This window comes from Rattus rattus, chromosome 1 (genome assembly GCF_011064425.1).
Source record: "Rattus rattus isolate New Zealand chromosome 1, Rrattus_CSIRO_v1, whole genome shotgun sequence".
In the NCBI taxonomy this organism is placed as follows: Eukaryota; Metazoa; Chordata; class Mammalia; order Rodentia; family Muridae; genus Rattus; species Rattus rattus.
The window spans coordinates 19888313-20027558 of NC_046154.1; the positions used below are offsets into that span (position 1 = coordinate 19888313).

At 49.8% G+C, this 139246-nt stretch overlaps 7 protein-coding genes across 29 annotated transcripts in view; 2 read left to right on the plus strand and 5 right to left on the minus strand.

Moving 5' to 3' along the window:
- The first annotated feature begins 6866 nt into the window (after positions 1-6866).
- Pink1 (PTEN induced kinase 1) lies at positions 6867-19173 on the plus strand. Its single transcript, XM_032895606.1, has 8 exons — positions 6867-7323; positions 12256-12540; positions 13239-13339; positions 13753-13935; positions 14354-14517; positions 15948-16075; positions 16312-16548; positions 18390-19173. Exons 1-8 carry the CDS (start codon positions 6937-6939, stop codon positions 18645-18647), a joined length of 1743 nt encoding a protein of 580 aa, XP_032751497.1. The 5' UTR covers positions 6867-6936; the 3' UTR covers positions 18648-19173.
- A 691-nt stretch (positions 19174-19864) lies between these two features.
- On the minus strand, positions 19865-27272 carry Ddost (dolichyl-diphosphooligosaccharide--protein glycosyltransferase non-catalytic subunit). The gene is made up of 10 exons (XM_032895646.1): positions 27038-27272; positions 26806-26916; positions 23897-23983; positions 22844-22947; positions 22611-22705; positions 22104-22197; positions 21685-21833; positions 21421-21568; positions 20733-20960; positions 19865-20643 (listed from the first exon to the last, which is right to left on the minus strand). Exons 1-10 carry the CDS (start codon positions 27195-27197, stop codon positions 20494-20496), a joined length of 1326 nt encoding a protein of 441 aa, XP_032751537.1. The 5' UTR covers positions 27198-27272; the 3' UTR covers positions 19865-20493.
- A 2641-nt stretch (positions 27273-29913) lies between these two features.
- Positions 29914-66569, minus strand: Kif17 (kinesin family member 17). 4 transcript variants are annotated; one of them, XM_032895618.1, is made up of 15 exons: positions 66328-66569; positions 59300-59446; positions 58281-58382; positions 53130-53319; positions 49899-50351; positions 47248-47357; positions 42431-42584; positions 40183-40733; positions 39356-39433; positions 37211-37437; positions 36499-36730; positions 35835-36093; positions 34091-34158; positions 32616-32736; positions 29914-30645 (listed from the first exon to the last, which is right to left on the minus strand). In XM_032895618.1, the coding sequence occupies exons 1-15, from the start codon at positions 66556-66558 to the stop codon at positions 30467-30469; spliced, it is 3102 nt and encodes a 1033-aa protein (XP_032751509.1). In that variant the 5' UTR covers positions 66559-66569; the 3' UTR covers positions 29914-30466. The 4 variants fall into 4 exon arrangements, with proteins under 4 accessions (XP_032751509.1, XP_032751524.1, XP_032751516.1 ...); XM_032895633.1 differs by having other exon boundaries at positions 39356-39436; XM_032895625.1 differs by having other exon boundaries at positions 34091-34161; positions 39356-39436.
- Positions 66570-69294: 2725 nt separating this feature from the next.
- Positions 69295-78571, minus strand: Sh2d5 (SH2 domain containing 5). 3 transcript variants are annotated; one of them, XM_032895663.1, is made up of 10 exons: positions 78488-78571; positions 75302-75429; positions 74871-74951; positions 74454-74528; positions 73524-73670; positions 72318-72569; positions 72021-72195; positions 71584-71692; positions 71013-71172; positions 69295-70257 (listed from the first exon to the last, which is right to left on the minus strand). In XM_032895663.1, the coding sequence occupies exons 2-10, from the start codon at positions 75386-75388 to the stop codon at positions 70054-70056; spliced, it is 1290 nt and encodes a 429-aa protein (XP_032751554.1). In that variant the 5' UTR covers positions 75389-75429; positions 78488-78571; the 3' UTR covers positions 69295-70053. The 3 variants fall into 3 exon arrangements, with proteins under 3 accessions (XP_032751554.1, XP_032751550.1, XP_032751546.1); XM_032895659.1 differs by lacking the exons at positions 69295-70257; positions 78488-78571 and adding an exon at positions 75593-75858 and having other exon boundaries at positions 70786-71172; positions 72021-72192; XM_032895655.1 differs by lacking the exons at positions 69295-70257; positions 78488-78571 and adding an exon at positions 75593-75858 and having other exon boundaries at positions 70786-71172.
- Positions 78572-85797: 7226 nt separating this feature from the next.
- Hp1bp3 (heterochromatin protein 1 binding protein 3) lies at positions 85798-113060 on the minus strand. 5 transcript variants are annotated; one of them, XM_032895681.1, is made up of 13 exons: positions 112943-113060; positions 107613-107806; positions 107139-107238; positions 105645-105798; positions 102939-103098; positions 99332-99475; positions 97354-97431; positions 96495-96646; positions 93013-93103; positions 90770-90929; positions 89507-89618; positions 88073-88189; positions 85804-87494 (listed from the first exon to the last, which is right to left on the minus strand). In XM_032895681.1, exons 2-13 carry the CDS (start codon positions 107706-107708, stop codon positions 87197-87199), a joined length of 1662 nt encoding a protein of 553 aa, XP_032751572.1. In that variant the 5' UTR covers positions 107709-107806; positions 112943-113060; the 3' UTR covers positions 85804-87196. The 5 variants fall into 5 exon arrangements, with proteins under 5 accessions (XP_032751565.1, XP_032751585.1, XP_032751572.1 ...); XM_032895687.1 differs by lacking the exon at positions 112943-113060 and adding an exon at positions 112414-112503; XM_032895674.1 differs by lacking the exons at positions 107613-107806; positions 112943-113060 and adding an exon at positions 112414-112530 and having other exon boundaries at positions 85798-87494.
- A 5344-nt stretch (positions 113061-118404) lies between these two features.
- On the plus strand, positions 118405-118942 carry LOC116886585 (macrophage migration inhibitory factor-like). The gene has a single exon (XM_032888112.1). It carries the CDS (start codon positions 118478-118480, stop codon positions 118823-118825), a length of 348 nt encoding a protein of 115 aa, XP_032744003.1. The 5' UTR covers positions 118405-118477; the 3' UTR covers positions 118826-118942.
- Positions 118943-129061: 10119 nt separating this feature from the next.
- The window catches only part of Eif4g3 (eukaryotic translation initiation factor 4 gamma 3), a 218424-nt gene continuing 208239 nt past the window's right edge, over positions 129062-139246 (minus strand). For 13 of the 14 annotated variants that reach the window (XM_032895774.1, XM_032895728.1, XM_032895795.1 and 10 more), the window contains 4 exons: positions 139217-139246; positions 133423-133504; positions 132507-132653; positions 129730-130149 (listed from right to left, as the gene is read on the minus strand). The exon at positions 139217-139246 is cut by the window's right edge and continues 117 nt beyond it. In XM_032895774.1, coding sequence (XP_032751665.1) covers positions 129968-130149; positions 132507-132653; positions 133423-133504; positions 139217-139246 — 441 coding nt within the window. In that variant the 3' untranslated portion in view covers positions 129730-129967. Of the gene's footprint in view, positions 130150-132506; positions 132654-133422; positions 133505-139216 lie in introns of all 14 variants that reach the window. The other variant, XM_032895707.1, reaches the window with a different exon arrangement.

Here is a 139246-nt window from a genome sequence, read left to right on the forward strand (position 1 = left end):
TAGGCCTGAAATCTCAGCTATCTGGAGGTTAAGGCAGGAGGAATGTGAGTTCAAGGCCAGTGTGCCTTACTTGTGATTGAGAGCCAGCCTGGGCACTTTAGTAAGATCCGGTCTAAAAAGGAAAGGTTGAGGCTAAAGAGTTGGCTCGGTGATTGGGAGCATTCAGCATTTACTGCTCTTGGAGAGGACCGAGGCTCATTCCCAGCACCTACATTAAGCAACTCACAACTGCCTCTAACTCCAGATCCTGGGGATCCTACGCAATTTCCTGGCCTTCACAGGCATCTACACACACGTGATGCACACATAATGTCACACAGGAACACACATATGTACAGAAATCAAAATAAATAACATAAAAAATTAATGAGGCACGTGGATCTCTGTCAGTTTGAGGCCAGCCTGGTCTACAGAGTGAGTTCCAAGACACAGTGAGTCCAGGACAGCCAGGACCACACAGAGAAGCCCTGTCTCAAGAAACAATAAATAGCTGGCCATGGTGGCACAGGTCTTTAATCCCAGTACTTGGGAGACAGAGGCAGGAGGATTTCTGTCAGTTTGAGGTCAGTCTGGTATACAGAGGGAGTTCCAGGACAGCCACAGGTCTGTTACATGGAGAAATCCTGTCTTTAAAAAAAAAAGGGGGGGGGTGCCACTGGAGAGATGGCTCAGCAGTTAAAGAGCACCGACAGCTCTTCCAGAGGTCATGAGTTCAATTCCCAGTAACCACATGGTGGCTCACAACCACCTGTAACAGGACCCAATGCCCTCTTCTGGTGTCTGAAGACAGTGATGGTGTACATTCATATACATAAAATGAATAAATTTTAAAAAGGGTTTTGTTTGTTTGTTTGTTTTAAGGGCTGGGGACATAGCCCAGTGGTAGAGGACTCACCTAGCATGTGTGAAATTTCAAAACTGTAAGTATCAGCTCCCTACCACGCCATGAAAATCACTCCTCCACGTAGAGGCTTGGGACAGCAGGTATAATTGTCTCCGCTCCTCTGGGCCAGGATCCTCCGCCCTCTTGAAAGCCTTCAGAGAAGGCGAGAGCCTGGGAGATCGTCTCATCTGAGAAGCTGAGAGGGGAGGTCTTCTGCACAGCTGATGTACACAGCCAATGACGACAGGAGTTGGTTCCTCACGGCCAGCATTGGGACTGGGTTCCTTGTTCTCCCAGGGCATGGCAGCTGGGTTCTCTCAGAATAAGCAAGAGAGAGGAGCTGAGCGGCACAGACGGCAGAATCTCTGTGGGCAACAGACTGTGTACTTCCAAGCCACTGTGACAGAAACGTGTGGTGACGACCTAAAGGAGAAAGGATGTGTTAGCTCCTGACGGCAGAGGTCGAGCACTGTGTGCTGAGGAGAACCTAGTGAGGCTGAGCGGGTCACATTGTGGTGGTGAGGAAGCCGAGACAGGCTGAGCTCCTCCCGCTTGCTTAGCCGGCTTTCTCCTTCCTGCCAAGCCCCGAGCCCAAGGTGTCACTCAAGTTCAAGGTGAATCTTCTCTCCTCCCTTCATCCTCTCTAGACACACCTTCACGGACACCTAGAGGCGAGCTTCACCTGTCTCCTAGGTGCTTCCAAACCCAGTCAAGTTGACAGCGAAGATGAATCACACATCCAACGGCTTTCCACATGTTCTGTTCCAGAAGCATGTCCCTGAAGTGGAGCCCATTCCTTATTTGCTCACACAGGGCCATAAATACCAGGTCCTGCGCATTCTAAAACTACAGGTGTTGAAGATGTACATGGGCAAGGAAGAGGACGAGAGATGAGAATAGAATATTGACGGCGGGAGGGTCAGAAGAAGCAAGCATGGCAGGTCGAGTGCTGGAGTCCGGCCTGACTCCCAAGGACACCATCAGGGCCAAGGCAGGGAGGCTGGGGCATGGCCACCTTTGCACCTGAAACAGCTTCCTCTTCTAAATCAAGAATTCCAGGAAGAGAGGTGTGGCTTGTCAGTCGAGCGATTACCCATAAGCGCCAGCTCTGGATTCCATCCTCAGAGCCACAAAACCCAGCTGTGGTGATGCCTGATTCTCCTCGGCACTGGAGATGTAGACGCAGGATGATCAGAAGTTCAAAGTCACCCTCCACTAAGTATACCTGTGAGGTCTGCATGGGCCCTGTCTCAAGGGGAAAACATGGGGTTGAGGAGAAGCATCAGAGATTGGGCGGAAGAGGGGGATGGGTAATTAGCATAAAGGTAAAATGTCACCGCCTCTGGGCTGGAGGCTCAGCTTGGGGAGACTTGGGACAAGAGATGGCTGCACTTGCTCATGTCTTAGTAGAGAAAGGCTACTGAAGGCTTACACTCCCAGAAGACTTTCAGACAAGGACTGGGGACCCAGAAGGCTTTGTGTTAGATGCTGGGGAAGCTAGGTTCAAACACGACATCCCCTTCTTAAAGAACTCACCTGCTACACGGAGAGAGAGAGAAAGAGCTTCTAGTCCATTCTGGAAAAAGCCAGAGAGGGCCCTCTGGGCCTTAGTTAGAGCTGACCATTGGGACCAGCAGGTGACCCACCCCACCCCCACCCCCACCCCCCGTATTGCTGGGCTGTAAAGGGAAGGACAGGGGACAGAGAGATGCTGGGATGAAGAGTGAAAAATGTTCTGTGACCGGCCAAGGAGCGTGGACATTGTCCTAGGGCCTGGGGGTGGGAGACCCTACAGTAGGTAACACAGTTGTGTTTTCTCTGTGAGTGGTCACTATAGAACAGCAGAAACTGAACAGCACAAGCCACACGTGGCTGAACGTCTCGATGTGATGTCTCGCTGTTCCACTGCCCGTCATGTTTCCGTCCCTCTTGGCCCAGGCACCACAGTGATGCTTCCTTTATCCCGTTGAGATGGCACTCTCTGTCCACTGTGTTCTGATGGTAAACTCCAGTCAAGGAGTTTTAGGGGGCAGGAGTTTGACCTGGCCGCCGCCACCTCGCTCTGTCAACAGTTGCAGCAGTCAGTACCCTCCCCCCCTTTGCCCCCACCCCCCCACTCCCCCCCTCCTCCCACCCCCTTCCCGGCTCTGCTGGCATTCAGTTTCTGAAAAGGGCTGTGGTTAGAGGACATTGCTGCTTTGGGGAAATGTGTCCGCCTCTATAAGGAGGAGACAGAGCAGTGAGCTGGTGCCAAGAGACGCTGTCCAGAAAGGAAAGGACAAATGCACTCAAAGCCTCTGTTCTCAACTCTCCCCTTCTCCAGCCACATCGTGTCAGCTTTTCTCCTCACGTCCTTTGGGAGAAGGTTAAACGATGCTTCTTAGGAATATTATGTACTTTACCAAAACTCTGATGATGTCTGTGTGCCTGGGGGGGAGAGGACTTCAGGCACAAGGACGCCCATGGCAGAGACGTAGAGCAGAGATGGGTCCTGTGGCCTCCCCAGCACCCCTTCTGTCTTTCCATTCTTGCTTCTGAGCAGATCGAAGCTTATCTGGAACATGGCTGCCGTCTAATGTGCTGTGGATGTAGGGTTCTCTCGTGTGGAATATGAAACCTGCAGTGTGAGTGGGATTCTCAGCAGAAGGCCATATCCCATGTCCCCACTTTGACCTTCGTGAGTAACAGTGCCAAGCTGGGAGACAGTGTAGGGCGACTCTGAGACGCTTGGTGTCACAGAAAGGTTTCCCTCATAGGACAGATGGGGGCTGGGGAGATAGCTTGTTGAGTAAAGTATTTGCTGCACAAGCATGAGGACTTGAGTTCAAATCCCCAATGCCCACATAAAGCTGGGTGCAATAGTGGATGTCTGTAAGCCCAGCACTGGGAGTGATGGGGTAGGGACAGTCATAAGCCCAGCACTGGGAGTAATGGGGTAGGGACAGGCACAGCCCCAGAGCTCACTGGTCAATCACTACAGGCAAATGGGTGTACTTCAAGTTCAGTGAGGAACCATGTTTCAAAAACAAACAAACAAACAAATTAGTAAATCAATGCAACATCCTCATAAATTAAGGAAAAAGATAGAAGAAGAGGGGTGGGAAGGGATGGAGAGAAAGGTATCTCCTAGACCCCTGTCAGATGACAGGTGGAGCGCACAGAGGACCTCAGTCTCTGCCAGAGGCTCCAGTGTGCAGACCTGCTCTGCCCTTTCTGTAAGATGTCTGCCCAGGAACCAGGCTCCATGCTGTGATGGGCTCAGACCTGTCAGAAACAACTAAGGCTTTTCTGCAGAAAAAAAGACGCTGACACATCCTATTTACGGCAGCGGGTTAATTAACGTCAGTCTGGAGATTTCATTTCCAGCAGACTGGCTATGCATCCCAGTCTTCTGAGACTGCCTGAGGTTTAGAACAAATCCTGAGGCTTACAGCAAACTTGCTCCTGCCCTCCAGATTCCTCATCATAAGCCTCTCGCTAAAGGATCATGTTACAGATTAGAGAGTACACCCTGCTGGGAATGGAGCTTAGTGGGTAGACAGCCAGCCTACCAGGAATGAAACCTGGCATTCAACCAACACGGAGACTGGGTGTGGCAGAGCATATGTAAATCCCAGCACTGGGGAGGTGGAGGTGGGAGGAGCTAGAGGTCCAAATTCATCCTCAGGGATGTAATGAGTTCCAGGTAGGTTGGGCTACATGGGACCCTGTCTCAAAATACTCACCACAAAATGTTCATTGATATACTCAGGATTGGCAGTGGTGGTACGTGCTTTTAATCCCAGACAGAGGTGGACAAATCTTTATGAGTTCAAGGCCAGTCAGTCTACAGAGATGGTCCGAGACAGCCAGGGCTACACAGAGAAACCCTGCCCCCTTCCCCCCCCAAAAAAAGAAAGAAAAAGAAAGATCTGTCTGAGTTTTGGGCCAGCCTTCTGTCCATAGAGAGTTCCAGACTACCTAAGCTACAGAGTGAGATTCTAATATATATATATATTTTTTTGAAAGAGCCTTGACCTCAATTCACAGCATAGAAACAGACACACACACACACACACACACACACACACACACACACACAGAGAGAGAGAGAGAGAGAGAGAGAGAGAGAGAGAGAGAGAGATTACTCATATGGTCCCTCAAACTTTGCTGGGTGTGGTAGCACACGCCTGTAATTCCAGCACTCAGAAGGCAGAGAGATAGTATCCTTGTGGGTTCCAGGCCACTCTGCTCTACATAGCAAGTTCCAGCCCAGACGGAGCTACATAATGAGACTATGTTTTTAAAAAGTTAAAATAGGGGTTGGGGATTTAGCTCAGTGGTAGAGCGCTTGCCTAGCAATCGAAAGGCCCTGGGTTCGGTCCCCAGCTCTGGAAAAAAAAAAAAAAAACACTAACTAAAAAAAAAAAAGTTAAAATAACAGATCGTGGTCACTGCTGTCTTTGGTGGCCATCTCTTCTCACCTCCCAAGAATGCTTTATTTTGCAATAACACCTATCTTCTACTGGACACACACATGCAGAGCGGGAGATAAAGAGAGTTCGGGAGAAAATATATAATGGCTACTTGCTGACGACTAGTGACGCTGGAAGCTTCCTGGGACTCAAGCTGACTAGCAGAGGGATGTCGGCTGAGACAGTCATACATGCTGAGGGAAGACTTGTGAGGTTTGGAGCGAGTATAAATAGGACTTCACTAACAAGGACTCCATTGACGGAGACTGAGCTACCTTATAGAGCTTTGGAGCTAGCTGTGCAATGGTTGTTGGTCTCAGGTCTTCGCTGATCTTTGCTTCCCTGAGAGAGGCACAGCTGAGAACTCCTGGTGTTCCTTCCTAGTCCCTCCTGCTGACTGACGCTGAGGTTAAGGCTGCTGCTGCTGACCTGTGAACTGAACTGCCGATTTCCAGACAGCACAGATGGGAGTTGCTCCAAAGAACCGTTCTAAACAGGTCCACTTCCCCTCCCCCATCCTTTCTTTTCTACGACCTCTGCAGGATGGTGGGCTAAAAGGGAGGTTAAAGTGTTTAAGAACCATCATTAATAAAAAGGCTTTGAAAAAATAAAATTATAGGGGTTGGGGATTTAGCTCAGTGGTAGAGCGCTTGCCTAGCAAGCGCAAGGCCCTGGGTTCAGTCCCCAGCTCCGAAAAAAAGAAAAAAATTAAAAAATAAAATTATACTGTATGACCAGTATTTGGGATTATGTGATTTTACATGCACAGTTATATTTAAATGAGAGACAAGGAAAAGAATATTCAGCCTGACGTGGTGGCCTATACCTGTAATCCCTACACTCCAGAAGGCCAGGCTAGTCTACATGAAGAATTCAGGGGCAACTAGGGCCATGCAAGGCCCTATCTCAAATAAAATAAAAGTAGAAATAATAACCGGATTAATAACATTATCAGCTAGCTAGTCCTAACAACAAATTCAAGTAATAGGGATTTATTAAGCATCTGTGTGACTTCTGGTTAAGGTTTCTAATGTCTCAGACCTCAGCTCCTGAACTCACCGATGCATAAATTATGGAATTTGGTCAAGATTTCCCTCCAAGAGCTAAACCTGGAACCTCGAACCTGTCTGTACAGGAGCATGAGAGCACTTGGGGGTAGGAGAGAAGAGTCAAGGCCCTCAATAGCCAGGGCAGTGTGAACTTCAACCTCAGCTTCAAAACCTGCATGCAATCTGGAAACACCACACTCTCTTATCTACAAAATCGGCACTATATCATTGGTGAGAGAGTTAAGCCAGTTCATAGGTGTAAAGGGCCTGGATCGGTGACTGATAACAAATATTAGTTTCCTGGCTCAACTTCTCATCTTAACCAGGACCAGTGACGTTGTTTGCTACCCCTCCACGTGGGTTCAAAGTGCAAACAGGCTGGACCAGCTGATGCGGAGAAGAGCGGGTTGCGCCCCCGCGTGCTGTGCAGGAGAACTGCCGGGGACCGCCCCCTGCGCTTGCGCATAGGCACCGCCCCCGAAGTTTGTTGTTGTCCTCAGCTTTTCGGACGTTTGTGGCGGTGGCAGCTGGCTCCGGTCGCCGCGCCACCATGGCGGTGCGACAGGCACTGGGCCGAGGCCTGCAGCTGGGTCGGGCGCTGCTGCTGCGCTTCGCTCCCAAGCCCGGCCCGGTGTCAGGCTGGGGCAAGCCCGGCCCCGGTGCGGCCTGGGGCCGCGGAGAGCGCCCCGGCCCGGTCTCAAGCCCGGGAGCACAGCCGCGTCCGCTCGGGCTCCCCCTCCCGGACCGCTACCGCTTCTTCCGCCAGTCGGTGGCTGGGCTGGCGGCGCGAATCCAGCGGCAGTTCGTGGTGCGGGCCCGAGGCGGCGCAGGGCCTTGCGGCCGAGCAGTCTTCCTGGCCTTCGGGCTGGGATTGGGGTTGATCGAGGAGAAGCAGGCGGAGAGCCGGAGGGCCGCCTCGGCCTGTCAGGAGATCCAGGTGAGAGCAGAGCTGGGCGGGGAGCGCCGGGGGCGGAACGCAGCCAGAGTGCAGCCCTGAGGGCAGACCCGCCGGGCCGGGCTGGGGGCGGGGCCGGGCTGGGCGGGGCCGGGGCGGGGCCTAGGCCAGGAGGAGGCGGGGTGAGGAGGGTGAGTGGGCGGGGCGGAGTCTGAGCGTGGCGGTGGGGCCACAATTGAACAGCAGGGGCGGAGCTAGCTGGATAGTTGTTGGGGCAGCCTCCGAGTCTTAGCGTAGGGGGCGGGACTGAGGGTGAACCAGAGAGTGGTAGGAACTTGGGCATTGGTAAGGGCAGGTCCCTGAGCCATGATTGGGCAATTAAAGGGGGTGGGGCACTCGTGACTGGACTGAGTGTCGGGAGTCTAGGCACGTGTCATGAGTATATGCCTAGACCTTTGGGGCGGTGTGGGGGGTAGGTCAGGGGATAAGGCAAAGATTAAAGTCTATCTTTAACTTGGACTATACATTCCTTGGAAATGATCAGTTCATTAAGGCTGGCCTATTTCCCATTACTGACGGCCTGATAAGCCACCACTTTGCTGCTATTCGTTTTACAAACAGTATGGTTTAAAAGATGTTCTGCTAATTATTAGTCCCTGTGGCACTGTGGCAAGTGGCTTTGAGTAAATTTCTTTTCTTTTGGGATGCATAAGAGGGGGACTGGTCCTTGATTTGTACATGTAGTTCAGGTTGGCCTTGAACTTCTGACGTTTCTACAGCTATCTCCCAAGTGCTGGGATTATTGGTATGGGCCACGAAGCTTAATACACGTTTCCTAAAAACCCTAACACTCTTATCCCTTGATGTAATGTCATCCAAGTTCACAGAAAGATTTTGAAAGAGAGGTTTTGAAAAGGTTTACTCAAAATCACACTGTTGATAAAGGTAGTGGCCAACATTTACCCTTCAAAAGCCTGTGCCCTCCGCTGAGCCAGACTGCCACTCCAGTTTAGCCAAACAGTGGGAGAGAGGCTGGCTGAGCAGAAATCGCAGAGAAGCTGGAACTCAGGAGAACACAGAAGGTCTCATGTTTTAGATGACCTGACTGGAGTTATCACTGGTTACATGGGAGTTCTTGGGCCCTTTAAACTCTTAAAATAGCACTCTCTCTACTCACAAAGTCGTCTAGTCAAGGTCATCCAGACAAACAGACACAATAGGCTGTGTATATTTAGAGCTGGGAACTTATTTTGAGGACCTGGCTCATGCTGGGCCAGCAGATCTAAAACCAGCAGGCAGCCCAGGAAGGAGCCAGCTCTGCGGTTTAAGTCGTTAGGTGATTGGCTGTCAGAACTCAGCCTTTTCCCTGGGGTTTGGAACCACTTGCTGAGTCAGTCCAGCCCCTACATCCTTCAGGGTAAGGGCTGAGGGGCAGAGGCTTAATTAAGCACCATCCTCAAAACCATCGGTGAAGGGCCAAAAAAGCGTTTCCTCTCCTCCCCGTTCCTGATACTGGAATCCAGTTCCTGTGTCTTACATAGCTATGCAGGGAGACTCTGCCTCAGGCAAGCAAACAAACAACAAATAGGAAAAGATGAGTCCAGGTGACAGGTAAATGATTTTCAACGCCACTGGCCATTTGACAAATGCACAGGAAAACGAGATGAGCTATCCACCCACACTTAACAGAATAGCTAACCTAAAATTAAGAGCAATAGCAGACGCCGTGAGGAAATGGGAGCTCTCATTGCTGGTGGTCACTGCATATGGAAAGTAATGCAAAATTAGATAGGAATTTGCCACATTGAAGTCATCAGCATCTATCGGGGGTTGGGCGGGGGGGAACAGTCGTACAAAACCCTGTGTGCTGCAGTTAATGTGGAAAACGGTAACCCTAACCTCTAAAGAGTTAAAACAGACTCGTTCTCCCTGGCAACCCCCCTTCTGCACGACTATTTGGCATAAGGGAGACTGCACACGGACCTTTATCCACGGAAGCTCAAGGCAGTTTACTGACAGTAGTCAGGGGGTAGAAGTGACCCCAGTGTCCTTCCGTGCGTGAATGGATAAACAGAGCAGATACAATACAGGGTATTCTCCAGCCTTTGAAACAGAAGGAAATTCTGGCACCTGCTACACACGGATGAATGTTAAAGACCGTGCATGGCTCTAGTTCTGAGAGCCGGGCTTCTGCGCATGAGCAGACAGACAGGAGGAGGAAGAAGGGCTTGTAGCTGCATAGTAGGCACAGAGTTTTAGAGTTTTGCAGGATAAAGAGCGCTTAGCTGATGATAGTGGTTGCTTAGCAACATGAATGTTCCTAACACTGCAGAAGTGTTCAAATTTATGTTATCTGTATTTGACAATTTATGCTAGGCATGGTGGACCATACCTCTCTAGTCTGAGCACTTGTGGGAGGCAGAGGCAGGCAGATCACTGAGTCTGAGGAGAACCTGGTCTACATAGGAAGTGCCTGACAAGCCAGACATATATGTAGTGAGACCCTGTCTCAAAAGAAAAAGAAATGAACAATTTAAATATAAATATATTTAGTGTGGTATATGAATGATGGTAACAACATGAGTCAAAATACCCCAGAACAAAAACATCAATCCGAGAGTGAAGAGTAACCAAGCCGTGGTTTCTGTATCCATATGAAGTCTTCCTCAGCAGTTAACAAGCAACATTAAATAACATTAGTGTTATTTAGAGATGCAGGTCGGGACCTGACTGCACCTTGGGCAGCAGGCTAAATGTAGAAACTCGGGCTGAGAAAGCTACAAGCTGCACGGATTTCATGTCTAACTCTCTTGATGTGGGAGTCTGGAGACGGCACCAAGGGGGTACAGATATGGAGGAGCTGAGGGTCTCTGTGGCCATGGAGCAGCCCTAAGTCTTGACTGGGTGGTCATCACATGAAAGCACATGAAGTGAGATTGTGTGAGGCTGCACACTTGTGCACAGGTATGCATACACACACATGCATCAGAGACAAATGCACTCACACATATATCACACACAAATGCATAAACACATGCCTCACATAAATGTACACACACATGCCCATGCAAAGCATCCACATATGCATACACACATGCACATACATGTATATGCACATGTATACACATATATGCATACACATATGTATACACACATGTGTACACATGCATACATATATGTATGCACACATGTATACGTATATGCACACATGTGTGCACACATGTATGCACATATGCATACATATATGTATACACATGTATACACATATGCATATGCATACACACATGTATACACATATGCATACACATATGTATACACGCATGCAAGTGTTTTGGGTCCACAATCACACACACACACACACACACGTGCATGTACACATGCAAGTGTAGTGACATTGTGACAGTTGAGTCTGACCTGACCTGTAGCTAACCATGGACCCATGTAGTTTACTACATGGGTCGTGCACTATGCTAAATAGATTTATATTTAAATTGTGAATTTTTTTTCCTTTGTTACCACTGTATAGTATCTTGTGCTCCAAACCCTGGTCGATGGTGATTACTCTGCAAATGTCTGTCCCGCTCCCTGGGGTTTGTGAAGCTATTGGCAAGTGAACACCCATTTCCACTGTATTAAACAGTTAGGAGCTTTGCTTCTAGGGACGCAGTGCCTTAGGAACCGCAGAAGGCATGTGTGACAGACTGGTCCCCAGGGCTGGTTATGGAGGAAGGATGACCTAGGCTGGGCTTCAGAAAATAGGGTTTGCCACACACAGCAAGAATGCAGCTGAGGCCTGGGGGAGAGATCGTGAGGGGACTCGGGGAGAGGCAGCAGCAGGGCAAGCGCAGAGAGATGTGCAGATGGGGCGTAGCTCAGGGACAGAGCACTTGCCTAGCGTAGAACAAGCAAGTGTAGGCATGCGCAGCCTAGCCTGGCAAAGCTCAGGACAAGCCACAGCTGTCCCCTAGTGACCGCGGGGAATGGGTTCTAGGTCCTGTTCTAATATCCAAATGCAGATACCAGCCCAATAAGAGGCTGGTTCTGTAATGGACCTGGGCATACTCCTGTGTGATGTCACCTGTCTATACATCACTCACGGGGCCCAACGTGGCGTTTCACAGACCTGTGTGTGTGTGTGTGTGGTGTGTATATGGTGTGTTATGTGTAGAGTGTGTGTGGTGTGTGTGTGTGGTATGTATATGGTGTGTTATGTATGGAGTGTGTGTGGTGTGTGTATGTGTGTGTGTGGTGTGTATGTGGTGTGTTATGTGTGTGTGTGTGTGTGGTGTGTGTATGTGTGTGTGTATGGTGTGTATATGATGTGTTATGTGTGGAATGTGTGTGTGTGTGTGTGTGTGTGTGTGTGTGTATATGTGTGTGTTATGTGTAGAGTGTGTGTGTGTGTGTGTGTGTGTGTGTATATGGTGTGTTATGTGTGGAGTGTGTGTGGTGTGTGTGTGTGGTATGTATATTGTGTGTTATGTATGGAGTGTGTGTGGTGTGTGTATGTGTGTGTATGTGTGTGTGTGGTGTGTGTGTGTATGTGTGTGTGTGTGTGTGTGTGTGGTGTGTGTGTGTGTGTATATGCTATATTATGTGTTGAGTGTGTGTGGTGTGTGTGTGTGTGTGTGTGTGTGCGTGTGTGCGCATGCACACACGTGCAGCTGTGCTTGTGCCACAGTGTGATGTGGAGGTCAGAGGGCAACTGTGTGGATTGATTCTCCCCATATGGACGCTAGGGGCCAAGCTCAGGTCATCAGGCTTGGTGGAAAGTACCCTTACCCACTAAACCATCTTGCCAGTACCAAAGTACGGAATCTATTTTTTTAATTTAAAGACAGGGTTTCTGGGGTTGGGGATTTAGCTCAGTGGTAGAGCGCTTGCCTAGGAAGCGCAAGGCCCTGGGTTAGGTTATGTGGTGGCCTTACTAGAACCCCTCTCACCCCCGTAACAATGCATTCTTCTCCCTCACAGGCAATTTTTACACAGAAAAACAAGCAAGTGTCTGACCCACTGGACACACGACGTTGGCAGGGCTTCCGCCTGGAGGATTATCTGATAGGACAGGCCATCGGCAAGGGCTGCAATGCCGCTGTGTATGAAGCCACCATGCCCACGCTGCCCCAGCACTTGGAGAAGGCCAAACACCTTGGCCTTCTAGGAAAAGGCCCAGATGTCGTCTCAAAGGGAACAGATGGGGAGCAGGCTCCAGGGGCCCCCGCCTTCCCCTTTGCCATCAAAATGATGTGGAATATCTCGGTAAGGATGGTCTTTGAGGACTGGGGGAGACTTCCACGGGTTTTCCATGAGAAAGGCTGTGGGGTTAGGCTTCTACTGTCTTAGGTGAGAGTCTGAAGCTGTCGGTGCTGGACTGTAACATGTCCCCATCCTCCAGGGTCTCAGGTCCCATGGCAGATTTGGATTCAGTCAGGGTGGAACTTGAGATCTCTTCGCAAGTTCTGATGGTGCCCAGGCTTCTGTTCTGTTCTGTAAACCACTCTGAGCGGCAATTGCCCAAACCACGGATTTCTGAGCTGATGGTTGTTTCATTTGAGGTCAGCCATAAAACCATTCACTCCTCCTTCCATGTCTGGCCTCCCTGGCCAGGGAGGAACCGTGTTCTTCTCCACACCCCAGCATGATCCAAAGCTGACTGTCACCTCCCTCTGGTCAGCTCTGCGCTGGTGGTGACCAGAGACATCCCTGGTGGCAAGCATCATGGGCTCTGAGGTCTTGGCCTCTGTTCTTTCCCAGGGTTGCTTGAGTATCGTCTGAGGTACAGGAAGTGTGCTCCAAGTGGTACCTTCCTCCGGTTTCCAGGAGTAGCTGGTTTGGGCTTGCCTCTTTAGAGGAGTTTCTCTCACCTTGACGATCAAAGCTGGTCAACTAGGTTGCAACTGTCTTGGTTCAGATCCCACAGATCTGTGTAATCAAAATGCCCTGTGGTTGTGTTTTAGGCAGGTTCCTCCAGCGAAGCCATCTTAAGCAAAATGAGCCAGGAGCTGGTCCCAGCAAGCCGCATGGCTTTGGATGGAGAGTATGGAGCCGTTACTTACAGGTAAGCACTCCTTTGGCCGCCAGAGCAATCATGAGTTCTTTGAGAACAAATGTGTCGTCGTCTGTGTCCCTAGCACTCAGCACCACATCGAACACGCTGCACAGTTCTCGCATGATGTCCTGGAAGGGTTTGCGATTTGTGGATAAGTTAAACTTGGGAAAGACTGAAGATTATCTCACACCAGCTAATGATGCAGTTGGCTGACTCCCGTGGGAGCAGGGTGAACGCCATCCAGAGGTCCAGTTCAGAATGCTAAATGTTGTCCTAATTCTGGCAAAGCAGCGCGTGCGTCTAGCGCCACCTAGTGGTACGCCTGTGTGAATGAGGCTCCACCTAGTGGTACTGTTTCCATGGGCAGGAACACTATTGACAGTGGCTCTGAGCCCCATCTGCTGTTCCATTTGCCTCAACAGAAGATCCAGAGACGGTCCCAAGCAGCTTGCCCCGCACCCCAACATCATCCGGGTTTTCCGCGCCTTCACTTCATCTGTGCCCCTCCTGCCCGGGGCCCTGGCTGACTATCCTGACATGCTACCCCCACACTACTACCCAGAAGGCCTGGGCCACGGCCGCACACTCTTCCTCGTTATGAAGAAGTAAGTGGTAGTGGGTGGTGGGGGAGTAAGAATCGTGAGGCATCTTCTCCCATCCCATGGGAGCTGGTCTGTCCTTGGAGCACAGGGCAGCAGGCAGAGGTGAGGGCTGTGTGTAGGAGAGCTGTGCTAGAATGATCGATCACTCCCGTCTTCCAGAATATGTTCCCCACTCAGTGCTCCTGCAACCTTTGTAGCTCCCCTCTCTATGGCTTTCTGTGCCAGCTAACTTCAGAGCCGGATCTGAAGAGTTGGGTCGCTTAGGGAGCGGCACTGTCATGGCTTCTGAGGTTCGGGGTGAGGGGGGTGAGATCTGAAGGGATGACTGGGAATAAGATAGCAAGAGCTCCAGAAGAGGAGTGAAGGAGTGAAGGAGGCCACAGAAATTGGGGTCCCCAGACATTCTGTCCTCTCCTGCCAGCTACCCCTGTACCCTGCGCCAGTACCTTGAAGAGCAAACTCCCAGCTCCCGCCTGGCTACCATGATGACCTTGCAGTTACTGGAGGGCGTGGACCACCTCGTTCAGCAGGGCATTGCCCATCGAGACCTCAAGTCCGACAACATCCTCGTGGAATGGGACTCAGGTAGATGCTGGCCAGACCCACAGTGCTCCAGGGAGGGGGGCTGGAGACCCTGAGGGCAGGTGTGTGTGAAGTGCGAAGTGCATATGTGGGGGGGGGCACAGCTTGGTGCCTGGCCCCTTTCCCCTTCTCTCTCCCTTATGTTTTTAAAAAGGGTTGTTCAGTGAACCCGGAGCTCACTGTCTCAGGAAGACTAGCTGGTCACTGAGCCCTCGGTATCTCTCTCCATCCCCCTAGAGCTGAGGTTATAGCTTTGACATGGACACCAGGGATTTAAAACAGGTTCTCATGGCTCTAACCACTGAGCCATCCCCCCAGCCCTTTGAATATCGTACACTCCCTTCTTTGTCTCTACTTCAAGAGAGGACCCTTCATCTCATGGGCGAGAGGCAACAGCCCTCTTACAGTTTCTGGGGTCTTCTCTGTGGCCCCTGGCAGGACAATACCATCTGTCCCGTGGTCCCTCTTGAACCAGTGAGAGGAAGGCAGATTGTAGGTCAGGGAAAGCAGTCCACACAAAGCCCCCGCTTCTCCCATCGCCGGCAGCGTTCACGGAGAAGCCCGAGGATGTCCTAGTGGGTTGCAGAGCTGGAGAGATGGCTCGGGGGTTAAGTGCTCTCCTCTCTTCCGGACGGGTGGCCTGAGTTTGGTTCTCAGCACCCACATGGAAACTCACAACTGCCTCTAACTCCAGTTCCAGGGGATCTGACGCCTTCTGTCCTCCCCGGCCATGTACACACAGTAGACAGACACATATACATAGATAAAAATAAAACAAATATTTTTTAAAATTTATTTATTTAATGTATGTGAGTACACTACCACTGTCTTCAAACACACCAGGAGAGGGCATCGGATCCCATTACAGATGGTTGTGAGCCACCATGTGGTTGCTGGGAATTGAACTCAGGACCTCTGGAAGAGCAGTCAGTGCTTTTAACCACTGAGCCATCTCTCCAGCCCCAAAAACAGATTTTTTTTTTAAAAAATAGTTAAACTTAAAATAATTAAATATGTCACTAGAAAGCTAAGTGAACTATTTTTTTTCCATGAACCTTTATCTCCCAAGAACCAATTATTAGATTATTGGCATTACAAATTCTAACGTTAGGCTCCTAGAGAATAAAGACTCTTGGGGACCATTTAACCAAGGGTGAGGTCCTTCGGTCTCTGAGCTATACCTAGTTAACTGGAACATTTTCCACATGGAGTCACACCCTGTGCCCCCTTACCTGGGCCGGGCATTTCCATGTACGTGTTACCAGACTTGCTGTGAACTTGCTCATGAAGACTCCCATCCCGGCCTTGCTGGCCTGAGCTCCTGGACACAGACTAGTGCATCCATATTTTGGGGGTGGCATCTGGAGGGGTCCGGGAGGGACTGGCAGGAGTACGGGCAAACCGTGTTGCTCTGCTCGGCCACCTCTCTGCAGATGGCTGCCCCTGGCTGGTGATCTCCGACTTTGGCTGCTGCCTGGCTGATGAGCGTGTTGGCCTGCAGTTACCTTTCAACAGCTCCAGTGTAGAGCGTGGTGGCAATGGCTCCCTCATGGCCCCTGAGGTGAGTCCTGCTGTGTTTGTGTCCTGCCAGCAGGGGGCGTGTCCTAAGTGTTCCCAAGGGAGTGTCCTGTCCCACTCCCCCACCCCCACCTCCCCACCCCCGTCCCAGATGCCTCTGGGCTTCATGCCTCCCCATGGTGCATTTACGTTCTGGGTTCAGATTGATCCCATCTTAGGTGTTGTGCGTGAACACAAAGGGTAGGCCTGCTGGGCCTGACCTCTCCCTTCCTGCCGTAGGTGTCCACAGCCCATTCTGGCCCCCATGCGGTAATTGACTACAGCAAGGCTGACACGTGGGCTGTGGGGGCCATCGCCTATGAAATCTTCGGGCTTGCCAACCCCTTCTATGGCCAAGGCAGTGCCCACCTTGAGAGCCGCAGCTACCAGGAAGCTCAGCTGCCCGAGATGCCCAAGTCGGTGCCTCCAGAAACAAGACAGCTGGTGAGGTCCCTGCTCCAGCGCGAGGCCAGCAAGGTGAGGCTGTGTCCAAGCTTTGGACTCTGGGCGAGGGCCCCTGTTCATGTCTGAGTCGGGGCTAAGTTCAGGCAAGCTCTACAGTGCTAACAGAGCCTCTGTCATACACAGGTGAAGGTCAACTACAGAACAGAGTAGGTCCAAGAAGAAACAGGAGCAGGAAGCTGGCCGGCAAGCCTTGTATCAGAGGCCAGTGTAGCCTTGGGTCCTTTGGGTTCCTTCCACTCCCTGTTCATGGGGCTTTTGCATCTGGGCAAGCACCATGTTATCCGCATTGCCCAGGCCTCTTGGCTGTGGTTATGTTGGGAGTTGCTTAGGAGGATGGTCTGGTGAGATGGCTCAGCAGGTAGAGGGGTTTGGCACACCTGAACACCTGAGTTCAAAACCTGGAAGGCACATGAAGGCGAAAGGAGAGAGCTGACCCCAGCAAGTTACCCTCTGACCTCCACACACACGTGCCACAGCGTACACTCCCCATCCCCACATCGGATGTACCCAACAATAATGAAAACACCTTAGGGCCAGCAAGATAGCTCAGCAGATAAGGGCACTTGCTGCCAAGTTTGATCCCCACGGCCCACACTGGAAGGAGAGAGCCAACTTCTGTAGCCTACCACCCCCTATGTAAATGTAACTAAAACATTAATTTATTTAAAGAAGACTGGAAAGGAAAGGATGTGTTTTTGAGAAATGTGTAAGAAAGATGCAGCAATGGAAGGAAACGCTGCTCTCAGCCCAGCCAGAGCCCAGAGGCCAGGCTGCCTGAGCCAAACTTGCAAGGGCAGATCTGGTTCCCTTGGCTCCTTAGAGACACCTGAGACAGACCAGGCCTCAGCCTGCTCTTCTGCAGCCTCTACACCCCTCGCTGTTCACACCCCTCGCTGTTCATACCCGTTCACACCACTCAGTGTTCACACCACTCTTCACACCCTCACTGTTCCCACTCCTGTGTACACTCACTATTCACACCCCTCACTGTTCACACTCTCACTTCATACCCTACTCTTCATACCCTCACTGTTCACACCCCTCGCTGTTCATACCCGTTCACACCACTCAGTGTTCACACTCAGTGTTCACACCACTCTTCACACCCTCACTGTTCCCACTCCTGTGTACACTCTCACTGTTCACACCCCTCACTGTTCACACCCCTCGCTGTTCACACTGTTCACACCCCTCGCTGTTCACACCCATTTATACCACTCACGGTTCACACTCAGTGTTCACACCCTTTGCTGTTCACACCTGTTTATACCACTCACTGCTCACACTCAGTGTTCACACCACACTCTTCATACCTTCACTGTTCCCACTCCTGTGTACACTCTCACTGTTCACACCCCTCACTGTTCACACCCCTCGCTGTTCACACCCGTTTATACCACTCACGGTTCACACTCAGTGTTCACACCCTTTGCTGTTCACACCTGTTTATACCACTCACTGCTCACACTCAGTGTTCACACCACACTCTTCACACCTTCACTGTTCCCACTCCTGTGTACACTCTCACTGTTCACACCCCTCACTGTTCACACTCTCACTTCACTCCCTACTCTTCATACCCTCACTGTTCACACCCCTTGCTCTTCACACCAGGTGCAAAGGCCTCTTGCCCCAATGCTAGAGACCAGAGCAGTGTATGGGTCCCCTTCATGACAAAGGTGTCCCAGCAAAGCCGACATGGGCAAGGGCCTGGGCTTGGTTAGCGGGTAGCTGAGGGAAGATAGGTAGAAGAATCAAATCGGGGCAGGCTTGAGGTGACAGTCCCTCGGCCACACAGTGCGGACTAAGTGCTTGTTGCAAGCATTCTGACTGCACCTTCCATTGCTTTGCAGAGGCCGTCTGCACGCATAGCTGCCAACGTGCTGCACTTAAGCCTCTGGGGTGAGCATCTTCTAGCCCTGAAGAATCTGAAATTGGACAAGATGATTGCCTGGCTCCTCCAGCAGTCAGCAGCCACTCTGCTGGCTGACAGGCTGAGAGAGAAGAGCTGCGTGGAGACGAAGCTGCAGATGCTGTTTCTGGCTAACCTGGAGTGTGAGGCACTCTGCCAGGCAGCCCTCCTCCTCTCTTCCTGGAGGGCAGCCCCATGATGGCTGTGCTGCGCTGTTACTAAAAGACTAAGGGGCACCTGTGTTGTGATGTCATGGTGTATGAAGGCTGAAGGAGGTGGCTTGGCTGGGTGGGGGGAGTCGGAACAAGCTGGAGTGGGGGAGGGGCTGGTCAGCCAGAGGAAGCCTTGGGTTCAGCAAACAGGAAGGGCACCCTTCAACAGTTCAGGCGGTGGACAGTCACTACCTATGCGCATCCATTTAAGTTCTCAGGCAGAACTCAGACATCAGGCCAGACCAGGAGTCAGTAAACTGTAGAGGACAGGAAATTAAGTAGTTGTGATGACTTAGCTGTCACCGAGGCAGAAGGACAAGCACGGATGACACTGAACTTTACTTGTCACTACACTCTTCTCATCTTTCCCGACCACTTAGAAGCGCAAAATAACCAGGTTTAGTTTGTAAGTGGCCAGCGTGGCTCACAGCCAAGTTTGCCCAGTCTGGGCTAAATGCATTCTCAATGTCTAACGCTTAAAAGATGCTATCATTAAAGACAGTCTCCAAGCCATGTGCACACACTGGAACCAAGTGTTCTCCCTACCAGGGGAAAGCCACTCAGTCCCCGCCTTCGTCCGCCCTCAGTCTACGAATGGCTGTGCAGGGAGATGAGATAGGCTGAGGTTAGACCTGTCCTCCCTGTCACTGAGATCCAAGACAAGACAGTGGATGAATTTGTGATCCCTGTCCCTCGTGCCAGGAATGGGCTTTATGACAGAGGTGGCCAGTGTTACTTGGAATATGCCCTCTAGGCTGAGGGCAACGTTATGTTCACGACTGTGTTCAGGGACCAGCAGGAAAGACCATCCTCCAACAGCGGGCGTGTCTGCAGGGCTGGTGCAAGGTACGCCTGGGACTGTTCCTCAAGGCCACCAGGCACTCGGTGTGGCGGGCCTTCCTTACATTAAATGTGAATTCACAGCGGAGAGGAGAGCATGCTGTGCTGAGCTGAGGTTCTGGCATTAGAATATTCTCCTACCCTCACTGCTCTCATACAGTTTAACGTGTGCTTGTTGAGAACACAGATGTGGCTGGGCTGTGGAGGGTGTGCACACCTTTGATCCCAGCACTTGGGAGGCAGAGGCAGGCAGAGCTTTCAAGAGTTCAAGACCAGCCTGCTCCACAGAGTGAGTTCCAGGACAGCCAGAGCTACACAGAGAAACAAAAACAAAGGGACAAAAGGAACACAGGGAGAACCTAAAGCCAGTGAACACACACACAGAGGTTTTTATTTTATGCATGTCGTGTTTTGTCTATAACATATGATGTATCAGCTGAATGCCTGGTCTCCTGGGAGCCCAGGAAAGGGCATCAGATCTCCACAGACCAGAGTTAGAGACGGTTGTGAGCTGCCATGTGGGTGCTGGGACTTGAACCTGGGTCCTTTGCCAAGAGGAAGCCGTGTTTTTTGCCAAGTCGTCTCTGCAGTCCCTCTCGGGTATCTCCAGCAATTCTTGGCCAGCTCTGTCCGTCTGATCCATGGTGTGGTCCCCTCCTTCCCTCCCCATGAGGAGAGCTGAGGACATGGAGGTTCAGGCACAGTATCCCTAGGCTGCAGCCCTGCCATAGTCAGTGTCACGGGGCCGGGTGACAAGTGAGGGCAGTAGTTCTCTTTATTTTAGAAATGGGGGTGGCTGTGCATATTAAAAGTGCCACAGAGTGATTCGAACTTGAAAACTTACAGAAAAAAATGTTCCCTGTCTCCCGCCCCATAGTCATACCCTCTGAGGTAAGGCTGCACCATTTTCCTATGGCCTTAAACAAAACAGACCCCAACCAACCCACTCCAGTCAAGTCTGGCTGTCTGCTGTGCGGTGTCCCAGGTTCTGGCTCAATCAGACTTCTCCTTCTCCTTCATGTGCAAGAAGACGACGCTAAAGAGGAAGAGCCCAGCCATCATGGAGAAGGCGCTGGCGTAGTAGGGATAGGCCGAGGGGATGAAGCGCTCATACTGCGTGTGCTGGAGTGGCCTCACCGACACCTGGAAAGGGACAGAGGTGGCAGGCCCTGGTGGCTGGGAGGCCTAAGGGGGACACCTATTGGCCAGAAACGGGACTGCCCCTTGCCTACCTGGGTGGAGGAGTACAGGTGGGTGTAGCCTAGCCGGTTGTAATCCACTTTAAACTGGAACACGCCATACACGTCCGGCAGCTTGAACTGGACACTGTACTTGCCACCCTTCCTCTTCAGGAAGGTCCTCACGAAGGGGTCGATGCGTACAAACTCCAGCTGAATGTCATCTCCGTCAAAGGGGACCCACTTGCCATTGGAGAGTTGCTCGATCACGATGCTATACTCCTGAGAGGAGACGCTGGGTCAGCTAGGAGTGCAGGCAGCTGGAAGGGCACCACTACCACGGGCAGAACTGCCCTTAATGCCCACCCCAGGCACGGCAGGGACTCCAGGAGGCCTGCAGTCATGGAGCATGGCTGACCACTCCTCAGCAGGGCCAACAGCTGGAGCACCGCTGCCTTCCCTGGGCCTGAGGTCCTTAGTGCAGGTACTGAAGAGGGAGCAGGCTGCCTTTTCTCCTCCAGCCTACAACATCCAACCAAGCTCCAACTGCAATGTCACTCATCCCATAAATCTGACTGCCCTGCCAGTTAAAGGAACAGGCCCTCCACTGCCGTGCAGCCACCAGGGCTTCGGTTAACCCCAAAGGCCCTCCACATCTCTTGGGACAGACTGAAGTACTGTCATCCTTGTGGATGCCGCTGAAGCGTCTGTGTTAGGACCCGCCCTCCCCAGTACCGCTTACCACCAAGTCAGTGACAGTGTAGGCATTGGGTGGGGCCGTCTCGCCCACCCGGTGATGGGACACAGGCCCCACTCGAAGGACACCCTCCTCCTTGAACACCCAGCGGGACAGGGCCACAGCTAGCTCATAGTTGCCTGTCTGAGAATACCTGGAGAAGGGAGAGGAGAGGCGGGGCTGCAGCTCACTTTCTGTTGGTGCTAATGAGCCAGACTGCTCATGTCTACAGGCCAGCACGCACTACCATGTTCCAGGCTCTGGCCTTACCTCTGTGCACCAGGGGCGGCCTTCTGCACTGCTGAGTTGAAGAAGGCATCGCTGAAGAAGTCCAGGGAGCCACTGAAGATGACCCGGGCATTGTTCCTGGCTTGGAGCCCAGCAATCAGCAGAGTATTTCTCCCCACTGCGTGGGGGTACTAGGAACAGAACAGGGTGGTCACCTGGGCTTACCAGAGTACTGACAAAGCTACCACAGCAAGTGGAGAGCAAGCTGGACACCTACAGAGCTCTGTCTCCACACCCACCCGAGGGAGGACCCTCTCAGTCCCATCACCTCTTGATCAGGGTCAGCACAGCCCATGGCTGTGTGTGCATGTGTGTGTTGGACACGTTAGTGTCAGCACGGCTCTGCTCTGAGCCTGCCACTGGGCCAGGAGCTGGAGTATGGAGCCTGCCTTAGCTCTTACCTGGGTGATTGGTTTATCTGGGAAGAAGGAGTAAGAGGTTGAAGAGCCTGTTAAGATGTCCAAAACCAAGGGATTGTCAGGGTCGGCCACCATTCTGCAAAGAGGAGAGAGTGCCTAGCACTGAGCAGGAGGTGGCTGCAGGACACGGGGTCCCACGCCATCTCCCCTAGGGAAAAGAGAAGTGAGTAATTCCCTTTCTCATTTGTTCATCATCCGTGTATCCGTCCGACCGTCCGTCCATCCATCCATCCAACCAATGATATGGTCCCACTAGCTAGGCTGCATGGACGCCCCACCCCCTGCTTTGACCTCCTGAGTAAGGCAGAAGCACTGCATCCGGCCAGGAAGGACCCTTTCTCCACAGCCGAGCACTCGGGCTCCTCATTTACAGTAAGGCTCCCAGGTACCACCTGGGGAAGGAACACTCTCAACCCTAAATTCGGCTCGATGTCCACAAACAGCAGGTAGCCCTGTCCCTTCAGGTCTCACTGTCCCCTGCACACTCACCCAACTCCTCGGAAGAGAATGGGGTTCAGAGATGACTTGCCAACAATGGTTGGGGCCTTCAGCAAGTTCTCAGTGCCAGCCACGATGAGTGTATGCTGCAAAGGGAACAGACAAGGCGAGCAGGGTCACCCAGAGGGCCTGGGCCAGGGAGCCCTTGCTACGTCCACCTGCTCTCTAAGCAAGGCAGAACTCTGCTGTGAGTTCCAGACGGCTGAGGGGACAAGCCTGCTTACCTGGCCAAGGTCTGAGACATCGTAGTTGTGGTGGTCGATGACAGCTGTTTTTTCCTCATCAAATTCAATCCCACACTCACTGCCTAGCTCCCGAAGAGGGTCACCTGCACAGATCCAGACCAGACAACACAGGTCACAGCTTCCCATCTCACCCTCAACCAGTCAGACACAGTGCCCAGCACCTTCATCAGGCAAGGCCCCACCTCCAGAGCTTAGATGAGCTAAATCGCAGCCTCCCGCTCCTTCCACAAAGATGCAACACTTGGTTCTACCTACACCCCCCTTAGCACACTTAGCAAAGCCACAGCCAATGCTGGCTTCAACAGGCCTGAGCTCACCTGTCCTCCTCGCCAACCCACCAACAGACGGACCCACTGAGATCAAAGTCTATCAATGCTGCAAACAGGCCCTGAGCTGTCTGCTGCTGGAGCTGAGGGACCAGTACATGAACTAGGGACACAATTCTCTCCCTTCTGCTGTACAACTTCGGAACTTTCAAAACACAGAATCCAAAACTAAATCCACCCACTGCCTCCCCCGACTTCCTCGTTCCCATCTGTACTGGGTTGGTCTGATGTTGCTTGTATTTAAAACCAAATACTGGTTCCTCAAGATGGGGGTAGCCCCAACAGCAGATTCTCTGGTACTCAGATGATGCCATGTGAACCTTCTCCCCAATTTCACTGGTCAATAAAAGCCTAGAGCCTGTGACTGGGCAGTGGAGGGAGAAAGGTGGGACTGGAGACTTAAGTGAGGGATTTGCAGGTAGAGAGAAGAGGAAGAAGCCTCCTTGGACCAGGACCACACACAGCTGGGGAGGGAGTAGGTTAGATCTGCCCAGTCTAGGCTTATGGCTTGTGAATAAACACCCGGGCTGTGTGTCTTTTATACGGGCTTGTTAGGAGCATAGACTCACGCTACGCACCATCAGGGCCCCAGGGCCAGATAACCCTGCAGCTCGCTCTCTCACTGCCTCCCTGGCATCTCCTGCATGCCAAGCTCTCTGAGCTCCACGAGGAAGTGGGGCCTTGCAACTTCCTAGGGCCGACTTACCGATATCAGAGCTGGCAGCCACCAAAACGCTGCCACCGCCGTCGATGAAGGCACTGATGGTCTCCACGTTGATGTTGCCTCCAAAATCTGAAAAGAAGGCCCCGGACACAGTGACCATAAGCACTCTGTCTCCGCTCTGACACCTGGATGGAGGTGAGAGACCCTCCAGAGCAGCTGGAGCTGATCCCAAAATGAGAGGGTGCGCGTGAACTCACCACCGTGACGCGGCACAAACCTGGGAGCTGGAAGCAATACCTCAGCACTCAGATGCCATCAGCACTCAGATGCCATTACCAAACACGCCCTGCCCGGTCACGTTTGCTGAAGTGACAGCACATATTCCGAGCCACATCTATTCACTCAAAAACGCTCAACAACTCCACCCCCATTTTCATAGAACCACTGTTCAAATGCGCAGACGCCTCAGACACCTGCAGCCTTCCCCATCGCTGGCACCGTGCCTGGGTCACCTTCCAGTATTCTATCAATGTCACCCACCTAAGCTGCTTGAGAAGGCACTACAGAACCCACAGATGACACTCACTTGACCCTGAGGTTCACTGGCCAAACACAAACAGCTCCTACTTTCCATTATCCACAGCAGAACCATTCAGTGCTTTAAACATCACCCAAAGGGCTTGCTGGGTCCCGGCATTTGACGGATGAGCTCCTACCCTGCTCTGGTCAGTTCACTTAGTGACTAACACCAGATGGAGCTTGCTGAGCCCTACGGCTCCCTTCAGAGTGAACTTTGACATAAGTCCACTTCCTTGCTGAGTTTTTCTTATGGGCTGGGAACAAAGAAAGGGACAATGAGGGAAGGAAGCTGTTGCACTCAGGTTAGTGAGGAGAGCCTTGAACCAGTGACCCTCGAAGATAGAAGGGTGAGCCGGACAGCAGCACACAGGCAGAGCACACAGGCAGGGTGAACAACGGTGTGTGAAGTCTGCCAGGCCAGGAGTGAGGTGAGTGAGGGAGTCAGTTATTGGAAGACTGGGACTGGCAGGAGCCACTGGAGGATTCTGAGCTAGAGAAAGTGACTTCCTTGGTCCCAGGGCAGCACTGGGTACAGGTGGCGTGTGGTCAGAAGGTACTGTGACCAGGCTATGAAAGCATTCCTAAACCAGGAGTAGGTGCTGGGTGGGTCAGGGGAGGGAGTTTTTCATGGGACTTAAAGGGAGATAGCAGGAGCTGAGGGGACCGGCACTTTAGACAGCTGGCAGAACCCACTCTTGTATGAACTACAGAATACAAAAGGAAACCAAAGGCCATCTACGTTTCTTCAACCGAAGGAAGGAATGGCAGGGACATCTTACCTCAGACAGGGACAGCCTGAGCCAAAGATGAAACAGAAAAACTGTCTAGCATGTTCACCAAAACAACAGGGCGAAAGAAATGGCCATAGCTGGAGAGATGGTTCAATGGTTAAGCACACTGGCTGCTCTTCCAGAGGACCAGAGTTCAATTCCCAGCACCCACACAACAGCTCCCAACTGTCTGCAACTCCAGTCCTAAGGCATCAGGCATAAACACGGTGAGAGAGACATACATGCTGGCCAAACACCCATACAAAAACAAACAAACAAACAAACAAACACATAAGAAATGTGTCAGACTGGAGAGACGGCTCCACAGTTACGAGCACTGGCAGGAGCACTGTCTACTCCTCCAGAGGACCTGGGTTCAATTCCTAGCACGCCTGTATCTCCTGTTTCAGGGGACCCGACACACTCACACGACACACATGCAATCAAAACACCAATGTGCATAAGATAAAAATAACTAAATTATATTTTTAAAAAAGATGTTTAAAAAAAATTGCCAAAGGAACTGGAGATAGCTAGTCAGGTGAAGACACATCTGAGGAGGCTAAAGCCATGAATCTCAGCAAGATAAAAAAATGAGGGGTTGGGGATTTAGCTCAGTGGTAGAGCGCTTGCCTAGCAAGCGCAAGGACCTGGGTTCGGTCCTCAGCTCCGGGGGGAAAAAAAAAATGAGACTCTGCCATTGTCTGCTCTCGGCCAGAAACACCAGACTCTCCGGAGGGAGTTAAGAGTACGTTTCCATAAATACACATGGAAGAGAGAGACAAATTTCAGCTCAGTCTATCTTCTTAAAAAAAAAAAGTTCAGTGGTGGACTGAGCTGCCTTGTAAGACAGAAATAGCGAAGTATAAGTTAGAGATATTCACTCCATTCAATAGTGTCGGAGGGCTGGCGAGATGGCTTAACAGGTGGCCACGGGTCACTGGGTTCAAATCTCCAGTAAGGGCTGGAATGACAAGTAGGGCCTATAACCCAGGCATTAGGAGGAAGAGGTTGATTCTGAGAGCTCACTGGCTAGCCTGCTTAGTCAATTCGACAACCTTCAGCTTCAGTGAGAGACCCTGTCTTAACAGAGCAAGGAGGAGTATGACAGAGTAGATGACCTGATACTACATGTCCACAGAAGTGTGCACAACCTCACATACATGCATACACCCCACCACCACCAATACCAATTAGCCTTATGTTAGTCAGCCAGACACATCCATCGACTCAAGGGATGATAGATATGTATCTATTTGTATCCTGATGATCTACCACCTGCAGAATGGCTTTTTATAGCAATCCATGTTAATAACTTGACAATTCTTTGTACACAAGCAAGACAAATCAAGGGCTTCTTTATCAGGACCTTGGTTAGAGAAAAGCCCCTTCTCCAGAAGCGAAGTGTATGTCGTGACATTTGGCTCTCTATCCTTAGCTGTTATCTTTTTGACAGATGAAATCTCCAAGGTCCAGGGTGTAATTAACATTTTCGTCTACTGTGCTTCGCAACTCACCCCAAGATCCAGGACATACTTAGGAACAAGACAACCGTCTCCTGAGCCCTCTAATCCCAGTTCTAGGGGCGACGCGCGCCCTTACCTTCCACCGACGGGGAAAAGATGATAAGGTTGTCATAGAGGAACTCCCCGTACTTAATAAGGGACAAACTGGGGTCATCTGCAGTCTTGAAGGTGAGCTCAAAGCCCCGGTCTGAAGGAAAAGAAAACAGGAAGTCGGGGCAGACGATCAGGAGAGGAATCCCTGCTGCAGCCCTCGGAGAGTGCCGCCGTCTCAGCCCCAACCCGGACCATGCCCTCGGCGCCGCGCTCACCCTTCAGGCTGCGGAAGAACAGTGAGTGCGTGTCCCGCACGTTCAGGTTGTCCAGCAGCACGAGGGTGCGGGGACCGCTGGCGCAGACACAGCCGAGCGCAGCCAGCAGCAGCCCGCAGAGAGGCCAGGCACGGACAACGAGGCGGGGAACCATCTTCATCTTCCAGCGGGAGAGGCCAGCACCTGGGCACCGGAAGCGTCCCTCGCGGCCGCCCAATGGCCGCTCGCAGCGATGGAGTACCACCTAGAAGTGGTCCGGGTACTCCGTGGCCCCGTGGCCCATGCCGCGGCAGAGACGGACTGAGAAGCAGGGAACGCCGCCGGAAGTGGCCCTTCGGAAGCCGAGTCTCCAAACCTTATTGGCGAAATGCACTTGAAGCTCCGCCTCCCTCATGGAAGAGCGCCAATCCAAGAGAGACAGCTCCGTAGCTGCTGCCAATCAATAAAGCCGAGAGCCCTTTGCCTCCGCCCAGGCCGGCTCCTGCCGCGGGTCTCAAACTCTTCCTCCAGTGTCTCTTAGACTTTCCGGTTCTTTGGCTGTTAGTCCTTACCAGCGTCCCCTTCCCCCAGGATGCAACTACTTGGACCAGATTGGGGACACTTCTTCGTTTTTCACTGATCTAAAGTGCTCGGAAGCAGGTCCCTAACTCTCGGGAGCAATGAGCTGGGCAAATAGAATCTGGCCAGACCCGAAACAGAGTGGATGGCCAAGGGGCAGGTAGGTTAGTGATTAAAAGGCTCTTCACACCGGGTTTTGTGGTCCGTGCTTTTAATTCCAGCGCTCGAGTGGGAGGCGGAGACAGGCAGATCTTTGTGACTCTGAGGCTAGCCTGGCCCACATAGTGGATTTGACCTTGCAGGGTTACATATTGAGAGCTGGGGGTGTTGCTTTATAAAACGGCGGTATAATGCGGCGGGAGGGAGCAACTTGGCGGCCCCGGCCAAGGGGTTCCTCTGAACAGTCAAGCCATGCGACAGACCTAGTATAAAGATTATTGGCGGAGGAAGGAAAGGGGACCTGGGACAGGGTAGAGACAGAAAGGGGGAACAGAGGATAGAGAGAAGAGGGAGAGAGACCAACCAAGAACATGTGGGGAGAGTGAAAGAGGGAGGAGAGAGGCAGAGAGATGGGATAGCCGAAGAGTCTTTATTCGTCCTTATACGCCTGGCAAGCAGCTACACAAGAATTGTCTGTATGCCAACATGGGGTGCCATCAAGATGGCTCAGCTGGTAAAGGTGCTTGCTTGCCACTGAGACTGATGACCCGAGTTCAAACCCAGGGCTCCACATGGTGGAAGGGGAGAGCAAACTTCTGTAAGTTGTCTTCTTGACACACACACCAACCCAAACTCAGGACAGAAATAGAACAGAAGTCTAGGGATGTTCAGTGGGTGAAATGCTTATTTAGTGTGAAGGAAGGCCTAGGTTTGATCCCCAGTATCATATAAAACTAGGCACCTGTAACCCTGTCGCTCGAGGTTCAAACATCAAGATAATTAGTTCAAAGTTGTCCTCAGCTACACGCGCGTTCAAAGACAGCGGGATGAGACCATCTCCATATAAAAATTATTGGTCCGAACTTCTCTGCAGCCCAACCGCACCACTCAGTGACACTGACTTTACTGGTGTGCCCCTGCTCTGGGCATACCCACCTAAACTCATCACCAAAGTTCTATCTCCCTCTGCTCTGAGTAGGGCCAGCCTCAGCACACACCCTTGAGTTGCCCAACTGCTACCTGCTGCTCTTTCAGCTCCCTCCAGAGGTGCCTGCCCTCCCCAGGAATCCCTTCAGAGAGATCTGAATCTTTAGTTTTCTTAGGGGGTGGGTGGGGCTTTACTCCCACAGAAACCTGAGGAGGGGGACTCACCCTATACCGGGCTTCTTCAGTGAACTCCTTGGCCCAAGGGTAAGGCCTACCACTGGTATAAGGAGGAGGGCAGAGTGGGGAAGCTAGCTCAGTACAGAGTTAGTACACACTCTCTAACCCTTCACGGAACACCGGGAAGTAGGTGTGACTCTAATTTACAGAGGTGGCTCAGGACTCATCTCCCTGACTGTGGGCAAACCAAGGTCAGGCTTGGAATACAGAGGGGTGGGCTGTCATGGCAACCTGGATTCACCCATGTCAGGACGCTGAGCTCCAGTTCAGGCCCCTAAAGACAGGCGGGACAGCGGTAACCACATCTGCTGCACAAGCCTGTGTTCTGTCCCTGGAACCCACAGTGGATGGATGGAGAGAAGCCATCCCTAGAAGCTGGCCTGTCACCCCCACATCTAAGCATCATGACATATATCCCCCACCCACACACAGAAGGGGGTGTGTGTGTGTGTGTGTGTGTGTGTGTGTGTGTGTCTGTGCACACACGTGCGTCTGCGTGTGTGCTTGGGTGGTTTGGGACATAAGGAGGTATCTGCTGGGTGGAGACACTTGCTGCCAAACCTGATGACATAGATTTGGCACATGGCAGAGGGAAGGAACTAACTAACAGGTTATCCTCAGATCTCCACATGCACACCCCGCCACATGTACCCCCCCCAATAAATAAATATAAAAAAGACCCAGGCTGGAGAGAGGCCTTGGTTAGCAAAGTCCTTGAGAAATGATAGCCGAGGTTGCCTTCTGATCTGCACACATGCACATGGACACATACACACACACATGCAGGCACACACATGGACACAGACACACACACACATGCATACACCAACACACACAGACACACCACAACCCAGGCCATGTCTGCCTCAGCAAGACATGGTTCTGCTTCTCTAGTCATTTGTGCTGGTGACAGGTCCCCTGGAGCGGCTGAGGCAGTAGCCAGTCTCCCTACAGGACTGGCCCGAGGGAGCGTCAGAGGGTTGGGAAGGGGAGCGTATTCTAAAAGGCAGTTTATTGGGCAGCTGTAAATCACCTTCTCTGGGCTGCAGTCCAACCCAGCTGCTGTCCGGCCAAGGGTAAGCTAAGCACAGCAGCTGGCTCCAGGTCTCTGTGTCCGCTGTGTGTCACAGGTTCCCTTGGAAGGGACCAATCACAGAGGCCCAAATCTTAAGTCACTAAGATGTTGAGCTTTGTCCTGTCCATGTGGCAGCTCCTGTGCTTCATGTGAGGATGCTTGTGGATCCATGAGAGGTAGACCCACACTGGCTAGTGTAGGCTCGGTGGCAGGCAAGTCAGCGGGATCACTGGCTCATGTGAACAGCTGGGGCAGGCCTCTCCCTGAGAAGTGCAGTCCAACTTCCACAAAGCTCAAGCCCTGGACCAGAGTGAGTTCTCTGGGGGGAAGGGGGGAATGTGTCTTCCCAGGGCTAAGATCCCCTTGGGCTTGGGGACACTGTGGAGAAGGAGAGAGGAGGCCTGGTTGGGGCTTCGCAGAGAGGACTTGGAAGTTTCTAGAAACTTGAAAGCAGATAGCAGCAGGCAGCTGGGTCACAGAGGCTCGCCGCTGAAGCTGCTTTTGCTTTTTTTACGCTTGGCTTTGGAAAAGGGGATGTCAAGGGACTCCAGGCGGAAGGGCCGGGGCTGGGGTATTTCAGGGGTCTGGGCGGGCGGCAGGGCGGAGCTGTTGCTCAGAGAGGAATTGAGCCCCGGTGGTGAGTTGTGATAAGCTGTGGAGAAGAAGCAGAGGCAATGGTGAGAGGAGACAGTGCCACAGGTAGAGGCAGAGGGTCTGGCAATACCCGCCCACCTGAGGCTGGCGCTGTAGCTGGGACCCCTTTAAGGCTGCCCTGCTGGGATCTCAGATTTAGTATTACTTCTGAGTCCGAAGAGTAGGGTAGGGAGTTGGAGTTTTAAAGCCTCTAACTGAGGCTCCAGCCTGGTACCTAAGTCAGAGAAGCCCGCGCACAAAGAGCAGTCCAGCATTTCCTACCAGTGTCGGCTCTTAAGCCTCAGTTTCTTCATCTGTCATGTGGGCACAGTGGCAGCCCCTTAACGACTTCACAACCCTTCCCTCTCCTACCCCCAACTCTACTCACTGTGTCTACGTCAACTTTAGAAAGTTTTACTTTTGATAATAGAGATGTTTTGCCCAAACGTATGTCTGTGTCCTGTGTGTGTGCTGGGCCTACAGAGACCAGAGTAGGGCATCAGATCTCCTGGAACAGGGGTTACAGAGGTTTGTGAGTTGCCATAGTGCTGGGAACTAAAAACCCTGGTCCTCTGCAAGAGCAGCCAGCACATTATCTACTGAGCCATCCATCCCTCTAGCACTAAGGTTTGCTTCCAATAGATACTTCACCGGAAGCCCTGTGGGTTCTATGTTTCTAACATTCTGTTACATTCATTTGTTTGCTCCTCGGTGCCTGTGTAGAGATAGGAGAACAACCTGTGGGGATGAGCTCTCCCTCTCCACGTGGGGCCTGAAGATCGAGCTCAGGTCCTCAGGCTTGGTGGCAAGCACCGTTATCCTGTGAACCATCCGGCCAGCCCGCTTTTAGTTTTAAGAGAAGAGTGAAGTGATTTTCCAATCCCTCGAACTGTTTTTGCTACGGGGACCTTTTTGCTCCCTTGTCATAGCCTCCTTTGAGGAAAGTTACCATAAGAGATTCTGAGGAAACCTGATGTGTGTGTGCCCCATGCAAAAGGCCTGCTTGTGTGTCAAAAACAGACCCTCTCTTTGAGCAAACAGGAGACTCTGTACTAAGGTTAATCTTTAAAAACTTTACATTTGTTTTGTGTGTATGGATGCTTTTGCCTGCATGTATGTGTGCAAACAACATGGGCAATGTTCAAGGAGGTCATAAGAGGGTACTGGATCCCCTGGGACAGGAGTTATGGATGGCGAGCCACCGTGTAGGCGCTGGGAACTCAATCAGCCTCCTCTTAACCACTTAACCACTGAGCCAACTCTTGGCCCCTGTGAAGGTTAATCTTATCAACTAGGTTGTATGAAGAGGCATCAACACACATCTCCGAGAGCGTCTGGGCGGATGGGTAGGTTCCAGAGTAGAGCAGTCTACGGAAAAGCAAATGAAGAAGAAAGATGTGCACTGAAGGGAGTAACACCACGTAGTAGGCTAGAGGCCTGGATGGATCAAAAGAGCAGAGTGGGAAAGCCCATAGTAAAAGCTTACTGGTTACCATGGTTACCATGGTGGCTACCAAGATGTGAGCCGCTAAGCAGGTCCCACTCAGTCTCTCACCCAAAGGAGAAACTGTAGAACCAAACCGATCATTCAGTCTTCTCCTTTTGAGACAGGGTCTCACATAACTGGTCTCAAACTCTCTGTGAGAGAGAGCTGGGATTACGGGGTATAATGCTGGGAATTGAACCCGTGCCCTGGTACATGCCAGGCAAGCGCTCTACCATCTGAGCCACTTTCCCAGCACTCCTTTAAGGAGCTTCTCTCGGGTATTTGTTGTAGCAGTGAACGTTGAGTACCACAGCTACCTATTATCACGTGGTCCCATTTCTCGGTCTCCTCTAATCCTGAGAAGCGGGTGCCATGCCCCTTATTTCATAACTGACTGAGGCTTTCGTGGAGGAAGGTTTTCGTGCCTGCATCCAAAATCATCCCCGTGGCATATTTCCCGGTGGGTGTGGAGGAGGGGAAGCCCCAGCGGGCAGGACACTCACTGAGGCTCTTCATGGGGTCCGTGCTGAGGATCTGGCTGGCCCGCTTGGAGCGGAAGTAGTTACTAGCGATATTCTCACTGTCGCTTCGGCTGAGCATCAGCTTATACCTGTCTTCCTCCTGCTGGGATGTCAGAACCTCGTGAGTGACAGCCACTGTGGGCCTACCCAGGCTCAGGAGCTTCTCTGGGTGGCACCACGCTGTGCTGGACATGTCTTGGGGTTACTCCCACGACTCCCAGGGTGGGGACCCAAGCAGCTTGGAGCAGGGAAGTCACAGCCTCCCCTCCCCTTCCTTGAGATGGGAGGTTCACGTGCCTTCTTCCAGCTTCACCACGGGCAAGGGTGATAGAAATACTTGGCCCCAGTCCCTCCATGTACACACAATGCAAACAACAACAAAACTCCGCCGTCAGCTACTTTTGTGGCCAGTACTTCTTCCCCTTCCTCTCCTGGGAAGAGTCTTTCTCAAAACAGCTCTGACGAGCTTGCTTTCCTCAGTCTGGATCCTTTACACTGGGGAGCCCTTTCTTCCCATCCAGCTGAGAGAGAAGTCCCAGATGTAGGACCTAGGCTAGCACTAACCACAGAACTACATCCTCCTGAACGTAGGACCTGGTCCAAGAGTAGACAAGTGACCAGGCAGAGCCAATCTCAGTCTTTCCACAAGCTTCGATATAAGGATGGCTTGAAATAGTCAACTTCCTAATGCTGGGGCCCTTTGATACGGTTCCTCATGTTGTGGTGACCCCCGACCATAAACCTATTTTCATTGCTACTCCGTAACTGTCATTTTGCTACCGTTATGAATCGTGATGCAAATACCGATATGCAGGTTTATCTGATATGCAGCCCCTGTGAAAGGGTCATTCAAAACCCAGAAGGGTCTCGACCCCACAGGTTAAGAACCACTGGCATTGTAACCGCAAGAAGCCATTACTCCCTTCCCTCCCCCTCCCCACGCCTTGGGAAGAAAGCGTGAAGCTGTTAGCTCAGAGGTGAAGACACAGGGCAAAGCCCAACACAGAGCCCAGACTGAGCCCCTACATCCAGCCATGCTTGAAGCTGGCCCACCTATGTGGATCGGTGAGGTCCCTATTCTGGGTTAACTGCATCTGGCACTTGGAACTAAACGTTCTGATAGAACCTCTTTGAAGTCCCAGGCTAGAAATGTTTTAAAGCGTCTTCTTTCTTAGGAAGTTAAGCCACTGAGGTAAATGCAGCCTTCGGGCAGCATGAGACACTACAGGCAGTCACCATGAGCTGCCCAAGGGGTTGTTTGGTTGGATTAGGCTCTCCCTTTGTCATTCTGAATGAGGGACCCGAGGGTCCAGGTGTCTGCCATGGTAAGAGAAAAGGTCCAGGCCCAGCTCCTGGCTTTCATCCCCAGGCAAGACAAACGCAGGCTGAGGCTTCACTGACCCACTCGTGGGCACCCCCACCCCACCCAGCCCTTTATTCCAACCCTTGGGCCTTACCATGTGTGGCTCACCACTGTCCACTGCAGAGGTTTTTCGAGCTGGCTTGTTCTGTGTCCCAGTTGGAACTGCTATGAGAAAACAGAAACTGAGAGGCCAGAAGGAGGGTGTCCGAGGGAGCAGTCCTGCCTGGGCTAGGGGTCAGGGCAGGCTGGAGGTAGAAAACAAGGGATACTTCCCAGCCTAGCCAAGGGAAGAGGACAAGAGGGCTCAGCTGTAGGAATTGATGCCACTGCTCCCTGCTGGACACCAGGGGAGGACTAGGGGAGGACTGATGCTGCCCAGAGCTCATGGGAAATGGAGCTGGCTGGAGTTTATGTTGATAACTGACATCTATGGCTCCCCATCAATTCAGGGATGGAAGCATGAATGAACATGGACCAGAGAGAGGACTGCTGGGTGCCATACAAGAAAGTGAAGGTATACACACACACACACACACACACACACACACACACACACACACTCCTACCTCTGAAATGACCACAGCTGTCAGCTGTGTCTAGCCGGAAAACAATCCACAGAAAATCTGACTTTACTCTGAGATTCATCAGAGCTGGATGGGTTCTTGTAAGCTTTAGATTTTTTTTTTTCTTTTTTTCCGGAGCTGGGGACCGAACCCAGGGCCTTAGCAAGTGCTCTACCACTGAGCTAAATCCTCAACCCCTGGATGGGTTCTTAAAGTCACTTCATCCAACCCCCTTCTTTGTGAAGCTCAGAGAACAGTTATCTTCACACAGAAAGTCAATGGCCAAAGCAGAGACTGAACTTGAACAGCTGCTTTCTATGTCCTAGTCTAACTCACTGCTCTGGCTGTGGATTTGATCCTGTAAGACTCAGTTTAATTTTTCTTTGCTTTGGTTTCATGGTTTTCTTTTGTTTTTTTTTTTTTTAATATGCATTAGTGTTTTGTCTGCATCAAGGTGTCAGGTCCCCTGGAACTGGAATTATAGATATTTGTGGGTGCTGGGAATTGAACCCTGGTTCTCTGGAAGAGCAGCCAGTGTTTTTAACTGCTAAGCCATCTCTCCAGCCCCTGGTTCATGGGTTTTATTTACTAGTTTACCTTTAGTTCATGTGTGAGTGTTTTGCTTGCCTGTGTGTGCATCATGTACATGCCTGGTACCCACAAAGGCCAGAAGTGACACCATATCCCACCACAGCAGAAGTTACTGGCAGTGTGAAATGCCAGATGTGGGTACCAGGACCCAAACCCTGGTCCTCTGCAAGAGCAGCATGTACTCCTAACCACTGAGCCATCCCTCCAGCCCATTTTGCTTCAGTCTTGAAGTAGGGTCTCATGTAAACCCAATTTCCTATGTAGCCAAGAATAACCGTGAACTTCTGATCCTCCTGCCTCTACCTCCCAAATACTGGGATGACAGGCATGCAGGACTGTGCCTTGTCTGGAGATCCAGTTTTAATCACGATCCTTTGTGGGACTGTCAGCGGTGACAGAAGCAAGCCTTCATTCTGTGCCGGGCAGCACTCTGAGGTATTTACATGCCTGAGCATACCACGGGCCTCACAGCAGCTTTAAGGAAGGGGCTATCATTGCCCCCATGTGTCAGAGGTCACCTCCACACACACACATACACACACACCTGTCTGCCTCCCTAGCGCACCTCCTCGGGGACAACACATGGAACGCACCCCCAGCTTGCAGGAAGAGGCCAGGCTTTGTCACTCTGCAAGCTGTCAAAGGGGCAGGGTGGGGGCGGGGCAGGACAGCTGAGCACCTGACCTACTGGGAGGCTGGTTTTCAGTATGATGGGTTCTGGGATCTTCCAGAAGCCGTTATCCTCATCCCAGCTCGACTCTCGCCTGATCTTCTCCAGGTTGCTATAGTTACAGTCTCTGCGGATGAGAGGCTGCACCTGCTCCAGGAGTTGCTGGAAGAGCATGGAGTCCCGCTCCTGCCTGCGGATGGTTGCCAGGTAATCAATCTTCTCCAGCTGGAACTCTGACTGCAGGTCCTTGATTTCTACTTCCGCTGCCCGGAGCTGAGCCAAGGAGAAGTGACCAGGGGTGAGCAGCACCTGTCTGTCCACTTTGTCCCCAAACTGCCCCCCCCACTGGCAACCTTTCCCCAATGGCTCCCCAGTTTGCCCCATCGACACTGTGTCCAGCCTCTGAGCCTTGACTCTCCATGCACCACCCTCTCTACCAGCAAGTAACAAGCACTTCCTTGTATCCACGGTCCTGCAAAATCTTGGTCTCCAACCACCCCGCCCCAGCCTTGGCTACCACGCCCTATTTAGACATTTCCTCTGGAGCGTCGGAAGGGACGCACAGCAGGCACTTGATACGTGCTTGTGTGAAGAACACCGGGTTGCCAGCTGTTGGCCAGGCATGCCGATGCATAGCCGGGCCATGGAGCCAGCAACCCGAGCCAGACCGGGCCTCACCTTCTTCTGCATCTTCTCCAGCAGCTTGCTCTTGGCCCTCACTTCCTCCTGGATAGAGTCATAGACATTGAGCAGCACCCAGTCCCCGCTGTCCTCGTCCGAGTTCTGCAGTGCGGCCACCAGCTGCTTCTTGCGCTCATCTGCGTACCGCTTCCGTCTCCGGTGCTTCTCCTTCAGGTCCTTGTTTTTAGCCTGCTCACCCCCCACCACCTGCTGCTCCAGCAACTGCAAGCTGCAGCCAGGAGGGGAAAGGAGGGGTCACAGATCCTGCTGGCCTGCTGGCACCTGCCACCTGCTCCCCACAACCCATTTCACAGAGTGGTACAACTGAGGCGCAAAGAGCTAGAGCTGCGTTCCTCCAAGCAGTGACCTAAGGGCTCAGGGATGAGCCATCCCCCATACTGATAGAGCCTGCCCTGGAGCTGGCTCATGGCCGTACTCTTTCAGCATGGGGCTCGTGTCCCAGTTTTAAATCTGTTATGGATCAGTCACATCCTGGCTGGTATCCCTGTGGCTCTGGTCAGAACTACCTGGCCTGCTGTGGCACTTCCCCACTGCCTCTCTTATGGTGGAGCCTGGTCTGGGCTCAGTAGAGGGTGAGAAGTGGATCTCACCTCACCTCAGCCCATGCTATAACTCCTCAACCTCCAGCCTTGGCCAGGGTTCTTCTCATCATCCCCTAGGCCTCTGACCCCTGAACCCCGGTGCTCACCGGGCCAACACCTGCTGTTGATCCACAGGCTGCAGCTCCTCAGTCAACACAGCCACTTCCACACCTATACTTTCCCTTCTCACACTTGCCATGGCCAGCAAGGACTGAGGCTGGGCCTCCTCAGACACCTGGGCCACATGGGCCACATGGGCTTCAGACTCCATCCACACGCTGGTCTCTGCCTCAGATACCACCTCCTCAGCCACTTTCATGCTTAGATCAGGCTCCTGGACACAGGGATACAAGATGGGAAAGGGACAGGAATGAGCCTGCACGGTTCACCCCGGCTCAGACATGCAGGCCGAGCATCTCTAACCCCAAAGTCTAAAAGCCAATGTGCATAGAAACCCGAAAACCTTTGGGCTACAGGGTGCTCCAAAAGTCTCGTGTGTCAGGAGCTGGGGCGATTGCTCAATGGTTACAGTCCATAGATGCATGAGGACCCTAGTTCACTCCCCCCACACCCTAAAACCCATGTAAATTCCCTGTAATTCCAGACTCAGAAAGCAGGAGACAGGGGACCTCAGAGCAAACTGGCTCCAGAGACCAGTCATGTAGGTGAAAGCTGAGGTTGGTTGGGGGGCCCTGTCTCAACGAACAAGGTGTAAGAGTGGTCAGGGATGACTCCTAACATCAGCCTCGGGCTCTCACACGCATATGCACCAGCAGACATGGGCCCACACATGTACAAAACACATACACACATGCATATGCAAACGGAAAAAGAAAAAAGGTTCAGATGTCTGTACATGATGGACATAACATCATAGGGATGTGACCTGCAGCAAACTTTAACAAATTTTTCACACTCAAATGGGCTCTCAGCCTCCACTCTTGAGATCCCTAATCCATCACCAAGGTAGGCAGGATAATTTTCTCCAAAATATAAACTGACCATAGCATCCATTTCCATACTAGAACCTTCCATTGCTGCCCATGGAAATTCATCCACAGGAAACTCTGATCTCTTCCTAGGACACTACCTCTGCTGTGTCTCTCCCAAGTATCCTCTGCATCCTACCTGTGCACCTTCATGCCCCCTGGGCGACCTTGGTGTCTTATTTAGAAAGTCCTTGGCAAGAACTGCTCTTCCCAGTGGCCCTGCCCCTCACTGGCTGCAGACCTGGAGGGCGGGCACTGTGTCTCATTTGGGCCGCACAGTAGAGCTGGCCCTGGTGGTGTGATTGTGGGAGAACTGGCAGGGTAGACTGAGCAGCTCAGATACTTCTCAGGCCCAGATGCAGGGCTTTGAGTTGGCCCACCCCAACATCTACCCCATCGATGAACTGCTGGGGGACATGAAAGCCAGGCCTGCAGATCCAAAGCCACAGAATCCCCATGACACAGGACAACAGGATGTCCAAGCAGTGTCCTAGTGAGGATCCAGTGTTGCTGGTGTAACAGAAGCAAGAGGCCTTGACCCAGATCAATGACTCATGGCAATGAACATTTGCATGTAAAGATGTGTGGACAAAAGAGTGTACTGTGTGACACACAGTGACACACCACAGCTTCCAAGGTCTGTCTGTCTGTCTGTCTGTATGTATGTATGTCTCTCTGAGGAGGTTGCAAGAATGGAGGGTAGTTAAATTGATGGGGAGATGGGCGGGGATTGGGGTACATGATGTGAAATTCAGAAAGAATCAATAAAATGTTCCAAAAAAGAAAAAGAAAAGAAACAATCCTTCCAGCTTCTCCTCCTTGCCTGTGCCTCACTTCCTAGTAGGGGCCTCCCACCATTTTGTCTATCACCCTGCCCTGTGACCATGCCTAGAAGCTTGCAGTCTTATAACTGCTCTCCCTAAACGTGAAGGGGTTTTGCGGCCTCCTCTCACTCCCCAGTCTTATGCCTTGTGCCAAGTGGAAGACAAAGGGTGTCCAAACTGGGTGTGACAGGCCTACAGGAGGTCCCCGGCGGTGCCTTAGGACCACCAGGCCTCCTGCAGCCCTCATCCTACCTGCGCACCCTGCCTTTGCTCCTTTAAGACAGCGGCCTCCAATGCTGCTAACTACAGAAGGCCTCCTAGTCGCGTGCTCGTACACCGCATGGCTGTCCTCTGTTTAAACACTGCTCAGCCATGGGCCACTTGGAGGTGCAAGCCAGGCGGGCGGGCCTGGCACTTGGACAGCCAGGCAGGTACTCACAGTCCTGAGGAGAATGTTGTCAGCCACGTCAGCTTCTGGTTTGGTGTCGCCGGGCTCCAACAGGTCAGTGGAGGATGGCTGCTTGTGGGAGAAATGGGGGCGGGAGAGGGGGGATGTTTTGGGTCAGGGATCCCCTCTACTTCCTCACTACCCTGACGCCCACTTCACCTTGCCTCCCCAAGGCTGCCTCTGCCTGCTGTCGGGGTAGAGAGGTGACAGGGAGAGAGAGGGTACAGGCGAGTGTCTGTGGGGTCCCAGGACAGGTTCTGTGTTATCTCGGGCAGAGCACATATCGGAACCTCTATGTTCAGAGGAGGAAACCACGGCCTAGAGAGGCAAATGGCCGACGTTCCATCGTGAAGTAGGAGCTGGGATTTCAAAGGCCTGTGCTATTACATGTGCACACAGATGCGGAAAACAGAAAAACCGGGAGAACAAAAAGGAGCATTTTCTTAAAACAGGAAGAGAGCTGAGATTGGTCAGAAAGGGACAGGGGAGGCACCCCAAGCCCTGTGGCCTTGAAGAGTAGCCCGAGGCTCTGAGGCTCTCTTAGGTTGGGAGGTCAGGATGGCTACGGTTAACTCAGCAACCCCCCCTCCTCTCCACACACCGGTGCCCTGCCAAGGGAAGAGATGCCCGTCTAACATAACCTGGGGTCTCCATCCCAGCTTCCTCAGTGCGTGTCTGAGAGAGTATCTCCTCTCCAGACCACAGGACAACAGGGTCCCCAAACAGGTCACGGAGAGCAGCAGGGGCCAGTAGCCCTGCATGTGCAGTGGCCTCTCTGCTCCCAGCCCATCCTGCCTGCTGCATAGAACATGAGTTACCTGCTGAGGGACCTGGGGGACGACCGTCTGGGACAGGTCCGTCATGGCCACAGTGGAAGACAGTCTGGCCAGCTTGGCCTCCACTTCAGCAAAAGGGTCCTGCAGGCTCGCCAGGATCCGCATGGGCTCCAGGGTGGGCTCATCTTGGACAGAGTGCTCTGCCTCCAGCGGACACCCAGCAGCCTCTGGGTTGAGGTACTCGTCAGGAAAGTACCTGCTCTCAGCCAGCACCCCGGGCATGGAGAACTCCACGTTGGAAAGCTCCTCGGGTCCAGGGTAGGCCTCCGACATGGAGGAGTCTTCCAGATTGGATGACTCATTGGACTCAAAAAAAACCTCTGACCTGGAGGGCTCCATGTTGGGTTCCTCAGATGTGAGGGGAGCCTGGCTCCTGGTGACCTCGCCTCTGGGCAGCATGTCAGGCATGGAGAGGACGGTGGGCTTCACCGCAGTCTCGTACTGCAAAGGAGGTGAGTACTCGGGCCCGCTGGTTACCTCGGCCCTGGACATCACCTCTGTCTTACACAGGACCTCTGCCTTGAGAACGGCCTCTGCAGCGAACAAGAACATCTCGCAGTCTCCCAAGGGGAAGGCGGCTCTACACCCACTGTGTCTCTCAGAACCCTGAAGATCCCCCACCCAGCACAGTTCCTGTCCATCCATCCCTGCCCTACAGTCTCCTCTCTCAAGCCGGACCCTGCCCTCACCCCCTCTTCCAGGAAGCCATTTCTGAGTGGCACTGGTGCTTCTCCATCTTCTAACCCCCCACCCACTAAAGGCTGGGGCTCTCACCACCCTGCCTGGAATGGTTCATCCATGGGAGCAGGGTACCCTACATGTCTCACTACCTCCCAAGGCTGAGGTCCCCTGAAATGTGACTATTCCGTTAAGACCCCTAGATCCTCCTCTAGTGCCAAATCAGGGCTCTTGTCCACCAACTCTTCCAGACGCCCTGGAAGAAATGGATGCTGGATGCATATCAGAGCTCCAGAAACCAGACAGACACCTCAGGGAGGCTTAATGTGCAAACCGGAGGGCTGCGTGGTGCTGGGGATGCTGGGGATGCAAGAGAAGCCGTGTTTCCCTCTTCCTTGTAGTGTCTATGAGGAGTAGGGTTTTTCTTCCCCAGCTGAACAGGCTTTGCTCCCAGTTCACGCCTCTAGACTCTTACACCCCCACCCACCATCGCTTCTTTTTTCTTAATTTCTTTGTTTCCTCTTTTTCTTTGTTTTTTTTACTTTGGTTTTTTTTTTTCTTTTTTTTTTTTTTTTTTTTTTTTTTTTGGAGCCGAGGACCCGAACCCAGGGCCTTCCACTTGCTAGGCAAGCCCTCAACCCCGTTTTGTTTTTTTTTTTCAAGACAGGGTTTCTCTTTGTAGCCCTGGCTGTCCTGGAACGTGCTCTGTAGACCAGGCTGACCTTGAACTCATAGATCTGCCTGCCTCTGCCTCCCGAATGCTGGTATTAAAGGCGAGCATCACCATCGACAAACTTTATCTATTTCTTCATCACTTGCATTCTGGGCTCCCCTAAAGGGGCCCAGATTCCTTGTGCTGGAACACAGCATACGCAGAACCTCTCCTTGGCCCCAGTGTCTTCCCCTACTATGTGAGGATCCAGAGTCTCCACCTTACCAAACAGGGGGAAGGTTTTAAGTAAAGCCCCCATAGCACCAAGCACACAACAGCACCCCCGCTATCAGTACAGACACACAGCCGGCCCGGCTCTGCCATTCCCACAGTGAGCAGCAGGAAGTTGGCTCCTAGCAACAGGAAGCTGGCTCCAGCAGCATGCGTGGTTGAATTATACCTCCTAGAAACTTCCACACAGGTAACCATTCCTGGGACCGACCGGATCCATACAGGATGTGAGACAGGCTCAACAGTAAGCGACTAGCAAAGGCAGAAACTTGGGATGGGACCTGACCTCTTCTTCCTCTAATGAGCACAGAGGTGGCCCAGCTGTAGACGGAGCGCCAGATAGTGCCACGTGACCATATCAGCTTGGGGCCCCGACGGCCTAGATTACATCCCTGCCTCCATTTCCCCAGCCATGCGGCCAAAGGCAAGTTACCGATTGTCTGTCTCTGGGTCCATTTCTTCATCTACAGGAGCGGGGAGGGTAACTATGCTACCTGCCTGGCAGAATTGTATAAACGAGAGACCTGAGGCTACCATGTAGAGGACCCTTCGCCCATCTGTAGGGAACACAGGAGGTGGGCTCCCACGCTGCCCCAGGGCAGAGCGCACCTGTTTCCTTCTCCTTGCGCAGATTCTCCTGCAGCGTGGACAGCTTCACATCATACGAGTTGCGCATGGCAGTGATGTCCTCCTGCAGCCGGACCCGAGACTCCTGCTCCGCCTCATAGTCGGCCTTCAGGCGGGCCAGGCGCTCCTCATACTCCTGGGGTGGAGGGAGACACGGAACTGGTTACCCCTATTCGGAACCGGCCTCCAGTTCTGGATACTCAGACAACGCAGGAGAGAATGAGGTGGAAAGTCCCTTTGTCACATGGGGGTGACAGTTCTCGAGTGACAGCCTTCCGTCCATTCTCTGTGCAGTTCTGATGGGCTAATGTTTCCATCTAATTCTTCCACACTGCACAGTCAAAAATGCCTTCCCTCATCTAGCCCACATGTTGACCTGTGGTACTCAAGCCGTTGATAACAAAATACGTTTCTGTTCACTGCCCCTCCCCCCCACCCCCGCCCCGCCGCCTTCTCTCTTTTTGAGCCAGGGTTTCTCTGTGGAACTCACTCTGTAGACCGGGCTGGCCTCAACCTCCAGAGAGGTTCACCTGCCTCTGCCTCTGCCTCCCAAGTGCTGGGATTAAAGGCACGCACTGCCACCACCCACTTCCCTCTCCATCTCTGCTGTCAGCATCGGTTCCTGTCTCAGTAGCTTCCTGCTTGGCCCCATGCCTACCCCTGCTCCAACCTCAGCAGTACCCCAACATGGCTGCTGCCTGCCCCATAATATCACACGCTCCTGGGTGGCTTCCAGGATGGATGGCTTCCAGGTTCGTGGGCAGTCTCAACTCCTTGACTAAACCTGAGACCGCCTGTGATGGAATGCTCCTGGCCCTTGGAATCTTCTCCTCGTTACTATTGTTTTATGTTATTTTAAGTGTGTGGGTGTTTTACCTGTAGGTAGATCTGTGCACTTAGTGCATGAGCCAGAAAAGGGTGTTGGACCCCCTGGAACTAGAGTCACAGATGGTGTGAACCACTTTAGGGGTACTGGGAATTGAGCCCTGGCCCTCTGGGACAGTAACCAGTACCCTTAACCACTGAGCCATCACTCCAGCTCCTTTTTAAATTAAGAACAAGTTTTTGTGGTTGTTGTGTTTTTCTCTGTGCTGAGCATGGAACCCAGGTCTTCATGGTCGGTAGAATGGTTGTCAACTTGACTGTTGTGATGCTCAGCTTTTAACTGGCACCTTGACACAACCGAGGCTCACCCGGGAAACGTCTCAGTGAGGGGACTGTCTACACTGGGTTGGCTTGTGGCCTTGCCTGTGGAGGATTTATTTTGATGATGTTACTTGATGCAGTCCACTGTGGGTGGCACCATTCCCTAGGCAGGATGACCTGAATGTATGAGGGTAATCAAGCTGGGCAAAGCAAGCAAGTGTGCATGTGCTCATAGCTCTTGACTGTGGATGTGATAGGACTACTGTTTGAGCTCCCAGCTTTGACTTCTGCAAAATGATGAACTGGAACCTGGAATTGTGAGCAAAAAATCAACCCTTTGTCCCATAAGCTGAGTCCGTCAGGGTATTTTCTCACCAACAGAAATGAAATTAGTCCGCCAACCTGAGTGGACTGAAAAGCACCCAGGATAGCCAGGAGGCACACCTCTGCCTGTGAGGATGCTCCCAGACAGGTCCGGGGAATAGTGGAATGCTTGCCCTGACGATGGACCACACCATCCCATAAGTGAGCCCAAACAGACTGTTCATTTTGAAAGTTGTGTCAGCCACTCTCTCACAGTGAGGCAGAGGCTGGTAACACTAAGCAAGGACGGTACTCAGAGTCTGGACTCTTGGCCCTGCCCCACTGTGTGTTTGTTTGTTGTTTTGACTTATTATTATTACTACTACTACTACTACTTATTGTTGTTGTTGTTAATTTATTATTATCCTAGAACATTTGGGCTTCTGGTAACTTGTTTACCCAGAAACACCTACTTCTCTCCTGCCTCAGGGGTTCTACCCTGCTCCCTGGCTTGGGGCTCATAGAGGCTTCCTTAGTAACCTGGCCACTCTCCGCCATTAGTCTGCATAGAGAGTTGCTGTCGGGCGTGGCTATCACCAGCATGCACACACCCTGAGGACTCTCCAGTGCATCTTCAGGTGCTTTTGGACTTCCTATTACATGCAGTGCCTCCAAGGCCGCCCTCTGACAGCAACAGTTCAGTCCCCCATGTGCTGTCTCCAAGCCTACCCTCCCCCACTTCTTCCTCTTTGGAGAGCCCCAGCCTAGCATTGGATATCTTCTGCCGGCTCAGCTCCTCGCCTCTACAGTCTCCATTGCTTCTTCTCAGCACAGCTCGTGATCCTGTGAGAGACCTCAGCCCAGCCGCCTGTACCTCAGCCCAAAATACAAAGCCTATACGTGCATGCACGCATGCACAGGTATGCACATGCACTGCTTGGGCACACACATGTGCACACAAAGGCACGTGTACCTACTTACAGCAGTCCTGCCTTCCAACCTCACTGTAAACTGAGGGTGGGTGCTAATCGCAGGATGCCTGTTTGTGTGGCCAGGTCTTTACCCTCCTGCCTGTCCTGCAGGCTACAGAAGTTCCCTCCATGGCCTTTACATACTAAATACCCCGTCTCACTCTATCCTGGGCCATTGCTGACAGCTCTATGTCTTGGTCCTTCCTGTGTTTAAAGCAATCCCACCCCCACCTCCAGGGCTGAGTGCCTTCCAGCTATGGCCCCAGTCCCAAACAGGCACTCAGCTTGCTATGGGAAGATGACACTGGAGCACAAGCCCCGGCCCTGCTTCTGTGCAGTGCTCATGGATGAGAAGGGACCTTGGATTCTGTCCTTGTATAGACTATGCAAAACAACACCCAGAGAGCTCAAACCATCTCCAGCCATGGAGCCTGTCAGAGCAGAACTTAAACAATGAAAAACCATATAACCCTGGGCACTCTCCAGTCCAAACCTCCACATTCTGACTGGAGGCTGAAGCTCGGAGCCATGCCGTGAGCTCACAGCTGAGCTGCCTTTGTACACAACAGGGGCTCCATTTTAAGGTCTGACTATCCTGGAATGCGGTTCTCAGCACACAGTAGGCACGCAGAGAATACAACTCAGAAGAGAAAGATGCACAGGAGGATGGAAAGGAAACATCCACACCTCTGATGACCTATACCGTCCACTAGGTTATAGGCAGGAGAGGCATGCACCTCCTGTCACTTCTGTGTGGTATCTAATGTGTTCTCCTTGGAGACCACTAGGGGGAGACAACATTCAACCAGACCACAAGGGAGCCTACCTAGACCGTTCCATTCTAGTATTAATCTGGTTCTTCTTTCCCCTGAGGATCTGTGACCGAAACCCACTAGTAGAATTCCACAGCCACTCCAAGTCACTTGGTGTGGCTCCGGGTCACTGCTACCTGCAGAGACCCAACAGTACTAACACAGGAAGGGCTGCTACCCTAGGAGGATGCCTATAAGCTTAGTCCTCCCCAGAAGGTCTCTTGTTTTTGTTTGTTTTGAATTGTTGTTGTTTGTTTTTTGTTTTGCTTTTATTTGGCTTTGTTGTTCAAATAGGGTTTCTCTGTGTGGCCTTGGCTGTCCTGGAACTCTGTAGACCAGGCTGGCCTCAAACTCAGAGATCTGCCTGCCTCTGCCTCCTGAGTGCCAGGACTAAAGGCAGTTTACCATTACTGCTTGGTTGGAGGTCTCTGACACCTTCGCTAAGGGCAAGACTTGGGTTTGAGAGACGGACTCAATACCAATACCTACCCTAGATGTTCCCAGAAGCCCAAGCTCCCAGGACGGGAGCTGCCAAACCAGGCTCCTTGTCCACAACCTGACAAGAGTTTCGAGGACTGGTCCCTAATTGAGGTCATAGCTGAGAGGTAAGGGATCCGGCTGTAGGCTTGGGACCCAGGCCAGAGCTCCCAAAAACTGCTTCTGCCTGATATCAGGGTTCTCCTTAGGATCAACCAGTTCCCCACAGGGACCTCCAAATGCCAAGGCACCAGGCACAGCTAGTAGGCAGTCTTCCAAGTAGAAGTGGGGAGCCCACAGTGCTTGGAGTTGAGAGGGAAACCTTCTTGTGTCTTCCTAAGTAAGAATCCCTCGGGATCTCCTGTCCTGCTGCTTCCCAGGGATGCTGGGAGACACATGGTGTGTCGTCTGGGGGGCCAGGTGAAGCTGATGCTACACTTACCTCAGCCTAACAGGCCAAGGCCAAGCTGCTCTCAGGCCCAGGCTTGGCTGCAGTGCAGAGGTAAGCAGATTCCTTTCCACTCTGCCTCTGCCAAGGGCCCTCCCACCACCAGTCGGGCTCTCTGCCACCACCAGTCCCCAGCCACTTCCAGCATTACCAAGGAGACCTTCTCTTGAGGATGTCCCTGGTCCCTAGTTCTCTCCCAACACAGGTTCTGCTGTGACATCAACAGCAGTCTAGTTCAGGAACCCAATTTCAAATCCCGTGTCCAACCAAGTTCAAATCCTGGGTCCAACTCTTATTTGTTGTTTCTTGTTTGGGTTTCTCCATGTAGCCCTGACTGTCCTGGAACTCACTCTGTGGACCAAGCTGGCCTTGAACTCACAGAGATCCACTTGCTTCTGCCTCACCAGTGCTGGGATTAAAGGTGTGTACCACCACTGCCTGGCAGGATCCAACACTTTGATACGCCCGTCTTCCCTAAAGCTTTTGAAAAGTCCTGAGATGTCTTTGAGCCCCAGCTTCCCCAGAACCTAAACAGGCACTATGGTGCCAAGCCCACGGGAGTGAAGCAGGATGACACCCTACAGGTACTGCCTCTCCCTGGGAAATGCTCTCCTTCATACTGGTAGCTCGCTGGGGTCTCACCTCCCGTATCATCTGCTTCTCAGCCTCCGTGTCCTGCTGAACAGTAGTGGGGGACGGTAGCTTCTCCTCAGGATGGACTGGGCCTGAGGGTGTCTGAGTGGACAGCAGGGCTGGAGAGAGAGAGACAGGAGGAGCAGAGGGTGAGTACCCAGGAACCAGGACAATGGGGACATAGCGCTAGACACCACCACACCGCCATGCACTGTGCATAGAGGAGAAAAGTGAGCGAGTAGCAGATGTTTCCACGATTACAAAGGAAAGGGAGTGGCCAGTGCTGTGGTGGGGAAGACCTCAGGGGAGAGTAGATGGGGCAGGAATCTGAGGGTAGAGGAGAGGCCAGGCAGAGATGGAGAAGAGCTTCCCAACAGGGGCAGAGTGGAAGGAACAGGGCAGGTCCAGACCTATGCTGGGATGTGTAGGGTGATGGGGACAGTGGACAGAGAGGAGTGGGAGCCCTGAAAGCGTGGGCAGGGACGACACAGGAGACCTGGGTACAGTCAGCATTGATGTCAGGGAGGGAATGAGGAGGAGGGTATGGAAGGTAGAACAAGAGGGCAAAAGGCAACCAGGGAGACAGGGTTTAATATGTATATGTATGTGCATGTGTATTTGGTTTTGTTGTTATTTGAGACAGGGTTTCTCTCTGTGTAGCCCTGGATGTCCTAGAACTTGCTCTGCAGACCATGCTGGCCTTAAACTGAGATATCCACCTGCCTCTGCCTCCCAGGCGCTGGGATTAAAGGCATGCGCCACCGTGCCTGGCTTACTTATTCATTTTAATTGATTTTTTTTATGTGCACAGTGCCAGAATGATATATGTATGTCTGGGCACCGCTTGTGTGTCAAGTACGCACAGAGGCCAGAAGAGGGTGTTAGATCCCCTGGAATTGGAATTCGTTACAAACAGCTGTAAGCTTCCATGTAGGTGCTGAGAAGGGAACCCTCATCCTCTGGAAAAGCAGTCGGTGCTCATAACCACGAAGTCACCTCTCCAGCCCCAAGAGTAAGGGTTTAGAGAGGAAGGCCACTGTAGAGGCCAAGAGACTGGGGCTAACTGATGGTGGGGCAGGCCTGCCTGGAGTAGGGGCAAGAGGAGGGTGCTGTGGAGAGAAACATGAGGCCACTGAGCTAGCTAGAATCGGTGCAGTAACCGAGGGGAGCGGGAGGCTGAGGCCGCACCTCACATTAGGTATTGGCACAGACACACAGTCTATGACCCTGGCCACCCGGGTGCTACGCCCTCGGCTCGGGTGTTGTCTCCTGAGATTGCTCCCCTCCCCCAGCAGAAGCCAGCAGGTGTCCTGACTCCTTCTTATTAAGAGTACAAGCTCTGGGCGAGGTCATGTGCCACAGGACCCGGTGAGCTACTGACTGCTGCTTGACCTCAGCACGGCACTTGGTACAAGGCCCGCCTCTACTGCCCGCTGAGCATCAGGGCTCTAACCCAAGAAGGGCGCCCATCCTGGAGGGCTGTGTGAGCCCTGCGTTAGGGACCCACTGGGGAGCTAGGACTTCCTCCACTCCTGCCACTCCTCTGCCAGTCTTAGGGGTGTGCCAGTCGGGACAAGGGATCGGGCAGGAGGAAGGAGGACAATAAGCATCCCGCTGCCTCGGACACCTTCTACCTGACCACCCGCCCTTCCCCCACCTCCGCCCTCAGGCGGCCAGCAGAAGCATGTGGAGGTGCCTGGGGGATCTTCACACTTTGCCCTAGAACCTAGCAGGGATGATTCTCCTGTCCCAGGACTCAGCTACAATAGCCTCTGTGGAGCCTTCTGTGACGGGTCACGGGCTCCAGACAGGCTTGGATCCTCTCTGCCCTGTGTGGCCAGCTCCCTTCAAGTTTGCTCCTCTTCCCTAGAAGAGTCATGGCCTGGGTCCAAGTCACGTGTGTCCCCAGTGTCCAGCCCTAGTCCACTACAGACAAAGAAGTGCTAGGGGGATTTTGGGTGGGTGAGAGGGAGGGTTGAGGGTGGAAAATGGGTGGATGTGTGAACAACTGAGGAATAGAATCTGAATGGGTAATGGATAGAAGAGGGGCAGGGGGTGAAGGAGGGAGGGTGGGGGCTGGAAGGATGGATGAGGAGGGGCTGTGTAAGTAATGGAGTTGGTGGGAGGGAGGGAAGGGAGGGACGGCTGGTGGGTGGGGTAGATAACTGTATGGAATGGGTCAACAGAGCCAGGTAGGCCCGAGGACCAAGGGGCTGATGCTAGACTTTCCTATGCTCACTGCTCCTAAGAGACAGAGCAACAGAACACTCTGGTGTCTTTTTGAGCCTACAGGCCTGCATTCCAGACCGAGTTTCTATGCCTCCCTGATGAACTGCGGATGGTAGCTGTGAGGGTGGGATGGGGGGAAGTGAGTCACCCAGATGCTAAGAACACGATGTCCCTGCCAGGGAGACAATCGGTAGACAGGTGGATGACAGATGAACAGCCTGAGGTGGGGAGGGAGCTGAGAGCTGTGGCTGGCTGGAAATGCCAGCCAGCCAGCCCACTTCTTCCTGGGGCCACAGGCAGAAAGGGGCCATTACCACCGGGTGTACTCAGCTGAATGGTGCCCAAGGACCTGCAAGTCAGGGAAAGCAGGAACATTTTGATGGGAAATCTGTTTGGCCCACCCTCTCTCCTGCTACCCTAGGCTGTCCCACCTGACAGGTTGCCAGGGCCCATCTGCTGGGCCAGGATAGCCTTTAGTCTCTTGATCTCTTCCTGGTACTCTCGAAGCAGGGCATCCTTGGGGTCTTCATTAATGCGTGGCTTGTTCTTGATATTTTTGGCCCTGTTGGCATAGCGCAGCGTGCTGAGGGTCTCGTCGTAATTGTTGTCAGCGGGAGACAGGCAGGCCACCATTAGGGTCTTGGTGTTACCACCCAGCGAGTCCTGGAGCAGTCGTGTCAGCTTTGAGTCCCGGTAGGGAATATGTTTGCAACGCCCATCCACCAGGGCTGAGATGACGTTGCCCAGCGCTGACAGTGACAGGTTAATCTTGGTGGCCTCCTTCAGCCTTTCCCCTGTGGCCCCAGTCTTGGATTGCCGCTCACTGCCAGCCAGGTCTACCAGGTTGAGCTTGCCTGCACGAAGATGGTCCTTACCCCGCTCATCTGCAGACAGGTGGGCAGGGGGCAACAGGTGGGTGAGCCCCACATCTTTCTAAGATGAGGGTGGCTCAGGGCCTATACCACCCACTTGGGGCTACATTTGAGCCTATTAGGAATCTGCAAAGAGGGGCTGCCATGGTACAGGTAAGGAGAACTGAGGCTCAAGAGAGGGCGTGGAACTTTCCCAGGGCCACACAGAAGTCAAGGAAGGGTAGGAGGTGCTGGGTCCAGGTTCAATACACGTGGTAGCTCACAACTGTCTTTAACTCCAGCTCAAGGGGATCTGACACCCACATACAGACATATATGCAAGCAAAACACCAATGTTCACAAACCTAAACAAATCATTTAACAAAGAAGAAAAAGGAGGAAGAGGGGAGGAGAAGAAGAAGAAGAAGAAGAAGAAGAAGAAGGGGGGAGGAAGAGGAGGAGGAAGAAGAAGAAGGAGAAGGAGGAGGAGGAGGAGGAGAAGGAGAAGGAGAAGAAGGAGAAGGAGAAAGAGAAGGAGGAGGAGACAGAGAGAAGAAGAAGAAGAAGAAGAAGAAGAAGAAGAAGAAGAAGAAGAAGAAGAAGAAGAAGAAGAAGAAGAAGAAGAAGAAGAAAAAAAAGAAGAAGAAGAAGAAGAAGAAGAAGAAGAAGAAGAAGAAGAAGAAGAAGAAGAAGAAGGAGAAGGAGGAGAAGGAGAAGGAGAAGGAGAAGGAGAAGGAGAAGAAGAAGAAGAAGAAACAGCAGCCACCAAGGAGGGGAAGCAAAATAAGAACTCAGGGCTGCCAGACTCCGAGGGTAAGGGCAAAGACTTCCTATGAGGCCAAAGGCAGAGGATGAAGGGGAGACGAGGGGATCCCCAGGGAACTGTACCCTTCCATGCTTGAAGTACTGGCTTTGAAGTCCAGCCCTGCCTCTTACTGTGTTACAGGAGCACAGCCGCACACCTCTCAACACCACACACCTCTCTAATCCTCCAAAGATTCCATCCACAAACTAGGTCTAACCTTGACTGGCTCCCTACCAAGGTTGGATGTGTAGGGTTAACTGGCTACATATTCTCTGACCACAGCCGAGCAATCTTAAGGGGGATAAGAGTGTGTGCTGGTATTAGATGTTATGTGAGGGACTTGGGGCTGTCAGACCCTTAAAAAAAAATGGAACAGAATGAGACTTGTACTGGTTTTGGAGAGCGCTCAGCAGAACGTTACCAGGATGTGTCATGAGTCTTAAGTATGTGTGTGCTCTGTGCTTTCCCAGTGCACACCAGGTCTAGCCTGAGCAAATGAGTCTCAGAGCAGAAATGGCCTTGTGCACAGAGGAGTACAGCATCATCTGCAGCACTGGGAAACCAGACATGACGTCAGAGCCTCATGGATGACAGCTTAGAGTCAGGGCGAGAGTGGGCCATCCTCTGTCACCATCCTGGCACAGTCATGAGGACCCGGCCATGATTCATAGAACAAGAAGCTAGAGGAAACAGCCTCAAACGTGCGGCTATGTACACACATCAGCCCGTCCTTCAAACCTTCTGTAAGGCTCAAGAGTACCCACGAGCCTGTTCATCCATTAAGCCAGGCAGCTGCCTCTGCCCTGGCTGTAGCTATGAGGTCATGTCCCCTTCAGATGAGTATTGCCCCAGGGACACCCAGGTTGATGTTCTTTGCTCAAGCAAGCACCAGGACACTGGCCTGGACAAAGGTTGCTGAACGGACAGTATGGAAGGAGGTTACATCAGCCCTGGCCCTGGGTCTGGGGTCTCTCCACAGTTACGGTCCCAGTAAGGCAGGCTACTTCCTGTTCTAAGTTCCTTACAGTTATAATTGTGATGGAGCACGGACCGATGGAGCTGCAGCAATGGACAAGGTACTGGGAGGCCCTGGGTTCAAAACTTGGCTCTTCTAATTCATGACTGGGGTGCCCTACGTGAGCAAAGCTCTTCACTTCGACGTTTCCTGTGTCTAAAAGGAGGGTGATGCTGCCCACCTTGAGGACTACTGCAGACTCAGGGGAAGCTGAGGGAGCCCTCACACAGCCGCTGGCCCACAGGGGCCCAGAGTAAACACTGGTTCTCTTTCTCAATCTCTCTTTTAAAGATTTGTTTCATTTATTGAATTTGCATACATACTCTATCTACATGTATACCTGTGGGCCAGAAGAGGGCATCGTATCCCATCACAGATGGTTGTGAGCCACCATGTGGTTGCTGGGAATTGAACTCAGGACCTCTGGAAGAGCAGTCAGTGCTCTTAACCACTGAGCTATCTCTCCAGCCCCCTTTTTTCTCTTTCTCAGCGGCTCTCCCAGGAAGGATGTGAATGCAAGGCAGAGAACATCACTGGAAAGAGGAGTCGAACAACACAGAGACTCCTGGCCCTTGGTATTTCCTGGGGATTGGAACCCAGGGCCTGGAGCAGGAGGCTCAAGCACTTGAGTACTGAGCTCCAGCCCTAGCCTTGAGACCTCAGTCTTCTTACCTGTAAAATGGGGGTGTCAGCACCTAGCTCACGCATGGGATGGTTGCAAAGAATAGATGAGATACTATATGCTCGTTGCCTGGCACACAGGAAGTGCTCAGTGCTTTCTACCAGTGTTGTGGGTGCGGGCGCTGATCCAGGAAACAGGTCCCCGCACAGGGGCGACTGCGGTCTGCTTCCTTCAGACAGGTAAGGGCATCTTTTCCAAGCTTCCTTTCCATGGGACTCTCCGGGCTCCCACGAGGTGAGCCACCCTCCTATCAGGAGTGGGAACCTGGCTCAGGCCTGGGCCACCCTCTGCCCCCAGCCGGCCCCATACCCACGGCATAGATCTCGATGTTGATGGTAAAGATGGAGTGGGAACGGGAGGAGTCCTTATTCATCAGGGTGTAGCCAACTGCTCGGTTCTTCCAGCCGGTCTCCATGACGCGTTCGCACTGGGCCACGTTGTGTACCGTGTGCATGGACAGCCCCTTGACATACACTCCCTTCTCGGGATGCTCCTTCAGCTGCAGGGAGGAGGACCAAGGAAACTTGAGATTACCAAAGGCAGGACCCTGTCCAGGCCACTGTGTCCTCTGAAACCATCCTGTAATAGGCAGGGGGCTCACTCTGCCTCCCACTTGTTGTAGGATCGTGGGCCAGTGACAAGCTGAACCTCAATGAGCACATCTGTAAAATGGGTATGGGTACCTATTTCATTATGAGCTATTTATTTCATGAGCATGGTGAGGATTCAGTAAAGTAAGGCACGCACAAGCTTAGCGTGAGCTTCTGGAAGCTGATAGGGTTGGCACCCAGGGCTCTGAACGTGTCTCCTTTGTCCTGTCCGCATGGCTTCTGATGTCACCTCTGCTAATACCACTAGGACAGTGGAAATGTTGCCTGACTCCTGGGTGGCAGCTGGTGGAGGGTCGTTTGCTGCTCAAGCCCATGAGGCTCTCAGCTCAGCCCTCGGGAATGGCAGCGAGTGAGCTGTGTAGGCCCCAGATGCTCCCGGCTCACTTCCCAGGCAACCAAGGAGCTGACTCGGAACAACAGAATGCAGTACTCCTCGTGAGGAAAGAATCACACGGGCAAGAGCAGCGTGAGGGGCTGGGTGAGGGGAGACGGGTCTGCAATCTCCGCACTTGGAAGGCAGAGAGGCAGGAGAATTACTGCACATTCGAGGCTAACCTGGGCTACACAGCAAGCCCGAATCTCAGGTGGGAGGGGAGGGAAAACAGATGTTTAGGATGGGAGGGCTGGTGTTCTGGGACGGGGTGGCCACACTGGTTGGAGCCCAGAGGGCTCAGCTGTCTGCTCTAATGGTCCCAAGGGGGGACAGGTCCCCTTCTGTGCACAAGTCGGTTGGGTGCACAGGCTAGCTCCACCTGTTTAGGTGTGAAGTCCTAAGGAGGCTGGCTCTGTGGAACAGCAAGAAACCAAGGCACAGAAATGTTAGATGGCTTTCTGAAAGCCATCGAGGTACAAGTGTGTCACAGTAACAGAAGGCTCAGGAGCAGCATCAAGAGTCAGAGAGGACAGATACAAAGGACCTGCTCCTGTAAACAGGGCTGGGTGGCATTTTAGGGCCAGAAAGTGGACTACGTGGATCCCACTGTGCTCCCAGAACCTAGAACCCAGCTTGGGGTATCTGGGCAGTATCTGGTCACCCTCAGAAAGAGCATATTTGGGCTGGAGAGATGACCGCAAGTTAAGAGCACCTGTTCTTGCACAGGACTGGGGTTCAATTCCCAGCACCCACACCATCCATAGCTCCAGTTCCAGAACCCTCTTCTGACCTCTGGAGAAACTGGACACGCACACAGTGCACACACAAACATCACACACACACACACACACACACACACACACACACAGGAAAAACTCAGGCTTGTAAAACAAATTAATTCATCTCAAAAGGTTTGTTTAAGAGCGAGCGTATTTGGCTGGGCATGGTGGTGCACGCCTTTAATCCCAGAACGTGGGAGGCAAGGGTAAGTGGATCTGCACAGTGAGCTCTAAGATGGCCAGAGCTATATGGTGAGACCCTATATTAAAAAGGCATATTTAGCCACTTTCCTGGTTATTCAACAGGACTCGGTCTAGAAACCCCATTAGCTGAGGAATGTCAACTGGCCTCTGTAGGCTGACATTGGTCACCTCGCCTGTGAAATGGGGACAGAACCCCATTGCTATGAAACTATGGGGATTAAGAAGGAAACAGGCCTGTGGTACCAGGCTCAGTGGATGCAGGTCACAAAGAGGACAGGGATGCTGCCTCCAGCCTGAGTAATTTCAGAAGGCGAGACAGCTCCCCCATCTCTGAGACCCTCAGGGTCCTAACCACCACTCCTAACCCCACCCACTGCCAACATGGGTCCTGGGGAGGTTCTGAGTGATGGCTGCCAGCTGCACATGCTATTCCTCATAGCTGCTCATTGAGGCTGCAACAAACCAGAGCCAGGTCTCCATGGTAACCAGCTGTGCTACAGCATGGGTGGAGAGGGACAGAGGCACATGGCCATGGTTAGAGTCCAGTAGGGAAGCGATGTTCCTGTGTTCTTCCCCACACATGGGTTGAGGAGGGATCTTGGGAGGCCCCTGCAGGCCCCACTCCATAATGATCTACTGCGTGGAGATCTGGGGTGGTATTTGTACTGACTTGGGGGTGGGGAGGAGAGTTGGCTTCCCAAATCTCTTGCTGGCCTTCCCTGACTGAATAACTCAGGCTTATTATAAAATGCACCAGGCTCTACGTTAAACACAGGCTAAGGGCTTGTGTTGTGGAGAATCTTAGGTTCTGATCCATCCCCTCTGGTTGCCCCTTGGGTTATGCACAGGTGCCTGACTCACAGAAGCCGAGAACAGGATTCTCCTCCCACTCTTACATGAACGCCATCTGCCTATCACCCACAAAGCAGTGTATCAGAGGTCTGGAGCCCACGGATGTACATCACTGAGCATTCTGTCATCTGCAGCCCCTGAAGCAGTGGGCTCACTGAGGCCGCCCCACCCCCACCCCAGGTTAGCCAGGAAGGGACAGAGTCCCCATGGCACCCACACAAGGAGGTAGAAGGTCTGAGAGACCACAGGACCATGACCCTGAGGCTAGTCTTCCGGAGCTACCTGCCCCCACCCAACTCCTCTGCCTGCTTCTGTGTCTGAGGGTGAGTCGTGACTTACGGGCCCTCAACCCCCCCTCTGCTGAGGGCGACGCTGATGCTGCTGGTTGTTGGGAGAGGTTCCTGGCAGGGAGGGCAAAGAGCTGCGGGGCTTGTGCTGCCACAGCTGGGCAGGGGCTTGAGTGGATGGATGGCACCTGAAGAGAGGAGGAGGGGCCGTGCAGTGTGTGGCTGGCACGCTGGCACGCTGGCACGCTGGCACACATGGGTTCTTCAGAGTAAGTCTCTGCTGAAAACAACAGATGACTGCTCCCCCCTCTCTAAAGCTGGAGTCACTGGCTTCCTGGTGGACCCTGGTGGGGAGGGCTTGGTTAGAGGCTGGAGGGAGAAGCCAGAGGTAGCCCAGCAGAGGCGAGAGCAGCCTCTCACACTGGCCTTTCCTCCCCGGACCAGGCCACCGGCTTGCCAGGCAGGAGCAAGACCATACCTCTGGCAGAGACTAAGACCAAAGGGTCCCAGCTGGGGGGACTCCATGCCCTCTCACAGGATTTGTTCATTTATATTCTCATAGTCTCTCTCTCTCTCTCTCTCTCTCTCTCTCTCTCTCTCTCTCTCTCTCTCCCCCCGTCCCTTCCTCCCTCCCCTCTTTTCTCTCCCTCTCTCCTTCTCCAGATTTCTTCCTTTTTTTTTTTTTTTTTTGACAGTCTCCCTCTGTAGCCCAGGTTGGCCTGAAACTTGCAATCCCCCTGTCTCAGTGTGCCCACTGGCCATAGGCTGTGCCATCAACCCCAGTCTGGCAGGTTTCTTGATCTCTCTGGGCGGCCAAAACAGCCACGCTAGTTCTGCAAGGATCTACCTTTGTTCCTGATGGTAGGAAGCAACCCTCCTCCATCTTGAACCCTGTCTTTGAGGAGACTGAGGACAAATTATGAAATGCGCTCGAGCCTCTGAAGAACCCAAACTCGATCATCATCATGAGCGGTTCTTCTGTCCTTGACTCTACCCCGCAGGGGGCTCCACCTGGCCCCCATCTTCCCTGGGTTTTCTCTAATCCCCAACAGCTTGAAATAGCTCCCATACTGAGCACCTACTAGGAGCGGGCACTCTGCTGAGGGGCGTGTCTTCAATCTGCAACACCCCTTTCAGTTTTGTCCGTCTGTTTTGAGTTTCTCTGTGTAGCCCTGGTTGTCCCTGCTCTGTAGATGAGGCTGGCCTTGAACTCAAAGAGATCCAGCTGTACTGGGATTAAAGGCATGTGTTATCCCTGCCTGGCTGCAACACACCTTTTTTCAAAGTAGAGCAAGACAAGGGAATCCTAGCCGTATAAACATCAGTCAAATCAGGAGTTCTGGGTTCAAGTCCAGACTCAGCCACTTGCTGCATTGTAGAACCTAGATATGTTGAGGCTCTCTCTGCCTCACTGAGTAATTAAATTAGAGAGGACAACATCCGCCGCCAAGGTTACTCCAAAGGTGACATGGGATACCGTGCCTGAAGAGCCAGTAAATATTAAGTGCCTAGTAAGTGCCTAATATCATTGTTTAATCATCATTATTTATTTACACACACGCATGCACATGCACACGCACATGCACACACACGTGCACACATACAGGTTTTTTGGTTTTTTGAGACAGGATTTCTCTGTGTAGTCCTGGCCATCTTGGAACTCACTATGTAGGCCAGGTTGGCCTCGAACCCAACAATCTGCCCCACAATTGCTGGTATTAAAAATGTGCACGGGGTTGGGGATTTAGCTCAGTGGTAGAGCGCTTGCCTAGGAAGCACAAGGCCCTGGGTTCGGTCCCCAGCTCCGAAAAAAGAACCAAAAAAAAAAAAAAAAAAAAAAAAAAGTGTGCACCATGGGGCTGGAGAGATGGCTCAGTGGTTAAGAGCACCCGACTGCTCTTCCAGAGGTCATGAGTTCAATTCCCAGCAACCACATGGTGGCTCACAACCATCTGTAAAGAGATGCAATGCCCTCTTCTGATGTGTCTGAAGACAGCTACAGTGTACTTCTATATAATAAGTAAATAAATCTTTTAAAAAAAGTGTGCACCATGACCATCCAGCTATCATAATTTTTATCAGTGAAAATGTTTTCTAAAATAGAAATCTATTGCAAAACTCCACCTTGTTTCAACAGAGGTGGCCTTGCCCAAGGAGAGATGCAGCCGTTGGTAGCAGTAGACACAGTCACCACCCCAGGCAGTGTGGAGTCTGAGAACACTCAAGTTCAAAAGCCCCGCTCCCAGCACTAGGGAAGCTGAGTCAGCAGGACCTTGAGTCCCGCAACTGTCTGATCCTAGCTCCTCCTCCGACCCCCGACCTTCCTGCCCTCCCCACATGGGATCTGCACCCACCTCTAGCCTCTGCTTGGTGTCAGCGCCCAGCAGGTCACGGACATCTTCATTGTAGATCTCCAGATAGGAAGCCCGCACTAGGAACTTGGTGTTTTCTGCACACTGCAGGAAGCAGACAGAGCTTGACCAGATGGCTGTTGCTAAACCCACCTGCTGCCCAGGCCTCTACAGCTGGGGCATTATGGGAAGAGGGATGTCAGGGCTACATGGACCCTTACCCCAACCCTGCCCTGTCTGTCCTGCTGGTAAACCCCCCCCCCCCCCGCCGCCGCCCCCGGCTCCAGGACCCGCAAGCCTCCAAGCTGTGTTACGGCTATCTGTCCAATGTGCTACGGACAAGTCTCATGGGACAGGAGATGGAAGCCTCCCTACTGCTCAAGGGAGGAGCCAGGGGCTTCAACAAATGCTATGAGACCAAGGCTTTGGACTGATGGACTCTGGGGCCCCTGATCACACAGGGTACTGGCTTTGGGGCCAACGCAGTTGGGAGCTGTCCAGTCTCAGGTCCATGAGATAAGAAAACAAAGGGCTGGGGTTGGGGATTTAGCTCAGTGGTAGAGCGCTTGCCTAGGAAGCGCAAGGCCCTGGGTTCGGTCCCCAGCTCCGAAAAAAAGAACCAAAAGAAAAAAAAAAAAAGAAAACAAAGGGCTTCACCCAAGGCTTGGTCTTTAGTAATTGCTCAATAAATAGGGGAGCAGGGACTGTTGTAACCACTTCCGGCCACCATGTTCAGAGTCAATAGTAGAGTCTCAAACCACATGAAATGTGAAATGTGAAATGAATTTTAACATTCAAAGGCAGCAGGAGAAAGCCACAGAGCCGGATAACATGAGCAGATACTCTTCTTGGTTTTATGTTGTTTCACCCATCTTAATTTTGGAACCTAGTATCTGTCTCTGCTGACCCATGCAGAGTTGAGACCAGGTTCTCACCACAACCCACAGCCCATGCCTAGGACTCTAGATGCCCTGGTGACATCTATGACACTTCCTTTATCCCTTCCCATGTGAGGCCCATACCTGAACACTCTCAAATACGTGCTCGAAGGCTCTGGGAATGATGCCTCTCTGGCAGGGGGGATCTGGCAGTCCCTGCATGGTGAAGGATTTCCCACTGCCTGTCTGGCCATAGGCAAAAATGGTACCATTGTAGCCCTCAGTGACACCCTGTGGGAAAGGAAACCAAAGTATGGTGTTCAGCCTTCAGATCCAGGCGTGCACCATGGCGCCCAGCCCACAGACCCTGCCTGCCTGGGTCTCCACTAAAGAAGGCACCACTCTGCCCTCAAACAACAGCCTGATGGGGTTAAACATTGTGCCAAGGTGGAGGGATCGAAGAGCCTGTGCCAGGGAGCCAACGTGGGTTCAAATCCCACCTCCATGTTTGTTTTGTTTCTTCGTGTACTGCTGAAGACAGAACCCAAGGGCTTCCCCACCAAGTCACATCCTCAGCCGGGCTCCATTCCTCACCACATGCACTTAGTCTTTGGTACACTGTGCGCTGGCTGGTTTTGTGTCAACTTGATACAAGCTAGAGTCATCCGGGGAAAGGAGCCTCAGTGGAGGAAAGGCCTCCATGAGACCCAGCTGTAAGGCATTTTCTCAATCAGTGATCAAGGGGAGGGGAGGGCCCAGCCCATTGTGGGTGGTGCCGTCCCTGGACTGGTGGTCCTAGGTTCTATAAGAAAGCAAGCTGAGCAAGCCAGGAAGCAGCACCCTCCATGGCCTCTGCATCAGCTCCTGCCTTCGGGCTCCTGCCCTGCTTGAGTTCCCGTTCTGACTTCCTCCAATGAGAGAGAATAATCTGGAAGTGTGAGCCGAATAAACCCTTTCTTCCCCAACCTGCTTTGTAGTCATGGTGTTTTCATCACAGCAATAGTAGAGTCTCAGTCTAATCGGTCATAAAGGATAAGAACGCACGCAGCCCCTCCTAAAGCTGAATCATCGTGTGAATTAGCCACAGGTGTGGACAGATGCTCGCTAATGTCTGCCGGGAACACTGCCGGGGCAGCCGGCCACAGTGCTTCTCACCCAGCAGGGAGGTGCACACAGGGCAGAAGGTCAGTCAACAGTGAAGGGAGGGAGTGGAAGGAAGGAAGGAAAGAAGCCGGAAGGTGAGAAGAGGCAAGATAGAGGACCTGCTGATGAGGGGACTACTCAAAAGACAGGAAGAGGAGGCTGATCCAGGTCAAGGGGACACAGAGGAGTGGCTGACAGTGGCAGGTGGATCTGGGGTGTGGGTGAGGAAGCTGAGAAGACAGGCAGACAGACAAACCAGGTTCCACTTCGAAGGCCATTCATTCTTCACTCATGGGTGTGTTTATTCACCCTGCAAGTGCTGGCTGCCTTTTCTACATCAGGAACCAAGTTCTGGTAGGAGGGAAAGAGCAGAAAACATGGTGGCCACAGTCCCTATCCTAAGAGCACTCAGGGTTACAGACAGCAGCACTATGAAACATCTTGGGTGACTAATATTGTTGACTTGATGGGATTTAAAGAGTTACCATGGAAACAAGCCACATGTCTGTGAGGGGGGCATCTAGGTTAACTGAGGTGGGAAGATCAAGGTTAGGTTAACTGAGGTGGGAAGATCAAGGTTAGGTTAACTGAGATGGGAAGATCAAGGTTAGGTTAACTGAGGTGGGAAGATCAAGGTTAGGTTAACTGAGGTGGGAAGATCAAGGTTAGGTTAACTAAGGTGGGAAGATCAAGGTTAGGTTAACTGAGGTGGGAAGACCTACCCAAAACATGGGCAGCACCATCCCAAGTGCTGGAGTCCTAGGCTGACTAAAGGAAAAAAGCTGAACAGCAGTGTTCATCTCTCTCTGCTTCCTGAGTGGAATGTGACAGCTGCCTCACACTCCTGCCGCCATTGCCTTCCCCACCAGGACCGAATGTCCACCCTCAAACTGTAAGCCAGACAAACCCTTTCTTCCTTAAGTTGCTTTAGTCACAGTGTTTTGTCACAGCAAGACAGGTAAGTGATATGGCATTGTACATCAGAATACAGGCCCAGAAATCTGTTCCGAGACCCCAATGCCTACATTTGTTGTTGTAAAAATATAAAAATAAAAGTATTGTGGTCTTTTTACCCTGCTGGGTCTGGCACCTCAGTGCCCCAAGATATCTGCTAGGTATTTTGGCGGAATCACATCCCAGCCACGCACTTTCCTACACTCAAACCTTCACATAAAAGAACACACAACACAATAATCTTAGACCCAACTGATAAGATATAATTGCCCACTTAAACATACAAAGCCCGGTACCATCCATCCCTTAGGAACATTGATAACAACCTGTAAATACGCAGAGCAGAATCTTAACATCACCTGCCATGGCTTCTCCCCTCTCTCTCTCTCTCCTGTCTCTGTCTCTCTGTCCTCATCTCCTCCTCCTCCTTCAAACTTCTCTCCCGCCCATCCTTCCTTCTCCTCCAATGACAGGCCTCCTTCTATCCTGTATCTACCCCTCACCTGTATTTTACAAATTCAATGGGGAGAAGGTTCTGGTGAAGTCACCTGATTCCTGAGTATATGACTAGGCAGCTATCCTTAGGGCAGTGGAATTAGCATCAAAACACAGATAACTTCTGGGCAAACCACAACATACATTGAATTTCACTGGGAAAAAAAAATTCCCTGTGACCCAAACAGAGCTCTGCAGGAATCCCTGAGAGCTGGGGATTGATTCTCAAGAAGGTTGGAACCCACTCAAAGCTCCCAGCCCCTTGCAGAGGACAACGCTTCCTTTACTGCAGTGGAAACAGGGCAGTCCACTTAATCTAGGGTCCTGCAGCTCCTGGCAGGGGCAGAGAAGGGGCCTTAAGTGGGGACAAGCAACTGAAAAGACCCAACCCGGAACCTATGCTGCTCTCAAACCCGAGTGTAGCTAAAGCAGGAGTCACATGACACCTCTGGAAAAGTTGAAGGGTTATCCGGACTCTCACTGTAGCCCAGGCCCAGGGCAAGGACTCTACAGGAACATTCAAAGCCACACAGCAGATGCTCCATTCTCCTAGGTAGCCATGAGCCATAGTGGGAAGGCACTGGTGCAACTTGGGGAGCTGGGCTTATTTTTACAGGGTCTCATATAGGCTACAAAAGCACTCCACCACAGAGCTATTTGTCTTATTGGGGTGGGCGAATGTCTCTCGAATCCATAATGACCTCAAAATCAGTAGTAATTGAGGATGACCTTGAACGCTGCTTCTACCTCCCCAAGCTCTGGAATTACAAAGCAGAGGCCTCCAGGAGGGCTTCTGAGTATTGGAGCTGAACTCAGGGCTGTGCGCTAGGCAAGCCCGGTACGGACAGGGGCCATGTCCCCACCCAGCCCCTCTTTAGTCTCTCTGGTTTCAGACTGGCCTCATTTGTTTTCTTTTGTGTTTTTGTTTTCAAGACAGGGTTTCTCCATGTAACCCCTGGCTGCCCTAGAACTCCTGCTGTAGACAAGGCTGACCTCGAACTCTGAGATCCTCCTGCCTCTGCCTCCCGAGTGCAGGAACTGAAGGGCATGCACCACAGGCTACAGTCAGGCTACAGACTTCAAAGTCTTAATGTAATGAAAGAACATAAAGTACTAATAGTTGTTAGATAGATTATGTGTAATTGTTTTATGAAATATTATAGATACGCTGCACTATAGTTTTATTTTGTTCCTTTTAGTTTTTAAAAGGCCATCATTGGGGGAGCTAAAATTATGAATGTGGCTCAAGTCTACAATATAAAACAACTTTATTTATTTAAATTTAACTTAATTAAAAATTATTATAGTGTGGGGCTGGAGAGATGGCTCAGCAGTTAAGAGCACTGACCGCTCTTCCAGAGGTCCTGAAGTTAATTCCCAGCAACTATATGGTAGATCTGTAATGGGATCTGACTCCCTCTTCTGTTGTGTCTGAAGAAAACTATTGTGTTCTCGTTCTCGTTCTCTCTCTCTCTCTCTCTCTCTCTCTCTCTATATATATATATATATATATATATATATATATATATATATATATATATGTCCCATGCTTTGATCGTCTGTTTCCTGGTTGGTGACACTGGGTGGGGTTGCTGCAGAATCTTTGGGAGCTGAGCTGGCAGGAGGTGGGACAGGCATTTGAACCTTATAGCCCACTCCTAGTTCCAGCTAACTTGGTTGATCTGCGGTGAGGGGGTGAGGGGTCCTCGGGGTGCTGTTCCCAGCATGCCTCATCCTGATGGACTGAGAGCCTCCTCCTCCTCCCCACTTCTGAGAAGTAGCTTTGAGCAACAGTGATGCACAGGTAACTAATACACTCAGTTTCTCGGCAGTGCCAGCCTCTTTCCCGTGCCAATTGCCACCTATGTCTAATTGGTCAGTGCAAGCACAGAGCATTCCCACTGTTCCAGAATGTTCTATAGGACAGCACTGCCCTGGAATTAAGTAGAAAACAGCTTTAGGTATATTTCTAAGGCAAAACAAAGATTTCAAAAAAGTCTGACATAGCAACCGATGCCCTGGGGCAGGGAGTGGTGGGGTGCTGTCCCAGGGAGCACTCACATGTGGAACAGGTCCCCAGTGTTCGCTTGGTCCCTGTGTATTGTCACCCCTTCCTGTCTTATTGAATTATGAAACTTATTGGTGGGTTTTTATGAAATCGACTGTCGATCCCCACTCATGCATGCATGCGTGCGTGCGTGTGTACTGAGATCAATCCTAAAGCATCACACAGGCTGACCAAGGACTGCTTGTTAGAGGGAAGGGGCAGACAAGGCAGGAGGGGATGGGGGTCAGTCAAGGGTGGGTGTGGAGAAGGAAGGAAGCTCAAGGACAGCGGAAAAGTTCAGTCAGAGACAAGAGATGAGGAACAGTGCCTGGAGAGAAGGGACAGAGGAAGACAGGGAAAAGGCAGAGCGTGGCATCTGAAGTGCAGGGACAGCACGGGATAGGATCTGAAGGGAGGATCTGACAGAAGGCCCAAGCTACCGGCCAGAAAACCCAGGGAAGGGACAGAGCGAGCAGGCCTGAGTTATCCAGCCATTGGTCACAATGGTGTATCTCCCCACGTCCCCCTCAGGCCTCAGTCACGTCTCTGACGAGAACGACTCCAGTCCTTCTAGTGAGGATCAAATGCTGCATGCCCATCTCTCCCCAGCCGCCTTGCGTCTTCCTGACTGGCCTTCTCCTACTGCGCTCATCTTATGCCCGCTCCTCTCTGTCCCCCCTTCCATCCCTTCCAAGGTTCGCTGGCCTCCCCATGCTGCCCTCCCCCACTTGCCACCGCTTGCTGACTTAGCTTAACTCTGACCTTGAGCTTGATGAGGGTGAGTCCTATCTCCTTCGAGCACCCTCTCATGATCAACCTGGGGCTCGGAGTGGAGATGCTAATGTCTCGCTTCACAGGGGGGTGAGTGGATTAATGAGTGAACAGATGTCAAATCTGAGGTCTAGAGGGTGGCCAGAAATAGGTCTGCACAGTGGGACTCGGAAGAGAAAGAGGAAGCTTGGGCTGGAGAGATGGCTCAGCGGTTAAGAGCACTGACTGCTCTTCCAGAGGTCCTGAGTTCAAATCCCAGCAAGCACATGGTGGCTCACAACCATCTGTAATGAGATCTGATGCCCTCTTCTCGTGTGTCTGAAGACAGTGACAGCGTACTCACATACATAAAATAAATAAATCTTTAAAAAAAAAAAAAAGAGGAAGCTTGAAGAGAGAGCCAAGAGGTCTATCCCTGTGTCCTTAGCGTCTCCTCTCCGGGTAGGACTCGTCTGGACACTGTATAACCCACAAGAAGAGAACTGAGGCCTTGCCCTGAGCAAGGCTGACAGCCCTAGACAGAAGCAAGGCCGAGGAGGGACACAAGTTCAAATTGTCAAGGTGCCACCTCTAGATGGGGGGTGGGGGGAGTGCTCTCTGGGTCCCTGGGACAGAGGTAGGACTGAGTGGGTGGAACACTCTCGAGACCAAGGAACAAAAGTGGAATAGGCTACTTCTAGGGTATGAACCGCAGTCACTTAAGACATGCAAGGGCCGGTCCTTTACTAGAAGAGGATTCAAACAAGAGGGGCTGAACCCGATGACATCTGCGACCCCTTCTAGCCTAGAAAACCAGGCCAACAGGTGGATAGCTGAGCTACCCTCAGAGCCTGGGGCTGTCCCCTTGGGGGAGCTGTCCCTTGTCTTCTGAGTATTCAGAGGGAACCAGCTCTTGTCAAGTGCTCTGTGGTCTACATTGTCAGAACACCTTTGGAGTGGGGTCAGAGTTCAGCAGAGCAGAGATGCATGCGTGACCCTAAATTCTAATGATGCATATCTATTCCTGGTTCAGCACCACACAGACTGCAGGCTTTGGAACACATCTCAACAGTCAGGGGACACGGAAGAGCTGAAAGAGCCTGCCAGTCAAAATAGAAAGCGCCCATGCTGAATGTTTTTTTTGGAATGCTAGGTCAAATGAGTCAAATGGACTTCTCGGAACCCCAGATACTGGAGCACATGGAATCGCCACGCTGTTCTTTTTTAAAGAAAGACAAGTGTTTTCTCTACTCCTTGCAAGAGGAGAATTCGAACAGGAGGATTTTGCTTGTGGGGCTGAAATGGGAGCGAGTGTGAACCACCGCCTGACAGAGAAGAGAAGACTCCTGGGATGCTTAGGAGGGAAGGAGGTTGGGGTAAATGGCTGGAGCTTTCAGGATCCCACAGGTCTGGAATGTGGACAGAGAGGACCAGGACCTCTGGGGTCTAGAGTCTGTGATCAAAGGGCTGCAAGGGATGCGAGTCAAGATGAGCAGGGACACTGAGTGGTCCTGGGTCTGAAGTTGTGCGGTAAGAGCTGCAAAGGACGTGCGTGTGGACCAGTTGGGGTGCTGGGTTCAGCCTGGAAGTGGCCACCACACTGGAGGCAGGTCCCCAGGAGTCTACTGTCAGGACAAGCCTTCAGACTAACCTGCCACTCTATCCGCCTGTGCCCAGAGCCTTCTCCCTTGGCTTTTGGGGTAGGGGCTGGGTTAACCCACTTATCCTGTCTCCACTTTCCGGGAGCCCCGAGCCTGGCCCTTCAGTCTCGGGGCGCCCTCACCTCCACCAGCGGGTAGGCGATCTCGTTGTAGATCTGCTCGGTGAAGTGTTCTATGTAGTAGGCTCCATCGAAGGTGAACTGCTTGGGGGGTTCGTCCGCCGCTCCCGGGTTCTGAATGAAGCACTGGCCGCGCGCACAGTCCACAGTCACCACCGACTGGCAGCTCAGCTCGCGCTCGCGCTTGTTCATGGGCCGGCAGCGCACGACCACCTTCACTGACTCCGAGGCCATGGCTGCCCGGGGGCGTGGCCCGGACCAGGGGGTGGAGCCAGAGCCCGCGCGGGGCGGGGCCTGGCGGCGGGGGCGGGGCCGCAGCAGGGGGCCGGGACTCCCCGCGGGGCAAGCTGAGAGGGGCAGGGGCTCGGCGGATAAGTGTCCGGGCTGGAGCCCGGGCCGCCGCCTCCCGCGCCCGGGCTCGCCCGTCCCTGAGGCCCGGCCCGGGCGGGGAACGGGGGATCCGCGCTGCAGGCGCCGCCGCACGACCCGAGCCCCGGAGCTGGCCGGGTCACGCTAGCGCTCGTGCTCGCCGTCTCGGCGTTCGCCGTTGCTGAGCAACGTCCGTGACGTCACAGGACGGAACGGTGAGTGCGGGGGAGAGCCCGGGACAGGGGATGCACCAGGGTGTTAGGAACTACTCTGTCCCATCCTCTGCTCTGTCTCTCAGGTCTCGCAGCTCCAGCCCAGTGAGGTTCAGCAACCAGGCAGAGTTGGCCAGGGTAAGACTTGGAGCCCACATCTGACTCCACTTCCCTCAGGGGGCAGAGACTGAGACCGACAAGGACTTCACTGCCCCCTATCCACAGCCCTAAGAGTCCATATTTTAAGACAGAAAAACTGGACCAGCAAGATGGCTCACATAGTGAAAGGCTCTTGCTGCCATGCCCACGTTGTCCCCGGGACCCACACTGTGGAAGGACTCTTGCAAGCCGGTCCACATACATAAATAAATATATTTGAAAAAAATTAAAAAAAAAAAAAGACAAAAACCGGGTTGGAGAGATGACTCAGCGGTTAAGAGCACTAACTGCCCTCTACCACTGGTTCTAAGTTCAAGTCCCAGCAACCACGTGGTGGCTCACAACCATCTGTAAAGGGATCCGATGCCTCCTCCTGCTGTGTCAGACACACCAGCTACAGTGTACTCATAAAATAAATAAATAAATAAATAAATAAATAAATAAATAATTTTTTTAAAAAAGACAAAAAACGTTTGGAGTTAAGTCTTTCTGCTGGAATGGCCACACAGCCTAACCTCCTGACCCAGTCTGAGCCACCAACCACCCATTTGCAATGCTCCCATAAGTTCTGAGGCACAGAAACACCATCAGCCATTTGACAGGCTCTGGGAAGACAGTCTCTTGCAGTCTAGTAGGGGAAACTAACATTCACATATTAACATTCACACACACACACACACGCACGCGTGCACACGGACACACGGGCACACACGGGCACGGGCACACTCACACACCAAAGGATGACTACAAATGAACCGTTTCTGTGGATCATCTTTAAAAGGATCCTCTGTCCGCTGTAGGGAGTCAGAATTATCTGGGCTCTAACTGGAGCTGAAGTTAGGTTCAGACAGACCTGGGCTATTCAAAGCACCTGGTACACTTTGCTGAGACAGTAAGCAAGCCTGAGTTATCAGATACATGTGTGTGCTCACGTGTGTGTGTGTGTGTGTGCGCGCGCGCGCGCGCCCGTGCGTACATTTGCACGGATGCATGAATGCACACCCAATGAATGTGGTGGTCAGAGGACACAACCTACAGGACATGGGTCTCTCCTTCCACCAAGTGGGACCAAGGGATCAAACTCAGGTCAGCAGGTTTGACAAAATGCACTGAATCAGCTCACAGGCCCCTCTAGCTCAGAAGACCTCTCCATGACGCCTCACCTCCCAGATCCTTCAGACCTTTCTGGGCCCTGGTGGCCAGGACCTCAGGCAGGCTCACTGTTCCGTTCCAGCTGAGGGACGTTTGACAAACAAAAGCAAAACAGGAAAACAATGGTGACGATTGGCTACTCAAGGAACTTCTGCAATGGACTGTGAAGAATGCGGTTTATTTATCAGAGCGCACACAGGAGAGCTGTGGTGGTAGTCTGCACAGAGACAGAGCCATGGCCTGTAAGAAAGACACCGTCTGAACACAGGGGCTCCAGATGGTGCCGTTTGTACCATGCGATCAATAAATGCTTTGGAAAGAATGTCAAAAGGGCATGGGGAAGGCTGGTCCCTTGGCTGTGTGGAGTGTCTCCTGGTATCGTACACATGGGTGATTCACACTACGAACCCTCCTGGAGGTGAGCCCTGGCCTAGCATCTGGGCCAAGTAGTTAACAAGTTTCCTTGGGTGGAACTCTCTGGGGCGGGGCACAGGATATGCTAATCTCTCAGCTCCGTGGGAACCTGGCCCTACTCAGGGAGCGGGCATGGTGGTGGGCATGGCACGGAAGGATTGCTGCTCCTGATCAGTCTAGAGGTGAGTTTCTCCTGTGAAGGAGTTCCGCAGGCACCTTTCTCTCCATCCCTCTCACTTGAAAGAAATGGCACTGTACTGAGCTAAGGGCTTGGATCCGAAATCCAAAACCTGTGGCTTCCGCTGAAACCTGTGGCATCCAAGGCACTAAACAAGGACATCCCTCCTCTCTGCCCACACCTCTGCTTCCAAAGCTAATCTGTCTTGTTGTTGTTTTTTATTTTATTTTTATTTTTTGAGGCAGGGTTTCACAGAGTAGCCCTGGATGTCCTGGAACTTCCTCTGTAGACCAGGCTGGCCTCAAACTCCTAGAGATCTGTCTGCCTCCGCCTTCTAAACATTGGGACTAAAGGCGGGCACTGCCACCACTTAAGAAGTTTGTTCTTGGGGTTGGGGATTTAGCTCAGGGGTAGAGCGCTTGACTAGCAAGCACAAGGCCCTGGGTTCGGTCCCCAGCTCCGAAAAAAAGAAAAAAACAAAATTAGTTTGTTCTTTTGGGTAGATTCATATATTCTGCAGAGTTGATTTAAGGGACACCTGAATTTGTCGTTCCCTGGCTAGACCCTCCAGGATATGTCCCTGGACTGGCCCTTGCTAAGGTCACCTCCCCTCCATGAGGCTTGCATTAATCCTAGTTCTCCACCGCAAATAGGGCTGAGGTGACCAGTGCCAGCCATGCCCAACGGTCAGCGCTGTGTTAGAGGAAACACCAGCATTAAGTGGCTTCCTAAAGCAGCCACCAAGCTGACTGCGGTGTGCTCACTGCTAGCCCCACTCAAAGTGACTTCAGGAAATGAGCTGAAGGTGCAAGCCAGAAACTCCCCTAAGGCTCTGGTTCCCTATGGGGAGCATCCTGGGGTTCCCCACCCAGCAGAGGCTTCGCCTCCTCCAGCAAAGACTGCACCCACATCATAAACTGCTGGGGAAGCCTCTGCACAAGGACAGTAGGAACCTAGCAATGGCCACTTCCCCAAAGTCATCTAGAGTTACCAGCCCTCTGGCTCTACATGTTCATCCTGGTACCTCAGCTGGCCCCAGGTCCTGGGAGAGGTCCCGTTATCTCCACCTCCAATCTCAGGGCTCCTCTCCCATGGCAGTGAAGTGATGGAAGACCAATCAAGGGGCAGATTGACCTGTCTGGAGCTGGTGACCAGTGGGTGGGGTGCAAGAAGGGCAGAATGACCGTTGCCACCCAGGGGCCGAGGCAAGGCTGGGCCCACAGGGGACTGAGGGCTGGCTGTGTGCTAGCCCAGGCCTTGCAATTCTGCCTCAGACTTGGCATGGCTGAGGGGCCGCAGAGTCCGTGGGAACCTGCCCTCAGGACCGGAGTCCTGCTCTTCGTAGGTAGGGTTGAGCCGGCCCATGCTGAGTGGGCAGAAGAGGCTGCGCTCCATCCCGGAGTGGCTCTCCACCAGGGCCTCCAGGCTGGGGAACTCTGCTGGCAGGTGCTGGGGAGGAAAGTCCTTAGCGTTGGTCCCCTGCCCCACAGTTCATGCACCCCATCCCTACCCTGGTCTCCCATCACGTGCCTGCCATTCAGAAAGCAGGGAGATAAATTCAGGAAGGGAGAAGGTGCGGTAAGCGTGGAGCCAGTCACCGCGTCCTCGATCTGCCCTGCCTGGCCAGCCCTGAGGCAGCTCGTACAGCTAGCTGCTGTGTAAAAGCCTCCTCAGCTCAGTCCTGGAAACCAGTGACTGGAGGCTGTGTGGGTTTGGGTCAGCTCTCCTAGAGACAACTGTAAGACCCCTCTAGAGGGAGAACCTCAGTGGTGCACACCTCAGCGATTCGCCCTGAACCCTGTGGTCAGCACCCAGTCAGCAAGCGAGAGAAGTAAAGGCTCTCAGCACTGGACGGCAGAGGCGGGTGGATCTCTGAGTTTCAGGCGAGCCTGGTCTACATAGTGAGTCCCAGGATAGCCAGGGCCACACAGAGAGATGCTGGTTCCAAAACCAACCAACCAAACAATCAAACACAACAGAAGCCCCAAAGAACAGAAACAGAGCTTGCAGAGCCCAGTCCACGGGAATGGACTAGGATAAGGGGCGGGGCCAGAGAGCTCCAGGTGAGGGGACAGGAGCTCAGGAGTGAGGGGGGCTCAGGAGCTCTAAGACAGTTAAAGGGCAGGGGAAGAATTACCAGGGATGGAGGCAGTGGCGGGGCAGGGCGGGGCTGGAAGGCCCAGGGGATAACCCTACAATCTCACCTCTAGGCAGTACCGGCCTAGGTGGTTTCTGAAGACCTGGTGAGGCACCACGCCACACTGGGTCCGGACAGACAGGCTCCACTGGCCGCTGGTACCTGGCTCGGGCCACAGCAGGAAGGCCCCGTGCACATCTCTCCGAAGCAGGGCAAGAGCACAGGACCTAAGGGGAGGGAGCCAAGGTTAAGGCCACCAATCTGACCCTAGACTGTTGTCCTGGCAAGGGATGTACTAGCCCCAAGAACTTAGTGGCAGTGGTAGAAGACTGAGCGTGTGACCTCTGAAGTTCTGAACCAGAGCAGCCATTCAGTGAATGTTAGTCGAAGCAACTCAAGGCCTCTGGGGACATGACTTGCTGACTTCAAGGCTCTGGTTAGGGCCTTTCTGAGAAACTGAGGTCTGGGCAGAGGAAGTCATGGCCTGAGATCACCTAGCCTGGGAGCACCCCACACTCAGCAGTTAAAGTCCACACACTCTGCCTATGTAACCTGTGTCCATGGGACAAAGAGTCTACCTCACATTTTTATACCCAACCCAAGGGTCTGGACTTTGGGCTAGGACAGAACTCCCTTACCTGGAAAGGCCAGCAAAGGCCCAGATGTTCTCTGTCAGGCTTCCCTCATTCTCCACCAGGCACGAGGGGCTACCAGGGCCACGGGGCCATGCCTCCCATGCAGCAGGAACTATGGAGACCACGAAGGTCAGAGGAAGCATGGCGCAACCTCCTAATGCCAGACCCGCCCCTCTACCACCAACCCCTATCCTGTGGTTTGTCTCCCCCACCAAACCTCTTCCCCAACCTGACAGTCACACATCTGGTCCCTCAACGGAAACTCCATACAGAGTTGCTTAGTGGCCTGCATAAGCCCTCAAGCTTGATGTACCCTCACATGCAGAGGCAGTCAAGGGAGGAGGGTGGGTACAAGGGGGCTACAGCCTCAAAAGAACATGCATGAACCCCCACCCTACTGCCAAGTCTACTAGCCCAGCCAGCCCCCTCCTACAACTCACAGGCTTCCCGGGCTGACAGCTGCAGTTGTGTCTCATAGGTGCAGCCTCGGTAGGCCCCGGAGCGGATCACCTTGCTGCGAATGGCCTTCTTGCGCACCAATGTGGGTGAGCAGTAGGGGTTCCCTAGACGAATGTGACGGGTGCCCCCACGGCCCTCTGGCTCTGGCAGCTCCTTCTAGGGCACCAAGAGGGGCCCATAGGCAGGCAGATTCAGACCCATCTGTTTGAGGCCAGATGAAGCCCACCCCTGCAGCGTAACCCCCAAACCCTTGATTCTTTCCCCCAACCCCTGCATACCCCATTACTGCCCAGTATCCCTTCTGCAGGAAGCCGCCGGAAGGACACCAGGGCATGGACATTCTGTGACAGCTGATCCCGGCTGAAGGGCTCCCGCACTAATGCAGGGGCCACCCCAGGGCTGCAGAGTGGCTTCAGGGACATGTCCCCTCCAGGCACCAGGGAGGGCTCAGGCTGCGCCCTCTCCTCAGGGTGTTGCAAGAGGTAAGCAAGCTGGAAGGATCGGCAGAGCAGCAGGTACAGGATATTAATCTAGGACAGGAAGGGTAGACTCAGTGGTAGCAGCCTCCTGGAACGAACGCCTCAGGCACCAGCTATCTCCAGGGCTACAAATGGCCCCTTAACTTCCAGTGTTGCTCACAAAGAAACTTCCTGGGAAAATTCCTACCTAACCCTCAAAATCTCACCGCGTGCAGCGTCTGTTACCAGTTCTCTCTGGTCGCATCACTGCTAAGTCACTCTGTGCCAAGTATCATGCCGGGTGCAGAGAGCACAACCCTGGGCCCAGTGCACTCCTACCTAAGAGGCTCAGGCCCACGACACCGCCAGAAAGTGGATAAGCGGCTTCGCCTGGCTCTGCAACTTAAGAGCTGTTGGGTGACCCAGGGCAAAACGTAGAGCAGCTCATCCTCATCCTCACCTCCCCATGACCCTCTGAGGACTCAAGGGCACTGAAAACTCTCAGCACTTCTCTGGGGCCTGAACATGGCACCCAACACTCACACAATCCAGACCCAGCCTGTTGGAACCATCGGCTTCAGCCCCCTGTCACCCAGGATCTACATCGAGAGGTGAGAGCAAATGTTGGGACTGACTATGTGACTGGCTGCCACAGATCTGTCATTCACTGTGACCACAGCTGCCCAGGACCTATCCCATCCACTACACAGCTACACAGGGCCACCTAGGGACAGCTCAAAACCTGGATACGAGCTCTGCTGCTAAAGGACTCAAGTCTCTGTCAGTAGGGTGGAGTGTGGTTCATGTTACAGGTGGACTAGACTTTGAAGGGTGACGGGAAGGAACAAGGATGAAGGAGGGTGGGCACGCGACAGGAGAGAAAAGTCCTGGCTAGTTTTGCTCCTGGCCCCAGGGAATGTCAAGGGTGCTGACAGGCTACACATAGTCCTAAGCCGTGTGGTGGGGCATAGATTCACTCCCCACCTCCTGCAACCTGAGGACAGTGCAGCCCCCAGTCTCCAGTACCTCTCCAGGCTGGCTCCCCACAAAGAGATGACAGAAAAGCTTGCTGGCCGGGCTGCGTGGGTTCCGGGCAACAAAAGCAAACTGGCAGGCGGCTGGGTTCCAGGTGGCATAGAGGATGCGCTTCAGAGCATGGGCCATGAGGAGCACCTGCGAGGCATTGTGGTGACAGCAGGCCTCAGACACTCACATGCGTGGTGGCAGTGGCCCGAGGACCTCCCATGTCTGGCGTAGGCCACCCACCTCCTGGAGTGAAGAGACTCTTTGTTCCCCGAGGCCCGCCAAGCCTAGCCTTTACTGCCCATGGGCCTGCTGCAGACATGTAGGTCAGGAGGGCCACTCCAAGTCAGAGAACCGAGGGACAGAACAGTGACCCAGTGGTCTCTGGCTGGAATTGCACAGAGGTGGTAGCAACAGGCCCAGGGTTATTATATACTTGGTCTCTGAGGTAGGAATGCTGGGGCTTTAAATCCTAGCTCTGCCATTCACTCTGCTTGTGATGACAGTCCCCTGAGTGTCTCTTGCTGTCACATCCAATAGTAACAATACCTCAGGCAGGTGAGGCAGGACCCCAGGGTACTACCACCAGCCTTGGGCCTTCTTATGTAAGAGGCCTGCAGCTGTACACCACACCATGGCGGGCAATGGGCGGCCATGTTGTTTGTGCAATGAGTAGCCAGGGAGGGACGGGCAAGCATGCAAGATCTCCCTGCCCTCTCTAGCCCATAGCTGTCCACAGCCACTGGCCAATGCTGGGCTGGGCATTTAGACAATCTCATGGGATGGATGTCCCTGATATTTAAGACTCGGGGCCTCTAAAGCTTCAACGAGGTAAGCAATTGTCTGAGCTTGTCCTAGGGGGCTATGGGACAAACTATAAGCAGACCATACCCCCTCTGCTCTTCACTGCCTGGCCTCCCCTACCCCTCCTACCTCGCCCTCCCCACTGTAGATCTTGAGACCCTGAAGACTGAATTTCAGGATGACGGCCCGGCGTCGGGAACAGTCCTGAGGGGAAGACAGTTGGCAGAGGCAGACGTCACTTCCCAGGCCTGGCCTTCTGTGGTTTTCTGCCCCAGCATCCTTCACCAAGGCTGCTCAGCCAGTCCTGACACCCCCGCCTAGGGACAGAGGCCTAGGTGGCATACCCCCAACATTCAAGCTATGGCCTGTGGGGCATGGGTCCCCAGGCATCTAGGATGAGTCCTGAAGCCTGGAACTCACCAGGTCACCTCTCAGAAGACCTTTGGCTCCCACCCTCCCTAGGCATCCTGTGCCCTCAGAGCTCTGTCCGAGTTTGATTTTCATGGCGTCCCCCCTTGGCTTACGTTCGCCACGCCCGCCTCTCACCTGCAGGGCCCACAGATGCTGCTGTACAAGGCACACGCTCTCCTGAGTGTCCAAATCATCCACAGGAAAGGATCCCACGTACTGGTGGTGATGGGGAGAAGCAAGGCAGGGAAGTAAGGCCCAGAACTCAGTGGGCCTTAAATGGGAGGGGCACACACTATCCCGCCATGCAGGCAAGCTGTGCAGGCAAGCTGTGCGCGAGGTCTAAGCACTGTCTTTGGAGGCCAGAGTTCTCTGCTAATGCTCTCAGTAGGTGACCCTGGTCGGGTCGCATGGCCCTCATCTTCTCACCTATACATTCATCCCATATACACACATCCACTCCAAAGGACAGACGGAGTCAGGTCTTTGGGCCCCAGGTCCTCCCCAACCCCAGGGAGCCGCCACCCCGCAACTCCCTTCCAGAACACACAGGACAGGCACCCACCCACCTGGGCGAACTTGGCAATGCACCTGGGCCGGTAGGGTGCAGGCCCGCAGTCGGAGGCCCTTCGGGCCCTGGCCCCAGCCCTCTGCATGGTCCCCAGCGTACCCAGCTTCACGCTTCGCGGAGAGGAGGCTAGGAAGGGCGGGGGAGAGGTTGGTTTTCAGGCAGTTGGCTGAAGGCCCTCTGTCAAGGGCTGGCGTGCTTGTTCAAATTTGCTCGCTCCCGCACTCATTCATTCATTCATTCATTCATTCAGCCAACTAATAAATCCACTGAGCAAATGCTAGGTGCCCACCAGTGTCCTGGGCATGTGACAGGGACAAAAGACCAATTCTGTCTGCTTGGGGAGCAAGGTGGGGGAACTTGAGAATAAGCCTTAATCAGGTGAGGCGGTGGGAAGATGGAGAGAGGCAACAGGAGGGGCTGGGGCTGCACTGGGTGGTGTGTGGGGAGGGGTCAGAGTGGGATGGTTCCTGGCATGGGTCGCTGAGCCAGATCTGGGGTTAGAGCGCTCACTGGGCCCTCTGTGGCAGGGATGGGCATGGGGAGCTGGTAAAAAAGTAAAACCAGTTCTTAGTGCCTGAAAGAACTGACGTCTGGGGCTGGAGAGATGGCTCAGGGGTTAAGAGCACCGACTGCTCTTCCAGAGGTCCAGAGTTCAAATCCCAGCAACCACATGGTGGCTCACAACCATCTGTAATGGAATCCAATGCCCTCTTCTGGTGTGTCAGAAGACAGCTACAGTGTACTCATATACAAAATAAATAAATAAATCTTTAAAAAAAAAAAAAAAGAACTGACGTCTGCCTACAGTTCAAACTTCTCAGGAAGCTAAGGCGGGAGGACCAAGTCATTTGAACGCAGGAGTTCAGGGATAGACTGGACAATAGAAGACCCCCAACACGAGACACTCCCCCCCAAAAAAAAATCAAAACAGGGAGAGCAGGAGTCCGGAAGAGTCCATTGAAGGGTAGGGGTTAACTGTAGCAAGAAGAGAAGGCAGAAAAAACCTGAGCTGGGGCCTGAGGTAGATTACCAAAGCAGCAGGCTGCACAGCACCCAAGATCAGCCCAAGAACGAGACTTTACCCTGTGGACAGTGGGGAAGCCATAGCTGGCCCTGGGGCAGGAACAGTGCACAGGGGTGGGGGTGGGGATGGAGGGTGGGTGGTCTGGAGCTGGACAGCTCCCTTAGATGATCTCAGGGACCGGTACGAAAGGCTGCTGGCTCATGTGCCCAGCCTGACTCCCTTCCTGAATCCCAAAGCCCTTGGCAGAGTATGAAACCCACAACCCATGCCAACGAAGCGCTGGTGCTGAGGGGAGTGCAGAGAAGACAGACATGGGCCCAGGAGATGGACAAACAGCAGTCCTGCCTGGCCCTGTTTTGGTTTTCCTGGGACCCTTAGCCAGATGCACAGGTGGAAGACAGAAGTCCTGTGTGACAGATGCGTCAATGGACCAGTCGCTGGGGGAAAGTCTATGCTTGGGTCCCTGCAGACTCAGCATCCTCAGGGACACCGTAAGACACCTGCCCTCTCCCGGATTCTCTCCAGCCTTCTTGCAATCATTGGCTCGGGTCAGAGAGGCTGGGCACAAGTTCTGTGTGGCTTTGGGCCAGCTGCCCCACCTCTCTATGCACTCACTTCCTTTCCTGAAAACCTTGGGTAACGTGAGGTGCCTGGCGTGATGCCAGCCTGACATGGAGCAGTGGATGAGACCTCTAAGCCTGCTGGCCAGAAGGGAGCTTGGGAAGATGGCAGCAGAGTCTAGCTTCTTTCAAGACTTCCTGTCCAGGCTACACCAACTGGAAACCCTCAGCCACTGTGGAAGTCAGGCTGGAAAGAAGTTGGCTTGGAGGCTTTGACTCACAGGAGAAAGCAGGAGTTAGTAGTGTGTCCTGGAAGTGACACAGCGGCGGGAGTGCTTGGAAAAAGGGAGGAGCTTGGGCGCCTTAGAGTGATGCTCTTAGAACCCCAAAAGGGCCCTACACCTCTGCCTGCCAGTGACCTTCCAGACCAGACTTCAGCCAGGGAGAGCGGGAAAACAAAGGCTGTAGCCCCGCCCCTCCCCCAGAGCCCACCCAGGCCTCCGCAAGGCTGCTGTCAACCTGCGCTCTGCCAACCTTCCTTTCTAAGCCCGCTCACTTTACAGTCGCCGGTCTCGATGGCACATCTGATGTTTACATAAAGCAGACCACACTCCTGCCACGTGCTGCCTGCCCCTTCCCAGCAGGGGGACCACGGGGCTCCCAGGGAGGCAGGGAAGTGCGTCTTCACTTTCAGGCAGAAGAGAGCAAGGAAGCAGAGACCACAAGACACACAGCTGGCAATGAGACCCGCAAGGAAGGGGGAGCGTGGGGGGCGGGGGTGGGGATGGAACAGGGTGAAAAGAAAAGCAACCTCAAAAGAGACAAAGAGGGCTGACAAGAGCCCTTCACACCCTGCTTGTGCAACAGCCTGGCAAACACGGGGTAAAGAGCCAAGGGTCAGCAAACACACACACACACACACACACACACACACACACACACACACACACATCAGTTTGCCTAGTGCCCTGTGGGACCGAGTTAGGGAAGGGGGTGGGGAGGATGGACAGCATCCTCATATTTAGCCTCCCCCAAAACAGGAACTTTTTCCCACCCACCCCCCTTCCAGTCTGACCCTGCCTTAAACCAAGAACACCAAGGTTCACTGAAACCTTGGACTGCACACCCAACTAATCTGTTTGAACCAAATAAAAGTTTTCCACAGGGGTCTGTCTGCCGGGCCAGGTCGTTTCTACAGAGACACATAGTTGGCTTCTATTTTCCGGGGCTGGGGGTCTCCTTAGGAACAGAGGACTGGCTATTTAATCCTATACTTCACGTCCAATCACAGGGTCCTGTGCGCCTAAAACTCAACAATCTATCCATTCGGTACTGGGAGACTACCCAGCCTGCAGACCCCAGCGGCTTGACTAAAGACATACACCACAGGAGGGGGAGCTGGCAAACCCAGGACTCTCTGCCTAGGTTTACAGTCTATGGGGTCCCCAAGCAGGCATCCATTCTTGGTACACACTGGGTCTGTATGTGTGCAGGAATAGATGCCATTAACCTCATAGCTGCAACAACTCAGGCTCTGGGGATGGAACTGTTTAGAAAGACAGGATTCCCTCTCCCAGCCCAGCACACCACTGATACCAACCCCCACAGGTCCTGGACCCGCGCAACAAGGGACGGGACTGGGGTTCAGCAGTTTTGGCTGGTGTGACCTTGGCCTGCCAGCCTCCAGTTCCTCAGCAGTGAAGGGGCTGTTCATCAGCCTCTGTTCCTCCTGAAATCTATGTGGACGCGCGAGCACACAGGCTGGATAGGGAAGACGCAGAAACGATAGAGCCTGGAGGTGCCGAGCGTGTTGCGAGCGCTGACAGCGATCTCGCAAGCGTCACCATTCCCACGCAGCGCTAGGTTCTCGAGGGGGCTCAGGTGCCCCGGCGCTAGGCAGGGATGGTGACGAGGACCGAGGTGATGGCAACTGCTGGCGGAGAGAGGTGGGGATGCAGCTCGCTCTGGGCGACCCTCCCGGCCCCGACCCAGTCCCCGGAGGGTCCCCAGGCGCACTCACCGCTGCTGCCGCGCCTCCTAGCAGGTCTCACAGCTCGGATCCCCGCAACATCCGCGCCAACCCAGCGCCCGGCCCGCCCCACCGCCGCCCACACCCCCGCCCCCGCAGCGCGCGCCCCCCACGTGGCCCTGGGACCCGACCCTTGGGCATCACCTGGCAGCGGCACCGGCCTCACCAGCCAATCGGAGCCGCTCCGCTCGACCGTGCCGCCCAATCAGAGGCTGCGAGAGTCCCTGGCTCCGCCCACGCTGCGGCCGGAGCTGGCTCCGCCTTGTCGCTCTTCCTCCACGAAGCTGTCCCGGCTCGCTGAGCTCTGGGCATCTCCAGTCGTCTGCCACTCCACTAGATCTGCACGGTCGCTCAGTGACCACGCAGTTCCACTCCTTCACACGCAAATGGCAGAGGACTTGGTGGCAGGTATCCCCTCACCGGGTGGAGACTGATTGGGCCGCTCAGCTAGGGTCCAGCACAGAGCGGTGACTCTGTCCTTCGGGCCTCACGGAAATCCACTTAGATGGGGAAATGGTGAGTGAATTTAGCCAGCGCGCGCACGGAGCCGAGAGGGCGGGCCCTTCTGATCCCATTAGGTGAGGAGCGCAGTAGGTGGCCCAAATAAATCGCAAATCCGAGACAGGCAAGCGCTTGGTGTGTATTAAACCCGAAATCTACAGAGAGAACGCAAGAGAAACCGCCCGTGCGGCACCCCACAGAAATCCTGGACTCAAGGGCTCGGCTCAGGCCCAGGGAGGAACACCCGGCAGATAACCAAGCGGGCGAGAAGGTGGACCTGAATCTGCAGCCTCAGGGGACTTTCCAGGGGCAGGTGTGCTCCACTCTAGGCATCCCTTGTCTTTGCAGAGCTCCTAACACCTCTCCAGAGGCAAGGTGAGGTGTGACTGTTGCTCATAATGAGGCACGTCTCTCTCTCTCTCAAGTGGGCCTTGGATAAACTCCTTAATCGAGTTAATCCTCCAGGGCCTCAGCCACCCCTGACTCAGCCAGGTGAGGACTGAAAGGTGTGACAGGGACACAGGGCTTGGCTCGGCACTGACCTGGTAAATGAAGGGTCAGTAAATTCCGACGATATTTTGAATTTCTTTTGTCTCTGACCTTTGCCCATTTTTCCCCTGTGCAAAATGCGAAGGGACCTCCCTAACAGCCTCCCGGCCTGGACCGCGGAGGAGCAACGGGGCAAACTCCGTTTACCAAACAGGCAACTCAGGATACATAAAAAGGAAAGGGCTCCCTCCTAACTCTTAAAGAGAAATATTTGAAGCTCCTTACTTCGTCTTAGTTTATTTTAAATTTAGATTTAGTTTTGATTGTGAGCTATGGTTCATTCCTTTTTTTTTCCTTTCATTTTATCAATTTTCATCTGTATGTGTGTTTTGCCTGCTTTTGGATCTGTGCACCACACGCATGCCAGGGTTCTTAACCACCAGAGGCATTTCTCTGCCCAGATTTATGAGTGTTTTGCCTGCATGCGTGGTTGTATATTGTGTGCGTGTCTGGGTCCCTCACAGAACAGAAGGCGGGGGACGCGCTTCCAGAACTAGAATTACAGATGGTTGCGAGCTACCACACGGGTGCTAAGAACACAACCCAGGTCCTCTGGGTGAGCAGCAAATGCCCTTAGTGGCTGAGCCATCTTGCCAGCCCCCAAAACGAATATGGCATTTTTTTTAAGAGGGGAAAAAATGTCTGGCATGTACTTTGGTGGTAGGACATTTCTCAGGCATGCACAAGGCCAAGTTCAATCCCCACCACGGATAAAAGAAAAACCAGGCAAGGTTTAAGGTACTTGCTGCGGAGACTGACAACCTAAGTTCAATCTTTAGGACCCACATTGTGGAAGAAGACAAACGACTCCTACGAGTTGTCGCCTGCCTTTCAGATGCCCACAGCCTTGGATGTGCACACACAGATAACAACCAAAATGTGATGATAATAATAATAATAAAACGCCTTATAGGCTGGAGAGAGGCTAGGGAAACTTAGAGGTTCCAAGTTCAATTCCTACGCCCAGCACCCACGTGGTGCTAGTTCACAATGTAATTCCCATTCTGGGGGGAGGGGGGAGTCTAATGCTGTTTTCTGGCTGTCGTAGGCACCAGGCACACGTGTGGTAGACAAACACAGACACAAAACACCCATACACATAAAATCTCAACAGATGAAACACTACATGCTCCAAAGTTTGGCATCGAAGGTGAGAAACTTTGGAGGTGCCAGCCATCTCTGGACAAGCTGACCTAGTCGCACTAAGAACTTTTTTCTTTCTTTCTTTTTTTTTTTCCGGGGCTGGGGATAGAACCCAGGGCATTGTGCTTGTTAGGCAAGCGCTCTACCACTGAGCTAAATCCCCAACCCCCCTAAGAACTGTAGCATGAAGCAGTTGTCACTACCTCAGCTGCCACATGTCATCCAACGTTCCAAACAGCAGGCTCTCCAGCTACCACTTCCACTGAACGTGTGACTCACCCGTGCAGGGAGCCTGGAGTTACCCAGACTGAGCACAGAGCCGGATGACATAAGAAAGACAGGCTGGGGCGGGCTAGGGTGGGAGTCATGATTGCCAAATGCATCTCTGTTCACCTTCAAGTCATGGTCACTTCCTGTGAGTCAGTGGCAGTCACTAAGCCACACAGGTGGGAGCTTGCTATCACAATCTTCCCTTTTATCCCAAAGCCCCGAATCCGGCTGTGCTCTTGGCAGCTGACGAATGTGTGTGGGAAGCACACTGCACATCAGCAGGAAGCTGCTCGCCGGCTGGCTCCCGGGCTGTGTGATCCATCCCCTGCATACCAAGTACCTGAGAAAGGCAGTGCCCCAGGAGAGATGCCGTGTGTCCAACCAGGTCTCATGCTTTCCCAGCAGAAAGGAAGAGGTCTGGAAAGAGGGGTGGCTTTTTTCCCAGAAACTTAGCAGTGGGGATGCATTTCCTACAGGAAGACCGTGCAGTACCCAACCCACTCTGTAACACGTACATTGAAAAACGGAAGCCACTAAGCCCCACTTTTGTCTTGTAGCTTGCACACCAAACACCTTCAGTTCTGCTCTTGGTCCTGCTTTTGATCCAGGCTGATGAGGGGGCCGGCTGATGGCTGCATACATCTTGGAAACTCACAGAGAGCTGCCTAGTTTCCACCAACTGAGCCATAACCCCAGTTCCTTATTACGACATGTTACCAGCAAATGTAACTTAGACAAACAGGTAAAGTAAGAAACTAAGGATTGACAAGAAGCTCATCAGGTCCCAGGTTCCAGAATAACGCAGTGGAGTGCGGCCGGCAGAGAGATGGTGGAATGCTACCATTGGCTCATGACTGTTAAGCAGATGTATCTATATGCTGCAACTTCTCTTGCTAGGCATCATGGGAAACGAGCTCCATTTTTTCAAGTTATAAAGTGTAAGGAGCTGCCCATCTTACTGAAGACAGGGCTCCTGGGAAAGCTCCGCATATGGACTGGGTGATGGTGATTCTGGAGTGAGACACGGGGGCGAGCACCAAACAGAAAGCATTCCAGGCGAGCACCTTAGAGTGGCCGAGTATCTGTACAGTCCTATAAAAGACCTTAGAGGCAGGAATGGCTCAGTGGTTAAGAGCAGGTACAACTCTTGCAAAGGACCTGAGTTCAGTCCCCAATACTCATGCAAGGCTGTTCACACCTGCCTTCTGTAACTCTAGCTCCAGTGGGATCCAATGCTTCTGGCCTCTGAGGCCAGACTGTATGACATTCCCACTAATTTTTTTAAACTGGAGAGCCAAGCAGATAGTATTTCCCAGTAAAATTTGGCAGCTTTGTCAAAAGCTACACTTAAGTTCAGTGTGGGGTTATTGCCTATAATCCTCACCCTTGGGAGGCAGAGGCAGAGGCAGGAGATCCACTGCAAGCTCAAAGCTAGAGCACCTAGGGATCTGTGTCTAGACCCTGGTCTGAAAAAACTCAACGGCAAAATGCCTCCAAGTCAGTCTGACTTATGATGATTTCACTTCCTGGTCTTCATGAACAATTCTTTCCAGGGGTAGAAATGGAGACAATTTTAAGAACGATACAAAACATGGAGTGGGAGAGGCAGCTGGAGAGATGGCTCAGGTTAAAGGCGCTGACTACTCTTCCAGAGGACCAGAGTTCAATTCCCAGCACACCTGGTTGCTCACAACCATCTATAATGGGATCCAATGCCCTCTTCTGGTGTGTCTGAAGACAGCTACAGTGTATTCACATACATAAAATAAACCTTAAAAAAAAAGTTAAGGGGGGAAGCAATCAAAAATAGTTCGGTATTCAAAGTACATTGACTTGAGGCCGGCGAGATGTCAGAGGGTAAAGGCACTTGCCTGGGTCTGACACGGTAGAATGAGAATCAATTCAAAGTTATCCTCTGATCTCCATATGGGTACCCTAACTAAGCACATGGACACACACACTAACAAAATGTAATTTTAAAAAAGTATACAGGTGGTAACTCCACCTTCGCCAACCTCCTGTGATGTATTGTAGAATTTAATTTTCTACCCATAAAACGGAAACTGCTAGGTATGTGATATTATAGTACAAAGCCGGCATATAAACATTGCCACTACTATAGAAATTTCTATTAAGTGGTTGGGTATGTGCTCTTCCAAAAGCTGTCACCAGGTAGTTGGGAGGTGGCAGACCCTTTAATAGGTAGCAATCTAATGGAAGGAAGTTAGATTACTAGGAGTGTGTGCCCTCACCCTGCCCTGTCTGATCACTGAGAACCTAAGATGTGAGGACTTGAATGAGAACGGCCCCCATAGGCCCATATATTTGAATACCTAGTCCTCGGTTGGTGGAACTGTTTAGGAAGGATAAGGAGGTGTGGCCTTGCTGAAGGTTTGTCACTGGGGTGGGTCTGCTTTGAGATTTCAAAAGCCCACGCTACTTGTTCTGAGCTCTCTGCTTTGTACTAGTGAATTAAGATGTGAGCTCTCAGCCACTGCTCCAGTGCTACCATGTGTGTCATGCTCCCTGCATGGTGTCCTGGACTCTAACCCTCTAAACCATGAGCCTCAAATTAAACCGTTTCTAAGGTGCCTTGGTTGTGGTGTTCTGTGACAGAAATTTAACAATAAGACACAAATTAAAGCCTTTCCTCCATATAGATTATTTCTATTTTGCTACAGAAAGAGGAAGCTAAGTAACAAGTTTATCTAACAATTAATGAACAAGCCAAGTTTATATCCAAGTGTTGCATTTATTTAAATCTTGTTTTTCCATAAATTACTCAAACTATTGTTGAAAGACATGATTAAAACATCTCTGACTGCTGTGTTGACAGGCATGGGCCAAGCCTGTCCTTTCTGAAATGTGCACAGGACTAGATCTCCTGGAGTTATGCTCATGTGGACGAGGTCCAACCCTTGCTAAACGCCTTTATCACATTGCTGTGGAAAAGTCTCCGAGAATACAGGTTAAGCTAACCACCTTGCTTCTAGCGTCTTCCGAGACTCAGTTTTCAACCATGTTGTAGCAGGTGGCGTCAGAGTCTATGAAAACTATAAGCCAGATCCTTAGCCAGACACCCACCTCCTGCATTTGCTCTTCTTTTTTTTTTTTTTTTTTTCGGAGCTGGGGACCGAACTCAGGGCCTTGCACTTGCTAGGCAAGCGCTCTACCACTGAGCTAAATCCCTGAACTGCTGTTCTTCTCATTTAACACAAAAAGTCAAAACTATAAATGTATTTTGCTGAGTGCAAAAATCAAGAATTCCCCTATGTCAGGGTAATGGAAATGTGTGTGTCTGACTGCTGGGACTTTTGAGCTGATCCAGGCTTTACTTTTCCCAGGATGTTAAAGCAAACTGTCCTACCTGAACTTTTTGTGAGGCGAATTCAGAGCGGAGAGAGACCTTCATGGCCCCAGCTTCTCACGGTGCGTGTTCCACTGTGTCTGATGAGCGCTCAGCAGACCTCTGTCTAAGCACTCCCGTGTAATACAGATAAACCGACCCTGCGACTCTGGATCCTGTAAGGCAGAGACTGCTGGCCCAGGTAGCTGACAGTTCCTGTGAGTAACCAACCGCTGGCAAACAGATGAGGAATTCAAGGTTTCTACAGCAAGGTCCCTGGGGGGCCGCTGCCTGTAGGCGTATGTAACTTTTTTCCAGTCTAAGGATTCACCTGAATTTTGTATATTAACTAACCACAAAAGACTAGGTAGGCTCTTATGATGTTGACAAGTCTTTCAACCAAGATGATTCTTCTTTTCTTTTCTTTTTTCAAGACAGGGTGTCTCTGTGTAGCCCTGGCTGTCCTAGAACTCACTCTAAAGACCAGGCTAGACTTGAACTTGATCAGCTTATCCCTGACTCCTCAGTGCCAGGATTAAAGCTGTGTGCTACCACAGCCTCAAGATGACTCTCTTTAAAAAGAAGTTTATTTTTGGTGTTTTGTCTGCAAGTGTGTCTGTGTGAAAGTGTCAGAAACCCTGGGACTGGAGTTAGACAGGTGTGAGCTGCTGTATGGGTGCTGGGAGCTGAACCCAGGTTCTCTGGCAGAGTAGACAGTGCTCTTAACTGCTAAGCCATCTCTCCAGCCCCTAAGATGACTCTTTAAGAAATCTTTGATTGGGGCTGGAGAGATGGCTCAGTGGTTAAGAGCACTGGCTGCTCTTCCAGAGGTTCTGAGTTCAATTCCCAGCAACTACGTGGTGGCTCACAACCATCTGTAATGGGATCTGATGCCCTCTTCTGGTGTGTCTGAAGACAGCTGCAGTGTATTCACATACATAAAATAAAATAAAATAAATCTTTTTAAAAAATGACCATCAAAATAAGAATTCAAAAAAAGCAGGAAGCAGTGGTGCCCAAGTCGGGGGAGAGAGGCAGGGTAGGTACTGGGAACTTTTCAACTAAGTTGTAGTTCAGCAGCTTTTAAAATTTCATGTTTATTCATATTTTCAAAATATATGTACATAAAAAAGGAAGATTTACAACAGGAAAGATTGCCTTCCATGCAACACAAATCCCGATGACTCATGATGGGTCCTCACAGGCATGAACCACCAATTCGAGCCCATTCCTCAAGTCCACTTCCCAGCCATCTGCAGCTGTGGGGAGCCCAGGAAAGACACTTCAAGTGGAATGAATCTCAAACACCTTCTCCTCTGGCAGTGTGTAAGGGGCCAGAGGATGTACATCAAAAGCTTAAGACAATTAAAATATTAAGTGCCACAGGAAAGGATCAATGATAAGCAGGAGCTGTAGTTCTCAAGTAGGAAGCTAATATTTACACAACCTCACAACCTAAACAAATACAAGACGAGGAGGGCTGGGCAGCACAGCTTCATTTGCTCCCCTCCTCTCTTCTGATAAACACCTCGAAATGGAGACCGCTGAGTTGACAGCAAACGTTCTATGGAGAGAATGGGGTGGGGTGCGAGTGGGGGCACACGCACAGGTGAATCTGAAAACTGGTCATTTTAGCAAATTATGTTTAGCAAATTAACATTTCTACCTCAGTAATGGGAACTCTCAAACGGGCAGCTCATGCCCCAAATATTAAAAATATATCTAGACCTTTGATCAAGAATATTCTGTCATTTTTGGTAATAAGCAACACCAGAAATCAGATTCCACATATTCCTGTACTTCCCCTTCAGTCAAAAACCAAGTGGTGCAGACGTGTGCTTGCTGTTAAGGGAACAACGCTCTGGGCAGCAGGGCGTGCTTGGCAATTGGGCAGACAGCAAAGGAGAAGAGATCTTCAGAATCTATGGATGGCAGACTGGGGCTTCTTTCCAAAGTTACAATGTCCCCGGCCCACGCTGGAGAAAGGTTAGTGGAGTGATTTCACAGCCAGGGTCAATCACCGCAGCTTTAGCAAGTCCCCAGGCAGGAAGCAATGCTGTCCCTGCAGTGCTCCTGCTCCGTCTGGCTTCAGCACCAGACCTGGAGGTGCTCACTACAAATGCATCTTTGCAACTGTTTGGATTAACTTCGAGGAGGAAAAGAAAACCCCAAATTGGATCACAAAAAGAAGAGAATGAGGGTTGGGGTTAGGATGAACAAAGGGAGCAGGGTAGTTACACAGTTCAGCCAAGTCCAGGATTACGGCAGAAATTAAAATGATGAAGAAGCAGGCACTGAGAACAGCACCTAAGCCAACAAATGTCTACACTGGTTTGTTTACATTCCTTCCCACAGCGTTCGTATGGGAAGAAAAATGTAAAATTTAAAAGCATTATAACTAAAACAAATGCACACTGACCTTATAAAATAAGATTCTGAATTCAATCATGATACCCTTTTTCCTATAAAATTTACTTTTTTGTCTTGAAAGACTTCTTCTTCATGGCAGATTTGCCCTTCCCGGGCAGTTTCGCTTCCTTTCGTGCATTGGCTACGGGCTTTTTGGAGGTGCTCCCGCTAGGCTTCTTGACGGCTGAGGGCGCGGGTCTGCCTTTCCTGGCAGGGGTCTTAGCCTTGGGCGGAGCTTTCTTAGGCAGCGGCCTCACCTTCCCTCTCTGGGCAGCAGGGACTTTACGTGCAGGCTTAGCCCCTCTCTGCTTCATGGAGGCCGTCTTCCCTTGGGGCTTGGCTGGTGTTTTCTTCTGTAAGCTGTGAGAAAAAAGAATAAATGCATGACTGAGTGCAGGATAAAGCCGTTTGCCGGGACAAGCTCCTTCTGCTTAAAGAGAAGTAGCCTGTATAGAAATCACTATGTTCAAAACAGAAAACTGACTTCTCAGTGCAGGCTTCAGACAAATTAAACTGATTTGTGGAAATCTACAGCTCATTTCCTGGGATAATATGGAATTGTTCTTCTTTGAATGAACATTTATATTATGTTCGACCACTGCCTGAAGTTTTGAGTCCTTGAATTTTCAAAGGAGAAGATAATTTAAATGTTACTCAAAGAATCTGAGACGGATATAAGTGGTCAGACACAGTCCTCTCCTTAGCCCTGCCCATGAGCAATGCTTTTGGGGGACACTGGGCAAACTCTAGGCTGATCTCTCTACACTGCCCTATGTCCTCAGGCCTTGTTTGACTTTTTGAGATGGGTTCAATCAACTGCCCACAGTGGCCGTCAGCTTCCGATTCTCCTGCCTCAGCCTCCTTAAGCTGGAATTGCAGGCCCAACCCCACTTCAGCTGAGATTTATTATCTGTCTCAGCAGATTTCCAACATCACACCTCCTCTTGGGTGGCGGCTCTTCATCCTCAGAGTCCTCTGATGACTCCTCTTCATCCTCCTCCTCATCCTCCTCCTCAGAGCCATCTGACACTTTCTTTGGAAACAGAACTCCTGGGCTAAGGCAGAAGGAAAAGGAAAACATCATCTTGTAGCATGAGGAAAATAACGGGAACGTAGATGCCTGTCACCGGACACGCCCAGTTTTATTCAGAATTACTATTTCCCTCAGAAATGTCAAGTTAGACTACAAGTATCTGTTTAGAATTTAACCTACTTTGAACATATGTACAAAGTCACCCACCAAAAGTCTAGAAAAGTTCCACATGTTTTAACCCCCTTCCTCCCATCATGTAGTAATACGCACTGTCACTGTTTAGTGGTCACTAACTTTCTGTTGTGTGACCTCCCCAGACACACAGCAGTGAATGGTCTACAGAACAGTGTCCTTGTTTTGCCTTCACAATTCTGGCAAATAACTGTAAGGCTAAAACTCTTCAAAGTCTTAAAGAAATGGGGCAAGAATCTTATCCCCTAAACTCTTTTTAAGCTTTTTTCTATTAGTATTTCCATAAATTAAAACATGTATATGACCTGACTATTCAATTTACTATTTAATATATTAAAGCTTAAGTACACATTCAACAGAGTACTGTCTATGTTTGTAAGAGTGATTACGTAAGAACGTGTCAGTGCGAAGTTGCTAATGTAAGATCCTCACAGCACAGGCTACGCACGGCACCTTACTAATAAAAGCAGAAGAGGGTCCCAACACCAACACAGAAAAGATGTGTAGCTGCAAAGAGCTTCATGTGTGCCTCTGTTCCACAGTCAAATACATCATGACCAGAGGCAGGTTTTCAAATAGAAGTTTGAAGAAGGCAGAGTTATGATTCGTGGCAGAAGTCAAGGTTCTCAACATCTGATTTTCTGGGTGATTAATTAGTATTCAATTCTCTGGCAATCTGACTGTTGCTATTACTTAAAAAGATGAAGAATGATCATCAAGAGCTGGAGCGATGGCTCAGTGGTTAAAGGCACTGACTGCTCTTCCAGAGGTTCTGAGTTCAAATCCCAGCAACCACATGGTGGCTCACAGCCATCTGTAATGAGATCTGATGCCCTCTTCTGGTGTGTCTGAAGACAGCGATATTGTACTTTTATACCCAAAATAAATAGATCTTAAAAAAAAAAAAATCACTTAAAAAAAAAAAAAAAGAATGCTCATCGAATGACTGTCCAAGAGCTGGCTACCAACAGCAACCCCAGGACAGCAAGCATTGCCCACTCCAGTGAGAACCTTTTGGTCGTCGTTATTTTCAGATAGGTCCAGTTCAGAGTCACAGGAATGAGGCAAGCTTTATTAATAACCCAGGCTTGTAAGCGGGGAGCAGATTCAAGTGTCCAGCGGCCAGTGTGTCACTGTGGGAGCTCACCTGGGGTAATAGGGGAAGCACAGCTGGAAGGTGCCGCTGAACCCCTTCCCAGAGATCTGCTCCAGCCACCCATTCTTCTCACATTTCTGCAGAGTTTTTTTCAGCAAATGCACTTTACAAAAAAATTCAAGAAGGAAGAAAAAGTTTATATATTCAGATATGGTCACTCAACCACAACTAAATGCAAACCATGTCAACACTGATCACAGACAGGAACAAGTATAGTCCTTTATGCCTGACTGCATTAATTATAACTAGTTCATAAAACAATTATTTTGTGCCAATAAATTTGGCAAGTTATATTGAAAAAGTAAAAGGAAACATTAGAATCCATTGAGTGGAATTTTTTTCCACAGAAAAAATAAACAGGTGTCTAGAATGAAATAACTGTCTGGAATCTAGGGGTCAAGAGTCTTGTTCTTGGGTAACACATAACTGGTTAATAACAGTTCTGAGTCTAAATATTTAATTTCCACTCATTCAAGCATCTAAAATAAAATATCCTAGATTTCAGTTTCCGTTATTTACAGACTTTCTGTATTCTATTAAACCCTTGCAATCTAGTAGCTCTTGATAAGTCTTTGCCACTCACTGCCAACACGTGAGAAAATGCTGCTCGGTACCGGACCACAGACTAGCGTCTCATTTCACAGCATGACTCTGGGTGAATGTAATTTACTAAGACAAAATACATCTTGTTATAGGGCTTAAGTCAATAACAACCTCTGACTTAAGAGTAGTTGCAAATTAACAAAAAGCCCCAACCAGTAATAACCAGTAAACCTAGCACCTGAAAGGTTGAGGCCCACGGATTTTGAGTCCCATGCCAGCCTAGGTGAAACAATGAGATGTTATCTCAACAATGAAACCTGTAAGGGAGGGAGAGGAGCTCAGCAGTTAAGTGTGCTCTTCCTGCTCTTCCACAGGACGTGCGAGAGTCTGACCCCAGAACTCATGTTCAGACTGCTCACAATCATCTAGAACTTTAGCTTTAGGGGACTTAATACCCTGTTTTGATCTCTGCAGGTACCAGAAGACATGTGGCATACATTTATTCTCTCTCCCCCTCCCACGTGCGTGTACATACAGAGACATACACACACACACACACACACACACACGTAAACAAAAGTAATAAAAGTTGATAGCTCTTTAAAAAGCTTAAAAACGAGCTTTGATCGCTCCTCGGTCAGTGATGACAACTGATGTCTGCAGGAGAATCCCCCCCAGCCCCAGCTGAGTGCACACAGCGCTGACTCTTACTTTGGTAGTTAGAATTGGTCCCCGGGTGGTTCTCCAGGACATACTTCTTCAGAGCAGTGGTGGAGCAGGTCTTGGGTTCATTCATGGCAGCAATGGCAGACAAGATTGCATATTCCATCAGGCTTCCACCAAGCAGGGGTTTCTCCCCGGATTTCTTCAGCTGTTTTCCAAGGAGGAAGAGAAAAGCATCAAGACAACACTCTCCCAAAGCAGCCAAGACAAGACTCCTGTGCGCCAGGCAGATGGAGCTCCTGCATCAGCACAGATGCTTTAAGTGAATCACAGGCCAGGGACTTCCTCTTCCCAACCTGCTTTTGAGTAGTCTCTCCTTCCATTCACCCCTCCAGCCCTCCTAACACAGCAAGAGATAGTTTGAACCTAAAGCGACTGATATCTTTATGCCTTGTGTCATGAGAAATAAATATCTAGGGGATCATAAAATTACATGGCCCAATTCCAGGCTGAGAGTAAAAAATAAAGATCAGTAACAATTAAGCCGGATGTGGTGGCACACGCCTTTATTCCAGCACTCGGGAGGCAGAGGCAGAAGGATCTCGGAGTTGGAGGCCATCTTGGTCTACAGAGTAAGTTCCAGGACAGCCAGGGCTACACACAAAACCCTGAGGGAGGAGAGAGAGAGAGAGAGAGAGAGAAAGAGAGAGAGAGAGAGAGAGAGAGAGACAGACACACACACACACACACACACACACACACACACACACACACAGACAGAGACACTGATTGAGATTGAGATTAGTAACAATTAGCCAAATGGGAAAAGGAAATGGCAATGCTGTATGGTACCGGGTTACTCATTCTTTTGAGACAGGGTTTCATCTGTCAGAAAGCCTGGCTTCAAACTTGTGTGTAAATATGGCTCATTTAGTAGGCTGCTTGTCCAGCATACATGAAGCCCTGTGTTCAAACATCAATACCCCATAAACCAGAGATGGTGGCAAATGCCTGTAACCCCAAGATTTAGGAGGTAAGAAGAGAAGGACAAGAAGTTCAGTCATCTCAACTATATAGAAAGTTCAAGGCTGGCATGATTACATGAGTCCTTGTCTCCTGTAAAAAGTAAAAAGCCACAAATTCCGAAAAAAATATTTCAAGTTCTTTATTTGACTAGAGACTTATCTATAGTAAAGAGCCCCTAACAACTGCTCAGTTTGAAGACGGGCAAGAGTTCTTTATAGGACAATTCATGAAAGGAAATGAGAAGATGACCAATGCACAAGCAGTGTGCTTGGCATCAGCCACCACTGGAATGCCCATCAGAGCCTCGAGAGAGCACTTCACCTCTACAAGCCGGACCAGTCCAAAGCAGACTAACAAGGGTGGTGATGAAGATGCAGAGAAACCACAGGTGCTTGGGGAATGTAACATGGTGCGGTCCTGCTCACTCTGTGGCTAGCAAGTCTACTCCTAGCTACTGACTTCAGTGAAGGGAAGCACATATTTACACGGGGGCCCTTCTATACAAACGTTCACAGACAATATACATAATTAACTAAAAGTAGAAAAAATCCAAATATGCAACTCACGCATGGATAAACTAGGTATGAATACAGGCTGCTACATGGAGAAATTCAGACACTATGCTAAGTAGACAGGGCAAATACAAAAGGCCACACAAGGAATAATTTCTCCCGTTTGAAATGTGAACAAGGGTCAATGGACCTTGTAGGCTATCTGAAGCCAAGGGTAAAAATTCCAAGTGACCACAGTCGTCACAGGGATATTTCCAGGGTGGCACCAGGTCCCAAAATTCAACTTTGGAGACAGCTGTACAACTGAAAACGCACCCAAACTGGGTTAACTTAAGTTAAAAAGCTCTAAAGCAATCTAGTATTTGCTGAATTTTGATGCAGCATCAAGAGGTACCGCCCACAAATAACTGAAATCTCTCACTCTTTAACTCGTTCTGCACAGGGCTGGCCTTTCCCCATAAACTGAACAGACACTAAAGGAAACAACTTAGAGTAAGACATTAAAAACATCAGCAAAGATGTAAAGAGTATTTCTCTTAACCAAGTTTTTGAAGACATAGCTATTTTTCATGGAAAAAAAAAACATCATTTACCATGTAAAGGGTCTAGTCTTGTGGGATTTTGTTTGTTTTCTATTTTTTGAGATAGTTTTTTGCTACACATAAAAAACCCACTTGGTTGAAGGTCTTCAACAGTTTGAGAATAAAAGACCTTCTTTGCGAATCAGTTAGACAAGCAAGCCCAGCTGCTAACCTGGAATGTCCCCGAAGCACCCTTGCCAGTTATCTGCTCTAACTGGCCTCTCTCCACTGCTCTCTGCAGAGCATTCTTCAACAACTGGGGCCTGCAGAGAGAAACAAAAACAGTGATAAATATGTCAATGAAAGAAGACTTGCAGAAAGAGACATGAAGTTATTTCCAGACCTACAGTTCTAATTCCTACTGTGTGTAATATCTTGTTAAGAAGACAAGGATGGAACACCAAAGCCCAGGCACCCTAGGCAAGCAGAACCTCTTTTCCCCTAAAGAAGCTGTTACCGACATACAGTCCTCATATACAGTACAAACTTTCTACTGCCAGAGCAGGCCAAGACTCTGAAACTTACTACCATCAGACAACAGATGACTGCCCTAAACAATTAAACAAAGCAAAGGCATGATTTCCCCTAAATGGGGTCTTACTATTTATGTGGCCCAGGACACACAAAGATTTTGGCTTTCATCATATCAACCAAATTCATGGAACACAGAAAAGTACTTAAAAACAGGGGATGGGGGGGAGGTACAGGGGGGAAGGCAATTTTGGAGATCAATGTCATGCCTTCAAAAACACACGTGAAATTGACCTCTGACCTCTACATGCACATGTACAAGTGGGCTTGTAACCCCCACATGTGCACATCCCCAATCACCCCACAAAGGAAATTGTAGTAATAAGGGATCCTGCAGGCATCTTAGCATGGGAAGCAAATTTATGTTGTTGCACAATACTGATGAGGAGGACAAAGCAATTAAGGCACGCCCACTGTGAGGACACTCAAACTATAACAAACAGCCTGGGACACATGAGACCCCGTGGGTTTTTTTTTTAAGATTTATTTTTATTTTATGTATGTGAGAACACTGTAGCTGTCTTCAGACAGCACAAGCTGAGAGCATGAGATCCCATTACAGATGGTTGTGAGCCACCTTGTGGTTGCTGGGAATTGAACTCAGGACCTCTGGAAGAGCAGTCAGTGCTCTTAACTGCTGAGCCATCTCTCCAGTCCCTATGAGATCCTATCTCAAAAATAAAATAAAATACAATACAATAAAATAAAAAGGAAGGCTGTCAGGACTCCACAGAGATAGCTGAGAAAAGCAATATGGCCTAGTGGAACAAAAAGGGGAAACAAGTATCAACAAAAGGGATGAACTCAGTTTTCAGTTCACTGAGTCTAGAATGTTCAACCATTCAGACATTGTCTGTGGTGGTTAGAACAGGGACAAAGGGGCACCAGCAGTGCCCACACCACTGTCTGCATGAATCCACAACTGAGCAACTGTGACAACCTAAACGACCTGGTCCACATTTTCTCGAAGGAAGGCAGGCCAGCTGTGGTGCATGCCTTCAAGGTCAGCTCTCAGAAGGGAGAGACTAAGGCAGGCGAATTTCTGTGAATTCAGGGCCAACCTGGTCTACATAATGAGACCCTGTCTCAAACTCTCAAACACCCCCACACACTAGATTACTCAGACTTGGTTTAAGTGATAGACTAGTTGTGTACATTGTTAAGCCTTTTCCCTCGAAGGAGTTCTTACTAACTTATTCTGTGAGCACACAGAGGTAGTTCTTTCTACCATGGGGGTCCTGGGGACCACACTAAGGGTGGACTTGGCAGCAAGCACCTTTACTCACTGAGACATCTCCATGGCCCCTTTTGCTATTAAATAAACCTGAGCTGCTATTATAGCAAACAGAAAAGGACTATCTGCAGTTGATATAAGAGGGCTTTTTAGTATTTATTTTTATGTTTATTCATTTTTATGCCTGCATGTGTTGTGTGTGTGTGTGTGTATGTGTGTGTGTGTGTCTGTCTGTCTGTCTGTGCACCATGTATATGCCTGGTACCTGAGAAGGCATCCGGTCCCTTAGAACTACACAGCTGTGAGCTACCATCTAAGTACTAGAAATCAAACCAGAAGAATAGCCGTGCTCCTACTCATGGAGCCACCATTTAACCCGGCATGAGAAGAGTTACAGGGGCTGTGAAGGTGGCTCTGTGGGTGTGGCAGTTTGAATGAGAATGGCCCCCACAAGCTCCTATGTTTGAATACGTGGTCCCCAGTTGCTGAACTGTTTGGGAAGGATTAGGAAGTATAGCCTTGTTAGAGGAGGTGTGTTACAAGACTGGACTCTGAGGTTTCAAAGGACTGGGGCCATTCCACTGTGTCTTTATTCTGCCGTCATGGGTTCTAATCCTCTGATCTCAGAAACCCAATTAAGCATTTTCTTTTGTATGCTGCCCTGGTCATGGTGTTTTATCACAGCAACAGAAAAGAAACTAAGACAACAGGTAAAACACTTGCCAGGTAAGTATGAAGAGTCAAGCTCAGACCCCCAGACACCATGTAGAAGCCAAGTGGGTTTGGTAGTCCACCAGTATTCCCAGCTTATAGAAGGCAGGAAAAAAAAACTCTTAGAGCAAATTAGCTAGCCAGACCAACCAAAGGATTCAGTGACACAATCAAAATAGATTCTCAGCATGTGCATATGCATCTGAACACACAAGCACATGTCCCCATACATGTTCTAAATGCGCACACACGTGTGTACTTGAGTGTGGTGGTACACACTGTGAGCCCATCACTTCAGAGGTGGAAGCAAGAGGACTAACAACTCAAGCAAATCCTATTACATAGCAAACTTGTGGTCAACCTGGGCTACATGAAACCTGCTCAAATCAGTCCTTCTGCAGGAAAGATTGATTCAGTACTGGTTCAAAAACCATTTTAGGTCGGGGGGAGGGGGGTTTGGGGGAAGGAGGGAGCTCTATCTATACTGAATACACATTTCCCCTTATTGTTGCATATATGACAAAAATCTACTAACAAAACATTTATATTAGATATATTAAATATGCTAAGGAGGATGTAAAGTATACCAGAGGACAAGACCAACAGTGCAGAACTATAATACCAGCTACTGTATAGCAGGCTGAGGCAGGAGAGTCACAAGTTTAAGGCACGTCTAGACAATTTACTGTAACAATGTGACAAAAAGTAAGAGGAGGAGCCAGGGTATAGGTAAGGGTAGAGACTGCTTAGGCACATACAGAAGCCAGGAGGAATTCTACTCCTCAGAGGGCAGAGGTCTGAAGACTGATTTGATGGCAGTGTAGGCTGCAGTGAGCTCCTATCTTAAAAGCAAAAGAAATCACACAAGAAGTGTATCTATCGCTCACAAATGTATCACTATGTGTCACATGTAATGCTTGAGTATCAAGGAGGCTCCTGGAACCAATCCTGCACAGGTACTGACTGTTGAGGGACAGGTAGACTCTATCAGGATCATGGGAGAATACGAAAAGAACAACAAAACCCCTACATATGACATGAAAAAAATATGGAATTAAGACTAAAAAAATAAAAACATACAGAAAGATTTAATTCTGGCTCACCCCAAAGAAATCCTTAAACATTTCATCTATGTCCTTTCTTAAGAAGGGGTGTGAGGGAGCAGAGCATGCTAGTACCTGATGTCCACTCGAAGCTTAGGGTAATACTGAGACACGTATTTCCTGATGAGACTGTAGGAAGCTTCCTTAGGTTCACAGAGTCGGGTAAAAGCCAATGGGAGAACATCTTCCAGTTTTACTTGTGGTTCTGGATCCACTGCAGAGCCCTTCTGCAATACAGCATCAAGAGTCACATTCTCACAGAACAGGCAGCTGTCAGCCTACCTGCTACCTACAATTCCAGGGCAGCTAGGGATATGTATCAAAAATAAAAATTAGGGTTGGGGATTTAGCTCAGCGGTAGAGCGCTTGCCTAGCGAGCGCAAGGCCCTGGGTTCGGTCCCCAGCTCCGAAAAAAAAGAAAAGAAAAAAAAATAAAATAAAATAAAAATTATTAAATTTAATTTTAAATGTATAAAACTTTCAGAGTTGTAAGAATAATACAGATCATCATGATTTTAATCATTGGTACAGACAAATATTATTTCACTTTTTAATCTGGAGCCATAGTTTTTTTTAATTAATGAAACTGTTGTGTGTTAATCCTTACAGAAATGTGAAGACAAGGGATCTGAGTATAGTTCAGGGTCTGGTTTGAGCAGAAATGTATGTACGTATCTCTTTAGATATATAATTCATATAGTTACCCATAATTCAACAAAAGGCAATGAAGACATAGGTGTAACAAGGTTGGGGTGCTACGGTTTGCAATGTGGCTCTTGCACTCACTAACTTGGGGAACTTCCTTCCACCCTCTCTAGCCCTTAGCAGGAGGGCTGCACCTCCAATAGTGCTACTCACATGGCCCTCAGTCGGTGCTCCATCCTCAGGAGTAGTAGAACAATACTTCAACACTCAAACTGTGGTTCAGACTTACCTTTCTGTTTTTGGATTTCTGAGGTGTTTTTGATTTCTGGACCACGACAAAACTGCCAGATGCACCTTTTCCTTTTACCTAAAGTAAATGAAACCTCTGTTATTCCTGTAGTGAGTGTGTAACTCCACACCGGATGGTTACAGAGCCCGATGCACAAGCTAACGTGAATGAAACACTGCTTAACTTGGGAAGGAACGAACACTGAAGTTGAGGAGTCAAGACCTGGGAGGGACAGCACAGCAGCCAGTCATCCCCGACAACCCTGGCACTCAGCTTATCTGTGATCAAACTTTTCACAAAATAAAATATTCTTATTAATCACATAAAGAAGTAATCTCCACATAATAGGAATCCTTTTATTCATTGATGGATCTGTAAGTACCCAACATAAAGGATACACTGAGTAAATACTGTAGAACTAACTAGTCCTTGAGAGTTCCTAAGCAGTTGAGCTGTCTGACTAGCACAAAACCTAAACCCACCGCACTCTGTAGACACAGGTCAGAGAGCCCCAGCAGCTCTGGGACTGTGATCAACGATCCTAGGACAAGCTTTTTGCTACCACAGGTTCTTCTTCTCACTGTGGACTTACTTCTGAAGAGTACACTTGATGAGATAAAGTCCACCTTTAAGACTGTCATGTCTTTTTCCCAGGACCCGATGCTGCTCAGGCAAGTGCTCCAGCCGGAGCTGCGGTGCCACACTAAGCTGTTCCAACTCCAGGCAATACTTTGAAGAACTAGGCAGAGCAGCACAGATCATGCCTGAAGTCAGGGTTAGTTCTACTTGGGCTTTCTTTCCTCTGATGCTCTTTAGCTCCTAGGTGCTAACAGTTTATATAATAATCAGTTAAGGTGAGTCTACCTACAAGCCAATTTTTTTTTTAAAGATTTATTTATTTTTGTTTATATGAGTATACTGTAGCTGTCTTCAAACACACCAGAAGAGGACATCAGATCCCATTACAGATGGTTGTGAGCCACCATGTGGTTACTGTGAATTGAACTCAGGACCTCTGAAAGAACAGTCAATGCTTTTGACCGCTGAGTCATCTCTCCAGCCCTACAAGCCAATTTTTAATTAACCAATTGAGTCAGGTAAATAAATGTTAGAGCTAACAAACCTAACACAAGGCAAGCTGCCCTCTGCTTTGGAACAGTAGCATCCCTGTCCTCCTCATTGCTTTCAGAGCTATGTAGTTTCAAGCTAAGCCAGTCTCCAAAGACCCAATCACTATACAACAGGCAGAGAAAACGCACACCATTGCATAACCTCTAGTAAGAGACCCCTGCAGGGGGCTGGAGAGAGGCTCAGTGGTTAAAAGCATGGACTGCTCTCCCATAGCTCCTAAGCTCACACCCAGGTTGGTAGCTCACAAGCATCTAGAATGGGATCTGATGCCCTCTTCTGGTATGAAGAGTGTATTCACATGCATTTAAAAAAAAAAGTGACCTACAAAGAGGGCTCAGTGGTTAAGAGCACTGGCTGCTTTTTCAGAGGAGATGGGTTCAGTTCCCTGCACCCACATGGCAGCTCACAACTGTCACAACTCCAGATCCAGAGACACTGACACAGACATAAGTGCAGGCAAAACACCACTGCACATGAAATAAAAATAAATAAATCAAATCAAAGAAAAACAGAGTGCCCTACAAAGCCAGGTGGCGGTGCACACACCTATAATCCTAGCCCTCAGGAGGCAGAGGCAGGCAGATCTCTGAGTTCCAGGTTACAGAGTGAGTTCCAAGACAGCCAGGGCTACACAGAGAAACAAACAAACACACAAGAAAAGAAAAAGTGACCTACAAAGGCAACTGCAGTCTAGACTCTGAGGCTCACGCGGTAAGACGAGGTGCAGCTGAACTGTCAGTCACATAGCTTACCTTTAACAACAGCAGGGTGCACTTAACTCTTGTTAGAAATGCACTTCGCACAGCAGACATGACGTACTCTCATTTTCTACCGTGGTGTCTCCTACCTGTTTGATGACTCCTCTGTTTAACTCTCTTTTCAGTGCTTGCTTGAGGAGATAGCCCCTTCTCTCCAGATCCAGAGAAGGGTACTTATGAATGATGTACTTCCGGATAGCAACCACGGAGGCACCGCTCTTCTGGAAGCATGCCTGCACAATGTCCAAAGCATACATATAATGTTAGCTGTGTCTGATTAGAGACTCCGAGTGGTTTTCTAAGGCAGAGGAGTCAGCAGCGCTTCAGTTCTGCTCACTTAGGCTTAGATAATAAGGCTGTGGAGAAGAACACTAACAAGTGCTTCTGCAACAATCTTTTTTTCCCCTGCAACAATCTGAAGTTTTCAAAATCACAGGAATGGCTGGGTACGGGGTTCACACCTGTCATCTCACCACTCAGGGGCTGGAGGTAGGTGTGTCTCCACAAGGACAGCCTGGGCTACAGAGAGAGACCCAATCTTTAAAATCAGAACAGTAACCATCAACCCCAGACCATATATATTCTAGGAGTTAATGAAAATCCCTGTCCACTTTAATTCTAGCTTGTACTAATGTAACACTATTCATCATCAACTTGATAGAATCTAGAATCACATGGAGATAGACCTTGGACATAAATGAGGAACAATCTGAAGCTAACTGATATGGGAAGACTCATCTCAACTGTGAGCAGAGCCACTCCCAGGGCAGGACTCCTGGTCTGTATAGACAGAGAGGGGGACTGAGCTCTTCCTCTGCCAACAGATATGAAACAACCGCCTGCCTCTCCCCACCCCAGCCGCCTCTTTTGAGACAGGGCCTCTCTACATAGCTTGACCTGTCCTGAAACTGGGTAGAGGAAGCCGGTTTGAATTCAGAGACCCGCCTGTCTCTGCCTACCAAGCACTGGAATTAAAGGCCTACACCACACTTGCATGACTGCCTGTTTCAAGCTCCTGTGGCCTTGGCCTTCAGTTCACGATGGGTGGTGCTTTGGCCTGCAAACTAAAATAAACCCTTCTTTGGTTCGAGAGGTGGCTGAGCAGTTAGGAGCACTTGTTGACCTTGCAGAGGACTTATGTACAATTCCCATCACCCATACGGCAGTTGACAACGGCCTGCAATGCTAGCTCTTACGGTACCCAATACTGACTTCTGACTTCTATGGGCACCAGGCATGAAAATGGTGCATAGAAATACAGGCAAAACACCCATACATACATACATATATAAAATGAATACATCTTAAAAAAAAAAAATACCCAGCAGTAGTAGCACATGCCTTTAATGCCAGAACTGGGAAGGCAGAGGCAGAGGCATCTCTAAGTTCAAAGCTGACCTGCTCTACAGAATGAGTTCCAGGACAGCTAGGGCTACACAGAGACCAAACCAAAAACCCAAACTCTCCCTTAACTTGCTTTTGAGAGTGTATTTTATCCCAGGAACAGGAAAAGAAATGAAGACAATTTAGAATACAGACCTTTGGCATTAAAGTGAAAGAAACACAACAATCCTAAGAGTGTCGATTCATTCTAAGGAATGAAATTCAGTACACAGGACCAACACTTCTCTCAGGCCTTCTTTGACTGTGATCAAAGGAAACCCAGATGAATGGAATAAAACTGGGTTCATAAAAGGCACAGACTTGAAGGAAAAAATGGAGATATTTTACTATTTCTAGCTTATTTAGACAAATGTCTATAGAAGGATGAAATATTTATGTCACAAAGGCAATAAATGATTAATTTCTTTCAAATGCTGCATCTGTTATCTAATAGAACAGATCATCAATTTCTGCAGTGCTATTTTCTTTCTTTTTTTTTTTTGATGGACATTTGTATTGTGTCCACCTTTAGAGTCTTAAGAATAATGCTGGGGTTTTTTTGTTTGTGGGTTGGTTGAGTTTTGTTTTTGTGGTTTTTGGTTTTTTTATTTTGTTGTTAGTTTTTTTGTTTGTTTGGTTTTTTTTTTTTTGTTCTTGTTTTTCAGGTCTTTTTTGTTGTTGTTGTTGTTTTGTTTTGTTTTTGGAGACAGGGTTTCTCTGTGTAGCCCTGGCTGTCCTGGAACTCACTCTGTAGAGCAGGCTGACCTGGAACTCCACCTGCCTCTGCCTCCAGAGTGCTGGGAGTAAAGGTGTGCACCACCATTGTCCTGTATGTGAAATTCTTAAAGAGAGCCTATGTAAAGAATATTGTTGGGCAATGGTGAAGACCACCTTTAATCCCAGCATTCAGGAGGCAGAAGCCAGGCAGAGGCAGGCAGATCTTTGTGAATTAAAGTCCAACCTGGTCTATAGGACAAGGTCCTTGAGCTGTTACACAAAGAAACTCTGTCTCAAAAAAAGAAAAGAAGAAAAAAAAAGAATTTCTAGAAAGCTGGCTCAATATGCTCTTAGAGAACCTAGACCTTGTTCCCAGCACCAACACAGTAGCTTAAGACTACCTGTGACTCCGATTCCAGAGCGTCCAACGCCCTCTTCAGGCCTCCAAAGGCTCCTGAACACAGGATGCAATGAACTCAAATAGGCACACACAGGAACAGATAAAATAAATCTTCTGGGTTAAATACAAGGGGGGAGCATTTAGGCTTAACATGTATGTATAAGGCTCGGTGCTGGATCCCCAGCAGTGGGAATGCTGGGAGATTTACATAGTAAAGCCAGTATAAGATTATACTTTCATCTGGTGCTTCAAAAACCTGTCATCTTGGGGTTGGGGATTTGGCTCAGTGGTTCAGCGCTTGTTCGGTCCCCAGCTCCGAAAAAAAGAACCAAAAAAAAAACAAAAACAAAAACAAAAAAAAAAAAAACCTGTCATCTTGCAGAAGAATCACCAATTCAAAGTCCTCCTTGACTAACAGGGAGTTCAAGATCATTCAACTAGTGCCTCATCATGAAATCCACCCTGAGCCCCAAAGATTTTGAGAGCCACATAAGCTAACGAAATCAACGAATTACATTCAAGTCATAATGCTATGTAAGGAGGCTAATTTTTACAGTATTTTGAAATTAGTGAAGAAATAGAGCAGTAGTGTTTATTATTTATTTAAAGTTTATTTTAGGTGTGAAAAGTGGTTCCTATGAAATGCTGAGCTGTATAGATAAAACTTGAGAGTAATTTTTAATAAAAAATCTGAATATTTTCTAGCGACTTCATTTTAGATGTGCATGTGTATAAGTGATGTATGCGGAGACACCCTACCCACAGAGGGCATCTGGCTCCTGGAGCTCTATTTACACAGTCATGAGCTGGTTGATGTGGGTGCAGAGAATGGAACCCAAGTCCTCTGTAAGAGCAGCAAAAGCTCTTAACTGCTAAGACATCTCTCCAGCCCCTTCACATGAGTTTTTAAAACCAAATGTGCCAGCACTCAGGAGGAAGCAGTAGGTGGATCTTTGAGTTCAACGTCAGCCTTGTCTACAGGGCTATTTCTAGGACAGCCAGGGCTACGGAGAAATCCTGTCTCAGGGCTGGAGGTGCTCATCAAATGTAATTATAGCAGAAAAACATGTGCCTCACGTGATGAATCTCCTTTAAGGAGCAAAGCAGGAATTCTAATGTCTGGACAAAATACGCTGTTTTGAAATAAGGAAAAGACAAGAAAGTAAGCCGGAGTTGAAATGCTTGAAATAACTTACCTTAATGGCCTCAGTTAAGATTGCATCCATCTTTGGCCGTGGGGAGGAAGCCATTGGTGTTTGTTTCTGGGCCCTGGCTAGCTGGCTGGCAGACAGAGTGGCCCAGGCAGGGATGGTTTTCTTCACTTTCTTCTCCTTTTCTTTAGACTGATTCTTCTCTCTTAAAAACAAAGTTTTCATTATGTAAGATGAACTCTTCAGAAAGAGGCACAGCCAACATTTTGTATTCAAGGATTTCCCACACTTGCACTCCACACAGGAGGACTATATATACTTTAGGGGTAAACACCTTCTGTACTGAACACTGCAACTTTCCTTCTCACTATTAGTCACCAAGTAACACAGCACAGCAGCTGTGTACAAAGCCCTCCCACTGTATCAGGTATTAGCAGTAACTTGTAGGTAGTTTGAATAAATGTAAAGGAGGATACACCTGACGTACATGTAGCACCAAACCAACTTACAGGTAGGACTTGAGCACCTACAGATCTTGGTACTGTAGGGGTCCTAGAACCCATGGCCCTTTAATATCAAAGGACAGTCATATAAAGAAAAAGAAAAGGCTACAGAGGGAAAGCCTGTTTTAGAGCACAATGACCCAAGGTAGGAGAGGCTAAACTAGCCTAGGCCCAAGTTCCAGGACAGCCACAGCTACGAAATGAAGCCTTCTCTTGGGGAGAAAAGTTTTATCTATTTACATTGAGGTAAGATATAAAACAAGCAAGAATTCACACACACACAAAAAAATAACATTAAAAACTTCTCGGAGGGGTTGGGGATTTAGCTTGCCTAGCAAGCGCAAGGCCCTGGGTTCAGTCTCCAGCTCCGGAAAAAAAAAAAAAACTTCCCGGTACTATAATCAAGAAGGTCCTCTTAGAAAATGAGTTAAAAAAAGATGTTTCTCTTAGGCACAGGAAAGGGCGATCACATTAACTGTCCCTAAAACTGATGTGAAAATTCTGGCTGGAGAGACATCTCAGCAATAAGAAAGAGCATGGCTGCTCTTCCAGAGAACCTGGGTTTGATTCCAGTACACACAAAATGGCTCACAACCACCCCAATACTTCTTCTGGCTTCCATGGCACTAGCCATGTACTATGCAAACAGGCGGGCAAAAATACCCACATATAAAAAAAAATAAAAATTAATAATCACAACAACAGATGCAATAGGGTATGGGGAAAGAATGTAAAATTCACAATTCTATGTCTCAGCACTGAAACAATAAAACAACAACTACCTTCAAGGTAAAGAATAAAAAATTTTGGCCAGGCAGTGGTGGTATAGCCTTTAGTCTTAGCACCTGGGAGATGGAGGCAAGCAGATCTCTGAGCTTGAGGTCAGCATGGTCTACAGAGCAAGTTCCAGGACAGACAAGGCTACACAGAGAAACCCTGTCTCAAAAAAATAAATAAAATAAAATAAAATAAAGAATGAAAAAATTTGAAGACAGGGATGATATAAAATTCATTTTAAGAAGTAACAGTCATGAGCTGGAGAGATGGCTCAGTGGTTGAGAGCACTGACTGTTCTTCTAGAGGTCCTGAGTTCAATTCCCAGCAACCACATGGTGGCTCACAACCATCTGTAATGGGATCCGATGCCCTCCTCTGGTGTGTCTGAAGACAGCGACAGTGTACTCATATAAATGTAATAAATCTTTTTTTTTTTTGGTTCTTTTTTTTTTTGGAGCTGGGGACGAACCCAGGGCCTTGCGCTTCCTAGGCAAGCGCTCACCACTGAGCTAAACCCCAACCCCAATGTAATAAATCTTAAAAAAAAAAAAAAAAAAAAAGTAACAGTCATCCTCTCCTGCCGAAGTAGGAATACTAAAATTATGGCACAGCCAATAAAAGCACAGGTCTTACTCTTAATAATGGGAATAAGAGATGTCCTGAGTAATACATGGAAAAGGTATAACTATTACTATTCTATTTAAAAAGAAACAGTGTGCATGTCTGTGCACATGTTTGCTCAGAGGCAAAAGTCACTGTTGGCTGTCCTTAGTTGCTCTCCAATTTTCCTTTTAAAAGGAAGCCAAGCTTGGTGGCAAGCACCTGTAACTCAGCACGTGAGATACAGACACCTGAGTTCTGTCACTGTAAGTCTGAAGTCAGCAGAATCTACATAGTGAGTTCTAAGTTAGTCAGTACTACATAGTAAGACCTGCTCAAAATGTGTCTGTCCCTTCCTCGCCCAAGAAAAAAAAATTTAAACTGCCACCTTCGTACACAGATACAAGAAAATTATCAACTGCAAGTTTTACCTGCAGCGCTCAGTCACCCATACAGACTTATGCTGTTCTCTAACCGAAGTTACTAAGGATTCTAATAAGCACGTAAGAAGAGCTCACTGTAGGCAGGAGGTAGGAACAAATGGTAAAGTGTCCTTCAAATAAGGATTTTGTAGTTACTTATTGTTCTTATTGAGATTCTATCAAAGCTTTAAAAGTATCAAATGTTCCTTTAATGTATTCTAAGCACGAAAACATACTCCAAAGCGAACAGGAAGCACTTACTCAGATACCGTCTAACCAACCCTACAAAGTCTAAGCGGCAGAATGTGCAGAATGAAACTTTTTCAAACACACTGTAAAAAGTAAACCCAAACCCCCAGCATAAATGGGTGCTCTGGTCCATAACCCAGTCTATGTTCAGTCTTTCCACAGCCTTCAACTACTGACAGCAAGGAAGCACGACGGCTTACTCTTTCTTGGTTTCCTCAGCAGACTTGCTCTCTTCCTTCTCTCCACTCTCAGGCTCCCCCTTGGGCTGCTCTGCCTCCCTGGATGGAGCAGGTGGAGTCTCATTCTCTGGTTCTTCTACCGTAGAGATAGACTCCTCTGAACTCCCATCTGGTTCTAAAACATCAGGTGAGCGTCAAGTAGATACATTAGAACCCCCCACACCCCAGAGTCAATAAAAATCACAAACATGTCACTTAACAGACTTGCCAACAGTTAAATTAAAAGATACATCTGAAAAGAATCACCACGGCTTTGGACTGTGAGCGCTGCCTACCACTGCACTGCCTGCTCTGCCGCCTTCCCTCGCCCATGTTGTTAAATCAGTCGAGTTGCCTATTCAAGTGTTCACCCAGACCATTATGTGACAACACCCGACACTGCATCAACTGGCTATGGTGGCACACATGGTAACCCCAGCACTTGGTAGATAGAGGTGAGGATATGAGTTCAAGGGTTCAAGGTCACACTTGTCTACTCAGCAAGTTCCTGAGCTTGCTGTGTGAAGCTCCAACTCTTGTCTCAAGAAAGAAAAATGTTTTCAAAGAAGTAGAACCTAAAATTTGGATATAATTTCTCAAGATTTGTCATTTTTTGTGAGTGACCCAAGAATGCAAGAAATGTTGTGTGGTAGTTTAGGAGATGGTGTCATGATATAGCCCTGACTGGCCTCAGATTTAAAGCCAGTTTTCAGTCTTCACAGTAGCATACATCATTCTGCCACACTGCCTGTGACCTGATGCCATGAGAGATGCAGTGGTGATCAGCTCACTGCCCACATTAGTTTTCAAACTCTGACTCCACATTCCCCTCTACCTTAGGCATGGATGCCTAAATTGAGTTCAGCACTTAAGGATTTTGAGACAAATAAAAGGCCCTGACAGGGAGAGAATGGTGGTGTGCTAATCGTGTAAACCTGAGCTATGCAGGGAGAAGATAAAAGGAAAGGAATAAAGAGATAAAGAAAAAAGTCACAAGGCAAAGACTAACAGGGAGAAAAGACAGGAAGCTAGAAAGGGCAGGGAGGAAGCCGTTCCGCGGGCTGACAGACTGTTTTCTGCCTCCACTCCTTGTACCAACCTGAGCAGCTCATCTCTTTCCCACTAAGGCAAACCATGCCCAGTGTTGTTGTATAACCTACATGCTTCCCTATGGCCCAAGCCTTCCTGAATTCCAGAGCCATCTCCCCCAGGACACTATGATGTCAACAGTGTCATACCGGTTGCTCCTCATTGCTGTTTTTAATCCCAGGAGCATCACATTTCACTTTCCAAAAGGCTTCAGGGAGAAAACGCACTGAGTTCTCCCTCGTGGTCCCGCACACACACAAACAGCTCCCTTCAGATATGTTTTAACACTCCATGATGGGCATGAGAACAGCTAGGTCCAAAGAGATTTATGGAGTACTTCAAATTGGAGTGGCTTTGTCTTTTTAAATTGTAACTGCTTTACTTTACCTGGTTTTTCTTCTTCCCCTTCAGCAAGTTTGCTTTTGGGCGGAGTTTCCCGAGTAGAATTCACAGCCCGACGGATAGGCATGGTGCTATCGTCTGCTTTCTAAGAAAAAAGATGCCATAATCACTCAGGCATAAACAGTTCTCTTCTGTCTCTCTCAAGGGACCTAATTGGGTATCAAAGATGTAGGAGAATTCTTCAAGTCAACTCCAGGATCTGATACAAATTACTTTTAACAAGCTTTTTTTTTTTTTTAACACAGTAAAACATGATTATTAAAATATTCAAAATATTTTAGATAGAACTTCAAATTGAAAGTTATAAGTAATTTGGAATCAACTTAGAAGGTTGAAAGTTTTATAAGGATTTGAGGGGAAAGGGAGATGAAAAGAATTCTGTTATCTATGAAGAACCCAGCAGAGGCTGAAGTCAGGGGTTGATCCAAGAGTGAGCTTCAAGAATGCATCAGCCCCTACCTCACCTAACTTGTCCGCGTGGATCAGCTGAGCTCCTACTATAAGTGGGAGTGCCTTAGGATGGATGAGTTCACCTTGAGACATATCAGTTGCCATTTAAAATAAAGTCTAGGCCTGAATACTGGTGAGACTCTGAAGCCTCTGCTGTTAATCACAGGGGTTTCCTAATGGCTTCAGTGTGGTGAAGAGTCAACCTAAAGCACAGAAAAGACCTGGTGTGAAGATCAACAGAGACAAAACTAAATAAAACATCTAAATTCAATATTCCAAGGAGAATATAATGATAAACTTAAGTTACAGATGACTTAGTTACTACTAAAACAAACAAACCAAAAAGACAACATTATTGACATATCACAATGAAGCCAGGCTAAGAGGAAGGCGGAAGCCACAGCAGCTTTGCAAGGTCCACAGAACAAAAGCAGCAAGGACAGATATACGGCTAAGGAACCCAACCCCAATCCCTCTTGCTGATCTCTGGAATTTACACAGGAGATTAAGGGAAGGTCTAGCCAAGGATTCGTTTTCTAGATGACTTTTGTGGTTATCATTTGAATGGGGTCAAGAAAAGTAACTACAATTTTTAACTTTACCTCAGTTAGAAAAGTAATTTTTTTTCCTCGTTAAAGGGAAAATCAAAGTGTAAAACTACCACTGAGCACTTAGCACTGAAGAACTCCAGAGCCAGGGAGGTGAGTTCAGATCACCACCTAGAAGTATTCATCCACAGCCTTGTCCTAGTGTGATGTAAGCTAATGTGTATAGGAAAAAAAGGCATAGTCAAATATCTACAAATTAAGCAACATGGTGCTACATGCCTGTAACCCTAGAACTCAGGAAGCTGAGGCAGGAGAAGATACATTTTGAATTCTGAACTTTAGGCCATTCTGAGCTAAAGAATTAGCTCTTTTCTTTAACAAGTGAACAAACAAACAAGAACCCACAAATAACCCACATGTAGCCACCAAAATTTACCTGATCATTAACACTCCTGTGTCCTTAAAAAGAAAAACTAAAAGCACTAGAGGGGCCACATTCAGCTGGTAAAGTGTCATGTAAGCGTCCAGATTCTGTAACCTGTGACGTTCAGATTCTGAACATGCATGTAAAAGTTGCTTGTGGTGGTACCCGTCTATAACCTCAGCTCTGGGGGAGTGAGACAGAAGGATCCCAAAGCTCAACAGCTTAGCAGTGTAGGTGAATGATGAGGCTCAGGCTCGCTGTGAGAGCCTGTCTCACAATATAGGAGGGAGAGCCACTGAGGAAGCCACTCCTGTGTGTGACCTCTGGCCTCCACACATGTACACATATGTGCAAGCAATATATACGAATCTAGAAAATTAGTAGAGGAAATGGCTATTTAAATGTTTAGGCCTCTATGCTAAGCAGCAATTAACAAAGATGGGGAATAATTAATTTCTACTTTAATCTCTGAGTCTTTTAGACATGTAAGACTTTTTAGCATATCATGAAATAGTCCCAGACCATAAAAAACTACAGTAAAAATGTAAAATATCAAACAGAGTACTTCCAGGTAGAGAAAATCTTCTGGAAACAGGAATGATTCCACACTTGGCATCTGTTGCAAAGACAGCTGAAGAATGCAGCTGGGACAGTGCTCTCAACTGTGACCCAGCACTACAGGAGGCTGAGACAAGAAGATGAGGAATGCAAGATCACCCAGAGTCCTTCCTCAGTCTGCCCACTCAGACTGCCCAGACAAATACCTCATTGACAACAGCAAATTAGAAATATCTACAAATATTTAAAATTCTCTACGGTCACAAAACCAATGTAAAACACCACATCTATGGGGTTGCCTTCCCTAAACCTCAGCAGTAGGGATGAGGGAGACGAAGAGATCTGAGTGTGACACCAGCCTGGCCTACAGTGAGCTCCAGGACAGCCAGGGCCACACAGAGAACTCAGTCTCAAACACCATCCTGCCCCTAAAAGAGAAGCCAGGATGGCTCAGGACATCACTGAGTTTGTTTGCATAAGGATTTCAGTACAAACACATAGTACTTACGTAGCAATCTATTTTCCCTGAAAATAACAAGGAAAACTAACTAAACATGGTATTTCCCCAGGCAAACCCGATATAGAAGTAAACCATCATGGTCACATCATCCTTTGGAAAGTGACACTGCTGATGAATTCTTCCTAAGCTACAATAGCACTTAGGCTGGTCTGTCTGCTGTCTGTCTGTCTGTGTCACACACACACAGACAGACAGACACTCAGGAGATAAGGGTACTTAGAGACAGACAGGCCGGGTCGCCTGAGTCCGGCCCCTGATACCCACAGGGGAGTCATGAGAACCTGCTTCTCAAGGTTGTCTTCTACTTCAGCCTAAGGATGGTGGCCAGCCCATACCTCACCCTCCCCATCCCAAATAAATGCATGTAATAAAAAATTACATGCATTTTTACAAATAAATGCACATAGTAAATAAACACCTACAGTTATTTGGGGAAAATATTTAAAAACGTCTGCCTCAGTCTGAACTTCTTTACCAAAGACCACAGAATGCCAATGCAGAGCAGGTTTTCGTCCTTCTGTAATGGGCTTGGCGGGTTGTTAAACTCACTTTTTGTTTGAAACATGGTTTTACTATGTAGTCCTGGCTGTCAAGGAGATACTCAGACAAGGCGGTCTCCAAACTCACAGATACACCTGCCTCTGCCTGCCTAGTGCTGGGATCAAAGTCCTGTGCCACTGTGCCCAGCTAAAATTCCCTTTTCATTAACAGCTAACAGAGCCACATGGATGGGTAGCCAGGGTACCACATGGATGGTAGCCTTGACATCAGGGTACCTTGTGTCACAACTTTTTGTTACAACACTCTCAATGATGAGACCTTTTAGACAGCGGTGTTAGCTCCCTGGCTAGGATTTTGGGTGAGGGAAGGAGTGGGGTCTTCGAGTAACCCAGGTTGGCATCAAACCTGCTCTGTAGCAGAGGATGACTGAGCTCTTAACCCGCCTCCCCAGTGCTGGTGTCACAGCTGCACAGCACTCCGGAAATGGACAGGTAGTCTTTCCACTGAGTCACAGATACAAAGCTGGGTGCCTAAAAGACAGGGTCAGAATGAGAGCTCAACAGGTATTTATTAAAGAATGAAAATGATTCTTTAACCTGGCTTCATATGGTTTGGAGACCAAAGTATATTTTCAATAGGATTTATAAAGTTCTGTGGCCACAAATTTTAGGTTCTTTTTATCTGAATGCTGGAATAAGTAACATGACTTACTTTTGACAAGGGAGATGCATAACTTGTTTTATTACAGGCAATAAAAACTTGCAGAAGTAGAAAGCCCAACTCCATGATTGTAGTTTATTCCACTAGAAAAGCATGTATTTCAAATTACTGGTATCCTTCAGAATCTACGATTTTTAGCAAGGGTGCCAAGATTTCATAAGTCATCATAAACTCTATTTAATATGCATACTTTCTAATGTCACCAATAGACCACTAAATACATTCCATGGCTCCTGGGCTGTTTCCTCACTCAGAGAAAGCTTCGTGATTACCAGCAATTTTCCCATTTCATTAATAAGCATGTAGTGGGGCTAAAGAGATGGCTCAGTGGTTAAGAACACCGACTGCTCTTCCAAAGGTCCTGAGTTCAAATCCCAGCAACTACATGGTGGCTTACAACCATCTGTAATGAGATCTGATGCCCTCTTCTGGTGTGTCTGAAGATAGCTACAATGTATTTAATAAATAAATGAATAAATAAATAAATAAATAAAAGCATGTAGTGATGTCTAACATGGCTGGGGATAGAAGCCAATTAAACGCCGGCTCCACAAGATCCAGTGAAGATTTGTATTAGCCCAGGCCTCAGTAACTTCCTAGTCAGCTTTCAGTCATTCACCTCCTAAGTAAGTTGAAAAACTGGATCCAAGAACCTTAATCCTAACTCTCGGGTGACAGTTCACGCTAACATCCCCAGCACTGAGAGTGCGCCCCAGGAGGCTGAGGAAGGAGGGGCAGAGTCCAAAGAAAGTATAGGGAGACCACCTCAAAAACAAAACAAAATCTGAGATCAGCTTTGAAAAAATTATTCTGAAACTGAATATGGTATGACGAATTTAAAAAGCTAGTGGAGGTTTTATATGGCCTATGCTGACTAAGATAAAACAGAAGAGTAAAAAAAAAAAAAAAAAGACTTCAAACGCTTTTCTAATAGCTTCTAGGCCTTTCAACTAATATCAACTGCAGAATGACTCTGTAGCTACATTTGATGTCTAAGATGCTTGCGCATGAGGTCCAGGTCTAATAAGGCTCGTTCTCCAAGCAATGGACAGTGGGAGAAGCGCAGTAAGCAACCTTGGGCGAAGTCATGAGCACTACTGGTAGTGCACTAGGGCTTAGCTTCAAGGGCGTTAAGGAAGACTGACTGGTTAAGTCTGGATCAACTCAGGCCTGGGCTTAAGACGGCTGACACAGGCAATCCTGCGTCGGCCTAGGAAGCACCGATGGGGCTGAGGAAGGTGTAGGCTCGCGGGAACACAGAAGCCCAAGGCCGTCAGGGTAGCGGCGACGGCGGCAGCAGCGGCAGCGAAGCCACAGTGCCCAGAGGCTGAGCATCGCCCGGAGGAGCAGCGAAGACAAAGGCGCGAGCGGCCGCGCGACAGAGCTGTGGCGGCGGAAGCGCAGAGCTAGCGGAGCGGGGGCCGAAACGGGCGCGGGTCTGCTGAGGGTGGCAGCAGAGGTTCGGCGCAGGGACCACTCCGCGTTCCTGTCTGCGGGGACCCGGCGGCGACCCGCGGGGCCTCAGCTCCGCACACTCACCACTGGGAACTCCGTAATGGCGGCCACGGCGGCGGCGGGGGCGGAGAACCCGGGGGGGCGGGCCCGCCGCAGCCAGTCACTACCGCCGGCATCTTTCGAACCGGCTTGAAGACAGTTGACAGTGGGCCGAGGGAGGGCGCGGCGGAAGTCGGGCCACGGGTCTCGGAGCATGCGCGAGCCCGCAGCCAATAGGGCTCTGCGGCGCACGCCGGAGCATGCGCACTGAGACACGAAGGGGGGGCACGACCAGAGAAAAGCTGCCCCTCCTCCCCAAGTCCAAACAAAACAAGGGCGGGAGCGCGCGCCGCAGGGCCCCGGAGGCCCGCGCGCCAGGGGCAGGGGCCAGGTGGCGGGCGCGACGCGAGAGGGCGCAGCGGCCGCGGTGGGCGGACAAAAGCTGGCAGCTTTCGGTCCCCGCGTCCCGCCTCCAGCGCCCGGGCAGCGGCGTCAGCTCCCAGGCCAGTGGCCTCCACCACTGGTACTCGGAGTCCGCGCCCACTCCCTGCGCGCCGGGTCCGTCCCGCGTTACCTCTGAGCTCCGGCGCCCGCGTCCCGTACGGCCCCTCAGCGTTGCTGCGGACCACCGATCGCTGACTCCGACACCGCTGTCCTCCAGGCCGGGCACCGAGCTCTGCCGCCCCCCCCCCCTGCCGCGGCCTCGCTGCGCGCCCCCCGCCTGCCCCGCCCCCGCGCGCCCCGCGCGCTCTCCGCGAAGTGGGTCCCGGGCGGGCGCGCAGGGGCGACAGGGCGCTCAGGGATGGCTGGAGATGCTAGGCAGAGCGCGGCTGGGAACTAGCTTCCTGGCTGGCTGCGTCCTGCGTGCTTGGCGGGTTCTCTGTCCCTGACCCTGAGTCCTTCATGTTTGGGGTTTGGGATTCCAGCCTCCCTTTAGCCCTGGAGGACGGCGCTAGACAACACCAGCTACTTCCTGAATCCACACGGAATTGCAGGGTAGTGAGCAAGGACACGGCCTGGAAGATGCTTTTCTCCATCGTGAGCCTGTTTTCCCGAGCTTCTTGATTTGCATGTTCAGACTGTTTCCTCCCCCAACCCCCACAGAAACCACGGAATTAGAAGGAAGTTGCCTTTTATTTGGCGCTTCACGGTGTGATCTGCCTATTCGTGTGATTTGCACCCCACCTTTGAAAACTAATTCTTGGGGCTGGAGAAGTAGTTCAGTGGTTAGTACGTGTCTAGTATGAAGAAAACCCTGGGTTCATTCGCCAGCAACACATAAAACCCAGTGTGATGACGCAGACTCAGTAGGTGGAAGCAAGAGGACTGAAATTTCAAGGCTATTTGGGTAGGTAACCAACCTGAGGCCAAGGAAAAGGAAATAAAGGAACGATTGCAGGTATAATTCTTCAAAGCCACTTTGGAAAAATTCAATGTGTCTAAAGTAGCTGGAGTCTTGTGGGTATGGAGCGGGTGCATGCATTGCCCCGAAGCTCACCGCAGTGGACCAGTTCTCAACTGCAGGTCAATCTAAGGGCTTATTTAGGAAATCAATTAGACACAATTTCAGCCCTCTCAACCTGCCATTAGTCAGCTTTCCCAGCCATAGTGACTGAAAATCCAGCAGGTCTAATAGATTAAATAGATCACCCAACCAAGAATTCCTCACTGGTGAGCGTCAGCACTGGTGACATTACCAATTCCCTGGAACACTGGTGTCATAGTCAAGCTCTTCAAAAGGGATTTATCGGGAGGTTCTGAGAGGATTTGGAGGTGGGGGGGGCGTGATCAAATATGTTGTATGAAAAAAACTTTAAATATTAAAAAGGGAGTTTGGTCTTTTTGAGGAATTATGTTTTCTTAATGATTCTGTTCCTTTTTAAACCATCTTTTAATTTTTTATGTGCGTGTGCCTGTTTGTGTGTGCTCAAGTGTGTGCAGATGTCTGAGGATTGTCTGCACTCCTGGGAATTGAGTTAGTCGGTTGTAAGCTGTCTGATGTGGGTGCTGGGAAACAAACCGAGTTCCTCTACAAGAACAAGGGACCTCAGCCACTGAGACACCTGTTCCCATCCTACTTTTGTATATTGATTTAATTGGAAATTTGCTACATTTGGTGAGTTTCGTGTTTGAGAGGATCTATGTAGTCTTGCCTGTTGTCATTTAGTCTAGGCTCCGCCCCACAGTTACCTAGCAACAGCCAGGTGAACCTGACTCATTGTAAAAGGGACTGCTTGCCCCCTCTTCTCTCTCTTCCTCTCTTGCTCTTGCTCTGTTCTTTTGCTCCTGTGACACCGCCCGCCACCCCCTCCATGTGTTCGTGGCTGGCCTGCGCTCCTCCACTCCCCTCTCCATGCCTTGAATAAACTCTATTCTATACTATACCACGTGGCTGGTTCCTCAAGAGGAAGAGATGCTTCAGCGTGGGCCCACAGAGGCACACCGTCATCCCATACTATACCTCAGCCGCCACCAAACATATCCCAGATTTCTCTTTATTTTTATAAAACACAACAATATCTGGCCTGGAGCTTACTTGTAGATCAGAGTGGCCTCAAAGTTACCAAGATCCACCTGCTACTTATACATTTTTAAGTCCTACCTCAGATGATCCCAATAAGGATTGGGAGACAGCCTCACAGATTTTTGCCTAAGATTTAAAAAACAAAGCAACAACAACAAAACCAACTTACTGTTTAAAAGAAAGCAAAATGATAGAACAAAATTTTCTTTTTTTTAAATTTTAAATATAACTTTCATGGTTTAAAAACATTTTTTTATTAGATATATTTCTTTACTTACATTTCAAATGGTATTCCCTTTCCTGGTTTCCTGTCCATAAGCCCGCATCCCCACCCCCTCCTCCCATGGGTGTTCCCCCCCAATCCACCTCCCTTACCCCCCCATTCCCCTGCACTGGGGGTCCAACCTTGGCAGGACCAAGGGCTTTCCCTTCCACTGGTGCCCCAACAAGGCCATTCTCTGCTACATATGCAGTTGGAGCCCTGGGACAGTTCATGTATAGACTTTTGGTAGTGGTTTAGTCCCTGGAAACTCTGGTTGGTTGGCATTGTTGTTCTTATGGGGTTGCAAGCCCCTTCAGCTCTTCCAATCCTTCTTCTAATTCCCCTAAATGGGGTCCTGTTCTCAGTTCAGTGATTTGCCGCTAGCATTGACCTCTGTATTGGACATGCTCTGGATATGTCTCTCAGAAGAGATCTATATCTGGTCCCTTTAGAACAAAATTTTCAAGAACATCAAACCAAGTGCTTGCCAAGAAACTTGAGTCGTACGTTGGAGCCTGGTATAATGGCCCACCCCTTTAATCAGAGCACTCAGAAGAGAGTGGGGCAGATATCTGTAAGCTCAAGGTTAATTCATGAGTTCCAGGACAACCAGGGCTGTGTAGAGAAACCCTGTCTTGGAAAATAAAACCCTGGGAAAGTCATTATATCTAGATTTCAACAAAAGCTAAGGTATGTTTAACATAGCATACAGCAAGTTTTGCAGAACCACAGCCCGTCGTTAAGGCAACAATTGGTTTTCCTCCCTCCCTTATGTCCTGTATGGTACATAAGTCTGTTGGACTTATAGAAAAGAGGGGGTAACTTTGGAGTCAGGCATAAATATGGCTAAAGCAACTTGAAGCAACTGCTGGCTGAGTCCCAGCCCAGAGCCCAGTGGTGCAGTCACAAGGCTGAGCAGGGAACAATATTTCCCGTCTTACTCAGAGTTTATGTTTACTGCGGGAGCTTTGAAGAGTAAACCTTGGTTGGCTGGTAGGGAGAGGTTTCTGTAACCGATAGAGTGACTCATTTCTTTCCAAGAGTGGTGGCTGCAGGACTGCAGTTTCAGGCTCGGGTCCCTTCAGAGTGTGAATGAGGCTGGGGTTGGCGGTGTCATTTGATTTTCCTGATGTCCAGCCAGAAGACTGGACAGTGACTCTTCCTGGAGCTTGAGAGGGGAGAACTGAATTGACAATTCCCATCTATCGAGAAAGAGAAATGGAGACTGGGGGAAAGGTCCATAGTCGTTTTCTGTTATTGTTCGTGGTATCACGGGTACCAGGATAAGCAGCATCCCCAGACACACTTCCCTCCCCATCGCACAATTTCTCTTTACTGGTGGCAAGAGTTAAGACTCCTTTTAGCACAATAATCAACCTTGAAAGTTTTTCTCAAAACTTTTGTATTCCAGGGTGAGGGATGTATTTAGCCCAGTGGTAGACTGGGATGAGAAAGATCCGAGGTTCGCTCACTGGTAGGGAGAAGGAATAGACAGAAGTAGTCGAGTTCTGGAGGCCAGATGAGGTAGCTCGGCTGTTAAAGGAGATTGCCAGCAAGCTGACAACTTGATGGAGCCCCAGGAACCAATATGGTTGGCCAGAAGGGACTCTCCTTCAAGGTATCTTCTGGAGTTCACATTTGCACGTATGAACCCCAATAAAATTGTACAATTCCGGAACACGTCTACGCCCAATAGTTTTGGACAAAGGGGTTGCAAACTAGAGTTAGAGCATAGCTCTGCAGGGCGCTTGTTCCAGCATGGAAGAGGTACTGGGTGCGACGGGAAAGAGAAGGTTTTACAAAGTGACATCACCTTAGGATGCTGGAGCCCACGGAAGCCACCTGCCTTCCTTGCAAGAGCCCCTGACCTAGTGTCAGCGCGATTCACCGATTCACCGTGTAGTAGGACCCACCATGTCTACCGACCTGAAGGCTTCTAGAAAAAGACAAGGCTTTCCTCTCGCTATGAGGGTGTGTGTGTGTGTGTGTGTGTGCGTGTGTGTGTGTGCGCGCGCGCACGCCTGTGGGTTTGCTCACAGCCTTGAGTGTGCTAGGCAAGTCTCTACCTCTGAGCTACACCCTCAGCTCTAGGATGTCTTTCCAGCACAGCTCCCTAATTTGTAGCATCTTTTTTTTTTTTTTTTTTTTTTTTTCGGAGCTGGGGACCGAACCCAGGGCCTTTTGGTTGCTAGGCAAGCGCTCTACCACTGAGCCAAATCTTAGGCGTTGAAGAGTTTACAGTTCAGCCCTCAAGGCAAGAAGAACAGGAGGGAATGCTAACAGAGAGGTCTTAGGATATCCCAAGTTACAGGGACCTCTGACAATCAAGGTCCCCCACCACTGCACTCCACCCACCACCCCATGCCAGAGGTAAAAACGCTGCATTTGAGGCGATGACTGCTTAGCTTGCTGGCGCGGCTAGAGCAGACCTGGTGTGGATTTCACTCTATATAGAAAGTCAAAGCATCATGGCCATCCCCGCTCTCCCATTCATACTTGGTGGCTGTTAAGGTCAGTCTCTGCTGGGTGACCAGAGACAGTGAGTAGGCTGAGTGACAGGGAGTGCGACCAACTGCCCCCATGGATTCACAACCTGGAGGTTGGGTGTATGGGAGTTGGTGGTAGGAGGGGTGGCCAGGTTTATCTTTAGACGGAGTTTTCTCTATGTCGCCCTGGGTGTCCTGGAACTACGTAGACCAGGCTGAACTTGAAGTCACAGATATCCTCCTGCCTTTGCCTCCTGAGTGCTGGGCTTAAAGGCACATGCCACCATGACTGGGCCAGGCTTTCGGTCTTTCAGTTAGTGACTTCAGCTAACATCTTTGTTCTGTAAATACAGTGAGCTGGGGAGTCTGAAGGCTATGGGCCGTGAGGTGAGGCCCTTGCTGCCAAGGCTGCCAAGCTAAGTTCAGTCCCTGCCACCCACTCAGTGGGAGGTGAGATCCTATCTCACCTTTGCCCTTGGCAACTCGTGACACAGCAGAAGAGCACCTACACACGCGCCCGGAAATGAATGCAGGCTTTAGTTTTGAAAAAGATGAAGGGTATAGTTTGTTTTTCAGTAATATTTAATAATTTAAGGAACACACGAGTTGGGCATGGTGCCTCATACCTGTAATGCCAATACTAAGAGGTTGAGGCAGGAGAATTGTTACAAGTTCAAGGCCAGGCTGGGCTACAGAGAGTGAGGCCCCTGTCTCTAAAAGGCAAATAAATCCATTAATAGAAATGTCTAAAAATTTGTGATCAAGCTCAAGTCCAGACTTGGGTCACACTGCGCTTTGCACCGTCCTCCGGCCGTCGCTCGCAGTCTCTCCGCCACCATGCCAATGTTCATCATGAACACCAATGTTCCCCGTGCCTCCGTGCCAGAGGGGTTTCTCTCCGAGCTCACCAAGCAGCTGGCGCAGGCCACCGGCAAGCCGGCACAGTACATCGCAGTGCACGTGGTCCCGGACCAGCTCATGACTTTTAGCGGCACGAGCGACCCCTGCGCCCTCTGCAGCCTGCACAGCATCGGCAAGATCGGTGGCGCCCAGAACCGCAACTACAGCAAGCTGCTGTGCGGCCTGCTGTCCGATCGCCTGCACATCAGCCTGGACCGGGTCTACATCAACTATTACGACATGAACACAGCCAACGTGGGCTGGAACGGTTCCACCTTCGCTTGAGCCCGGGCCTCACTTACCTGCACCGCTGTTCTTCGAGCCTTGCTGCACGCAGCGTTCTGTGTTTATCCACCCGTAATGATGGCCACCTTCCGGTCGGGAGAAATAAACCGTTTGAGATAAAAAAAAAAAAAAATTTGTGATCAGAGATATAGGATTCATCATGATAGATGGGAGAAGGTAGAGGACAGGATGAAGGAAGAGAGAGAAGGAGGGAGAGACGCAGAGAAGGGGGCCGAGACAGACATAAAATTCCAAAGGGTGTCAAGTCAAGACTCTAAATACCCTCTTCTTCTTTTTTTAAAGATTTATTTATTTATTATATGTAAGTACACTGTAGCTGTCTTCAGACACACCAGAAGAGGGCATCAGATCTCATTACAGATGGTTGTGAGCCACCATGTGATTGCTGGGAATTGAACTCATGACCTCTGGAAGAGCAGTCGGGTGCTCTTAACCGCTGAGCCATCTCTCCAGCCCCCCTTTTTTTTTTTTTTTTTTTTTTTTTCCTGGAGCTGGGGACCGAACCCCGGGCCTTGCGCTTCCTAGGCAAGCGCTCTACCACTGAGCTAAATCCCCAGCCCCCCACCCCCTTTTTTTGAGACCGGGTTCTTCAAAGCTGTTAGCGAGATGGTGTCACAAGGAGAAAAGTAGAAAAACCAAAGCAACAAAACCTGCTGGTTGTGGTGAGGCATACTTGAAATTCCTGCGCCCACGGGTTGGGGATTTAGCTCAGTGGTACAGCGCTTGCCTAGCAAGCGCAAGGCCCTGGGTTCGGTCCCCAGCTCCGGAAAAAAAAAACAAAAAAAACAAAACAAAAAAAAAAACAAAAGCAAGAAATTCCTGCGCCCAGAGGTGAGAGCAGGAGGTTAGACCTGGGGCTAGCCTGGTCTGCATGTCAGGTTGCGTGCTGAGCTACTTAAAGGACCTGATTTCAGAAACGACACCTAAGTGGGTGTGTGTAGCACTGGAGAGCTGACTCAGTGGTTAGGAGTCTCTGCTACTAGTCATAGTTAAGCTCCCAGCATGCACTAGGTCTGAGCACCACTCGGATCTCCAGCTCCAGGGGATCCAATGGCCTCTTCTGGCCTAGGTGAACATCTATACTCATTGCACATGTACACAGAGACTAAACAATACGCATAAATAACAATATTTAAGGTTTAATTTTTTTTAAAAATAAAAAGGACAGTGTTGTCTGTAACAGACAGTTGGGGACCAGTTCAGTTGGTAGAGTTTGCCTGGCCTACAAGGAGCCCTGAATTAGTCAACACGTGCTTGTAATCCCACCAGGAAGGTAGAGACGGGGGAATCAGAAGTTCAAGGTCATCCTTGGCAAATTCAAAGGCAGACTTGGTAAAATGAGACCGTCTCAGTAATAAAAATGATAGCCTAGGTTATCTTAGTTTGAGGCTCGCTGGGAGTGGAGGGGCACACAGAAGCCAAAACAAACATACCAGAGATAGATGTAGCAGGCTACGATTTTTTTTTTTTTAAGAAAAGCTTATTTGTACGTTCGAGAAGCGCTCCTGTGGAGTTGGAGGCTAACCCTGGTAGAGGGTCCTCGCCTCTCACGGTCCTCGATCATTCTCAGCCTTGTGCATCAAGCGCCTTTACCTGCAGAGCCACTCTGACAGACTATGCACTCTTAAGATACCCATTTTCAGTTCGTTGGGTTTTGTGGCAAAACTTTTTCTTAAGGGCAATGGGTGATTTGAAAAGGACAGTGGGTGGGTTGGAGAGATGACTCAGTGGTTAGGAGCCCTGACTGCTCTTCTAGAGGTCCTGAGTTCAATCCCCAGCAACCACATGGTGGCTCACTACCATCTGGAACTGGATTTGGCGCCCTCTTCTTGTCTGTCTGCAGACAGAGACCATGTACACATATACATTAAATAAAATTTTAAAAAAATCTTAAAAAGAAAAAAAAAGAAAAGACAGTAGGCAGTAAGGGGAGGTGAAGTGGAAACTTCTGGTTTCTTAGGAAAGTCAGTTATAGCAAATGATGTTTTGCTGGGGCACACAGGTGAAAAGGATGTTTTGCTGAAGCAGACACAGTGAAAGGACAGGAGATGTTTGGAAAGAATATAACTCTTGACTGTGGGACAGAGGGAGCTGAGGCACTGGTTTATGTTATAACTATGACCATGGGACAGAGGGAGCTGGAGCGCTGGTTCGTGCCGCTCTGCCTCGCTATTCTTTGCTGACGGCAGGCAGGTAGGCACGTATTGGTTTATCTTACATTGTGTTGTTCAGCTTTGCTTATGATGACATCATAGAGAGAAACTCACCAGAGAACTTCTCGAGAGGTTCCTGCGGCTTCCCGCCACTTCCACGGCTGTTGGGGGGCCTCGAAGCTTCTTCTGGACTGAACTGTCCTTGCTGACTCCTGTGTGGTGTCTCCTGAGTGGACCTGTTGGTGTTTTGCCAGAGGGCTGGACTGCTGATATCCTGACAATGAAAATTCGACTCACCCCTCAAAGAACTACTTCTAAACAGCTCCATTTCTCCCATGTCCTAATAACCTTTCTTTTCTGCTGCCGATGGTGAGCGATGGGCTAGAAGGGAGGTTGAACCCTTAGTAAAGCTGGTTGAGAAAAATGTCTGCCCACAGGGAGAGGAGTGTTTTACAATGCGTTCTTGAATCCCCGGGAAACCCTCTCCCCCAGGTCTGCCACCCATTCAGAATAAGGCATGTAAAGTGTTTCCTAGAATATGCCAAAGGAAAATATCGTGTGTAGCACCTGCTGAGGGTCCAACTGTAAGTGAAGACAGCATCTGTTAATTGTACATGGCCACACACGACTAAGGCTGTAGTGTGTGGGAGGAAGCAATGAGCTACAGGCAAGATGACTGCCGTAGTTAATCTCTGTTCATGGTTCAAAGAACCCTCAAGTGGATGTTTGAGATAAGGAAACTGAGGCAAGGCTGAGTTAACACCTTTGTTCTCCAATCCTGCCACCCCAGAATAGTCCTAGTATGTCATTTCCCCAAAGAAAGAAAGAAAGAAAGAAAGAAAAAAAGAAAGAAAGAGGGGAGGAGAGAGAAGACAGGGGGGAGACAGAGGGAGAGAGAAAGGGAGAGAGAGAAAGAGGGAGAGAGGGGGAGAGAGGAGAGAGGGGAAGGAAGAGAGGGAGGAGAGAGAGAAAAGAGACAGAAAAGCTCCTGGTGGTAAGAATATTCTTGGGAAATATTTGGACCTAAAACCAAGCAAGAGTGTCGATCCTGACACATGGCAGGGACAGGGACAGCTTCTGGGACTCACAGTTGCCCTCCTGGCAAAAGGAAGCAGGCCCAGTCTCACGAGCTGGTGTGAAGAAAACGACAGCAGCCTGCAGTACTTGGAAATCAGTTTACCAGGTGTTTTCATGCATGAGTCTTATTCTTTCATCCCTGTGTCGTGGGGAGAGGAGCCCATGGAGGCCAGAAGAGGATACTGAATCCCCAGGAGCTGAAGTGCCAGGTGGTTGTGAGCCACTGATGTAGACACGGGCAGGTAAACTCGTATCCCGCTGGAAGAGCAGTGTACTTAATCGATAAACCATCTCTCCAGCCTTGTCATATTCCTTTCTGCACCATCTCACCTTTTGCTGTGTCTCAATACATAGAACCAGGCTGGCCTTGAACTCCTTGTCCTCCGGAGAGGTAGGATGTACAGTTTTGGTGCTCCAGATAAAAGATGCCTTGGGCTTTAAGGGACATGTTATTACTTAGCCTTTGGAACTTGCCAGAGCTGTGGACCACTCCCACAAGAGTCATTTTTAGGGGCAGATGTGCCAGGGATGGAACAGAGAACCTTGCTCATGCTCAGAAAACACTGTACCGGGGCTGGAGAGATGGCTCAGTGGTTAAGAGCACTGACTGCTCTTCCAGAGGTCCTGAGTTCAATTCCCAGCAACCACATGGTGGCTCACAACCATCTGTAATGAGGTCTGATGCCCTCTTCTGGCCTGTAGGTGCACATGCAGGCAGAAAGCTGCATGATGTATACATAATAAATAAATAGATATTTAAAAAAAGAAAGAAAGAAAGAAAAAGAAAACACTGTACTGTTGCACTACATGTCCAGCTCCTTAAAAATCATTTAACTCCGGTATACCCAGGAGTCGCCTGAAGGCCCCTGGCCTGCCTTACCTCTTCTCATTGTGCGTTAGGAGACTGTCGTCGTCAAATGTCAGCCTACAAATGTGTTCATTGCTCATTCATCCCCTCACCCAGTGCTGAGGTCACTGGTTCAAGTCAGATAACTGCCCGTTCCAAAGAGCCTTGGTTACTCACAGCGTGGCTAACTTGGTGGATTGGGAATGGTTTTTAAGTGCCCTGTCATTTCTTCTGCCAAGCATTTGTCCTAACTTCTGGGGCCCAGCAAGATGGATCAGCAGGTACATCTTCAACAAAACCCGACATTCTGAGTTTGATCTCTGGAATCCACATAGTAGAAGGAGAGATGGGAGTTCTACAAATTGTCCTCTGACCTACGTGTGCACCATGGCCTGCATGCACATCTCACACACACACACACACACACACACACACACACACACACACACACACACACACACACACACTAAGTAAAAAAATAAAAAGATGGTCTCATGAAATCTGAGAGAACAGTGGTGCGATACTTATGGAAGGGGATGTGTTTAAGAAATGTGTCTAGGATACTTCACTACACCAACCTAGATGGGGTGGTTTACTCCACACCTGTGCTATGTAGTACACTCCTGTTCCTAGGCTATACCCCTGTACAGCATGCTACTGCCCTTGGAGGCAACTGTTAACAGTGGCGTCTGTGTATGAAAAAAAATACAGTAAAAATGTGGGGCGGGGGAGCTGGAGAGATGGCTGGGAGATTAACAGTGCTTTCTGGTCTCGCAGAGGACCACGGTTTGGTTTCCAGCACTCACGGCAGACAGCTCACAACTGCCTGTAACATCAGAGGACCTGGGTTCAGTTTCTAGCACCCACATGGCAGCTCGTAATCACCTGATAACTTGTGACAAGAGAGCCAAGGCATTCTTTTGGCCCCAAGGGCACCAACCACACATGTGATGCAACTACATACATGCAAACGGTGAGATACATGAAAATGAACGTTAATATTTATAGAGCAGGCACTAGGGGCCATCAGATCCACTGTATGCAAATGATTGTGGTTTTGGACGGGTTTCTGCACAGCAGAATCCCAGAGTTCTCTTACCCGCTCAGACAAGGCCCATCTGGACTGTGGTTAGAAGGGCTGCTCAAACTGCTTAGGGAGTTTGACTCGGGGAGGGGCTCAAGCGAACCCTCACCACTTCCTACCTGCCTTTCTTGACTTTTGGACTAGCTACACGAGGACCACCTGCAGAAGCCCATCCCACCGTAGGCTTTCCCTCTCTCTTCCGTACAAAGTCTTGATTTCAGGCTGGAGAGATGGCTCAGTGGTTAAGAGCACTGACTGCTCTTCCAGAGGTCCTGAGTTCAAATCCCAGCTACCACATGGTGGCTCACAATCATCTGAAGTGAGATCTGATGCCCTCTTCTGGTGTGTCTGAAGACAGCTATAGTGTACTTATATAGAATAAATCTTTTAAAAAAAAAGTCCTGATTCCTATTGGGTTCATTTTGCTGCCAGCTTCTTTGATGCCCTAACTCATTTCTTTGGAAAAATGTCATGTTTCTTTAAAAACTACCTGAATGCAGTGAGCCGCTCCTGCCTCAGTTTGAGGAGCTTCTACTGTTGCTCTATTAGTAGTAACTCACGGTTTCCGGTGCTATTTAGTCATCCAGGGAACAACTCCACACTACCCCCTACCCCCTACTCATTGTTTCTTTTTGTGACACGGTTTCTATGTGTAGCCATGGCTGTCCTGGAACTCCCTTTGTAGACCAGGTTGGCCTCAAACTCATAGATCCATCTGCCTCTGTCTGCCATATAATCAGATTAAAGGCACGACCACCATCACCCAGGTAATTTCTGTTTTATTTTGAGGCAGGGCCCATGTAGCCCTGGCCTGAAACTATGTAGACAGACCAGGCCTGTCTGCCTGCCTGCCTGCCTTGGTGGGAGTCGTCATACCTGTTTCTCTTACTTCCTTCTGAGACAGTGTCCCATTGCTCTGCCAAGGATAACTTCGAACTCCTGATCCTCTGCCTCCCCTTCCCTAGTGCTGTGATTGCAGATGTGTGCTGCCTTGGTCCTCCTCATGCCATATCTGCCTAACTTTGACTCTACCCTGTATTCCGACGATGGGGCGGGGGCGGGGGCGGGGTTGGGTCCTTTTAATAGCTGGCACTACAGTTGTACAGCACTGGCTTAGGTAGGTAACTGTATGCTGGACATTCGTTCACGCGCACAGTGCATAGCACTCATATGTAGAGGCCAGAGCTTGAAGTCTTCACCCATTCTCACTGTATTTACTCACTGAACCCATAGCTCACCATCTTGCCTTGGGAAATCCTTCTCTTGGGGATCAGGATTACAGGCAAGCTTCCACATCTACCCTCCTTTTATGTGGGTTCTGGGGGGATCTGAACTCCATTCCTTGGGTATGTGGAACATTTTTAGCCACTGTGATCATCTCCCCAGGGTAACATTTCACACTGAATTGTCTACATCATCCTGGAAGGGAAAAGAATTCCTGCCATTTTTCCTATGTAGGACTTTAAAAATGACTGGTGTACTGGCTGCTCTTTCAGAGGTTCTGAGCTCAAGTCCCAGCAACCCTTACAACCACCTCTTCTGAAATGCAGGTGTGCATGCAGATACATAAATAGTATGTATAAAAATTAAAACAATAAATACCAGAGGGAAAGAGGGAGAGGGAGAGGGACAGAGGGAGGGAGGGGAGGGAGGAGGGGAGGAGAGAGAGAGAGAGAGAGAGAGAGAGAGAGAGAGAGAGAGAGAGAGAGAGAGAGAGAAAAGCGTGCTTTCCCCTGCCCTCCGTTGGGTCTGGGTCTCATACATGCAGGACAACACTCTTGGTGATCCATCCTCTAAGTCCCTTGTTTGAAGTTGTGTGACTCACATGACAACGTGCCTGACAACATCTCTCCTGAAGTAAGATTCTGAGAAAGGCCAAGAGCAGCAAGCTCAGTGAGACCTTGGTCTCTGAAACAACCCTGACAGGCCTTCTTGAGAATGAAGGCTGGGCATGCCTGTGTAGACACTAAAAACAAAAGGGTGTCGGACACCAAGGGGACACGAGTGACAACTCAACAAGGATCGTTCAAACTACAGTGTGAAGCCCTAGCTTTCTGTTTCTAGGCAGAACAGGAACTTGAGTTTTCGGCACTTAGAAGATGCCAATTAGTTTTGTCATTGTTGTTCATGTTGGTGCTGGGAACAGAACCTAGGACCTCACCTGTGCTAAGGACATCGACCCTGCCTGTGTCTTCAGCTTGTGTCTGCTCAATAAACTACCTCATGACCTGTGACCTGGCTTATTGGCCTACCCAAGAATCTAAAAATTAGCTTATTTTCAAAACTGGCATATTTTTCTCTCCCTAAATAGGCCATCTTTCAAGTTACTGAATAGTTGTCGTATCTGTTTGTGCACCAAACAGTCGTATCTGTCTGTTGTATGTGTACCAGAGCCACGTAAAGAACCCGTGAAGTATTATACTGCTCGTGAGGTCCAATATGTGTGAAACTGTGCTGTGCTCTAGCAATGAGTCACACCCCCAGCCCTCAAGACAGCTTGTGTGTCTTGAAGGAGTAAAGGCAAGCCAGTTGTCTTGCTGTCAGGTTTTGTGTGCACATGTGTACAGGTTAAATGCCTTACAATGCAGTGAGCGCACCCACACGCTATCCGCAGAGGCCTGATCAGGATGCAGTCTTCGGAGTTCTCTCAGTGCCTCTCTGCCTCCAGACAGGATCTCTTGCTGACCTGCACTGTTCAGTGGGGCGGCTGGTCAGTTTCTGGATCAGCTTGCCACTACTTCCCTGGGTTGGGTTTCAGCACACAGAACCATGCTCTCACCTTTGTGTGTGGATGCTGGAGATTTGAACTCAGGTTCCCCAGCTTGCAGAGCCAGCAATCTCACCAGTAAAACATCCCAGCCCTGGCTCCCCAAGGTAGAATTTCACCCTTTAGCCTGGAATTTGCAGCAATTCTCCTGTGTCTGCCTTCCATGTCCTGGACTAACTATACACCTAAGCATGCCATACTCATTCTAAACCGGATGCAACAAAACTGACTTCCAGGAAGAGGCCCAGGGGACAGCAATCCCAATGGTGCACTGGCATGCACGGCTCACAAAAGCATGGGGTCTCTGTTTACGCTTTGTTCGTCACTCCAGTTATCATGTTGTTCAAACTAGAACTCACTGTGTAGTCCACAATGACCTTGAGCATGAAGCAAGTCTTCTGTCTCCCAAGAGCTGATTAATAAAGGAGTCACACCACCTAGGTTTTGCATATGTACACGCATGCACAGGCCAGAAGAGGATCACCTATCATTCTCCAGTGTATTCCCTTAGACAGTCTTACATGGAACCTGGAGGCTGGCTGGTGGCCAGTGAGCCTCAGCGACCCTCCTGCCTCTGCCTCCCACGGCGCTGGAGTTACAGGGAGGCAGGCAACCCCACCTGATGTATGGAGGTGTTAGGGATCGGAGTTCAGTCTTCATATGTGTGCAGCGAGTCTCTTATCCACTGAGCCATCTTTCTAGCCGCCCCGCCTCCCCCATATAGGTTAGGGCTGCCAGCCTCCTGTTGCCCTGAGTGCCGGGGCAAGGGCCCACTGTTCAGGAAATGGCTCTAATTTTATCAAACATTTCAATACAACATCAATAAACCCAAAGGCTACCTTGCAGTGTATGACGGTACCACATTGGCTAGCAACCCAAATGGTATTTCTGCTATTGTGAGAGAGATGTTAAAAACTTATTTCTTACCAACCCTTAAAAATTCTGTTTTTACACCTTTGTATTTAAAACAGTGATGAGTGGGTCATTCTGTAACAGCCGCTGATCCCCGAGATAGAGTCACTATCCTCCCAACCCCCAAGAGTGCTGTCAGATCCTTCAGCAAGCCTGCATCTAGGGAGCTTCCTGGGTGGGAATCTTCTGCACAGGGGTCCTGGAGACAACAGTCCATCAAGAGACATTTTTAACCAAGGCTTCCGAGGCACCCAGATGCTCCCAAACTGCTTCCCAAGCCCAGGTTTACAGCTGAGGCTGTCACGTGCCTGCCAAGGTGGTGTTAGCCCTTGGCTTTTCCCCACCGAGGAATGGGCTTCATGGTTGCGTATGCTAGAACTGAGTCGGGCTCCCACTGTGGGAGGCTGCATTGCTTCTTCAGCCGGCAGACGCTGTGGACGCTGTTAGAAGCCAGCATAGACCTTAGAATAGCTACTTGGCATCTGCCTGCCTGTGTAGGTGAAAGCCGAGGGACAAGCTCCATCCTTAGTGCTACCCTCATGAAGGGGGAAGGACGCAAACGGCCCAGGCGCCACAACAAACACAAGACCCAGCAGGTCCATCAGAGGCTCCACACCCACAGAAGGGCCCGAAGGAAGCTGGAATGGAGAGATTAGATCTTCCGTGCAGAGTGTGTAACTTTAAGCTCCATTCCTACTACAAAGCAGAATTTAGTTTTAGCCTTTCTGCACTTTGTTTGTACATGAACACGTGTGCAAATGTGTGGGGTGTGTGTGTGTGTGTACACGCGCGTGCACGCTTCTGAGCATCAGCATATGTGTGGAGGTTAGAGGACTATTTTAGCAACTGATTCTCTCCCAGCATGTGTTGGACCAATTTTTCACATTCCTTAAAGAGGTACTTTTCAAATTCTCTTTTAATAAATGACTTATTTTTATTTTACGTGCATTATTATTTTGAGTGCCTGCATATCTGTGCGAAGTCGTTGGATGTCTTGGAGCTACAGTAATAGGCAGTTGTGAGCTGTGTGTGGGTGCTGGGAACTCAACAGGGTTCCTCTGTAAACGCAGGCAGTGATCTTAACCACTGAACCACCTCTCCAGCCCCTCCTTTGGGACTCTTAAGTGCTGCAGGACTGCTGGGAGAGTTAAAGCTCAATGGTATTACAAGGGTGACCTGCTACCCAGAGTTGTAATATACACGGCTGGACTGTTTCAGGTCTGCTTGTCCTAGGCCCCAAGGGCACCCCATCTAAGCATAGGCTCCCTCTGTCTCCAAACTGGACAGATACACACATGGCGCACACACACATCGTCAGAAGCACCTGGGACGGGACAATAGGCAGCCACAGAGCACCCAGGGCGGGACACAGCTGGCGGCTGTCAAAAGGAGAAGTCTTTATTTTAAACTTGCAATGCTCGTCTTTATTTTGTTCCTTATATTTTGAAAGTGAAAAGAAATAGTATTGAGTCAATTCCTTTTTTATGTTTTTAAATATTTGTTCTATGTATTTACAAGCCTTAACGTTGCTCTAACGATGTCAACGGTATTAAGGGTATTTTCCAGGGCAGCACTTTTTGAACAATTCTTGGATTTTTCTGGTCCACAGTACTTCCTTCCGTCTGTTCCAAGGTTATGTATGTTTTGATTACTAGTGTGATTTTTAAGTTTCCTGAAGCAAGCTGAGAGGCAGGCAGAAAGATCTGACAGGGAGTGGGGTGAGAAAGGGAGGGGAAGGGGAAAAGGATCTTTCTTACCTTGTTCACCCCAAACCTTCTCAAACCAGGGCTAACAGCTCTGCCTGAACGCAATGTGCGGTGCTTCTGAAGGGAAGGGAAGTTTATTTCTCTGCTTTTCTATTATACAAGTTGTTTACAGAAACTGCAAATTAAAAAAATTACACTGGCATTTGCAGTCCTTAAAATAAATTAAAGTTCAACTGTTTTTTTTCTTTTTCTTATTTTTTTTTTTTTGCTAAATGTGTTTTTTTTTTTTTTTTAAAGTATGAGTCCTCGTTTAAAAAGAAAAGATTAAAACAGAAAATATTTTCTATAAATAGTACATGTATTTTGGTTTTGGAGCTCCCGCCCTCAGGTTTGCTGTCTCCTTGATCCAGGACCTTTGTCCTCCATGATCACCTGATTCCTGTCCCCTCTCCCACTCGCGCACACGTGGGGTTTCTGCGAGAGTTGGCCTTGCTGCACTGTGATTGGCGAAGACGTGAAACTTTTTAAAAAAATACTTAAATTGTTTCTTTTGTTTCGTTTGTGTATTTGAAGTATTAGTTATCCTCCGACTCCTCTTCTGCTTCCCGAAGCCACGTGAAAAACGCTGTGACAGATTTGAGGGCCACGCCCTTCCCGTTTTGTTCAGCAGGGTCCTTGCTGCTCTCCCATTTGTAGAAGGCATCCTCTGATATCACCTCCTCATCATACAGGCAATCAAAAAACATCCGGAGCAAATCTGCAAGACGGTGACAACAGGCACTGCTGTGAGCATTGTAGTCGCAAGGAGAGGCAAAGACATGGGAATGAGGGAGTGACGGGTGTGGTCAGTGAATGAATGCGGCGAGTAAGTGACTCGTACAGTGAGTGACCATTCCTTCCTAGGACCGTGCACCACACGCTCTTGATGCTAAGCAGTATAACACTCGTTTGCAGACAAAATATTACTTTTATTCTTATTATTTTGTTCAAATTCAACTACGTTTGGATACTAGTAAAGGTGTTTGCTATCATGCAGTTATCAAGTTAAACACTTAAAAATTAAATATAATGCTGTTGTCGGTGAACAGGCCTTTAATCCTAGCTCTCAGGAGGCAGAGGAAAAAAAAACAAGGTAAGTATAACTGCCCTTTCTAAGTCTATATTTAAACAAAGACTGACTTTATAAGGACAACACAGGCAGAGCTGATCTCTAGATTTTGGTATCTGAAATGTCTCAACTGTCTTGAGTAATTCGAATTCTTTTGTTCATACAGTGGAAACTTTTATTACTACTTGAAAAAGAAATGTTGGGAGATTTTAAGCTCCTTCAAATGTATTTATTCTTCCCTTGAGAAAGGTCCTTGGAGCTGGGAGTGCAGCTCAGAGCAGCACATAGGCCCAGGTCTCTCCATGGCAGCCCCCCCTCCTTTTTTTGATACAGGGTTTCACTATGTTGCCCTGGCTAGCCACAAGGTCATTATGTAGAGCAGGCTGGCCCTGAATTCACAAGAGACCCACGTGCCTATGCCCTCCGAGTGTTGAAATTAGTGCGTGCACCACCCCAGATGGCTCGTAAGCTTCGCTTGCAGCCGGCTTCCTGAGCATCACACTAATAACGGAGGCCATAACAGGTAAGACAGGCCGACAACCAGTCAGACTGAGCCACAGTTAAAATCTGACGTTAATATTTGTAATTATATTATCTTAACACTGAAATAAATCGTGCCTCACTCCCACTAACAAAAACACGTCTGATGGTGGCAGCCATGAGTCTGAGAAGCTAGTGTTCCTTCCTGCACAACTCAGAGAAGGCAGGCTGCTATCCTGTGACGTGACCTTCCGTGTCTTTGTGAGAAGGAAATCAGCTACTCTTTTGGATTCCGACTTGAATGCCTCAGGTTGTTAAACTCTTGAGAATAACTTGTTGTAGAATCATGAGAGCTTTCACTTTCAAAGTTGGCAATGCCAAAGCATCTGTGGAGCACTCAGGGCCATCCCACAATAAGCCTCTCTAGTCATGTGTGCAGTCTGCAGAAACTCAATGCAGATGTCAAGAGTTCACTGGCCAGCATCTAAGGTGCGCGCGCGTGTGTGCGTGCTTGCACACATGCACCCTTATAATCGAAGCCATGGTAAACACCAGTGGCTTAGGATGCTGAGATCATCAGCCATGCTCAAGGGTATTCTACACATTCAGTATGTCCACATGTGGTGTCTTAATTCACTTCTCAGTCTGCACCATGGCCACAGCATCTCAGGGTGCCCTGATTGCACACGGAGCAGTGTCTACCCCGTGACAGGAGGCCTGGTAGAGCTGGGCTATGGAGAGGACTGATTCTCTATACCAGTTTTACTTTGTCTTCTGGTTTCAGGTATATTCTCACCACGCTGTAGCCCACGCTGGCCTTGAGGTCACGGTCCTCTTGCCCTAGCCATGCCATGTGCTGGGACAATGGGGGAGCTAGGCACCGATGAGTCATACTTTTTGTTTTTAAGTGTTTTAATGTGTGCAGGGGTTTTGCCTACATGTATGTCCATCTTCCCATGCACATGCCTGGTGGCTATGGAGACAAGATGGTTCTTGCCCCCTGGGACTGGAGTTTCAGACAGTTAGGACCAGCCATATAGGTGCAAGCTACTGAACCCTGGGTCCACGCAAAGAGCAGTCAGTGTGCTTAACCACTGAGCCATCTAGTCCCCAAACTACTACTACTACTTCTGCTGTTTGTTTGCTTGTTTTCTTCTAGACAGATTGTACTGGAACCCCCTCTGTAAGACCAGGCAGGCCTGGAATTCAACAGATCCAACTGCGTCTGCCTCCCTATCCTTCCGCCCATGTCTTAACCCCAAATCATCTTTCTTTCCTTTTTTTCTTTTTTTTTGAGGTTTATTTATTTTATGTATATGAGTCCACTGTTGCTGCCTTTAGACCACCAGAGAGGACATCGGATCCCATTACAGATGGCTGTGAAACACCATGTGGTTGCTGGGAATTGAACTTAGGACCTCTGGAAGAGGAGCCAGTGAGCCATCTCTCCAGCCCCCCTAATCATCTTTCAAGACCTACAGTTCTCCCCAGTTGGCTGTGCTCAGTGAACCAGGATGCAAACTTACTGGCAGGTTGGTCAAGTTTCACTATTGATGCTTGTAGTGCATAAAGTGCTTGCAGTTCCTTCTCTGTGTCTGAGTCCAGGTACTTGAGTAAGATCGGCACTCTCTGCTTGATCACAGCAGTGTCCACTCTGAAGGTAGAACAGTCGGCTGGAGGGACAGAAGAACCAGGCTAGCATTATCCCAGGGCCATCCTGAGCACAGCAGATAGGCAGGCACTCCTGAGAAAGGTGAGAAAGAGGCCCAAAGCAAAGACTACCCATGCTGGGTGGTGCTGGGGCCTGGACCAAGTGTCTCACACACTAGGCAAATATTACAAATATGTAATATTCAAATGTGCACTATTATAATCTGCCATGTCAATTAAAATATTACTAATTAATAATATAGGAATTCCAGCGAATACCGTGAGACAAAACTGGGAGGTGGCACTCTAGCTTGATGGTTACTACAGTGCTTGTGGTCATACAGCGTGACATTTGACCCATAAGTCAGGCTTGGTCACATATACCTGTCATTTTAACACTTGAGAGGCAAAAGGAGGAGAATACGGAGTCCAAAGCCATCCTGAGCTACACAGTCAGTTTGAGACTAGCCTGGGCTATATGAGCCCCACCTCAATAAACCATGAAAAATATTTAACCCATTCATGACTAGGAGATATGGCCTTGAGGATGAAGAGGAAGGAACAAAATCTCTTGGACCCATAGAGCACTAAACAACTTTGCTCAGCTGCAGAACATAAGTGTGCAGATGAGACTCAGACCTGGTTCTTAAGGACAGAGTAACTATTCATTCCATGACTGCCACAGCAGGTGGCATGACATGATGCCAACATCTGCACAGCAACTGCAGGTTTCAGACAATATAAAATCAGACCATGACGTGTACAGCCGACACCTGTACTTCTGATGCTCACCGACAATGGCTGCTTTGCAAACGGCCGTCATTAAAGCTCTAAGGAATGTGGGCGAACTCATCTGGCTTTCGTCTAGATTGGCCTGGGGAGGAGGAAAACAGAACATATGTTAGTGCCGTGTGCTGGCACATGTCTGTGAAACTCTCCAGCGCACTAAGGGGCTTCTTAACCTGCACATAGTCACGCGGCACCAAGCACCATGCTCATGTGGAAGTACAACCTCTGAATGACAGACAGTGCTCCTCAGTGACGACCCCAAGAGAATATGCACAACACCCACACATTTAACCCTGCGGTGCAGGCCGGTGTGGTTACTGCTCCTTATTCTAGCACTGGGGTCTGTAAGGAGGAGAGGGCAGAGTAGAATCATCTCTGAGGTCTAGGCAGCTTGGTCTTCTATAAAGTGAGCGTGTGGCCAGCTGGAGCCAACCAGCAAGATGCTGCCTCACCGTGGCGGCAGTGCAGCCTGGAGCATGTTCTCAACACTGTGTGAGGCGGACTTGACCAACATACTGCTTTACCTTCATCTACTACAAATGGGGCTGATTTCCAGCTCCGCCTAAACAGAGCTTTCGGCAGCAAGAGCCAAGAAACAGGTGGTAACAGAGGTCAGATAAATGCAAAGGGGACCCCAGGTTTACTTCCACTGCGTGGGTCTTGTCGCTCTGTTACTAAGCCGATGGCAGCAGGGCAGAAACAGACACACAGTCCTGAAGCAAGTGCTCCACGTGTTTCAACATTAGCTTCTTAGGGACTAGAAAAGAGTCGACATTTGGTTCCCACAGTCTCTCCCACCAGAGTCTGTCTGAACACAGCATCTGGCCAGGAGACACTGACGATGTCATTGTCAACTGAGGGTTACAGAGCTTGGTGTTGACGACTTTAGAACCAAAGTTCTAAATGCCCTCAAATACAAGGCCAGGGTGTCAGATGAGCAGCTCCCTGGGACAGCAGCACTGCAGTAAGGAAGGGCTTTGCTCCAGAGATTTCCTGAGCAGGTCAGCCACAGCAGAGGCAGCACATGGAGCCACTGGCACATCTGGGGGCGGGGGATGTGAGACGCCAAGGATGGCACTGTCATGCCGAGAAGATGTGACGATGTCTGCTTTACACCTCTCTAAGTATTCAGCTGGCAAGGTGGAGCACCGGGAGCCCGGCCTGCCTGGCCTACAGAGAGACCTCTCTCAACAAACAGAACCCACCCCAAATAACAAAAACAAAACCTCAACAACATTATTTGGACTGAAGCTAAGCCTCAAAGAGTGACTTCTTCAAAGCTGGAACAACTATTGTTGGAAAATAAACAAAAACATAAGCATGTTATTTTGAAAATATAAAGGTTTGTTCAATAAAAACCTTTATTTACTTGTTTATTTATTATTGGATAATATGAATCCTCTGTTTTCATGCACACCAGAAGAGGGAATCAGATTCCATTACAGATGGTTGTGGGTCACCATGTAGTTGCTGGGATTTGAACTCAGGACCTTTGGAAGAGCAGCCAATGAATGCTCTTAACCTCTGAGCCATCTCTCCAGCTGTATTATTTATTTATTTACTTACTTACTTTTTTATGAGACAGAGTTTTTTGGTGTGGTCCTGGCTGTCCTGACTCTGTAACCTGGCTGGCCTCAAACTCACTGAGATCTGCCTGCCTCTGCCTCCTGAGTGTTGGGATTAAAAGTATGCACTACCATTTACTGGCCATTCAACAATATTTTTAAAAAAACATGTTGGGAGAACATTTTGAGTTCTGAACAATACTCAAAATCTACAAAGGATCAGATCTCAAGCTATGGGAGTAAAAACCAACCAATTAATGGGATGAAATCAAACAACACTTTTAAACCATTTGAGTGTTCTTCAACAAGGGATACAAGAAAACAAATTGCCGGGGTTGGGGATTTGGCTCAGTGGTAGAGTGCTTGCCTAGGAAGCGCAAGGCCCTGGTTCGGTCCCCAGCTCAAAAAAAAAGTTAAAAAAAAAAAAAAAAAAAAAAAAACAAATTGCCCTACCTTGTACAAATAAGACCAATTACTAGAATTCCAGCATCTAACAGTAGGAAAGGGATGGAGAAAACTGCAAGAAGACTACAGATTAAGCAAAATATGGAACAGATGGAGGAGGAGGAGGAGGAGGAAGAAGAGGAAGAAGAGGAAGAGGAGGAAGAAGAGGAAGAAGAAGAAGAGGAGGAGGAGGAGAGGAAGATCTGTCTGCTGATGGCTGTCAGTAGTAGACTCATAGAGAATGGCCCAGGCAACAGCCAGACTCACAGATGGAAGCCCAGACAAGGGCGCTGAGAGCTGAGCTACTAATCTAGTTTTCCTGCTTTCCTTTCTTGCTTTTTAAAGAAGTTATCTTTATTAAGTACAATTTTCATTTGTTGAAATCTATCCTTTGTCTTCTCTTAGGGAGGGGAAAGAATAGCATGAAATGTATAAAATTCAAAACAAACCAAACGAGCTGGAGAGATGGCTCAGAGGTTAAGAGCACTGACTGTTCTTCCAGAGGTTCTGAGTTCAATTCCCAGCAACCACATGGTGGCTCACAACCATCTGTAATGGGATCTGATGCCCTCTTCTGGCCTGCAGCCACACATGCAGGCAGAATGCTGTACATAAAATAAAAACAAACAAACAAACAAAAACCCCTACCCTTGCTGAAACTGTTTAGATTGAATTCTAAAGAAACCACTGTGAATGTCAGCACATCACAATATAAGAGTGGTCAAATATGTGTAACTTTTTTGTAAAGAAACATGTACTAATTTATAATAAAGTTTTAAAACTTAAAAAACAACAATAACAAAAAAGTAAATTATCATAATTGTTTACGTATGGTTCATCATTGGGACTCAGGAAGGGGTGGAGCTAAGTATATGAGCCATGGTCTGACTGGTCAAACAGAAAACAGAACATCGGTATGTTTTACATACCTGGCCGAAGGCAGAGGCTAGCCCTAGTTCAAGAGTTAACTGTGCTGGTGACACAGTAGTTAGCTTAGCCACCTTCCAAGAATAAATTATAACATATATAGATAAAAAAGATTGAGGAGATGGGCTCACAGCTAAGCGCTGGAGGAACCAGGAAGCTTAGCACACAGGGGCATGCCTCCCAAGGAAAGACTGCACACCTGGTACCCTCCCAGGAGGCTGGGTGTGGACACGGTTAATAACCTGGTGACCTTTTAGGCTCCTCCTCCAAACCCACATTAGAAGCCTGTCAATCTATAGAATGCTTCTTTATGGAAGGTGAACTTTACCAAAGGTTTGATGTAGTCAGATTTTAAGTTTTATCGTGCACACAAGATTGAGTTAATCTTCCCAGGAAAATTTTCACCACCCTGTGCTGTGCTGATATATACCTCAAATAAACTACTTGGGTCAGAGTCGCAAAGTTCGAACTCAGTCATATTGAACCTAACTGCCTTCTTGCCCCTCAGATTGTTACTCAGCGGTGGTCACAGAGACCCTGCAGTTATACTAGAAAGTCACATTCAGAAAAACGTAACCATGTTAATGGAACCTTCAATCGTAATTAGTGTGTGGCATCTCAGAGAGAGAGAGATAATTTCTGAGTTCCAGCAAGGCATTTGGAGTTCTCTAAAGCTACAGTCCCCTGTGGGTGAAGTGTGGGTGGTGCCTACAAAGACAAGTGGAGAACATGGAAAAAGCTAAAGTGTCCTGAGGGGTGGGAGGGCCACAGTCATAGACAATTTGCAGTTTTGTCCTGAGACCAATCAACTCACATGGTCCCTACAGCTCCCCTCAGACCCCGATGGACAAATCTGAGGATGTCGTCCTGTAAGCAGAGCAGCAGACGTAATGTCTCAACCCAAATCTGGAGCGCACTCAGGCTAGAAGCACCTGACTGAGAACGGGTTTGAGTTCAGTGTGGGAGCGCCTCCAGGGCAGAGCCCCAAACCAAGTGCAAGACAGGGCTGGAATGGTGGTGGACACATTACCGAGCTCTTAGGAGGTGGGGCAGGAGAATCAGGAGGTGGTCTCTGGAGACAGGGTATGGAGGCCACCCCAGGTAACATGTGAAACAAGGAAACCCAAAACCTATGCAATCTACCCCCTGACCTATGCTGGCCTCCATGTGCTGTCCCAGTTCAGACAGTACTAGCAGCTTTCAAAGGAATGCAGGAAGCCTTGGCTGGTTTTTTTTGGTAAGAGTAACACCTAAGGATGTGGACATAAAGATTTCAGGAGGATCTGTTCTTCCAGAGGTCCTGAGTCAATTCCCAGCAACCATAGGGTGGCTCGCAACTATCTGTAATGGGATCCGATGTCCTTTCTGGTGGTCTAAAGAAACTACAGTGTACACACACACACACACACACACACACACACACACACACACAGTGTTTGGTCATGTGTTGCATGCCTTTAATCCCAGCAGTTGGAAGGCAGACGTAGAAGGATCTCTGTGAGTTTGAGGCCAGCCTGGTCTATAAGGAGAATTCTAGGACAGCCAGGGCTGTTACACAGAGAAACCCTGTCTCAAAACAAAACAAAACAAAACAAAACCTAAAAATCAAACCAATACAAAGAAAAACCAAACCAAACAAACCATAAAAAACAAAACAAAACAAAAAAAACCCCGCCCCCTTTCTAGCAAAGAAACCTCAGAGTTTGCGTCCTTGTATTCATGCTGGGCTGCTAACAACAGCCTACAAATAAATAAAGCAATGGTAAGGGCGGACGCGGGGCTCAGTAGGTAAAGAACTTGCTGCTTTTGCAGAGGACTGGGGGAAAGGGGTTTCCATTCCCAGAACCTACATGAGTGTTTACAACAAGCTGTGACACCGGTCCCAGTGACCTGACAGTCCTATGGCTCCTGGGGCACCAGGCATACAGGTGGTGTAGACACACATGCAGGCAAAACACCCGAACACGAGAACAACGCAGTAAGTCTAGACCCATCCATCCATCCATCCATCCATCCATCCATCCATCCATCCATCCATCCATCCATCCATCTATAGCAGTGATTAAAAATAAGAGAAAGACTTCAAGAAAAGATTACTCTGTATAAAGAGGGAGAAAAATCGGAGCAAAGTAAGTCAAGTTGTCAGGGTCTCATTCTTTCTCAAGGCTTGGAGTGGTTAATAGACATAGCTGATAGACACAGTGGGAGAAGGGAGATTCTACAAGAGGCAGAAGAGACACTTCCAAGAGGTAGCCCTGTTTAAGTTAGACTCAACTCGGCATGGAAGTGCTCTTCACAGACAAGCATTGCTACTTAAGGGAACACAGCAAACAGACTAAACAAGGCAGACTCTAACAGGATTCAATTTTCAAGTCACTGATTGGAAAATGTACGCCATTGTACGTCACAGCAGCTGCCTTCGCCTTATTAACTTTATCAGGGCGAGCACAGGGAAATGAGTTCTAATGGAATGAAACCCCGAGGGATGGGTTGTGCTCTGAATAGGTTTTATGTGTTGAAGACTGAAAGTGCCCGGGCACGGCAGCGTACAACAGCAGAGGCAGGAAGATCTCTATGAATTGGAGGCCAGCCTGGTTTACTTTGCAAATTCCAGGGCAGCCAGGACTACACATAATGAGACCCTGTCTCAAAAAACTAATACAAAAAAAAATAAAAAGAGTAAAAATGACTGAGCGCTTATAGAAACAGTCTCTGAATTTCAAATACACTGTACACATACAGGCACAAAAGCCACTGGCGCATGAAGGGTAAAAGGTCTTTAGTAAAGGACTGGCAATGTGAACTCTGAGGAACCCACTGGCCATTCTGCAGAGACTGCAGAGCACAGTCAGTGTTTGTACCTCCACCCAGTCAAAGATCCGCTCGTCGTC

What these genes read in the sequence shown, in the direction of transcription:
- LOC116886585 (XM_032888112.1), top strand. Translation starts at nt 118,478, where the DNA reads ATGCCAATGTTCATCATGAACACCAATGTTCCCCGTGCCTCCGTGCCA.
- Kif17 (XM_032895625.1), bottom strand. Translation starts at nt 66,558, where the DNA reads ATGGCCTCGGAGTCAGTGAAGGTGGTCGTGCGCTGCCGGCCCATGAAC. An exon ending in ACACCAAGCAGAGGCTAGAG is followed by an intron (nt 53,320 to 58,280) that starts GTGGGTGCAGAT and finishes TCCTCCCTGCAG; the next exon opens with CTGAAGGAGCATCCCGAGAA. An exon ending in GGACCCCATGAAGAGCCTCA is followed by an intron (nt 30,646 to 32,615) that starts GTGAGTGTCCTG and finishes TCTTCTCCACAG; the next exon opens with CTTATCACAACTCACCACCG.
- Hp1bp3 (XM_032895681.1), bottom strand. Translation starts at nt 107,708, where the DNA reads ATGGCAACTGATATGTCTCAAGGTGAACTCATCCATCCTAAGGCACTC. An exon ending in ACGCGGACAAGTTAGGTGAG is followed by an intron (nt 107,239 to 107,612) that starts GTAGGGGCTGAT and finishes CTTTTTTCTTAG; the next exon opens with AAAGCAGACGATAGCACCAT. An exon ending in TGCTTCCCCTATTACCCCAG is followed by an intron (nt 88,190 to 89,506) that starts GTGAGCTCCCAC and finishes CTTCTGCCTTAG; the next exon opens with CCCAGGAGTTCTGTTTCCAA.
- Ddost (XM_032895646.1), bottom strand. Translation starts at nt 27,197, where the DNA reads ATGAAGATGGTTCCCCGCCTCGTTGTCCGTGCCTGGCCTCTCTGCGGG. An exon ending in GTTCTTCCGCAGCCTGAAGG is followed by an intron (nt 26,917 to 27,037) that starts GTGAGCGCGGCG and finishes CTTTTCCTTCAG; the next exon opens with ACCGGGGCTTTGAGCTCACC. An exon ending in CAGATAAACCAATCACCCAG is followed by an intron (nt 21,834 to 22,103) that starts GTAAGAGCTAAG and finishes TTCTGTTCCTAG; the next exon opens with TACCCCCACGCAGTGGGGAG.
- Pink1 (XM_032895606.1), top strand. Translation starts at nt 6,937, where the DNA reads ATGGCGGTGCGACAGGCACTGGGCCGAGGCCTGCAGCTGGGTCGGGCG. An exon ending in GCTCCCTCATGGCCCCTGAG is followed by an intron (nt 16,076 to 16,311) that starts GTGAGTCCTGCT and finishes TTCCTGCCGTAG; the next exon opens with GTGTCCACAGCCCATTCTGG. An exon ending in TCCAGCGCGAGGCCAGCAAG is followed by an intron (nt 16,549 to 18,389) that starts GTGAGGCTGTGT and finishes ATTGCTTTGCAG; the next exon opens with AGGCCGTCTGCACGCATAGC.
- Sh2d5 (XM_032895663.1), bottom strand. Translation starts at nt 75,388, where the DNA reads ATGCAGAGGGCTGGGGCCAGGGCCCGAAGGGCCTCCGACTGCGGGCCT. An exon ending in TCTACAGTGGGGAGGGCGAG is followed by an intron (nt 73,671 to 74,453) that starts GTAGGAGGGGTA and finishes AATGCCTCGCAG; the next exon opens with GTGCTCCTCATGGCCCATGC. An exon ending in GGATACTGGGCAGTAATGGG is followed by an intron (nt 72,196 to 72,317) that starts GTATGCAGGGGT and finishes TTGGTGCCCTAG; the next exon opens with AAGGAGCTGCCAGAGCCAGA.